Source organism: Microtus oregoni, unplaced genomic scaffold, assembly GCF_018167655.1.
Source record: "Microtus oregoni isolate MIOR12 unplaced genomic scaffold, Mior012 000009F_ref0000495, whole genome shotgun sequence".
NCBI classification, from domain to species: Eukaryota; Metazoa; Chordata; class Mammalia; order Rodentia; family Cricetidae; genus Microtus; species Microtus oregoni.
Window position 1 is genome coordinate 15,897,045 of NW_024543068.1, and position 144,179 is coordinate 16,041,223.

General features: G+C 40.0%; 4 protein-coding genes and 2 pseudogenes across 4 annotated transcripts; 3 read left to right on the plus strand and 3 right to left on the minus strand.

Annotated features, from left to right (window-relative positions):
• Positions 1 to 369: 369 nt before the first annotated feature.
• LOC121452479 (disintegrin and metalloproteinase domain-containing protein 29-like) lies at positions 370 to 2,613 on the minus strand. Its single transcript, XM_041658654.1, has one exon. The coding sequence runs from the start codon at positions 2,611 to 2,613 to the stop codon at positions 370 to 372; it is 2,244 nt and encodes a 747-aa protein (XP_041514588.1).
• A 30,090-nt stretch (positions 2,614 to 32,703) lies between these two features.
• On the plus strand, positions 32,704 to 34,821 carry Adam21 (ADAM metallopeptidase domain 21). The gene has a single exon (XM_041657932.1). It carries the CDS (start codon positions 32,704 to 32,706, stop codon positions 34,819 to 34,821), a length of 2,118 nt encoding a protein of 705 aa, XP_041513866.1.
• Positions 34,822 to 50,795: 15,974 nt separating this feature from the next.
• LOC121452128 (synaptojanin 2 binding protein) lies at positions 50,796 to 82,457 on the plus strand. Its single transcript, XM_041657955.1, has 4 exons — positions 50,796 to 50,961; positions 66,952 to 67,088; positions 74,938 to 75,033; positions 77,216 to 82,457. Exons 1-4 carry the CDS (start codon positions 50,898 to 50,900, stop codon positions 77,354 to 77,356), a joined length of 438 nt encoding a protein of 145 aa, XP_041513889.1. The 5' UTR covers positions 50,796 to 50,897; the 3' UTR covers positions 77,357 to 82,457.
• On the minus strand, positions 78,002 to 78,117 carry LOC121452663 (annotated as a pseudogene).
• A 1,823-nt stretch (positions 82,458 to 84,280) lies between the features above and the next one.
• LOC121452480 lies at positions 84,281 to 85,179 on the minus strand (annotated as a pseudogene).
• Positions 85,180 to 93,183: 8,004 nt separating this feature from the next.
• Positions 93,184 to 106,383, plus strand: LOC121452129 (cytochrome c oxidase assembly protein COX16 homolog, mitochondrial). Its single transcript, XM_041657956.1, has 4 exons — positions 93,184 to 93,429; positions 97,719 to 97,790; positions 102,015 to 102,077; positions 104,327 to 106,383. The coding sequence occupies exons 1-4, from the start codon at positions 93,361 to 93,363 to the stop codon at positions 104,441 to 104,443; spliced, it is 321 nt and encodes a 106-aa protein (XP_041513890.1). The 5' UTR covers positions 93,184 to 93,360; the 3' UTR covers positions 104,444 to 106,383.
• The last annotated feature ends 37,796 nt before the right edge of the window (positions 106,384 to 144,179 follow it).

The window sequence follows — 144,179 nt, forward strand, 5'->3', positions numbered from 1 at the left end:
CAGAGTTTGGTTCTCAGCATCCACGATGGGTTACCCACAGCCACCTGCAACTCTGACTCCAAGAACTGTGACTCTGGCCTCCACAAGCATCTGCACCCACATTTACAAGTAGAGGGGGCGGAGAAGAAATGAAGATGGAGGGAGGGAAAGGAGAGGAGAGAGGAAGTGAGATTTTAAGAAACAATTATAAAGCGCAAATTTAAACATAGAGGCAGAATTTTAACTCCTCTGATTTTATTTCATGATGAAAATCTCAGACTTGGGAAAGTACATGGCTGTCAGAGGAAATCATTGATCATTTCTTGTAGCGATTTTGATTTCTTGACATGATTTTGTTCATGGTGTGACTCCAGTTCGTATGGAATGAAATCAATTCTCTTTTACAGGAGGACGTCTCTTTCTGGTGTCTATAGCTATTATTGCTTTTGAAATTCCACCAAAAAGAAGTGACACCAAGATAAGAGCCATACGAGTAAATAAGACAAGTAATATCCTGTTCACACTCACATGTATTTTGGCTCGAAACCTTTTCTTAGAGGAAATTGAAGGGCCACTGTCTGGACTGCCACCTGCTCCTCTTTGTTCACAGTTTGGTGGCTGCCAACCTTGCATACAGTGACAATTGCCTCTGTTGTTACATACCCCTCTGAAATTACAGTGGCTGATGTTGCATCTGAAATGAAAGTCTTGATGAAAAACACAGGCTCTATCTTTGCAGAATTTCCCTGGTCCACAATTTGCACCGTCCACTACAAGCCCCATTTCCGGAACTTCTGTCCCATGGTGTGCATCATACCCAAAGCATTGCTCTTCTTTAATACCTCGCACCTTTATGTGATGAAATGTAGTGTGCTCACCACCACCAGGAACACGACTGACACCATCACAATGTAGCAGTCCACAAAAAATACCGTCATCTTCACACGCGAGAGGTGTGCTTCCTCCTCGCTGTTTCTTTACTCCACAGTTTCCAAATCGGTCACCTATGGTATTTAATTTATAACATATTGGGTCTGCATCCCTAACTTCATATCCAAAAAGTGCTTGGCACTGCAAATTACGATCACTGCAATTTCCTGACATGCAAACTGCTAGTGGTGAGCAGGGAGTTCCGTCCTGGATGTAAAAATTTTCCGGGCAATTCTGGGAGGTTCCATCACAGTATTCTGGAAGATCGCAAATGCCAAGTTTGTCTCTGCACAAAGTTCCAAATGGTGCAAATGTACACTCCTTACAGCAACCTCCTATATTACAAGTAGTGCCCTGAGTAAAGATGCAAGTGGTTGTACAGCACTTGTTGAAGGCACACTCTTTCAAGGAGCCGCAGTCACATTCCTCATTCTCATCCACCTTCTTATCTCCACAGCGAGGAACTACATATTTAAAATTGTCATATTGAACACGATTTTCACTCAGGCATTCGTCCCATTCATGGATCCTCTTATGTACTGCAGCTTGGGAGCAATTACTTAACATATCCGTGAGAATGGGATAATCATGCATGAGACAGTTGCTTCTTCTGAAACAATAACAGCCTGGAGCATCATGCTGTAAACCCATAACATGACCTGTTGAGTGAGACATAAAAACTGCTATCAGAAACACATGGCGGCTTGCAGCATTTACATATGACACTGCCCGGTTTTGCTGGCACAGAGTGTTACTCTGACCCATGTATTCATATTGTTGAATTCTAAATCCTGTTAAAATGACTGAAGTGGAGGCCTTTAAATCATTATGAAACCTTGATTTATAATTACCAAATGAGTCCAAAAGGGAATAAGCATTGTTTGCAGAATTGGTTATATCTATTTGGTCTTTTTCCCAAAAACATATAGCACGTACAAAGACAGCTATGCCACTTAGCTTGTAAATGGTGTCTGATATGCTGTTCATAACCAATATAAACTCAAGCGAACGGGTAAAGTTGTTGATTGCCTTAGCTAATGTAGAAGTCATCGTGTAGTGGACTCGTAGTACTTTCACATGCACGCGCCACAAGTAGACTGGAGCTGCTCTGGGACTCCCAACAAGCTTCGTCTCTTCAAGGGACTTATCTGCCTCTGCCACCTGCTCTTTGTTTCTACACCTTTTAGACTCACGTGATCTTTCTTCCACCACAAGCAGAGAAATTACGTGCTCAAATTTGGAAGAAGATGCCAGTGGTTTGATTTCATAAGTGAAGTCATCCACCTGTAGCATGCCATTGAGACCTCCATTGCAGGTGTCTAGTGTGGCCTGGGACCCAGGGACCCCTTCCAGGTAGCTGTAGAAGTAACAGTCTCGAGGAACAAATGGGTAGTCCTCCTGCTCGGCTCCTTGGTCGTTAGTAGTGTATACAGGAAAATTTTCAGGAATCATGTTCTTCTTGAGCTTCATGTGGACCACGTGTCTTTGTCCCCTGAAGCGCATGCTGTAGGTGATCTCGGCTGGCATATCACTTCTACCCATCCTCTGGGGGACCTTCCTGGGAATAACAACTTCAGAGGTAGTGAAGCGCCATTTTGGCGGGCTATGGGAACAGACAGGGCACAACAGTACCCAGAGCACAGATAGCCAGAGAGAACCTCCCAGGAGGACCCAAGTCCAGATAGATGCCCGGAAGGGGGCCATGGACAAAAGCAAATGTAGTCCACTGAGGGCAGACAAGACCAAGATCCCAAAGTTTACACCATGTCATGAGGAGAGGAGAGTGAGGCAAGAGGCTGACAAGCTCTGATGAGCAAAGCCAGAGATGCTGTTACATAACAATGCTGTGCTCAGCCAAGCATTGTGTGCTCAGTGATCCGGAGAGCCTATGGCAAAGCCCCAGGGCTGCAAACAAAGGGGGAGCCACTTGGGGAAATTAGGACATATTTATAGCAAAACACTTATAAGGCTTTCTAAGGCTTGTATCTTATCTGTCTAGCTAACATCCTTGGGTTGGAGTTTTCCTTCTAGTACTTTCTGTAATGTTGGTATTGTGGATAGATAATATGTAAATTTGGCTTTGTCATGGAATATCTTGTTTCCTCCATCTATGGTGATTAAAAATTTTGCTGGGTATAGAATCTGGGCTTACACCCATGATCTCTTAGTTTCTGCAGCATATCTGACCAGGACCTTCTGACTTTCAGAGTTTAAATTGAGAAATCAGTTGTAATTCTGATAGGTCTGGCTTTATATGTAAGTTGGCCTTTTTCATATGTATCTAAATTTTCTTTATTCTGTATGTTTAGTGTGTTGATTATTATATAGTGAGGGGACTTTTTCTGGTCCAGTCTACTTGGTGTTCTGTTAGCTTCTTGTACCTTCATTGGCATATCCTTCTTTAGATTGGGAAAGTTTTCTTTTTTTTTATTTTTATTTTCTACTTCTTTTCTTTTTTTTTTAATTTTTTTTCCTCCCATTTCCCTCCCCCTCATCCCCCCCTACGCCCCCTCCTCCCACCCTTCTCCCCCTCCCCCCACTCCTTTCCCCCTCCCTCTCCAGTCCAAAGAGCAGTCAGGGTTTTCTGCCCTGTGGTAAGACCTAGGACCTCCCACCTCCGTCCATATCTAGGAAGGTGAACATCCAAACTGGCTTGGCTCCCACAAAGCCATCACATTACGTAGGATCAAACCCCCGTGCCATTGTCCTTTGCGTCTCATCAGCCCTCATAGTTCGTCATGTTCAGAGAGTCCAGTTTTATCCCATGCTTTTTCAGTCACAGTCCAGCTGGTCTTGGTGAGCTCTCAATAGATCAGCTCCACTGTCTCAGTGGGTGGGTGCATCCCTCGTGGTCCCGACTTCTTTGCTCATGTTCTCCCTCCTTCTGCTCCTCATTGGGACTTTGGGAACTCAGTCCAGTGCTCCAGTGTGGGTCTCTGTCTCTATCTCCATCCATCACCAGATGAAGGTTCTATGATGATATGCAAGATATTCGTCAGTATTGCTCAAGGATAGGGTCATTTCAGGTTCCCTATTCTCAACTGCCCAAGGAACTAACTGGGGACCTCAGCTTGGGCACCTGGGAGCCCCTCTAGGGTCAGGTCTCTTGCCAACCCTAAAGTGGTTCCCTTAACTAAGAATTGTGGTTCCGTGCTCCCCTGTCCAACCTTCCTTTATCCCAATCCTCCTGCTTTCCCAAGGCCCGACCTCCTTCCCTTCTAACTTTTCTCTCCCCATCTCCCCTTACCCCCAACCCTCCCCACCCCAAGATCCCAATTTTCTCCCCGGCAATTTTGTCTACTTCCTTTAGCCAAGAGGATAACTATATGTTTTTCCTTGGGTTCCCCTTCTTACTTAGCTTCTTTAGATTCACCTATTGTAGACTCCGTGACCCTTATTTATGGCTAGAAACCAATTATGAGTGAGTACATCCCATGTTCATCTTTTTGGGTCTGGGATACCTCACTCAGGATAGTGTTTTCTATTTCCATCCATTTGCATGCAAAATTCGAGAAGTCATTGTTTTTTACCGCTGAGTAGTACTCTAATGTGTAGATATTCCATACTTTCTTCATCCATTCTTCCATTGAAGGGCATCTAGGTTGTTTCCAGGTTCTGGCTATTACAAATAATACTGCTATGAACCTAGTTGAACATATGCTTTTGTCATATGATAGGGCATTTCTTGGGTATATTCCCAAGAGTGGTATTGCTGGGTCCAGGGGTAGGTTGATCCCGAATTTCCTAAGAAACCGAAACACTGACTTCCATAGTGGTTGCACAAGATTGCATTCCCACCAGCAATGGATGAGGGTACCCCTTCCTCCACAACCTCTCCAGCAAAGGTTATCGTTGGTGTTTTTGACTTTAGCCATTCTCACAGGTGTAAGATGATATCTCAAAGTTGTTTTGATTTGCATTTCCCTGATTGCTAAGGAAGTTGAGCATGACCTTAAGTGTCTTTTGGCCATTTGAACTTCTTCTGTTGAGAATTCTCTGTTCAGATCAGTGCCCTATTTTTTAATTGGGTTAATTAGCATTTTAAAGTCTAGTTTCTTGAGTTCTCTATATATTTTGGAGATCAGACCTTTGTCTGTTGCGGGGTTGGTGAAGATCTTCTCCCAGTCAGTAGGTTGCCTTTGTGTCTTAGTGACAGTGTCCTTTGCTTTGCAGAAGCTTCTCAGTTTTAGTAGGTCCCATTTATTCAATGTTGCTCTTAATGTCTGTGCTTCTGGGGTTATACATAGGAAGCGATCTCCTGTGCCCATCTGTTGTAGGGTATTTCCCACTTTCTCTTCTATCCTTTTCAGTGTGTTTGGGCTAATATTGAGGTCTTTAATCCATTTGGACTTGAGTTTTGTGCACGGTGAAAGATGTGGGTCTATTTTCATTCTTCTACAGGTTGACATCCAGTTGTGCCAGCACCATTTGTTGAAGATGCTTTCTTTCTTCCATTGTATACTTTTAGCTCCTTTATCAAGAAAGTTTTCTTCTATTATTTTGTTGAATATATTTTCTGTGCCTTTGAGTTGGACTTCTCCTTCTCTTATCCCTATCATTCTTTAATTTGGTCTTTTCATGGTGTCCTAGACTTCTTGGTTTTTTTTTTTTTGTCAAGGATTTAATGTTTTCTTTGACCCTGAATCTAATTCCTCTATAATATCTTTAACTACTGAGATCTCTCTTTAATCTCTTATAATCTGTTGGTTATACTTGCATCTGTAGTTCCTGTTTGTTTATACAGATTTTCCATTTCCAGAATTCCCTTGTTTGTGCTTTCTTTATTGCCTCTCTTTCAGTTTTCAAATCTTGAACTGTTTGAGCTGTTTTTTTTCACTTGTTTGATTGTTATTTTTTCCCTTGGGTTTCTTCAATAGATTTATTAATTTCTTCTAATTTTTTGTCTTTTCCTCTGTTTCTTTAAAGAAATTTTTCATTTTCTCTTTAATGGTCTGTATCTTCTTCATAAAGTTATATTGAAGGTCATTTTCTTTTTTTTTAATGATTTATTTATTTATTGTGTACACAGTGTTCAGCCTCCTTGTATGCCTGCAGGTCAGAAGAGGGCACCAGGTCTCATTACAGATGGTTGTGAGCCACCATGTGGTTGCTGGGAATTGAACTCAGGACCTCCTGAAGATCAGCCAGTGCTCTTAACCTCTGAGTCATCTCTCCAGCCCGAAGGTCATCTTCTATTTCTCCTTCTGTGTTAGGATGTTCAGGTCTTCATGTTGTAGGACCACTAGTTCTGGTGTTACCATATTGGTCTTTATGTTATTGGATGTGTTCTTATACTGCCATCTGCCCATCTTTTCCTCCAGTGAGTGCAGGTGGGGCCTGTGGCTTAGGTGGTCACTCTTCTTCCAGGTGAAGGTGGGTCCATGCCTCTAGGGAATACTGATAAGGCTCCTCTTCAGGGGCATTCTGGGTCAAGGGTCCAGTAATCACATATGTGGTGGGGTATGGTAGTGGGCGTGTGAAAACTGTTTGGGGTCTCTGGGACTTTGAGTGTTTATATTTCTATGTAAATATCATTAGTACTTTGATGGGACTTAATTATATGTTTTGTTTATTCATTTATCGTGTTTTATTTATAAATTTGAAAGAAATATTTATATATTCTCTTTTACACAATTTTATTTATATTTCTGAAGTTAGTGTGGAACATACAGTACAATTCTCATATTTTGATTTTCACTGAGCTTTCTTCTGAGACTGAGACAAGGAGAGACATAAGGCCAGCACTGTAAGCTCTTGGTCTTCTCTGAGAACTGATGGGATTCTGTTTAAAGGCTATCAACGTGCCAAAAACAACTTGCATTAGATTTCTATTGGAATCACTGCTGAAGCCATGTCTTGTATCCATGAAATTCCATCCTTAAAAGAGAAATTGCACCAGGAAAAAAAATCACTATAGGAGGAAGCTGAAAAGGTATTAGAGGGCTAGAAGCTAAACAACTTCTCAGTACATAATGGTAGGATTTCCCAGAGGACGAGCTACACCTTCAGAAAAAGATCACAGTTGGGCTGTGGAAAACTAGATTATTTTCTCACAAGTTTCAGTTTAGGACCTTGAGTTGAAGGACAGGGTGCTGTTTGGGTCGTGCTGGTTATTAAGGAATCAAGGATAGAAGTGTTGCAGAGCTGGTAGATTGGCCTCTTAGTGCTGATACTTTAGGGGCTAGGAAGAACATTCACTGAAGGCCCTAGCAACATGGATCTTGAATGGGAGGATGCTACCCACTTGGATCTGGCATCAAGGCTGTTTGTGGTGTGACCTGATAAGTCTGGTAGGAAGAAAGGGGCATGTCTCATATTCAGTGTTATTTTCCTTAAAAGTAAAACTACCAGCACCACATATCTGTATCTCCATCCTATTTTTCCTCCTTCTAGTTATTATTCTGGTAGATCCCTCTACAACTAGCCAGATATTGTACTATTTCCAAGGAGCTTGTACACGTTGCTTTCTCTACAAAATGGATGTCCATGTGTATGGTTCGAAGCTCAGCCCAGTATGAATATTTTCTCTTGCATTTCTATCCAGCTCTACTACTGAGCAAGGCAAGGTGTGTATCCGCGCAAAATAAATGCAATGCAGATATCAAAGAATATTTACCACTTTAATGATAAACTTACAGAACCAGAGTTCCAGCGTAGTACAGGATGTAGGGAGGGAAAAAAGGGCCGAGCTGCTGAGCCATGCGCCCATTTATTGGCAGGCATTCGCCCGAGGCAAACCCCGCCCCCTAAAGGGGCTGTCTTAACCCTACAAAGGTGGCTAAGCTTCTGGGCATTTCTGGTGTGTATACCCATAACACACTGACCTTTACTTAAACCCAGATTGAACTTTAAAAGTTCTCGTTCAGCTACTTAAACATAGGATTATTCCCACAGCAAGAAACGGGAACTGAATGAGAAAGGCCAATGCCATAGAACTTGGATTACCTTCTTAAATACCTCGTTTTATCCACTGATCGTGGTTAAAACTGGGCTTGAATTTGACACTTTTTATTAATTATTGCAGACTCAAATCTTAAGACTTCATGGAAATGAGAAAATTTAGCTCATTGTTGAAAAATCTGGCTATATGACCACTTGGATTTTTATAGTTAGGTACTTTCTGTGACAATGTAAATCACTTGATATCTATATAATTCAGGTAGCCGATTCCTATGCCAAGAGTTGTTTTTAATGATACATAATATTGCACCTTTTAATTTTCTATCAGAAGACATGCCTCTTCTAGAACCCCAGAGATATACACTGTGATTCTAGCCACAAACTGTTTAGCATCCTTTTCTACTACAGATACCATCAGCATCACCCAACCTCTGAGTTCATATGTTTTAGCAAGGCTTCCAATGTAATCACAGTCTCTTCTATTTCTGTCTTTATTAATATAATTTCATTATATTAATATATACAAGAGAAAAGATGTATGAGATATCTAGACAATCCGTGTTGTGGCAAATGGTGGCAGAATCATCAGAACTTTAGGTCCTTGAGATCTGTGACCCACACACATTAGCCCAGATTTTGTCACCTAGCCCTTATTTACTTTTTATTCTAATTAAAAGGCCATCGTAGCAGTTTGAGTTCTTGGTCAGAAATATCAACTTATTTCTGTGTCCTAATGTAATAGAAATATTACATAGATAACCCTTTCCCCTGCATAGTTAGAGTAAGTAGCCACAGTTACCTCTAGTGAAGGGCCTATTGTGGCGGACTTCTCGACCGGCGATGAAGAATGACCACCACATCAGGATTCTACTCAGAACACGCTTTTACTGGAGTGCCCTTGATTGATGGGGAGCAGGGAACGAGGGGGGCAGGAGAACAAGGGGCAAGAAGGGAAGGGCAGGGAGAGCATGAAGCAAAGGGGGCAGGGAGCGAAGGGGCAGGGAGCTAAGGGGAGAGACAGCATGAAGCGAAGGGGCCAGGGGCACTTAGGCAGCCGCTTAAATAGGGAATTGGCACACGGGTCGCCCTGTGATTGGCTGCCACCAACAGCTGACACCAAACCGCATCGGGATAGGCTCAAGGATCCTCATCCACCGCGCATGCGGGAAGCGGGGACGCGCAGCTCTCAAAGCCATAGCCAAATGTGGAGTTGTTTATAACCAACAAGACAGGATGTCGGCACCATCTTGTAATGGCGATCCTGTCCGGCTCACTACAGCCTATATTTGTCATAGTGATGCAGAATACTTTTTCCTAGGTCTGTAATCACTTTTTCATTCAGTGGGTTCCATATCTCAAGCAAGTTCAGGTCCAAAAATGGATACATATATCAATTAACCTTTTAGAGAAGCATCTGCTTTCTATTTCTCAGTTGTCTGTCTTTTATCTTTTGACTGTTGAACAGAAATGAAGCAATTATTTTTCTTGGTACCCCTTTTATTTTATTCCTAAGGATTCTGAAATCCTTTTATTAGCCCAGATTTAACTCTCAGTCTGACCTTGGCAGCCTAATGATAGTTGTGATCTCACACTCCACCCCAAGATGGATATGCTTTTTTGTTCTTTGGTCTTTATGTGTCCAGAATCAAACTATCACCATTGATTTTGTGAGATCGATCCCATAGCATCATCCTATCCTATTCTCAACCCTGCTGTATAGGGTCAACACTGGATCATTTCATAATTCTAGTGTTCCTGTTACTAACCCTGCCCCCACATGGCAATGATCTGTTCTTTGGATATTCCCAGGGAACATTATTATCATTTTGATCATGTATAATAAATTTATTTTAGCATGTCTGTCTCTAAGGCCCCTTTAGGCCCTTTGGTGTAGGAGGTCCTTCTGTCTTTGTGTTGCTTTTATTGGTTAATAAAGAAACTGCTTTGGGCCTACTGATAGGGCAGAATTAGGTAGGTGGGGAAGACAGAACTGAAGGCTGGGAGAAGGAAAGAGTCAAGAGACGCCATGGATTCTCTGCCTGGGACGGACGCTGGTTAGAATTTTGCTGGTAAGCCACTGCCATGTGGCAATACATAGATTAATAGATATGGGTTAAATCAAGATGTGAGAGTTAGCCAATAAGAGGCTAAATCTAATGAGCCAAGCAGTGATTTAATTAATACAATTTCTGTGTGGTTATTTCTAAGATATCTGGGCAGCCAGGACAAACAAGCAGGTCCTCCTCCAACAACTGGTGCTCCAATATGGTCAACTAACTCCAAGTAAAACCTGAGAGGGCTTGAAAGGGAACTCTAGACAAAAATAAAAAATTACAGAGTTTAACATAGCTTCTTGCTGTTTGTTGGCAGCATTCTGCAGCTCCTCTAACAGATTTTCCTGACTCAGTTGCAGCAGAAAAAAACCAGCCATGATCAAACCTTCTCTGTGTGAACATTGCTTTTAGAAACCATTCCAAAAGCAAGCTTGTACCATGTCCTAAATCTCTTGTCAGGGTATAAAATCTCATACCATTGCTGGGCAGTGGTGGCACATGCCTTTCATCCCAGCACTCAGGAGGCAGAGGCAGGCAGATCTCTGTAAGTTTGAGGCCAGCCTGGTCTACAGAGAGAGAGTTCCAGGATAGCCAGGAATACAAATAGAGAAATCCTGTCTTGAAATACTAAAAACTAAAGAAATTCCATACCATTGGAGATTGCCTCAAGCAATGTCACGTTTCCCCTTAATAATAACAGTTCTCAGCCTATGGGTCCTGACCCCATTATGGGTTGAATGATTCCTTTATGATATCCTTCATATCAGATATTTACATTATGACTCATAACAGTAGTAAAATTACAGTTGTAAAGTGACAACAAAAGTAATTTTATGATTGGGGTCACCACAACGTGAGGAACTCTATTAAAGGATCACAGTGTTAGGAAGGTTGAGAACCACTGCTTTACAATGTTATGTTTTGCCGCTTGATAGATCCAACTATACCTTCCTTGACTTTGTGTTTAAGTTGTATTTTCTCTACTTTATTTAAGGTTAGATTAGATTTTAGCTTCCAGGTACTTCAGAGTCTGGTGCAGCAGCAGAAACTTACAATAGGAACTCTGTTGCTGGTAGTGGGTGGAATACAGGCTGCCCTAGTATAAGTTGGTGTTCTGGTGACTAATTTGCCAATATTAATGAACTGGGATGGTGTGCCACTGGAAAAAAAAATCTCTGGTAGACTTGATGTATCAAGTGTCTGAGGTATATTTGTTTTCTATACTGCAGATTACAACAAATTTAGTAGCTCAAAGAAACATGTACTTATTATCCTACTTTCTCTAAGTGAAGAGTCTGAGCATGGATTAGCTAGTTCCTTAGATCATAGTCTCATAAGGCTATATTCAAGGTACCTGCTGAGCTGAATTCTCAGAAAAGACATACTTCAAGGCTTCTCTGGTAGAAGTTTCATTTCTTTGCAACTTTGGGAAGTGACTTCTTTGTGCTTATTAATAGAGGAGTCTCTCACAGTCCCCCAAGTCAAACATGATCCAGTCATTTTCAGTCACTGTGGAGGACAGATATCATCAGAAAAATTTAAAAATCTGTTGCTTGCTGTAGACCATGCTGCTCTGGATGATGGGATAAATATAGCAGATGAATAAAAAATTCCAATAGAAAATAGGAAACATATTGTGGCAGACTTTCATAAATGATCAAAGACCAAAGCTAAGAGTGTGTGTAAATGACAATATAATTGAGGGATTACTAGACATGGGTGTAGATGTGATTATCATTACTCCAAAATCTTGACATCTGAATTGCCCTTTTCAGGAGGCAGATGTTCAATTCCTAGGAGTTGGAACCCTATCTCAAGTGAAACAAAGCTCGAGACGAGTTGAATACACAGGGCTAGAAGGACAGAGAGAAATTCTGAGGCCATATGTGGCTAATATTGCAGATAAATTTAAGGGGTCATGACCGGCTATAACAATAGAATACTCAAATTAACACTTCTGAAGTTCAAAAAACTTAGGTTTCTGGGAAGGATATTACAAGGTACTATACACAAAGGTCATCATTCAGGCTATATAAGAACACTGAGTAACTAGCAAACTTTTAGAGGTGCCAACAACCCTACCTTTAAAATGATTAACTGAGAAACTAATATGGGTTAAACAATGACCTTTAGCAGAAGAGAAACTTCAAGCTTTAGAAAAGCTGGTAAAGGAGCAATTAAATGCTTGCCATATTGAAGAATCAACCAGTCCTTGGAATTCTCCTGTATTTGTTGTTAAAAAGAAATCAGGAAAACATAGAATGGTGACAGGTCTAAGAGCTGTCAACAAGGCAATTCAACCTATAGGCCCCCTAAAATCTGGAATTCCTTTGCCTTCCCTATTACTTAAAGGATGGTCTCTTATAGTTACTGATTTAAAAAGATTTTTTCTTCACTATACCTTTACAAAAAAAAGAACAGAGAAAAAATTTGCCTTCACAGTGCCTACTTATAATAGGAGATATCGATGGACCATCTTCCTACAGGGAATGCTCAATATCCCCATTCCGTCCAATACTTTGTAAGTCAGCCATTGGAAATAATACTAATGTAAACAATTTCCTTGGAACACCGGACAGACAGCAGAGGCAGCAGGAACACCGGACTGCGGAGGGGGCCGGAGGATGCCCTCCGCGGCCAGCTGGGACCAGCTGGGACCAGAGCAGCAGCAGAGGACACAGGCCGCAGGCGGCGGGAACCATCGTGGCAGCAGAGCAGGCTGCAGGGACCGCGCGCAACACCGAGAGCAGATCGCCCCACTACAATTAAATCAAAGAGGTAGGCCTTTGGTTGGGGAGGTCCCTGACAAAGGAGAAGCCAGGTCCTATTCTTGAAGACCCTTCTGAGGGGTGAGAGGGATCTTGGCCCCCGGCAGGAACCAGGAAACAGAGCAAGGGCATTTTGTAAGAGGAGCCCCTGGCCAGCAAGGAAACCTGAACCAGTTTTAACAGACCCCTTAGATAGCATCGATAGGAGGAGATGGGCAGGTGCCAAGGCAAGAATTCACCCAATAATCTGAAAAACAGCATGAAAACACCAGAACCCAATGATCTTACAACAGAAGGTCTTCAACACCCTAACACAGAAGAAGTGGAACAAATTGACTTTATGAAAGCAATAGAGTCCCTTAAACAACATGTGAAAAACGCCCTTATAGAAGTGGATGAGAAGTATAACCAAAAATTTGAAGAAATGAGTAAATACGTACATAATTGATAGAGGAAGGTCATTGGCTAATAAAGGAACTGCCCTGGCCCATTTTATTGGTTAGAAGTTAGGTGGGAGGAGTAAACAGAACAGAACGCTGGGAGGAAGAGGAAGTGAGGTCAGACTCTTGACAGCTCTCCTCTCGGGAGCAGCCTGAGAGAGACGCCATGCCCTGCTCCCAGGATGAAGCTCCAACCCAGGAGGACTAGGCTAGAATCTCCCCGGTAAGCGCACCTTGGGGTGCTACACAGAGATGATTAGAAATGGGCTAAATTAATATGTGAGAATTAGCCTAGAAGAGAATGGGCCAAGCAGTGTTTAAATGAATACAGTTTGTGTGTTGTTATTTCGGGGCATAAGCTAGCCGAGCAGGCAGCCGAGGTGCTGGGGACGCAGCCCCGCCGCTCTTATTACTACACATAATACCCTGGGAAACAAAGAAAGAACGATCAAACAGGTAATGGAAACAGTTCAAGAATTGAAAACTGAAATGGAAGCAAGGAAGAAAACAGAAACTGAGGACAAGCTGGATATGGAAAATGAAGATCAACGAGCAGAGCCTACAGAAATAAGCACAATCAATAGAATACAAGAAATAGAAGAAAGAATCTCAGATTCTGAGGACACCATAGAGAAAATAAACGCTCTGATCAAAGAATACTGCAAAGCCAACAAATTCTCATCACAAAACATTCAGGAATTATGGGACACAATAAAAAGACCAAACCTAAGAATAATAGGAATAGAAGAAGGAGGAGAGTCACAGCTCAAAGGCCCAGAAAATATTTGGAACAAAATTATGGAAGAAAACTTTCCCAACATAAAGAAAGATATTCCTTTGAATATTCAAGAAGCATACAGAACACCAAACAGACTGGATCAAAGAAAACATCCCTTCGCCATATAATAATCAAAATGCAAAATATACAGGTTAAAGAAGGAATACTAAGAGCTACAAAGGAAAAAGGCCAAGTAACTTATAAAGGTAAACCGATCAGACTTACACCTGATTTCTCTATGGAAACCATGAAAGCCAGAAGGTCCTGGATAGAGGTACTTTAGAAACTAAGAGACCATGGATGCAAACCCAGACTACTATACCCAGCCAAGCTATTGTTCACTATCAATGGAGAAAAAAGACATTCCAGGATAAGAACAAATTTAAACAATACGTAGCCACGAATCCAGCCCTACAGAATATAATAGAAGGAAAATCTCAACCCAAGGAATCCAACATAGCCAAAACTGCCTACAATAACTGAGGCATCTAGCGACCCTTCACTAGCACAACTCAAAGAAGGCAGACACACAAATTCTACTTCCAAAAACAATAAGAATATCCGGCGTAAACAACCACTGGTCATTAATATCACTTAATATTAATGGTCTCAATTCACCTATAAAAAGGCACAGGCTAAGAGATTGGATACAAAACAGGATCTAACATTCTGCTGTTTGCAAGAAACACATCTCAACCACAAAGACAGGCATCTACTCAGAGTAAAGGGTTGGGAAAAGGTCTTTCAAGCAAATGGTCCTAAGAAAAAAGCAGATGTGGCCATATTAATTTCTAACAAAACTGACTTCAAACTAAAATCAATCAGAAGAGATCAAGATGGACACTTTATACTCATAACAGGAACAATTTGTCAGGATGACATCTCAATCCTGAATATTTACGCCCTTAATATAAAAGCACCCACTTATGTAAAAGAAATATTACTAAAACACAAGGCAGACATCAAACCACACACACTAGTAGTAGGAGACTTCAATACACCTCTCTCAGCAATGGACAGGTCAATCAGACAGAAACCTAATAGAGAATTAAGAGAACTACTGGAGGTAATGAAGCAAATGGACTTAACAGACATCTATAGAACATTTCACCCAAATAGGAAAGAATATACCTTCTTCTCTGCAGCTCATGGAACCTTCTCGAAAATTGACCACATACTCGGAAGCAAAGGAAACCTCCACAGATACAAAAAAAAATCAGTGTCCACCTGTGTCTTATCAGATCACCATGGATTAAAGTTAGAATTCAACAACAATCCTACCTCCAGAAAGCCGACAAACTCATGGAAACTGAACAGTCAACTACTGAACCACACCTGGGTCAAGGAAGAAATCAAGAAAGAAATTAAAGTCTTCCTTGAATTTAATGAGAATAAAGGGACAACATACTCAAAACTATGGGACACGATGAAAGCAGTGCTAAGAGGAAAGTTCATAGCACTAAGTGCCCACTTAAAGAAAACAGAGAAAGCATACATGGGAGACTTAACAGCACAACTGAAAGCTTTAGAAAAAAAAAGAAGCAGACGCGCCCAGGAGGAGTAGAAGACTGGAAATAATCAAACTGAGGGCAGAAATCAACAAAATGGAAACATAGAAAACAGTCCAAAGAATCAATGAAACAAAAAGTTGGTTCTTGGAGAAAATCAACAAGATCGACAAACCCCTATCCAAACTAATTAAACGACAGAGAGAGAACACGCAAATAAATAAGATCAGAAATGAAAAGGGGGACATAACCACAGACACAGAGGAAATTCAGAGACTCATTAGATCTTACTACAAAAGCCTGTATGCCACAAAACTAGAAAATGCAAACGAAATGGACATTTTTGTAGATAAGTACCATATACCAAAGCTAAACCAAGACCAGGTGAATGATCTAAATAGACCTGTTAGTCGCAAAGAACCAGAAACCGTTATCAAAAATCTCCCTTCCAAAAAAAGCCCAGGACAAGATGGTTTCAATGCAGAATTCTACCAGAACTTCCAAGAAGAGCTAATACCTATACTCCTTAATGTATTTCACAATATAGAAACAGAAGAGTCATTGCCAAATTCCTTTGATGAAGCTACAGTTACCCTGATACCAAAACCACACAAAGACCCAACCAAGAAAGAGAATTACAGGCCTATCTCACTCATGAATATTGACTCAAAAATTCTCAATAAAATACTGGCAAACCGAATCCAAGAACACATTAGAAAAATTATCCATCATGATCAAGTAGGCTTCATCCCAGAGATGCAGGGCTGGTTCAACATACACAAATCTATCAATGTAATCCACCATATAAATAAACTGAAAGAAAAAAAACCATATGATCATTTCATTAGATGCTGAAAAAGCATTTGACAAAATTCAACACCCCTTTATGATTAAAGTCTTGGAGAGATTAGGGATACAAGGGTCATACCTAAACATAATAAAAGCTATTTACAGCAAGCTGACAGCTAACATTAAATTAAATGGAGAAAAACTCAAAGCCATCCCACTAAAATCAGGAACGCGACAAGGCTGTCCACTCTCTCCATACCTCTTCAATATAGTGCTTGAAGTTCTAGCAACAGCAATAAGACAACATAAGGGGATCAAGGGGATTCGTATCGGAAAAGAAGAAGTTAAGCTCTGGTTATTTGCAGATGATATGATAGTATACATAAGCGACCTCAAAAACTCTACCAAAGAACTCCTACAGCTGATAAACACCTTTAGTAATGTGGCAGGATACAAGATCAACTCCAAAAAATCAGTTGCCTTCCTATGCACTAAGGATAAGGAAACAGAGAAGGGAATTAGAGAAGCATCACCTTTCACGATAGCCACAAATAGCATAAAATATCTTGGGCTAACTCTGACCAAGGATGTGAAAGATCTATTTGACAAGAACTTTAAGTCTTTGAAGAAAGAAATTGAAGAGGACACCAGAAAATGGAAGGATCTCCCTTGCTCCTGGATTGGGAGGATCAACATAGTAAAAATGGCAATTCTACCAAAAGCAATCTATAGATTCAATGCAATCCCCATCAAAATCCCATCAAAATTCTTCACAGATCTGGAGAAGACAATAATCAACTTTATATGGAAAAACAAAAAACCCAGGATAGCCAAAACAATCTTATACAACAAAGGATCGTCTGGAGGCATTACCATCCCTGACTTCAAACTCTACTACAGAGCTACAGTATTGAAAACAGCTTGGTATTGGCATAAAAACAGAGAAGTCGACCAATGGAATTGAATAGAAGACCCTGACATTAACCCCCAAACCTATGAACACCTGATTTTCAATAAAGGAGCCAAAAGTATACAATGGAAAAAAGAGAGCATCTTCAAAGAATTGTGCTGGCAAAACTGGATGTCAACCTGTAGAAGAATGAAAATAGATCCATATCTATCACCATGCACAAAACTCAAGTCCAAATGGATTAAAGACCTCAATATCAGTCCGAATACACTGAACCTGATAGAAGAGAAAGTGGGAAGTACTCTACAACACATGGGCACAGGAGACCACTTCCTACGTATAACCCCAGCAGCACAGATATTAAGGACCTCATTGAATAAATGGGACCTCCTGAGACTGAGAAGCTTCTGTAAAGTAAAGGACACTGTCGCTAACACACAAAGGCAACCCACTTACTGGGAGAAGATCTTCACCATCCCTGCAACTGACAAAGGTCTGATCTTCAAAATATATAAAGATCTCAAGAACCTAGACCGTAAAAGGCTAATCAATCCAATTATAAAATGGGGCATTGAGCTGAACAGAGAATTCTCAACAGAAGATCTTCAAATGGCCAAAAGACACTTAAGGTCATGCTCAACTTCCTTAGCGATCAGGGAAATGCAAATCAAGACAACTTTAAGATACCATCTTACACCTGTCAGAATGGCTAAAATAAAAAACACCAATGATAGCCTTTGTTGGAGAGGTTGTAGAGAAAAGGGTACACTCATCCATTGCTGGTGGGAATGCAAACTTGTGCAACCACTTTGGAAAGCAGTGTGGTGGTTTCTCAGGAAATTCGGGATCAACTTACCCCTGGACCCAGCAATACCACTCTTGGGAATATACCCAAGAGAGGCCTCATTATACAACAAAAGTATATGCTCTACGATGTTCATAGCAGCATTGTTTGTGATAGCCAGAACCTGGAAACAACCTAGATGCCCTTCAATAGAAGAATGGATGAGGAAAGTATGGAATATATACATATTAGAGTACTACTCTGCAGTTAAAAACAAGGGCTTCTTGAATTTTGCATGCAAATGGATGGAAATAGAAAGCACTATCCAGAGTGAGGTAAGCCAGACCCAAAAAGAGGAACATGGGATGTACTCACTCATATTTGGTTTCTAGCCATAAACCAAGGACATTGAGCCTATAATTACAGATCCTAGAGACGATAAATAAGGAGAACCCAAAGAAAAACATATAGACATCCTCCTGAATATTAACCTTCAGCAGGCGATGAATGGGGACAGAGACAGAGACCCATATTGGAGCACCGGACAGAAATCTCAAGGTCCAAATCAGGAGCAGAAGAGAGAGAGCACGAGCAAGGAACTCAGGAACACGAGGGGTGCACCCACACACTGAGATAATGGGGATGTTCTATCGGGAACTCACCAAGGCCAGCTGGCCTGGGTCTGGAAAAGCCTGGGATAAAACCAGACTCTCTGAACATAGCGGACAATGAGGACTACTGAGAACTCAAGAACAATGGCAATGGGTTTCTGATCCTACTGCACACACTGGCTTTGTGGGAGCCTAGGCAGTTTGGATGCTCAACTTACTAGACCTGGATGGAGGTGGGGGTTCCTTGGACTTCCCACAGGACAAGGAACCCTGATTGCTTTTCGGGCTGAGGGCGGGGGACTTAATTGGGGAGGGGGAGGGAAATGGGAGGCTGTGGCGGGGAAGAGACAGAAATCTTTAATAAATAAATAAATTTATAAAAAAAACCCCAATTTCCTAAATCTATAATTTATCATTACATGGATGACATATAATATCATCTGTTTTTTTTTTGCTATCTAATTCAAATGTAGATACTTTAGGAACAATGTTTGAAGCAGTAAAGAAATTTTTTCCTTAATGGAGACTACATATTTCTCCTGAAAAAAAAAGAAGAGATTATGTCAATTACTTAGGTTATAAAGTATGTTTACAGAAAATTAGAACACAAAAGCCACAAATTAGAAGAGACCAATTGCAGACTCTTAATGATTTTCAAAGATTGTTAGGAAACATTTCTAGTCTATGACCAGCTATTGGGATAACAGCTGATCTAATAATTCTTTAAACAAAACCTTAGATGGTGACAAAGACTTAAATAGTCCCAGGGAATTAACAGCTGAAACTGAGAAAGAACTGCGGCTGAAGAGAAATTGCAGCAGGCACATGTGGATCAAGTGCATCCAAATCTTAATTGCATATTGTCTTCCAGAATTTCCCCTACAGTAATTTTAATGCAGAAGGAAGATATTATCTTTTAATGGATCTTTTTATACATAAACTAAGTAAAAAAATTTAAGTCTTATATGGCAAAGGTCTCTGAATAAAAGGACAATTGAGACTTCATCAACTAGCAGGTATTGACCCAGCAGAGATTATAGTGCCTTTTACTACTGATAAAATACTAAAAAGTATGGAAAGACAATGAAGCATGGCAAAAAGCTTGTGCCAACTTTTTAGGAGAGATTAATAGCAATATATTAATCTATTAATAGCAATCAAAAGAGATAGAACTAACCTTATAATGAGAACTACTTGGATCCTTCCACACATTGTACATGACACACCAATAACTGGAGCCTGTACATTCTATATTGACTCTATATTGATGCAAATAAATCAGGAAAGGCAGGTTACAAATCAGAAGATTTAACTAAAGTAGAACAAAGCCCTTGTAATTCTGTCCAAAAGACAGAATTATATGCTATTCTCATGGTTCTAAGGGATTTTAAAGAAACTCTCAACATAGTTACTGATTCACAATATGCAGAAAGAGTTGCCTTGTGTATTGAAAATACTGAATTTATACAAGATGATACAGAATTGACTTCATTATTCATTTAGGTTCAAGATATAATCAGGAATAGGTGTTGTCCCACACACATAACAAATATCTGATCCCATCTGGGTCTGCCTGCTCCTCTTGCACAAGGTAATGCACAAATTGATCGATTATTGATGGAAGATATGTTGAAGGTCTCAGAATTTCATAAAACATCATGACAATAGAAAAGGTTTTAAAAAGAGTTTTCTATTTCATGGCAACATGCTAAGAAGATTATAAGGAAATGTCCTACCTGCTCTTTCTATAACCAAACACCGCTACCTGCAGGGAATAACCTAAAGGGTACTCAAAGGAATGAAATCTGGCAGATGGATGTGTTTCACTTCACAGAATTTGGGTAATTAAAATATGTACACCACACCATTGACACTTATTCAGGCTCTCAATGGGCAGGTCTTTGAGCTCAAAAAAAGCTGATTCAGTAATCACGCATTTATTAAAAGTTATGGTTATCATGGATATACCCACACAAATAAAGACAGATAATGTCCCAGCATATGTCTCTAAGAAAATTAAACATTTTTTTGCTTATTATAACATAAAGCATATTACAGGTATACCAAAGAATTCTACAGGTCAGGCAGTTATAGAAAGGTAAAATCAAACTATAAAAGATATGTTAAACAGAAATAGATGAAAAATACCCCCAGAAATGATTGAATAATGCTTTATTAAGCTTGAACTTCCTTAATGCTAATGAGAAAGGAACAATGGCAGCAGAGAGACATTGGATAATAGAAAAAACTTCTGAATTAAATCAGCTGGTGTATTTCACAATGGAAACCAGGAGATGTGCTAAGTTAGGGAAGGGGTTTTTACTCTTGTTTCTATGGGAGAAGAAAAGCTATGTATACCATCAAAATTAATAAAGATTTGGTTTGAAAAAGAGAAACCTCTTGAGAAAAAGAATTGACAGCTCATCCACAGAGGTGACAGGTGGTAAGGAAACCTCATAAGAGTTAGGGCAGGGTTCTATTCTTGTCTTTGCAGGAAAACACTCATCTTCAAAGAGTTGAGAGACACCATCTAGATGCCTAAAGAAGAAAAGATAGCTATTCAGAAAGAATCAACAAGCAAAGAGAAGTTTGACTCATGATGCTGTATCATCTGAATGGTAAAATTTGATGATCTGAACATGTATTTATCTCTACTTAAAAAATAGAGCTGGTTTTGGAGTTGGATAGTGGCTATCCTTCTCTAAATCCATACATCTTGTTAAATAAAAAATTCAGAATTTCTGTCTCATGTTAGGAGCCATCTGGTATGACACAGAAAGAAGAAAGAATTTAGGAAAAGTTTTCCTTTTCTCCATACCTATTTTTGTCTCTATTGTACCTTTCATTGAGTATATGTCTATATAAATAATGTCTTAAGTTTTCACAACTGACAATGAATTTTCCTGCAGTAATCTTTGATTTTTCCAGGAAGAAAATGGGGCCCCACAACAACAATTCCATCTGGTTGATATGATGTCATGATGTTGGCAGCGCTACTTTAAGACTGGTTTTGGGTACAAGCTGCTCAAAGTGATTCCAACTTGGTTAGCTGAAATGGTGCAGCTTCTTACAATATTCTGCCCAGAACTTCAAATAAGAACTTCAGAAAAGCCCCAACGAGTACTCAGAAAGTATTTGCAATTATACCAGACAGCACTCTTGAAACTTAATCATCATTTTACTTTTACAGGATCCCATAGAAAGAACATTGCCCCCATGTCAGCTAGAAGTAATTACAGAAGACAATGTACCCTCTCCCAACAAAGTTTGTCTTCAGGGTTAGGGACATCAATTAGGGAATGATTATAGTTGGTATAGGGTTGGGGGTTAGGGTGGAAATTATGTAGGCTCAGGGATCTCTTTGGAAAAAAAAGGGAAATCGTACGGGATAATAGGTGGATTAGTATGAGCTTACTCACACTAATTATAATAGTGAGTAATAGTGAATCCTTGTGAGCTATTATTTATAGGCAATTTACATTGGTATGGATTCTTGTGTATTGATACAAATTCAATATGCTCCTATTTCTGTTTGCAATATTCGTACACCTAGGCAAAGTTATTTCTGTCATATTGTATACATATATGCTTCTACCTCTGCTTAAGACATTTTGTATATTGATATAACTTTAGAATATATTTATCATATTGCATTATACATTTCTACCTCTGATTAAGACACTTATACATTGATTAAATTTTGAGGTCATTGTCTTCATTTGTTGCACAGTTGTTTAAAGATTGTTTAATATTCTAATATGAAGTCTTAGTCTTTAAGTTATATAGGTATTAAGTATTACAGATCTATAGTCATCCATGTTTATCATACTTATAGTTAGACTAATCAGGTTCTTGGATATATTAGAGGTTGTATTCTGAATAGACAGGTAATCTTCAGCCACGTCAAAGAACTGTAGAATATGGCATTTAAATAACTTAGGGTTCTGTTGATGTGAGACACAATTGCTCCTGGAAGCACTGATCTATTCCCAAGAGAATACTGAATACCAAAGACACTCCACTTGGAGCTTACTGTCTTCTTGGCAAAACTGGCCTTTGGGCAAGGAACTGCTCATGCCTCATCTACTGACAAAATGCAGAATGTCTAGACCGGGCAAGCAGGATACAAGAAAAAAAGCTGCCAAACCTTTCCAAGACAGGTAAAAATGGTTCTGAAAATTTTTCTGCCTTTGAAAATGATCTGTCAGTTACTCTAGCTAGGCTTTAGCCAAAGTTGGTTGTTCCAACATTGCAAATGAGACTTTGGATGATTGCCCAGGTAGCCAGTTGTCTCTGTCATTTATTGCACATTTTGGAAGTTGCTTGATTGTATTTCCTGTCTACTTCAAGACAGGGTTGAAGACTACATAGTCATAGTTACTTTCCTCTCATGGCTTGGCCAAGCTATTTCTAACATAAGACTTAGACTCCTTAGAATAGGATAATTATTGAAACATATACTATATGTTTCTTGTTTGATATTTATGCTGGTTATAATTCAATTTTTTATATTTGATATTTTTTCTTATTTATATAGTTTTGTATTAGGCATAGAACTCTTTTATTTAAACAAAAGGGGAAGGTACTATGGGAACTCCTTCAGTCAGTAGTCTTTAAGATACCAGCCCACTGGGCATGGCCTCTTATACTATAAATGCCAACATAAAGGCATGCATTCTCTCTCTCTCTCTCTCTCTCTCTCTCTCTCTCTCTCTCTCTGCTGCTGCTGCTGGATTTGGTTCCTGTTCACCATTCGTGCAGAGGACTGTGATCTGTGAGTCTACCCCTAAATATATAACCCTTTGATACACTCAATTATGAGCTAGTGTGGGATTATTTTATAGCATCCATCTTTAGTCTCTTTTTTTTCAGATGTTTGATCACAGAAAATCAGAGAAACAAGCAAAAAAACTGACATAGTTTCATTCATTGTTAATCGCTTCTGGCAAAGGAAAAGATTTTATTCACAGAAAGAAGGTGAAAGTACTGTTAATAGTTATCCCTCCAAAGATTAAGGAGTCTCTAGTTCTGTTTAAATGGCTAATATAGTTTCAGAGAAGTTTCTGTGGAGAAGTAGAGAATTGATTGATAATGCTTCTAATTTAAGATTATCTCATGAGCTATTAGTCTACTAGTTAAATTAGCGGGGGGGGGGGAGGTTTCAATGAATAAGAATACTTTAAGTATGAAACCATCCCAGAACTAGAGTTAACAAATATTTAAATCAATGTTATAGATTACACATCATGTCAAACACTCTACAAAAATTTCTTGACATTTATTTTGAAACTTTTTTTTCTCAAAGTCATTTTAATAGTAGATGTAGTTAAAGGTTCTGTAATAATGTGTGTGTGTGTGTGTGTGTGTGTGTGTGTGTGTGTGCGCGCACGCGCACGTGTGCATGCAAGAAACCTATAATCTCAACACCCATGAGGCAGAGGCAGGAGAGTCACTGCAAGTTTGATGTCAGACCATGCTACATAGTAAGTTTTGAGGCTACAAACTCTCTAAAATCAATCCAAAAAGCTTTTATGTAAAACAGGTGGCAGCATTTTATACATTTATAACACAAAATGTATAGAATATAATGTTGTAAAGAGTGTTGGAGAGCTAATATCTAGACTATTTAGAAAAATATTTTATGATGGAAATGAAATTTCTTCTGGATCTTGGTTCAGAAAGTTGACATAATCCTCTTGTGAAAAGTGATTTGATAATTCATGTCAATGCAATGGCATAAGTAAAACTACAAAGCAGAGATCAATGATCCCTGAAGGTGATAAAAGTGGGGCAGTGGGAGGGCAGTCCAACCTCTGTCATACTGAGTTCTGAAACAAAGCTGTATAGGGACAGTGGGTATCAGAACAAGATATGCTGGACTTAGGTGTTCTTTATAACTTTGTCTTTAAAAATAATTTTATTTTTGTTGTTGTTACTATAAACCAAACCCAGAGCCTCATGTTTGCTAGGCAAATACTTTGCCATTGAGCTAGATCTCTATAGTTACTGTTTATATAGAAGTGAACGATCCTTGTTGCTAAGCAACTAAATCTAGAATTTAGTCATGAGATAGACAAAGGGGGTGAGGGAGGGGCTGCATTTCTTTGTTCTATGAGGCTACAACTACAATCTTCTGTTGACTGATAGGGGTCACACAAACCATCTGACAGAAAGGGCCATGGCAATGATTGTTTTCTGCTGCTAGGTCATTCATGCAGTTTGACTCTATGTGTAAGTTGGTACCTAAAATGGTCTATTGGGTAATGTGACATTTCTGAATTTTTGCTTTTCTTTCCTTTTAAATATGTGAGTGATGTAAACACAGCTAGGTGGTAGAGGGTAGAGGGTAGAGGGTAGAGGGTGGAGCAACCAAGCATTGTAGTTTTACTGGAACTGAGGGCATACCTATAACAGAGAATGACTTTTAAGTTTTAAAAGCAGGTTAGATCTGAACAAATTTGGTTGAAATGGTTGATTACCTTAATTGTCAGTAAAGATCAGGTAAAATAGAAGATGAAGATGTAGAAGAAATAATGAAAATTGGTAGACTCAAGCCCCAAGTAGGTCAGAGATACAATATGGACCAAAATGTACAGGGCTACTACCTGAATCGAGGGGAGAGGTCTGGTGAAGTGGTCCAGCAAGCAAAGATACTTCTATTCGGGCCTGATAACCTGGATAGATCCTCAGATCTCATTGATAAGTAGAAGGAGACAACAGACTCTGTGAAGTGTCTTCTGACCTTCATATGCACACCATGGCACACTGACTGCCATAATAATAAAGGTAAAAATTAATGTACTTCTCCACTGACACTGCAATGAAAAAGTCAGATAGAATAGAGGTGAGTATTGCATGGATTCAGATAGGCTTAAAAAGTGAAAGTCCTAAAAACCATTTTCTATCTTTGAATTTTTCTATCGAGAGTCACACATTCAACCTGCCAACGCCTATTTGACACAATCTGAGTATCAGTATGAGTGGGGACTTTACAGAATGCCCTCTGGTAGTTGTATTATTCTCTTTTTAAAAACTACACATCATGATCAACTAAATTAATGCCAGAACTCTGTAAATGAATTGGCCCAGGTCATCAGGCTTTTACACAAGTGCCTATCTAATGACAGACAGGGCATGGCATGCTAAGGTGTTAGAGAAGGGAGAAAAGCATGTATGTCTTCAGGAATTTGAAATAGCGGGGAAGTTACATAATATGTGAAGGAATAAGCTTGATAATCTGGCAATGTTGAAGAATATAGGCAATTGTGGCTATACTTTGCATCATCAATAGTAGAGTGATATTGGTTTTGTCTCTGTAGTTCTAGAAAGGACAGCAAAGAGTCTTTTGTAATGGCTGTATTTCTTTTCCTCTTGCTGCCTGCTCCAAAGCTAAGCTCCAGGAAAAGGATTGGTGGGATGCAGGTTTACATTGAATCTCTGCCTGGGGGACCAGCCTCCAGCAGCAAAGGGAAGTCCACAGAATTGGTAAATACTAGACTTTTTTTTAATCTGAGGGGGTTAGCAAAAAAGACACTCACACACTCTCTTGATGGTTTCCTTCTTTATTCTTCATTCTGTTTTCTATGTTTTCTTATCTCTATCCAGAATTGTCCCTTCTGCCTCTCTTGATGTTATCCTTCTCCTTCTAACTCTCTTGATTTTCTCTTCCCAACTCTCTCATTCTTGATGTTTTCCTTCTATTCTTCTTCTTCTTTTCCTTCTAACTCATTTTAACTCTCTTATTCTTATTCATTTTAACTCTATCTTTATTCTTTCCCTTACAGCTTATATACCCCAGGAAAATCTTTCAGGCAATATAAAAATTACAATGTAGTTACCTTTTGTTTTTCAAGTCAATTATCACAATGAATACAAGTATAAAACAGCATGTTTTCCATATCCTACATGATTAAACATATTAGGTATTACAGGTAAAAAACAAATTATCCCAAGAGCCCAAGTACATTCATACCTAAGCAACTTGTTACAGATTAACTGTGTAGGAAAACAAGGTATTCTTCTCAGTCAGGTCTTTTGTTGGCAGGCTGCATTTTGCAGTTACAAAGAAAAGACCTTTTTTTTTAACCAGTTATCTTGAAAGCCAATCTTATAAAAAAATCTTAAAGGAATTGCAAACCTAAACTTTTATACAGGAAAAAGAATTTAAACTTTAAACCTTTAGGATGTAATAGTTTTTTTTTATAACAGGAGGTTGAGGGCAGAAATGGGTATAAGGAATTAATCATCACCTTTGATCAATAACAAACCCTAGCAAGGAAAGTACATCAGCTATTAATAATTGGATTGCTTCAGTCTTGTTCTTTGACCTTAAAGAGTTCCTCACTCAACTACATGCCTTTCTAAAACTTCAGATTGTCTTCTTGGGTTTTTCACCTCATAGCTGTTATCAGAACATCTGACCTAACATGAAGTTATTATAAAGCTTTGTTTCAGCTAATGATGCATGCCAAAATATGTGAATGCATCTTTCAACATTAAGGTTAAAAGAACTTAAGCTATCTGGGCTACTGGGACTCAATTGTTTTTTCCTAATCACTAACCTAAGCCACAGTCTATGTGACTACTCAGTAGAAACTCATGTGTTCTAGCTGTATGACACTTCCTTGTTTATGTATTTTATCATCAAAACTCTACCTAAACTAGCATTATTATTTTTATCAATTAGACAATACAACTTAAAACGAAATCATCTTCATAATAATCATAGGTTAAAATGCCCCAAAGAACGGGGTATTTCCATGAGATAAACACACTACATGGCAGGCAGTGGGTTTCTCCCCATACCCATTCACACCATGGCAGATACTAGAGAAAGATGGCAGCAGCAAACATGTGAAGGCACAGCAGAAGCAAAAGACATTCTGGAGTCTGTGGTCTAGGTCCCTTGTCTATGTGAGACTTACCCACCAGGGTTATTCCTCCTGCTGGGCTGACACCAACCTCATGCCACCTGCTCCTCTGACACAGTCACTGGCAACATTTCTCATCATCCTTCTCTATAGCTCTTTTCTTTTATTGGCTCTTCTGACTCAACATCCTCCTGTTCACAACATTTCCCACTCCATAATAGGGGCCCTCTTAGCAAGAGAGATAGAGAAAATGAATCTAGAAGCAACAATTTAATCCAGAGATCTCTGATCTTCTGGTTTTATCTATAATTTTTTGTCATACTGGGCATGGTGATGCATACCTTTAATTACAGTACCACTCAGGAGCCAGAGGCAGAAGGAGCTCTAAGTTCGAGTCTACCCTGGTCTATAAAGCAATTTTCAGAACAGCTAGGACTAAACAGAGAAACCCTGTAAAAAAATTTCAGTTGTCTTGTGTGTGGCTGGCATCTTGTTAAATAATACTTTCAAAGATTCCAGTCAAATGGATCCAGTATATTTTAGGAATGTCAATGGCAAGGATATTTTTAGACTGGAACAAATCTGTATTTATGTGTCAAATCTAGGACAGATTGAAAAAAAAAACCTTTATAGTTAAAGTACACTTGGTTAGTGATTTAACTTTACTGTGATATCCATGAGATGGAATGGATTTTCTCCACATGAGCTACATGAACAGGAAGATTCAGAACATTATGGAGATTTGAATATAGTATCTATGAAAATAAACAAGGCATCAAAGGGTTTGGATGTACACTGATTTAATGTCTCTATTCCTTGGACTGGGAAGGCAGAACACATCATTCCAGTTCAGATTGTACACTCCCTTTTGAAAATTTCGATAATTGTGTTGTTCAGGGATAGCTTTTGTAATAACTTCAAAGAAGAAATAAAGAATTGGACAGGATCTCTGTAGTTTTCCCCCACAATGTGTATTGTAAATGGGTATTTCTGTCACTGTAACATAATACCCAAATAATAAAACTTATAAGGAGAAAAGATTTCTTTTAGGTCAGTGTTTTCTAGGTTCCAACCCATGATAAGTCCATGACCAGTGTCTGATGGTCAGACAAATAGAAATGGTGAGACATGAAAGGCAGAACAAATCTACATTCATTCCAAGTTGGGGAGTGCAAATGATAGGAAGCAGACAAGCCAGGCTTCCAGAGCTCCCTTGAAGGCACATCTCAGTGAGCCAGAGACCATCCTTCTAATTCAGCCCCGCCTTCAGAAGGGTCACACCATCTTCCAGTGTCACCTCCATATGATCAGGGCTTTAGACATAGACCTCTAGGCATGCTCAACATAGAAAATGTAGTTGTAGGGCATTAAAGCATTAAAGATTTTGATATGTAGTGGTTGAAGAACTGGAACCGGTGGGCCAGGCTCAAATGCATCAGGGATAAAGGCAAAGTGATTGAGAGAAACGAGACACAGTGAAAGGCAAAAAGTACTCAAGTTCTCTCTTAGCTTAAGGGATATGTATCAAAGTAAGGCAGAGATAGAGGGATTAGAATTGCAGGTTCCTTAGGATGTAAGAAGTGTGTGTGTGTGTGTGTGTGTGTGTGTGTTAGAAAGAGATGTGGTGGGGTGGGAAAGATTATAGCTGTGACTGAGCAATTAAAAACTGATTTGGGGGGTGTGTTGTTCACTTGCTGACATTAGTCAAGGTTCAAATTTTTGGTGAAAAATAATTTTATCAGTCTGGAGCTGACATCTTAGAAATTTGTGCAAAATGATGAAGTAGTTTAAGAGAAAATGAAAGATTAGTGCAGTCAGCTGTAGAATGAATGGGATGGTATTGACTTTGTGGACAGGCAATGTGGGATTCCCCTCGGTATGCTGTAAATATGTTTTTATTACCATTGGTTAATAAAGAAGCCAATTTGGCCTATGACAGGGAAGTATATAGCTTGGCAAGAAAACTAAACTGAATCCAGGGCAAAATAAGGCAGAGTCAGGTAGATGCCATGAGGCTACCCAAGAAACAAGATGTGAGGTAACAAACCACGAGCCTTGTGGTAAAATATAAAATAGAGACGGGTTAATTTATGATGTAACAGCTATCTAAGCATACACATGATCCACCCATCAAACAGTGTTGTAATTAATATGGTTTTTGTGTGATTATTCGGGTCTGGGTGGCCAGGAAACAAAAGTGCAGTCTCTGTTTACAGACAAGAGAACAGGAGCTTGGCTCTGAACCACATGGTATATGAAGCTTCTGAGGACTGAGTTGTAGTGAACCTTCAAGGAGCAGTAACTTCTCTTAAAACTCAAGTTTAATTAGGTATGCAGAGGTGGGAGCGCTTTTCTTAAAGAGGTAGGGAATAAAGTGTTTCTCTGAATCTCTCCTTCTTCCCCCCAACCTCATACAGTTCTTCCCTCCTTTTCTCCTTACCCTTTTTCTTCTTCTTCTTTTCCTCTGTCATCAAAGGAAGACTCTAGAAAACATAAAAGGATATACGGAGGTACAGAAAAGGTTGAATCAATCAGGATGCTTACACAAGTGAGGAGAGAGTTGGAATTTGGGAGGTGATTGGCATTTGGTTAGGCATTTTTATTTTCCAGATCGACTTAGGCAAGTTTGATCATATCAGCATGATTAAAGATGCCTTGAGAACCTGGGAAGTCTGGTGCATACCTGTAATCCCATCACTTTAGAGACTGGTAGCGGCTACTAGTTGAATTTAGGCTGGACTACATAGAAATTTTGAAGCCACCTTTGGCTATATAATAAGTGTGTGCATCAAAAAACCAAAACCAAAATGCTATGAGAAACTATGTCCTTCCTGAAGCTGCGAGATGGCTTGGTTATTCAAGTGCTTGCCACTCAAGCATACATCCCTGAGCTTGAACCCTCTCCACCCATGAAGAACCCAGGCATGAACAGGATGTACTTGTAATTTCAATGTTAGGGAAGAAGGCAAGGGCTTGCTGATTAGCAAATCTAGAAGAATCAGTGAGATTCGAGTTTTCGGAGTTAAGACACTGTCACAGAAAGTAGGGTGAAGAGTGACACCTAACATAGACATGATGTGCATCAGCTTGTACATGCGAACACGCGCACACACACACACACACACACACACACACACACACACACACAATGTCCTTATACCAACTGCTGTTGGTATTTTTATAAAAAACCAGAAGTGAAATAAAAGTTTTGATCCTGAATTATGTATAAGATGAAGAGCCTTGTTTAAGAAAGCAGACACAGAATTACAAGGCGGAAAATAAGTGTGAAGGAGAGCATTTACTCGGTATGGTTTATAAAATCAAAAAGTCAACAGCACCACAAGTATTATGGAATTTGATCCTCCTCAACATTTATATTGATCTGGGCACATCTTTACTATAGGCATTGTCTCATGTTTATTTAACTGTTTTAGGTGGGGCCTCACTGTGTCACAAGAGCTGACCTTCAACTCATGAACCTCCCTCCTTAGGTTCCATCTACAAGCGTTGTAACATTTATTAATAGGTTTAGTTATTGATTTTCCAATCTCTTCCCTTATGAGAACTACTTCATTGTATTTTCTACTGGGGGAGCTAAAAAGCATTTCTCATTCTACTATAATACATATTTATTCTGTATTTCTGAAAAAACTTGCCTCTCTAGAACATATTATTGGCAATGAGATAAATACATATATTACCCAATTTCAGAAATCCTGTCTTTGTTTATGAGGTATATTTGTAGTAAGTGTATTGTGGACCTTCTTCAGGTTATTTCTGGTTGTCTGCAATGAGGACCCCTGGAGCGTGAACCTTGTAAACTTCAGATCAGTCTGATTTGCTTCAGTGGGTATCATAAATGGCTATCTCTTTTTCTATTTTTACATAGGCGTGGTGATTCTTAGTCTCATTTGTTTAAGTTAGTTGAAACTATGAGGCAATCTGTGACTTTTTCTCAGAATAACAAGAGAACTTTAATTTATTCAATGTAAAACCTTGCACACAATCAGAGATCCCATAAAGTTTATTCATACTTCTATTATATTAATTATCTATATTTTAATTCTCCCCATGTCTGGCACAACATCCTGTACTCTGTTTTCTCTAAACACATAAATTCTTTTTTTTTAATGAATAAAGAAATGGATGCGTTTCCAATGAGACTGCATGTCAGGTGCAGAAATTCTCTATTGTCAAAAGTATATGTCTTTAAAAAACTGGGATTCGATTCTTCTTTAGCAACCCTAAAATACCATACAGCCAGTGCTTGAAGCTTTCAGTCACATGTGTTCTTATTTTCCTTTTGACATTGTTATGTTCTCCGGGTAACAGATAGCATATTCTTCCCATATTGTTACAGGAGTTTCATGAATTTTTCCTCTTCTAAAATTATAGTTAAAGATTGATTCATGCTAAGGAACATTCAAGTACAATCTAAGGTGTTCCACCACATCGCTCTACTTTTCCTGGTTCACAGAAATATATTTAGGAATTATAGAAGATGTTAAAATGAATGAAAGTTATGAACCTGCCAGGCCATGGTGGCGCACGCCTTTAATCCCAGCACTCAGAAGGCAGAGGCAGGTGGATATTGGTGAGTTTGAGGCCACCCTAGTCTACAGAGTGAGCTCTAGGACAGCCAGAGCAGAAATCCTTAATAAATAAATAAATTTAAAAAAAGAAAAAGAAAAATCTTGTCTCTACAAACAAAAAGAAAAAGTTATGAACCCTGTAGGTAAGGACCTTGCAATGTACTACGTATAGATAGAGGAGAATTCAATGAGGAGACAGCAAATAGAAAAAAAATTCATGAAAAGCCTAAGACCAATACAAATTTATATAGATTGCTGTGGTTATTTTCCATGCCTCTACTTTTAGCCATCAAGTGGGACACTATCAATAATTATGCAAAGACACCCAAATGTAAACTAATACTATGTTAAACAAATCAAGATACAGACTCGCTCTACTCTGTTGCTTTCACTCTTTCTTATGGGTGTTTTCGTATCACCTATAAGGATAAGCTAATGTGTGCACACTTACCTTCATACTCTGACAGTTATTAGCATATGGCCAACATTATTTTCTCTACCTTCACCCCGGAACTCGTCACTCTATTTATTGAAACCAAATCCATAAACATTGTCTTGACTCATCACTCAGTATTTTCTCACCTGAATGTCTCACCTTATCAAAGAATTCTTTTCTCTTTCAGCACTGCAGTTCTGATGGTCCATCTCTGTCAGGACACCATCTCTAAATGTCAGCACTACTCCCTGATCAGCTCCAAGGGAAGAGTCAGAACAGGAGTGTCTCCTAGCCAGTCTTTTTCTGCTCTGGACGAATGGCTTCATATTGCTAGATGCAGATGCTGAAGTTCTCATGAGAGTCACTCTTTTGTTGCTTTGCCTTAAGGTGTTTCTGTCCTCTATTGAGCTATCACAGACTGAGTCCACTCAATACCTCAGTTCTCCAGAAGTGGTCATCCCCCGAAAGGTGACCAGCAGGGCCAGGGGTACAAAAAGTTCAGGATGGCTCTCCTACAGCCTGAGGTTTGGGGGCCAAAGACATATTGTCCACATGAGAGTCAAGAAGCTGTTGGTTTCTACTCACTTCTCGGTGCTCACCTATAGAGAGGAACATGCCCTTCTTAAGGACTATCCCTTTGTCCCTAGTGACTGTTACTATCATGGTTTTGTAGAGGGGGCCCCTGAGTCTTTAGCTGCTTTCAGTGCCTGCAACGGGGAGTTTCAGGGAGTGTTACAAATGAATGGCGTCTCCTATGAAATCAAACCCATAAGGCACTCCAGCACATTTGAACACCTAGTTTATATATTAAACAATGACAAGACACAATGTCCACCTATGATGTGTGGTTTAACAGACAAGAGAATGCCATACCAACATTTTGAACATGAAGATCCCGAGAAGCCATCTGTGAAGCAAAATTCTGGAAAATTGTGGAACAACACATGGTTTCTGGAGCTGGCTGTCGTGGTAGACTATGGTTTCTTCACTTACTCTGAACGCAATTTGTCAAAGGTACGAGAGGATGTGGTTCTCATTGTTAACATGGTAGATTCCATGTACAGGCAGCTGGATACCTATGTGACTTTGATGGGCATTGAGATTTGGAATCGAGGAAACGTTTTTCCAATGGAGAACATACATCAGGTCTTAGAAGATTTTTCTCAGTGGAAACAAGTCAGTCTTTCTCAGGTACCTCATGACACAGCCCATATTTTCATTAGAAGCTCACTTATAAGTGTGCTTGGTATAGCCTATGTTGCAGGAATATGTCATCCTCCTCTTGACTGTGGGGTGGAAAATTTCCAAGGAGACTCCTGGTCTCTTTTTGCCAACACTGTGGCCCATGAGTTAGGTCATACTTTCGGTATGCAGCATGATGAAGAATCCTGTTCTTGTGGGGAAAGAGGTTGTGTCATGAGTACTTTCAGAGTACCAGCAGAGAGATTCACCAACTGCAGCTATAGCGATTTTATGAAGACTACTTTAAACCAAGGAACTTGTTTGCACAATCATCCAAGACCAGGGGCAGTCTTTCTGGTGAAGCGCTGTGGGAATGGTATGGTTGAAAAAGAAGAGGAGTGTGACTGTGGATCCATACATGAGTGTGAGCAAGATCCCTGTTGTTTGTTGAACTGTAAACTGAGGCCTGGGGCTGCATGTGCTTTTGGACTTTGTTGCAAAGACTGCAAACTCATGCTATCAGGGGAACTCTGTAGACCAAAAGTCAATGAATGTGACCTTCCAGAATGGTGCAATGGAACATCCCACCAGTGCCCAGAAGATGGCTATGTACAGAATGGGGTCTCCTGTGGTGTCAGTGCCTACTGCTATCAAAAGCAGTGTAATAACCATGACCAACAATGCAGGGAGATTTTTGGCAAAGGTGCAAGAAGTGCATCTCATAACTGTTACAAAGAAATGAACTCTCAGGGAAACAGATTTGGCCACTGTGGCACAAATGGCACAGAATACCTAAAATGCAGAATGTCAGATATATTTTGTGGGAAAGTCCTGTGTGCAAACGTGGAGGACATTCTCCATCTCCCGACTCATTCTGTTTTGCAAAAGTTTTATGCCAATGGTGATAGCTGCTGGAGTACTGACCACCATTTAGGGATGGGTGTACCTGATATTGGTGAAGTGAAAGATGGCACCACCTGTGGAAAAGAAAAGATCTGCATACACAGGAAGTGTATCAGCCTGCCTGTCCTTTCAAATTCCTGTCTTCCTGAGACTTGTAATAGGAAGGGGATATGTAATAACAAACATCACTGCCATTGTGACTATGGGTGGTCCATGCCTTTCTGCCTGCACAGAGGCTATGGAGGAAGTATTGACAGTGGTCCAACATCTCCAAAAAGAAGAGTCAATATTATGAAATTGTCAATAATTTTGACTGTTTGGTTTATTATAACTTGTCTGTTAATAGCTGGACTTTATAAACTATATCATTGGTCCCAAAGAGACTAAGGCTTGTTCACCTGGTTAAGAGATTATCTAACTTAACATCTTATATATTAAGTTTGGCAACAAAACATTATTATATATGTGAATCTAAGCATATTTGAGAGTTTATAGAAAGATGAGTGTACCTTCCCCTTAATCAGTATCAGAAATATTGCCAACAGATACAGGTAATTCCTAATGTGTTCTTGGATGTTGTTTATAATATTAAGCAGCAAATAAAACGTATTGAGAAATGATAATATCTGACCCACCCAACTACTTGAATTTATTTGACAAACAAAAGCAAAGAGGGAATCTTTGTTAATTGTTGTTTCTTTCATTAAAAACTCATGACCTTGTTTCCCATGTATCCAATGGCCTGGCTTGTCTATTTTCTTTGCTGTTATCTGGCAGTTTAGGAACCCTTTTGGTTGGAGTCTTTCTGTGAATATATATATATATATATATATATATATATATTCTGTGAATTATATATATATATCCATCCCATGGAAGAGGATTATTTTATATGTTTTGTTCATTATCCTTTTCTGCACAGTACCCAATTCAAACAGACATTTGAATGAAGAGGAATATTAATTGCATAAAATATTAAATTAGTAGGAAAAGGATGCCTGTTTACTCATTTTGGAGATGTCACCCTGGCCCTCTGTTCAAACCTACTAGAGTTTTTGTTTAGACTTCAACAGTGAATGCTCACTATGTTTATTTAAAATACTGCTGTGTGTATCAGGGTACCTGACTAGTCTTTTGTGCCCAGCTTGTCCCATCCTTAGTCTGTTCTTAGCATTTTAAAGAGCCCATCTCTTGAAAACATAGATCAGTTTAGACAGTCATCACAGTTGAAGATGCCATCCAAATAACATGGACTCAAGTGACCTTTCTGATGTCCTCCTTCTGTTGTTTTCAAAGTATGTTTGGCTGTGTCATCCTTGAACAGCTGTCTCTGTGTGGAACTGTCACTCCAAAATGATTACTAGCTTCTGCCATGCCTTTACCCTTGGGAACTCCATTCTATTCCCCAAAGAGATCCGACCTTTGGGAAACAATGGAACTACATGATATTTCACTCGTGTTCCCTTGTTACTTTATGGTCACGCCTTAGTCTTCTGCATCCCAGTAGATGATGAGGACCAGGGCAGACCATGTACCACCCAGAGTTACAAAGGAGAAAAGCATAGCTGAGGACACCATAGAGACGGAAGAGTGGAGCACGATTCTGGTCGAGTTAACCTTGGCTACCAGTGGTGCAGCAGCAAAGACTGACTTGTTTTAGTGTGCATGTGTTCACATGGAGACAAAAGGCAGGTTCTCTCATTTGTTAATTTTCAAAAAAAATTATAGAATTATTTGAAATTGACTAAGATGTATTAATCTAATGTTATTTTATGATTGCAGACTTTTGTATATATGCCTCATACTACTTTGAAATAATCAATGGAGCCACCTGATCATGGACTTATGGCACAAAAAGTGAAAAAAAAAATCAAAACAGACACAAAAGATGGTTCACATGTTAGTAATTTAAGCTATCACCCTAGAATGTGAATATTCTGTGAAGGACCAGGAAGTGGAAGGGCAAAGTACAGAAACCCATACAGGATGGGTTAATGAGTGGTACCTGAGATTATACTGCTTCTGCTTTTTTGAGTAGGTTTTGAGTTTATCTTGCTGTAAGGAGTAAGATAGTTATCCAGTCATACACTTTCCAGATGGTAGCCATTTGCCAAAATAAAACTTTTTTTTTTTTTTTGGTTTTTCGAGACAGGGTTTCTCTGTAGTTTTGGAGCCTGTCCTGGAACTAGCTCTTGTAGACCAGGCTGGTCTCGAACTCACAGAGATCCGCCTGCCTCTGCCTCCTGAGTGCTGGGATTAAAGGCGTGCACCACCACCTCCCGGCTAATAAAACTTATTTTAAGAGACATTTTTAGGCTGCACTTTTAATCCCAGCACACAGGAGGCAGAGGCAGGCAGATCTCTATGAGTTTAAGGCCAGCCTGGTCTATATAGCAAGTTCCAGGACAGGCAAAAGATACATAGTGATACTCTGTTTCAAGAAAGAAAAAAGAAAGAAAGAAAGAAAGAAAGAAAGAAAGAAAGAGAGAAAGGAAGAAGAAAGAAAAAAGGAAGGAAGAAAGAAAGAAAGAGAAAGGAAGAAGAAAGGAAAAAGGAAGGAAGAAAGAAAAAGGAAGAAGAAAGAAAAAAAGAAAGGAAGGAAGAAAGAAGAAAGAGGGAAAGGGAAGGGGGAAGGGAGAGAAGGAGGAAGGTTCTTTCCTCTCTTCCTTTTAAACTGAGAGGGAGGAAACTGTCAGTTTAAAAAGTTAATTTGCTGGACTGACAAAGTTTTAGAGCCTGACCATATGGAGGCATTTTCTCGATTGAGGTTTGCTCCTTTAAGATGACTGGCTTGGGACAAGTTGACGTAAGATTAGTCAAGGGATGTAACAGCAAGAAATAAGTCATGTCAATGAAAAACTCTCAAGAGTGGCTGCATTAGGTATTACATGCACTGGACACTAGACACAAGATTCTGTCCAGTACTTCATACCCACATAACTAAAAGAAACAAAAGTTTTCAGAATATCTTTAAAAATTACATTTATTTGCTGTGTGCACAGACACACATACATATGCCATAGCGTACATGTGGAGCTCAGGGGACAACCTGTAGGAGGGTCTTTCCTTCCACTATGTAGGTCCTGGAGATCAAACTCAAGTTGTCAGGCTGGGCAGCAAGCACCTTTAAGTTTTGAGGGAAATGATTTCACACTGTTAGACAACTAGATTTTGATATCATAACTCTTGCTACAATACCGAAAACATGCCATTAGCTTTGTTTCTGGCAGAATGTAGAAGGGCTCTGAGAAGAAAATTAGTGAGAATTAGGAGGCTCTTGCCATGAACACCATGGCAAGCTCAAGTGAAGAAACTCTTAGTAGAGACCAGAGAACAGGAATTCTAAAAGGAACTGGCAGAAAAATAGCCAAACTCTGGCCTATGCATTGTGAAAAATGAAAAGGTTACTTAAGGAGTTTATTAATCTTGATAGAGAAATCTCTGGACGTTTCCTAATGGCTTCTGATGCAGTAAGAGGAGAGAGAACGAAGCAAGGAGTCACTCTCTTTCTAATTACAGCTTAGAGGAAGTATTTCCAGACCTGGCTTTCATGGGTTGGGAAATGAAACAATTTCTTATCCTTAATTACCTGCATATGGCAAAAGACTATCCAGTAAGAGTGGCTCGGGGAGTATGGTAAATTCTATTTTTGTATATGATGTCAGTAAAATCTCAAAGAAATTGCTCAGAGAATATTTGTTTATATACCTTAAGACAACTTCGGTAGTGCCTCAGAGAACAGCTAAATGCCTTGTGAAAATATCTTCTGGCTTAGAATTTAGGGGTTTGGTCATATAGAAGCTTCACATGAGGTACAAAGGTAGAGAGGATTTATATTGAAGAGATTTGTGAGTGTGGCATTTGCCAATGGAATATAACCCCTATAAGATATAGAAAACTCAGTTTTAAGAGAAAGGATAGCTGGGTAAGGCTATTATTGATTCCTTTTCTCTCTTGTTAGCTACATAACATCACCTAGTACTATGAGAGAAGGCTGTCGGTATAGGGAGGATGCTTCCAAGTCAGTTCTAGATAAATTTCTTTAAGTTCTGTGTCCAAATTATGTGGTATCTTTAGCAATAGGAAACTTATTTTCAAATTCTGAGACATCATCAGTTATCCTACCCAGCTGTGATGTCTGAAACAGCAATGATCAGCACGGCAAGAACAGTGGCCTGGGGTTAAACAACAGCTGTCTAATTAGACCTAAAATCGACTCAATAGGAGTTAATTTCTGTCAGGTTCTGTAAACCCAGACAATCACCCATGGATGGTAAGACCAAGGACCCTAGCTAGAGAAGAAGTGCTTTCCTAAACCAGTATAATTTATAACTACATCCTAAATGCTTTAGACACACAGATAAGTGTAGCTCCCTCCCATTGTTGAAGAAACATGTTTTCTGCAGCAGCTGGAGACCATTACAGAAAGCTACAACTGGTTCAAATGCAGGTAACAACTAACCATGGGGTGTCCATCTCAACTAATACATCTACAACATACCCAAAGTCTAAGGTTCAGGGAACATTGTGGAAGAAGGAAATGAGGATTTGTAAGAGCCAGAGGACCAGGATGCCCTGGTGGTGTCCTCTAGACATGAGAGGGAAGTTATACCCATGAAATCTCAAAATTATGATAACCCGAACAGTACCTGAACAATGACAGTGCCAGTTGACACACCAGTGAGCATAGGGGAAATCTCACAAGGCCTTATTTCTAGATAAACAGCTATAGTCAATGACTATTAAGGGAGACTCGCTCTTCCCCAGAGATGAGACACCAACTGGTTATCCAAGTTGTGTCAGCCCTAAAAACACACACATACACATGACATTAAATGGATTCAGCAGGTTGCATTTATATATTTATGTGAATGTAAAACACTCTATCTCAGGGGTTATAAGGCTAACAATGTGAGAAATCTTTCCTGTCTCTATGATGTAACAGCAAGTCAACAAAAATCATCTGATACTCATAATAAAAAGTTCTCACCTGAAAAAATAAATAAGGCATAATTGCAGAGAAAATACAGGTTAGACTAAAGGAAACATACTTAAAAAGAACCGGAAAGGTGCTCCGAACCCTCAAATATACGCAGGCATGAATCAGGCTGAGACTCCTTTTGTGTAAACGCAAGCCATTCTCTACAAAAAAGGAAGGTATATTCAGAGGGCCAAATTAGTAGCCCAGAGATTGAGATTAGAAGCCAGAGAATCACACTTTGCAAGCAGGTGTAGTTTTAAATGAAAGACTCTGTGCCATGCTCAGCTGCCTTTCGATATGGACTGTTTGTTGGTCATATGTCCCCTTTGCTTTAACACAGTTGTTTTGATTGGGGCCATTTATGGTATTTATCTTGTGTCAATTTTCCCACTGTATGATGAAAATAACTTGGTTTACTTGATTCCTGTGTGTGTTAGATTTCTGCAGCTGTTGGAGAATACAGGAGGAAAGCACCTTGAGAGGTTTCTTTTGACTCACATTGTCAGAGGTTTCAATCTACAGTTGGTTGGCAAAGGGGAGTGCCATGCTTGGGAGCTGTTTACTTCATGGTGGCCAGGAGCAGTCTGAGAGAGGGAGGAAAAAGCTGGGATCCCAATATTGTCTTCAAGGGTCCATCCTCATTGAATTAACTGCCTTCCATCTAGTCTCACTCCCCAAGGATTCTGTCACCTCCCAGTGGTGCCATAGGCTGCGAATCAAACCTTTAGTATATGTCATCTGAGATATGTAAGATCAAAACCATAATATTTTGTGCCTGCCCCCCATAGGATTATTTTTATTTCAGAATGCAAAATGCATTTAGTTTGTCTTCAAGGTTCCCAAAGTCTTACCTGTTCTAGTATTGCTGAAAAATCCTAGTCCAAAGTCTTCCTTAACACCGAAGGCGATATCATCCATGAGCCTCTGTTTAAACAGACAAATAAGGTGCGTGACACAACAAGATACAATGGCACAGGGTAAACAGTCCCATTACAAATGACAGGAATTGGGGCACAGGAACATAGGTTTAGCCTGAAGCAAAACTAAACCCAACATACCAAACAGTGAATGTTTCAGTAATATATCCAGCATCCAGGGCATTAACTACAAAGGGCCTGGGGAGCCCTTTCCCTAAATGCTTTGCTGTGTGTAGCCCAGATGACCACTCTTGGATTGGTTCTGCTCACTGTTTGTTGTTTCCCTCAGAAGGTGGCTTACATTCTGGCATCTCCACCTAATTAAACTAATTTTTGGTCTTTCTGTCTGTCTTCTTCTTCTTCTTCTTCTTCTTCTTCTTCTTCTTCTTCTTTTCTTCTTCTTCTTCTTCTTCTCCTTTTTCTTCTTCTCCTTCTTCTTCTCTCTTCTTCTCCTTCTCCCTTTTTTTGCTGTTAAATCAAGCTTCCCACAAAGTCTCAGAGAATGGACACAATGTAAACAAGTTCTTTGCCAAAATGAAATATGCATGAGCTCTAGGTCTGGTTCTAGCGGAACCTTCATTTCTGCCTGACACGTCATCATTGTCTTTGCTTTCTGCCTTCCAGTCAGCATTCTGGTCTTTGGAGCCCTCACTAGAACTGGTCCCTCACCTCTACTACTTCTAGGCATTCTGTAGTTTGCTTTCCCAGATCTTTCCACACGGAGCTCTTAAATGAATTGCAAATGCTCCAAACCACCTGTTATGTTTAGTCTTGGCAAGAACACACTCTTCACAGCAATTTTCTCTGTTATATTTCTGTGTATGTATCAAAATACCGACAACAAAAAACAGTGAGCAATGCTTTGCTTTTGGCTCATTGCTTCAGGTGACTTATCCAGCAATTGTTTGTTTCCATTATTTCTTGGCCCAGGGCAAAGCAGAACAACATGGTGGGGAGCATGTGGAGGAGAGCACATCACCTTCTTGTGGCTGGAAGCAAAGGGAGAGGAAGGGGAGGAGACTGGAGATCTCAATATGCCCTTCAGGGAAAGCCCTCAAAGGCATATGTCTTCCTTTTGGTGCCACTTTCTAAAGGCTCTATCTTCCAACTAAGCCAGAGACAGGTAACTAAGTCTTTTATCACATGCCCTTTGTGAGACAGGTTCCAAACCATAACAAGTCTTCAAGTCAAGAACAATTTCCTAGGTGCCTTGTTAGTGTAGTAGGTAGCACATCAGTGTCTCATAAGATCAACTGTACTCCAGGTTTAGATCATTTGTGAGAGTGTCCTACTACAAAAGCCAGAGTCTCTGCATTTCTTCACCTCTGAGGCCCCACTATCATTGCACCGAACTCCCACACTGGTAGTTCCTCAATCTATGGCCAAATTGCTACAGTGCCCTGCCTTTGGGATCATGCCAACTACCACATACTTCAGCCTCCTCCACTATGGAAACAGATGGCCATTAGAGCCAATCTATGTTTCAACAACATGGCACTGTTATGGGTATCTGACATGAGCCAAGATGGCTACTGCTGTACTTTAAGAGGTTCTAAATCAGCACAAAATCAGATCACATCTGGGCCTTGAGGCTTTTGCTAGCCTGCCTATGTGTGTCTTTAGGCAGGTGTGTCCATCTTCATCCAGCCTGTGTGCTTCACTGTATGCGTACCTATGTCTGGGTGCTGCCAGTGTGTGTTCGTGCATGCCTAGTGCCTGCCAGCAGCTGTCTGCCTACTCGCAAACGTACTTGAAAGGAAAATATACCTCTTATACCTGAAGTTCCTAAAAATCTCTTCAATCTCCTGGTCTTCAGTGACTTTCCTACTTTTCTGGCAGCAGAGTTTGTACTTTAAAGGCCTCGTAAAAAGTTACAGTGCCTCAAACCTGGCTACAGCAGAACCTGCACAACCTTGACAACTGAGCTCACAAAGCATCCTGCCCTCTGAGAAGGAATGAAGTGTTTCTGGCCAAAGAAAAAGCCAAAGGGAAGCCCATGGGACATGTGGTGTGACTCCCTGACATACGAAGTGGCCTAGAGGCCTGCTCAGGGGGTAGCCAGATCTCAGCTGTCAGGCCAGCCCACAGCACCAGTGGCAACTGGTGTCTGGAAGGGAATGGCACCATGGACTCCAGCCACACAAATTCCAAAGTTCGTATACTAAACTGTAACCCCCAGTTGGTCCTGCCTCAAAGCAATGTCCTTGACTTTGTTGACTCCCCATGGGAAGCTTTATTTTCTCTAAGGTGTGGAAGGAGGATGGGGGAGGTGGAGGAAATAGGAGAAGGGGAGGGAGTAGAAACTGGAAATGATATGTAAAATGAGAAAAAAAATATTTTTTTAAAAAAAAGTCTCTAAAGAGACAGTAAAAGTAATATTTAAAAAGCCACGAAAGATGGAAAATACACAGAGTCTGGATTATGTATATTATTGTGATTTCTTTAAAATTTTTGACTGATAATGAGCTAACTCTAGAGAGACATTTGATTGTGGAGGTTGCTAAGCTAAACCAACATATCTTGACTTCAAAATTTGAGTCTAAGGATATGTTACTTTGGAAAAGAGGTTCTGCTTTTCCACAGAGTATGAGAACCTGTGAATGAATTCCATATTAACGTGGCTTGGTGGACCAAGACTCCCCGAAATGTCTGTGAATCCTAAAGGTACGTCATCCAACAAATAGCAGGAAGCATTTTGGAGAAAACTATGCCCAAATTCCCAAAATGATTGCTCTAAATGTTTGTTTTCATTTAAATAGGGTTGATTATAAGTGGTTAATGGCCACCATCAATTGCTAAAAAAAGGGGGGGGGACAATATGATATAGAAATGGGTATTTTACATTGGTATGGACTTTGGATCATTAATAAAAATTTCAGGTCAATTTTGTTATATGTATATTTTCTACTCCTGTTTAAGGTATTATGTTAATACAGCTTATTTAAAAATGTAATGTATAATTAAAAATTACAGATTAATACATACTTATTTATAATAGTCAAACTTGTAGTCATGCTAGTTAATTTTCTAGATATACAGAGTTATATTTCAACTAGATATAAAATTATTAATTATTTATGAATGAAATTATTTATTAATGAAATCACAAGTAACATTTTCCAAATATAGGGAAATAGAAGCCTATCCAGACACAAGAGACACACAGAACATAAACCAATAAAGGCAAGAAAATAACTGTATTGCAGTCAAAATAGTAAATGCACAGTGTAATTGCTCCCAAATAAATACACTGAGATTTATCCTTACTTCTGAATGCCAAGCCTTATCTTGGCTTCTTTCTACCCAGCTTTTCTAACTTAAATTATCCCCTTTTCTTTATGTTTTGCTCTGGGATTTTTGCCTGTCTTTATTCTATATATCTTTCTTTCTTTCTTACTCCAGGGTTGGTTGTGAGGCTGTGGCTGTGTGGCTGGCTCTTGGCTCCTCTTCTCATTCTCCTTTCCTCACTCCTCTCTCCTTTTTTTCAAGATTTCTCCTATAGACCCAGCAGATGAAACAAAAAAGTTATGGGAAGACAATGAACCCTGGCAAAGGCTTGTGCTAATTTTGGGGAGAAATTAATAGCAATTTTCCCAAAAGTGATAGATTTAACCTTATAAAGAGAACTTCTTGGATTCTTCCCCAAATTGTACATAATGCACCAATAACTGGAGCCCGTTTATACTGATGCTAATAAATCAGGGAAGACAGGTTACAAATCAGAAGAATTAAGTAAGGTGGAACAAAGCTCCTATAATTCTGTCCAGAAGGCAGAATTACATGCTATTCTTATGGTACTAAGGGATTTTAAAGAACCTCTCGATATAGTTACTGATTCACAATATGCAGAAAGAGTTGTCTTGCATATTGAAACTGCTGAATTTATACCAGATGATACGGAATTAACTTCATTATTCATCCAGGTGCAAGACATAATCAGAAATAGGCTTTGTTCTATATACATAACACACATTCGATCCCATACAGGTCTGCCAGGTCCTCTAGCAAAGGTAATGCAGAAATTGATCAATTATTGATTAGAAGCATGTTGCAGGCGCCTCCGAATTCATAAAAAACATCCTGTCAATAGCAAAGGTTTAAAGAAGGAGTTTTCTATTACATAGCAACAAGCTAAGGAGATTATATAGAGATGTCCTACTTGCTCTTTCTATAACCAAACACCATTGCCTGCAGGGAGTAACCCAAAGGGTACTCAAAGAAATGAGATCTGGCAGATGGATGTTTCCCACTTTATGGAATTTGGTAAATTAAATATGTACACCACACCATAGACATGTATTCAGGTTTTCAATGGGCAACTGCCTTGAGCTCAGAAAAGGCTGATTCAGTAATCACACATTTATTAGAAGTTATGGCTCTCATGGGCATTCCTGCACAAATAAAGACAGACAATGGTCCAGCATATCTAAAAGATGATACTTTTTTTTGCCTATTACAATATAAAGCACATTACAGGTATACCAAATAATCCTACAGGTCAGGCAGTTATAGAAAGGTCAAATCATACTATAAAGGATATGCTGTACAAACAAAAAGGGATGGAAAATATCCCCCCAAATAGATTGCATAATGCTTTATTTACCTTAAATTTTTTTAACGCTAATGACAAAGGACCAACAGCAGCAGAGAGGCATTGGGTTATAAAAAAATTCTAAATTTAATCTACCAATGTATTTCAAGAATGTGTTGACCTCACATGGAAACCAGGAGATGTGCTACACTAGGGAAGGGGTTTTGTCTTATTTCCACAGGAAAAGAAAAACTATGGATACCATCAAAATTAATAAAGATTTGCTGTAAAAAGGAGAAACCTCTTTTAAAAAATGACAGCTCATACTACAACATGCAGGTGGTAAGGAAACCATATAGGGTTGGGGCAGGGTTCTGATCTTATCTTTCTTTACAGAAAAATACACATCACCAAAAATTCAAGAAACCCTGGATGTTTGAATGCTAACAAAAGGAAAAAATACCCACTAAGGATCATCTAGAAAAAGGAATATGGATTATGAGCCCAAGTACTGGTGTTTTTGGTGTTGGAGAACGGCTCTATATTTCTCTAAATCCAAGTGTGTTGTTCTCTGGTATGGGACAGAAGGAAGACTTTAGGAAAATTTTCACTTTCCCCATGTCTATATTGTCTATATCCTATTGTTCATTAAATATATGTTTATATGAACGATGTTTAAGTTTTCCACCACGATGGACAAGAGATTTTCCTACAGATCATTTTCCTGTAGTGATCTTTGAAGTTTCCAGGAAGAAGATGAGGCCCCACAGCAACAACCCCGCCTGGTTGGATGACAGATGACATCATGATGCTGATAGTGCTATTATAAGACTGTTTTTTTTTTTTTGGGTACCAGCTGCTGAAATGGTGCACCTTCTCATGACGTTCTGGCCAGAACTCCAAATAAGAACTTGGGGGAAAAAAAACCCTATCGACAGCTCGGAAATCATTTTCCACTATATTAGACAGTAATTTTGAAACTTAACTATCACTTTAATTGTGCAGAATCCCATAAAGAAAACATCGCCCCTATGACAGCAGAAAGCAATTGTAGAGGACAATGCCCCTTATCCCAAAAAGTTTGTCTTCAGGGTTGGGAACAACGTTTAGGAGTTGTTGATTATTACTTGCATTAGATAGAGGGTTGGGGTAAAAACTATGTTTGTCTTTAGAAAAAGGGATAAAAATAGTGGGTAATAGAATGAATACTTGTGAGATATTATTTTTGGATAATTTACATTGGTATAGTTTTTGTATATTGATACAAGTTCAAATTATATTTGTTATTTTTGTTTATTTGTGCACCTATTCAAAGTTATTCTGTCAGATTGTATATATGCATGTTTCTACCTCTGTTTAGGACATTTTGTATATTGATAAAACTTTTAGGATATATTTTCATATTGCATTATATATTATTCCTACTTCTGATCAAGATATTATACATTGTTTACATTTTGAGGTCATTGTTCTCATTTGTTGCATATTTGTTTACAGATTATTGAATATTTTGACATAATGTTTTAGTCTTTAACTTATACAGGTATTAAATATTATAGGTCAATAGTTGTTCATGTTTGTTGTACATACAGCCAGATCAATTAGGTTATTTTGATACATAGAGATTGTATTCTGTCTAGATAGGTAATCTTCAACCACTTTAAGGATCTGTAGAACATGGCATTTAAATAACTTAGAGTTCTGCTGACATGAGACATGATTGCTTCTGACAGCACTAATCTACTCCCAAGAGAATGTTGAGCACCAAAGATACTCCACTAAAAGTTTCTTTTCTTCTTGGCACAATTAGCCTTTGGGCAAGGAACTACCCATTCTTCAATCATGGACAAAGTACATGGTATCTGGAAATGGATAAGCAGCACACAAGAAAAAAGACTGTCAAATCTTGCCAAGACAGGGTAATATGGTTCTGAAAAATTTTCTGCCTCTAAAAATGGTCTGTCAGTTTTGCTAGGCCTTAGCCAAAGTTGGTTGCTTCAATGTTGCAAATGAGACTTTGGGTGATTGCTCAGACAATTAGATAGCTAATTGTCTCTGTCATATATTGCTCTCTTTGGAAGCTGCTTGATTGTACTTTCTGCCTGCTCAAAGTAATAATATCTCCCTTCTCAGGCCTTCGATGGGGTTGAAGATTAGATAGTTGTTGTTACTGTCCTCTTATGATCTAGCCAAGCCATTTCCTATACAAGACTTAGACTCCCTAGGATAGAATGTTTATTAAAACATTTAACATATGTTCCTTGCTTAATGTTGTTTATGCTGGTTGTAATTCTAATTATTCTTGATATCTGTTCCTATTGTATATAGTTTTGTATTGGGTTTGGAATTCTCTTATTTAAATAAAAGAGGGAGGTGCTGTGAGTTCTAGGACAGCCAGAGCTACACAGAGCAACTTCATCTGAAGAAAAACAAACAAACAAACAAACCCTAAAACCAAAATACATAAACCATTTTAACCATGTTGGACCATGATTGTTAAGAACACAGCCCATAGCCAGGCAGTGGTAGCACATGCCTTTAATCCCAGCATTTGGGAGGCAGAGGCAGGCAGATCTCTGTGAGTTTGAGGCCAACCTGGTCTACAAGAACTAGTTCCTGGAGAGGCTCCAAAGCTACAGAGAAACCCTGTGTCAAAAAACCTAAATAATAATAATAATAATAATAATAATAATAATAATAATATAATAACACAGCCCAACAACCCAGGAATTGGGACTGAATGTGGGATAGAAGGATAGAAAAATCTGGCTCCCCAGAGGGCCTGCTCATTAGCCTTGGCTCACCTCTATTTAGAGTTCCTAATTATGAGAGAAACAGAATTATACTTGCCTATAGAATTCGGTGTATACCCCTGTGCTAGGCTTCCTTTGTGATCTGTCTGTGGCACATTTTGCCAGTGTCATCATGCAGACTCTATGTTTCATTCTCTAGTCTGCAATTTAAATGCTCCTATCATTCCTGACGCCATTCTTTTCTCTGAATACGAGCTCCTGTTTCCTATTTTTGGCCTTCTTACATATAAAACTTTCTCATTTAAACACTTTACTTCATTAGGGAATAAAGGCAAGTTACACACCCACCTGCCACTCCACATTTTACCATTTTACTACCATTTTCCTTTCTTTCTTTCTTTCTTTTTTTTTTTTTTTTTTGGTTTTTCGAGACAGGGTTTCTCTGTAGCTTTGGTGCCCGTCCCAGAACTAGCTCTTGTAGAGCCGGCTGGCCTCGAACTCCCAGAGATCCACCTTCCTCTGCCTCCCGAGTGCTGGGATTAAAGGCGTGCGCCACCACTGCCCAGCTTTTACTACCATTTCTTGAACTCATTTAGTGACTTTTCTTTTACTTCCTTATGTGTTTCCTTTGAAGATGTGTGCTCAGATAAAAAGAGCAATATTCTCAGTACAGAATTATGGTTTAATCCCAGTCTGCAAGAAACATTGTGGGATCTTTATTCTTTGCTTTCCAAACCTCCTCATTAGTAACTTCTTGATTTCTTTTTTCTTTTCAAAAAATATTTTTATTGATTCCTTGAGAATTTCAGAGAATTTTGATCCTTTCCCCATTTCTAGTTGACCTCTTATCTTTTGGCATCCCAGTATCATTTATTTGTATTTTCCCCCAATTTTAATTGCCTCGTGATCATTTTATTCCCTTATCCTACCAAAGTATGTGGAGGAATGTTACAAGTAAGGCACTCAATCTGATTGAGCTTTAAGTATAAACATAATCTTTAAATTTTCATTTTAGAGCTGGGCCGTGGTGGTACATCCCATTAATCCCAGCACCCAGGAGGAAAAGGCAGGAGGATCTCTGAGTTTGAGGCCCATCTGGTCTATGAACTAAGTTCCAGGTCAGCCAGAGATACCTAGAGACACCCTGTCTTGTAAAACCACCCCACCAAAAACAAAACAAAACAGCCACCCCTATAAAAATGAAAAAAAAATTTCACTTCATTGACTCATTTAAACAGAGTTTAAGAAGCTATTATCACTTCCTTTTAGAGGTGGAGAAACAGTTTGGAGATGTTAGATTATTTCTCTAAGCCAGACAAGTAGAAGAGATGAAATTGAAAGCTGAGGTCAGCATGGTTGGCACCATTGTCTGCTCTCTTCCCATACTTCATGTTCAGTTTGGATGAACAAATTAGAGGTCTTCATGTCAATGTTTGGGAGCAGAGGTAAAATAGGTACAGATCCCCAATGTCACCCTCTGCAAACTCATGGGTTCCCTAGAATTTTAAGGGGCCAAACCAGTATTCATGACTAATGATGATGATGAAAACCAATTTCAAGGATAGTCAGTACAATAGCAGAGTTGACAGTTTTACTCAAGATATTTTAATTCAGGCTTGTGATGAGGAAATAACACACTCAGAAGTAAATAAGGCACAGTGAAGAGTACGTCTGTGGGCTTCTCAATAACATGTGCTCATTGCTTCTGCAGTAGTCATAGATGAGATTTATGTGGAGTTTGAAGTTATCTTACTACTATGTGGCTATAGAGGGGTAACTGACAGGAATACAATTGACAGAGTAGGGGTGTAGTCCTACAAACATAAAGGAGGGTAGGATATGCTTCTGTAGACAAAGTTACATTTAGTTTGAGATTCTCAGGCAATGTCTAGACAAAGGAATGAGGCCGTGCCCTGGGCAATATACATTGGGGTCTTAAGCTTAGACCATTGCCAATTTTACATACAATATTTATGCAGAAAAGAAACATTAACTATATGTCAGCAACCTTTGCAGCAAATGTTGTTAATTGTGATAGAATCCTTGGAGAGCTGGTAAGAGGTTTTCATCAGACTCTGAGATGATGCTCCTTCTCCTCTCATGTCTCATGGGTTCCTTGTCTTCCCACCCTGACTCATTCCCATAGAATCCACCTCTGACTTGCTTTTTTAATAAGCAGCAGTTGCTGGCTTGATTTTTTAGCTGTAAGGTTGAATACCTTTATGCTGACTATGCTTTCTTCAATTCTCTAACCCTCTTGTCTGTGACCCTATGCATTTCCTGGTTCCTAAGGCTTTTATAGTTTTGATCCCTGAAAGTTCCTTCAACCTCTGTTTGGAATGTCCTATCCTAAAAGTCAAGATAGCTGGAAAAATCACATCTTAAGTCCTGCAATCATCTTGTCAAAAAGAAATGACATTTCCCCTTCCCCTTTTTGGAGGATTTTTCTTGAGCAAGCCTATAATTTAATTATCCTTTCTCTGTATCTTTGTATATATACACATTTCTTAAGTTAGATAAGCCTGCCACCAGACACAACCCAGGAATATATACACCTTTTTGGAATTTAAGTAAGCATCTTGTCAGCTATAATCCAGAGAATCTTTTCCTTAAGGTCCTGGGAAACAAGACCTGTGGTGTAAATTTAAAAAAAAGATGGTGCCCCTATTTTCCTGCCACGTGTGTTAACGTAGGTGCCTTGTTTTAATCAGTGAACACTTGCTTGACAGAGAGATAGAGAAGCTGTATCTTTCCCCCATGGGGCATGGATGTATCGGACTATGCCTAAATCATACAAATGGTACCAATTTCTTGCCCAAATATGTTCGCCTGCTATGCCTTTCCCAGTGTGGCTTGAGGCTCATAAGATTGAAATCCTCCCTTCTGTTCCTCTCTATTTTACATTTGTGGATACTTTGGGATTTTATTTAAAATATCAACAGTATCAATCTAATTATATGACCCATAACTTTATTACCCTCTCTCTCCGTGCCTTCCTTCCCACATGCTTTCCCACCGTAGGCGAGCGTTTTACCTTATCCATGGCACCTCAGTATCTATCTGCCTTGGGAATAGGGCGAGGTAACGGAAAACGCCTGTGGGTGCGGAGAACCACCACTCCCAGCATCCTCCGCGCTCCCCGTGCCCGCGGTTTCCTCTTCCGGTCTGGCGGCTGAGGAAACTGTAAACGCTATGCTGGGGACGCGGCGCGGAGCTTGATTCACCTTCACCTGCGCCGGGCACCAGCTGACCCCGGGCTTCCGCCCGGAGAGCAATCAGCCATGAACGGACGGGTGGATTATTTAGTCACGGAGGAAGAGATCAACCTGACCAGAGGACCCTCGGGTAGGCGCGGTAGCGCGGGACGTGGAGGGAGTCATTGCTGAGCTCGTTGGTTTTGCGGAGCCGGGTGTACCTGGCTGGAGAGCAGGCCGGCCCGACCAAGGCGCTTGCACGAACGCTGTCGGGCACGAAGAGTCCCTTGGCATCCTTTGTTAGCTAGATAACGGCCACAACCCAGTCGAGTTATCACAGCCATTTATGGCCAGGAAAGGCTTTTTCCCCCCTGCTGGCATCAATAGAAAAGTCTAGAAAAACGCCCCGTTTAGTCAGCCTGTAGTAGACGCCACATCCGTTATTCAGTTGCCCGCCTCATCCTTGTTTCTCTGAGCGCCCGTTCAGGTAAAAACGAGAGCAATAAACGGCGTAGTTTTCGTAGTGCACAGCAATTTCCCGGGTGCTAGGGTCTCTGTCTGCACTTCTGGCAAATTAATTTACAGTGTCAACTGGAATTCTAAAGCAGGAGGAGACCTGTTACAGAAGTTTCCAGACCTAGTGCCATCCCAGAATTACTTGGACCTTTTTATTTTTTACTTTTTTTATAAACAAATTAAAATGAAAATGCTATTTTCTAGCTCCATTAGGGATTTGGATTCTGTATGGATTAAACAATTTTTAAAACACTTCATACGATTCTGACAGGAAAATTGCCACTCAGTCTTCCCGTGCGATCTCCCTCGTTGATTCTCATGGTTGGCCTGGCCTTTGACGTCACCCCATAGTGCCACTGTCTCCCTTGGACCTTGTTGTTTTCTTTATGGCTGTCACATTTTAGGTTTAGGGTTAACCACTTATGGCCAGGTTTTTATCCAACACCTTACCAGCTGGGGTTTTTTTTTTTTGTTGTTGTTGTTTTTGTTTGTTTGTTTGTTTGTTTGCCCGGTTGGTTTTAATTTATTGGCAGAGAAATTTAACTGATGGATGCTATAGTTTCTTCTCTGTAGAATGGAGATGGTTATGAAATACAGTGTTTCACACATCCCATGTGTTAGGTTGAAGCCAGCGACTCCCTGGAAAATACTTGAAACATCATCTTGACATATGGTTAGCAATGTGTATTGGCGACTATTGTTATCACTAGTGAATGAATGACTAGATTGACCTCTGTAAGTTCTGATAAATATTGTATTCTAAGAGTTGAATAAATCCTTGGTTACTGTGACTTTCCATTCTATTTAGAATAGCCTGCCAACTTTTCTCATCTAGAAGTTTGCAATAGCATAACCACTGCTGATAGATTATTCTGTATAAAGCACAACTTTCAGAATTAGTCATGACTTTTTGTCTTCCTGGTATTGGAAATTGGAAGTTGGCCTTTTTTATAGGAGTAACTCATTGCTAATCTTTATGGTTTATGCAGAAGCTCTGTCCTGGTTGATATATATATATATATATATATTGCCAACTTGGCAGAAGCTAGAGTTATCTGAGTAGAGGAGCCTCAGCCTCAGTTGAGAAAAATGTCTCCATCAGATTGCCTGTAGGCAAGCCTGTGGGGTATTTTCTTGATTGAGGATTGATGTAGGAGGGTCCAGCTCATTGTGGGCAGTGCTACCCTGGGCAAGTGGTCCTGGATTGTAAGAAAACAGCCTGAGCAAGTCCTGAGGAGCAAGCCAGTCAGCAGCATCACTTCAGTTCCTGCCTCCAGGCTCCTACCTTGAGTTCCTGCCCTGACTTCTCTTCTTGGTGGACTGTTACCTGAAAGAATAAGATTAAATATATCCTCTCACTCCTTAGTTTCTTGTGTCACCGTGTTTTGTCACAGCAATAGAAACCTAAGATACGCTCAGAAACTTTCACTCAAAGGCTTTTCAATAGGTCTTGTATTTAATTTTCTTATTTTATACAATTCTTTTCTCAATATTTATTGACTTTTAAGACTAATATGGTAGATACTGCCTATAGTTTAGGATGGGTCTTTCCACTTGAAATAACCTGATCAAGAAGATCCCTTATTTGTTTGTTCATGGCTAATCTCTTAGTTGATTCTAGATCCAGTAAAATTGAAAACTAAGATTAGCCATCATAGTGATGTGAATCGTTGAACTTTCTAGGAAAAAGTAATTACAAAGTTAGGATTGAGTTTGGTAAAAACAATCATTGGAAGTTTATTGGTTCAGTAAATAAGGAAAGGTACCAAGTTCCTGCTTAGCATTTCCCAGAGCTAGCTCCTGGTCTGTGGCACTGTTTGTTGTTTGCAGTCTTCATGGTGACATCTTGAAGATACACAGGGAAGAAGTCAGCAATTACCACTAAAATCCGAGTAATTTTGGTAGTACCATAGAAGTCTTTCTTTCTACAGGAGAAATATGAGAAGTCTCTGATTCTCAGTATACAGTTCTGCTTATAGGCAACATTGTCTGGTTTAGCTGGGTTAATGTGTGTATGATTACTTCTTTGTGCCAGAATAGTGTCAGACAAGAATCTTGGATATTTGCAGCTTTGTAAAGCAAATGAATCTACTGAAAAAGCAGACAAACAAACCCACAATCATGGGAAAACCACAACAATGAAATGAGTATCTAAGGGGTGAAAAGGAAATGGTGTGTAGTGTGGCCTTTGCCCTGTGCTTACTTCCTTATCATTGTAAGGAATGTCGTGGCAGTCTTTGATTTCAGAAGGCTGTTCCTCTTTTGTTCTTGGGCTCATTCCTCATGCTATTTTAAATAATTTATATCATTTAAAAAAAAGATTTAAAAATTTTTATCTACATGAGTGCTTTCCCTGCATTAGTATGTATACCATGTGTGTGCCTGATATTCATAGAAACCAGAGGAGGGTGCTAAAAACCCTGGAACTAGAATTACAGTGATTGTGAGCTATATGAGTAGGTAGTGGGAAATGAACCCAGGTCCTCTGTAAGAGTAGCAAATGCTTTTAACTGCAGAGCTATCTCTCTGTGCCAGTTTTTGATTAGCTAGTGATCTAAATAATTGTCGAAGGCAGTAGTCATCATCTCAAATATGTTCAAAGGTTGAACAGTTCTTTTATCCTTTAAGTACAACTTTGTTGTACTTGAAGGCTTTCACTTTTTCCTATATCAAATTTAGAGATCTTAAAGTTGTCAAGGTTATTACTTTAAACAGTATGATAAGACTAATCTAATTTTTATTCTCTGTACCAGAGATTGAGCACAAAGGTTCTACTGCAACTGAGTAATAGAGGCTTCCAGTATTCCTACATAAGGGCTCAGTGGGTTTCAACAAGTTACTCCCAATCTGCCATCTTTAGAGAGGGAAGAAGAGACACTCCAATTCCTTACAGTCTTCAGAGGCCTTTCAAAGGAAGGAATAGATAGTTAACACAACACTTTCATAAAGAATAATTAAGGAAGTACCTTTCTGGAAGAGTGATAATTACTATGTATTTTGTACTTGTATTTTATATTTTGCCCTGGCTAAATGAGTCTCTATTTATAGTCACATAGGCTTATTTAGTTCTTATAGAACACTTTAGTGGTAGGTATTTAATCTACACTATTTGAGGAGTTATCTGAGGGGATTTGAAGACTTGCCCAAGAACTAAGGCCAGTAAGATTCAGAAGAGTCTACTCTCTAGGTCTGTTCAGTCTACTGTACTAGATATTTCCTCCTGTCACAGTGCCTAAGGAGTTGGTTGCTAACCTTTCCCCTGGCCTTTATTTTGCTATAGCATGCCTTATTTCCTAGACAGATTTAATGTGTGCAAAAAGGATTAGAAAATCCACTGTGGAAAGTTTTTAGATTTTCTGTTGGTAGATCTGCAGGCGTATCAAGGTGAGAACCTGAAAATAGAACAGTACATCTGAGTACATTACACCTGAGTACTTATGATTTTTTAGTCATGTTCTTCCCCTAACCACTGTCTGCAATTGTTGCTAAGTTTCCTGGTTTGTTCCTTTCTGCATCTGATAAATAGACTGGAGACCATAGTGCTATATCTTTGCTCTGTTTTTTCTGGTTATAGGAAGTTTAGCCATTATGGAATTTACAGTACAATAGAGACATAGTATTCACATGCAGAGGGTTAAATCTCATTGCATAGGTTCATGTGGTTAAAGACTGAGAGTATGTATGTAGCAAGAAGGCAAAGAAAGAGGGATGCCTGGAAGAGCATGCCAGCCTGACCATGTGTTGTTTTTCCCATTACAGCAAAATACCAACAGAAACAATTTAAGGAAGGAAGGCTATATTTTGGTTTATAGTTTGAGGGCAGCGTCCACCATGGCAGGAAAGGCCCAACAGCAGGAACTTGAGGTAGCTGGTCACACTCCCTCACAGTGAGGAGGGAGAGAGAGGAGTACCAGTGTTCTGCTCATTTCCCCCTTTTTGTTCAGTCTAGATCCCAGACTACAGAGTGGTTCTTCCTCCGTTCAGAAAAAGTCTTCCTTTTTATTAAGGTTTCCAGGAATACTCTCATAAATATGGTCAGAAGTTTGCTTCTAATGTGATTTTTAAGTACAGTCAACAGTAGTTAAGTTGAACCACCCCAGTCTCCATACAGGAAAAGGTCAAAAGATGGAGCTATGGGCCCGTCTTATAGTTTAAAGAGGGTTAAACTTGGTGGCTTTAAAGAAAGGACAGGTTATAGTGCCAGGATCGGGGCAAAGATAGCTTTAGCCATAATAACAAAGAGAAATTAAAAATATGTATTTCTAAGAGATGAGTGAATAAACCAGTCTGGATATAGGAGAAGTTTTGCTTAGGGGATTCAAGAGAGAAGTTGCTAAGGTAAGCAGAGATTGAATTGTAGAGAATATTCAGTGTAACTGAGGAATCAACCTTTCCCTTAGACTCCATCTTAATACTTTCCTCTTCTTATTCATTGGTTAAGACAGCCTAAGAGAATCATCTCTGAAAGTTTTCTTAACCCAGGCTAGAAGCCGCCTTATTAGCAATATTGTATGAGTTGTAGATCACCTTCCATGTATTGCTGTACTTACTCTGAAGCATTCTTTTTTTTTTTTTTTTTTTTGGTTTTTCGAGACAGGGTTTCTCTATAGCTTTGGTGCCCGTCCCGGAACTAGCTCTTGTAGACCAGGCTGGCCTCCAACTCCCAGAGATCCGCCTGCCTCTGCCTCCTGAGTGCTAGGATTAAAGGCGTGCGCCACCACCGCCCGGCGCATTCTTTTTTTTTTTAAGAACGTATATTTCACTGGGTATGGTAGTGCATGCCTTTAATCCCAACACTTGGGAGGCAGAGGCAGGCATATCTTTGTGAGTTCAAATCCAGTTTACATAATGAATTTTGGGCCAGTCAGTGCAATATAGTGAGACCTTGTCTAAGCAACACAATTCTTAGAAAAAGAACATATTTTTTTTTTGTTTGTTTTCTGAGTGCTTTATTTAGTTCATGACACAAAGTGGTCAGTAAGTGCAATTGCCAAACTGATAAGTGTAGAATGCTATAATGGGATGTTTAAGAGAACTAATAATGCTGCTGTTTCGGCTTTCAGAGTCAAACAGTGATCTTCACTAGATGCAGTTAAGAAAAACTGAAGGGTTGGATATAAGCTGTTATTACGATGACTAGGGAACAGCCAAGGTTTTATAAACAAGAGGAAGGAATGGCTGGAGAGTTCTGCAAAAGAGAAAAAATAGTTATGTCTTTTGAGATTTTGTTAATAAGGATCAGATCTAAGAAATAGTTCTTAAGAAAAATGTTAAAGTAATGTATCTAGGCATTATTTGGGGTATATAGAAAAACAAGCTGTTTTATGCTAAACTAGAAACATTTTACTAAGCAGAAAAATGTCCAGTGATTATATTTGATTAAATCGCAATATCAAAGGAAGTAGAATTGGAATTATTGCTTTCACAGGATTAAAAAGTAAAGTAAAACTATGTTCATTTTGTATCTATATTATGATTAGGAATTGTAGATTCTATAATGTAGAACAAGAAGTCATCTCTGGTTCTTATAGTTTTACAGTACAATGGGAGAATGTCTTAGCTTTCTATAACTATGACAAAAATTTCTGATATAAATAATGTATATGGAAGGAAGGTTCATGTTGGCTCATAGGTTCAGAGGTTTCAGCCTTGGTCTGTTGACTCTGTTGCTTTTAGTCTTACAATGAGTATCTAAGAAAGTTTGTTCATCTCATGGAAGCTAAGAGGCAGAGAAAAGAGACTAAATACCTCCTTGAAAGGGTATTCCCCTTCAATGACATAACTTTATCATTAGGTCCCACCTTTCTACCACTCCCCACTAATGGTAGAGAGTCTGGCCTGTTGTATACATGAGTCTTTTGGGGGAAAACATACCTAGATCATGACAGAGAGTAATCATGGTCATGTAAAAGTACCCCCTCATAAGAAAAGTAATGTTAAGAGCTATGAATTTTATAAGATATGTTCTGTTTCTTATACATTCAGATTCAGTAGCACACCATGGGGGCAGGAGGTACCTAAACTATAAATGCCCTTAGCAAGTGTTTTGGAAATGTTAGATAATGTTTCTCTCCTTGTACCACAAACTATGGTTTCATGCCTACTACATATAAAGTTAATATATGTTGAGAAAGAAATAGTAGAAAAAAATTGAAAAGATGTTAGTTACACAACTAAAGGAAAAGAGGCCATGGATTTGAGAAATAGCAATAGGGAGGTATAAATGGAAAGAGTTGGAGAGAGGAAAGGAAATTGGGGGGTGTTGTGATTATACTTTAATTTAAAAAATGAAAAAAGGCAGTCATAGTAAAATGGATCCAGATTTTTATATGAAGCAAAACTTAAGAGATTATGTGATTTTATTGTGGAAAATAAAAGAGCCAGGGGAGACATGGTCTAATAGATGAAAACATATATTCAGTACCTGGTCAGTCGTTTATCACAAAGTAAAGGAAAAATGTTTGCTGAGAGAGTTGAAAGACAAGCTTTTAGAGCCATGGAAAGAGTTTATACTGCATGTTTGCAAAGATAGTACCTTGAAACATCTTTGCTAGGCTCTACTCTTTGTTCCCATCCTTATCCTTACTAGGATAAGGAAGGAACAATCATGTGTAATGTTTTTTAATTGTTGCATCATCTTTCTGTTCTCCGAGGTTAAAGGTTTTATTTGTCAGTGCATTCATTACTGTAGTTATTGCAATTATAAGTGTTAATCCCAACAGCAAGAATAAGACCACTTTCATAATTTGAAGCAAACTTTATTTATTGGGTTGTAGCCAAGAGCTAGCCAGTGACTGTCTCCTAAGTCGGGTTAAAGAGAGCAGCCCTGAATCCATTTCTTGGGCCTCTTTTAAGGAATAAAATAACAAGAATCTTTACAGAAGAGAGACATTGGGGCAATAAGGAAAGAAAATCTCAAAAAAAAAACCCATCATGTGGTCACCATATGATTAGTTAGGGTTCAGAGATGGTCAAGGAAGGTCAGGGTGTTCTCAAAAACAAGTCAAGATCATGAGTTGGGGAAGGTCAGTTTCCGGGAAACAAATAACTTATCAATAGACACTTATTTTTTTAACAACATAGTGAAATAGCTCCTGCTTTCAAAATGGAATCAGAGAGATACCTCATTCCCCCCTTGACTTATGTCTCCCTGTCAAATCTTTGATAGGTGGATGTCTTAATATTGTCAGTTATTAAGCAGCAATGATTCTAGAACTGTTTATCTAGTGGGTGATCAAGTTAATGCCACATTGGAGGGCACAGGACCCGATTATAATAACTAAATATTAGAGGGCCAAGGAAGGGCAAGAACCATAATAGTCATGTTGGCCAGTCTAAGTTTGTTTAGGAGATTTTGTCTATTTCTTTGCATAGATCATCAATTTGGTTGTCAATAATGCTCTGGGACAATGGTCTTGTACCCTGTGAAGATTTGTCACTTGTACTGATTTAATAAATGCTGATTGGCCGGTACCAAACTAGGAAGTATAGGCAGGGTGGCCAGAACAGGAGAATTCTGGGAAGAGGAAAAGTCAGTCTGCATTCATCACCCAGACACAGAGGAAACAAGATGAGAATACCTCACTGATAAAAGGTACCAAGCCATGTGGCTAACACAGACAACAATTATGGGTTATAAGTTATAAGAGTTAATAAGAAGCCTGAGCTAATAGGCCAATCAGTGTTTAATTAATATAAGCCTCTGTGTTTCTTTGGGACTGACGAAACATCTGTCAACACAATCGTATGAGAGAAATCAGATATTAAAAAACAGCACATTCTAGTAAATTCTGACACGATTATGTTAAACTATAATAGCTAATCTATATATTATATAATAGGTAATCTATAGTAGCTTTATTTTGAAGAACAGTTGTTCTCAGTTCTCCCATTTCTTGATGAATTTCTGCTAGTTATTTTTGTTGTAATATTAGTGATGGAGGAAGGTCATTGACTAATAAAGGAACTGCCTTGGCCCATTTTATTGGTTAGAAGATAGGTGGGAGGAGTAAACAGAACAGAACGCTGGGAGGAAGAGGAAGTGAGCTCAGACTCCACAGCTCTCCTCTCGGGAGCAGATGCCTGAGAGAGACGCCATGCCCTGCTCCCGGGCAGACACACGCCATGAAGCTCTGACCCAGGATGGACTAGGCTAGAATCTTCCCGGTAAGACCGGTTCTCACAGATTATTAGAGATGGGTTGATCGGGATGTGAGAATTAGCCTGTAAGGGCTAGAGCTAAAGGGCCAAGCAGTGTTTAAATGAGTACAGTTTGTGTGTTGTTATTTCGGGCATAAGCTAGCCGGGCAGGCGGCCGGGGTGCTGGGAAAGCAGCCCCGCCGCCCCTAATTACTACATATTAGTAGTTTTTGACTTTAGACATATTATTTTTGAAACCTTTCTTTGTAGTCTAACAAGTCCTGGGACAGGTCACAGAAAGGCTGCAGTAGCAACAACCATGATGGGAGCTAATAGATGAAAGGAATTGTTACAATTTTCAAGAAGAGCTTTTGTAATTCTGTTCTTAACAGATTGTAAAGATTTGCTGAGTAAAATAGGTGTAACATGTCATACACCACATAAAACTTTATATCCTACTGGGGGTACAGGATAAGTATTATTTCCACAGAAAAAAATCCAGTTTAAAGGGGAGAGTGTGATAAGAAGTAGAATTACAATAAGAAGGGACATTTGTACAATCAAAACACGGTGGAATAAAAAGATATTATCAATGGAAACATCAACCACAACTTTTAAAACATGAGTGAGGGAATGTTCCATTTCACCCTCTGCCCTTTTAACTTTGTATAATTTTCATAAGAAACCCCGATTCCATACAAATTTACTTTTAAGAGCCTGGGAATAGAGGGATCTCCTCTGACACAAAAGGAATTTTCTCATTGCTTTTTAGTGCTAGATGGATGCAGAGATTATGTTCCATATTATTCGTTACAGACAGTTTTACTCTGGGTATGTTAAATTCAATTGAAGTGATTAATGAATCTTCCCCTTCATATTTTAGCATACCTGTAATTTCCATTATCAGAACTCTTTAAAGAATGATTGATTATGCTGAAGTCTGTTACTATGTTGGGATTGGTCAGTTAGATTAGTTCATCCATCCGGCTAAAGACTATTTGTTATGATATGGTATGAGTTGGGACCTTAGTGGGTTTGATGGCTGGTGAGGACTGCTGTGGGTGACAAACCATACAGACAGAGTTTGAGTCTGTTTATGAGAGGAAGGAGGGAAGAGAGAGACAGAAGTAGAGGGAGGGTTGAGAGAGGGGGAGAGGGATAGAGGCAGAGACCTGCTTGCCTAGCAGTAAGAGAGAGATCAGAAGTGGGCAGAGCTTGTCCCTTAAAGGGACAGGGTACTGTCTGCTATGCAGGCAGGCATGATCTAGGGTGCAGGGTTGTGACATGCTGTGCCAGGGTGTGCCTGGATACTAACATTATTTGTTCACCTTTTTTTTTCAAACTATGGACCCTGCTGGATAAAGACAATCTTTTGCATGGCAAGACAATGTCAGAGGAGTCTTTTATTTTCTTTGTCAAGATGCATTTAGCTTCTATTTACATAGGTTGAAAACAAGGAAATGGTTAGCCATAGGACAGTTATGCAAATTTCAGCAGCAAGAACACAAAGTTACCTTAGACAGTCAAATCTTAGAAAGTTTGATTTTTTTTTTAATGGTCCTATTTCAGTCATTTTCTACCTCTGGGGATTGGACTCCTCTTCTGTGGGTTCCTCGGATGCCTTCTTGAGGTATGAGTGATGAAACCAGGCAGAAATACCATCAACTTTAACAGCAGTAGGAGTCCAGAGAGTCATGTTGTAAGGTCCTTCCCACCTAGGTTCAATTCGGTCAGTTTTGAAGTGGTAGACTAGTACAGTCTCTCTGGGCTGGAATGGGTGATCAAGTGGGTGGTACCCAACAGGTTGGACAGCCTTGACCTGAGGGAGAATCTTACAAAGTTAATTGTGATCCTTTAAGGACTCAAGAGATTGGAATAGGGCAATTTGACAACAGTCTAATATGTATCTGAGGGATCATGGGAAGTGGTTGCCTACAGACTATTTTATATGGGGTGAACTTTTCTCAGTGGTGGTACATTGGACTCTTGAGAAGGGTATAAGGCAAAAGGCCATTCCAGTTATCACCAGTTTCAAGAGTATATTTAGTTAAAATCTCTTTTAAAGTTCTATTCATTCTCTCTACTTTTTCTGAGCTCTGAGGATGATACGTACAACGGAGTTTCTAATTTATGTTAAAAGCCTTAGAGAATTGAGATGACTTGACTGTGAAGATCGGGTGTTGGGAGCTATAGATCCCTGGCCCCTTGAGTTTCTTTGCCTGCAGCTGCTCTGAGCAAGAGACCTTGATGGCAGTCTCATGAGACTGAGACCTACAGCTGAAATATCCCGAGAGCTGGGTGTGGCTAAGGATCGGATCCCTATATAAGCTGCTCTTGAGCACAATAAACAGGGCATTGGCCCTCTTGTATCAAGAGTGACCCATGTCCATGTCTCTCTCTGTTTGTCTCTGTTTATGTGTTTTTAATTCTTCAGTTTAGTTCTCAGCTTGCATACTGTCTTGTAGTGGCACGGGAGCCACAGGCATAGTAGTACTGTATAGGCATAGTATAGGACCACTTGGAGTTTTACAATCAGGCTATTGTCTGATCCCAGAGATATGTGGAGGCCAAATCTAGGAATAATTTCCATTATTAATTTCTTAGCTACCATGGGCCCTTTTCATTCTGGATGGAAAGTTCTGTACCCAACCTGTAACAATATTGACAAAGTCTAACAATAATATTTGTAGCCTTACAGTACTGGCCTGACTTCAGTGGAGTCCATTTCCCAAAATTCACCAGGTACTGTACCATAACTCTGTTGGCCTGAGTTTGCATTTACCTGGGTACAGGTCAGGCAGCAGTTTGAAATGCTCTGTAGTTTTTCTTGATGTCTAGGTAGCCAGACATGAGGGGAGATGAGTTCTGAGCTCTCTTTAGGTGACAGGTGCATGGCATGATGCAAGACAGCCAGTTTTACTATTGTTTTATGCCTTTATAATGTTAATACTGCACCAGGAATTTCTAAGCACTTTATTCTTACCTTTACTACTACCACCACCAATCATCATCATCATCATCATTATCATCATCATCATCATCATCATCATCATCATCATCATCATCACTATTATCATCATCATCATCATCATCATCATCATCATCATCATCATCTTGTTTAAAGTGCTTAAATGATGCCTGCCCTTACAACTGCTTTGTCTGGAATAAACTCTAGTGGGGCAAGAGCTACTGGCTTATACTCTTAGAAATGAGGCCTTGAACACTGGAAACAGAAAAGGGGAGTGGTATTCGGTGAATCCTGGGAGGTTTCATAGACGTGACTTCCCTGTCATATTTAGCAGCAGACTTACTGGTTTTCTGCCTTTTATAGTTTTTATGCCCCCCTTTTTTGGAAATGTTCCCTGAGCTTTAGTATATATTAATAGGGACTGGGCACCCAGTTGTTTGCATTTTAACCAGAAGTACCAGTGGACATGTCAATGTGGATTGGAGAAGTCTTATGGAACTCCACCCTTCCCTGAAGAGCTGTAAGCAATTTAATAACTGCTGAGAGATGGAGAATTGGTCTTTCCTAGGGAGGAGCCTCTTGAGGTTTCTGTCCTGCCTGGTCTTACAGCCGTTCAATCCCAAAGAAACACACAGAGGCTTATATTAATTATGAACTGGTTGGCCTATTAGCTCAGGCTTCTTATTAACTCTTATATCTTATATTAACCCATAATTCTTGTCTATGTTAGCCACGTGGCTTGGTACCTTTTATCAGTTAGGTATTCTCATCTTGCTTCCTCTGTGTCTTGGTAACAAGTGCAGAATGAGCCTTTCCTCTTCCCAGAATTCTCCTATTCTGGTGGTCCCGCCTATACTTCCTGCCTGACTACTGGCCAATCAGCATTTTCTTAAACTAATATAAATGACAAATCTTTACAGGGTACAAGACCATTGTCCCACAGCATTCCCCCTTTTTTTTCAAAACAATAACTCTGAATCTTATCTCCTTTGTTTAGCTTTTTTCCTGACCATTATTCATAACAACATGCAGCCAACACTATAAACAAAGATAAACATCCATAATCCATTTTCTGGGAATGTAGGCATAGTTTTCTAGGCTACTTCCTGCTGATTGGGGGTGGTGATAATCTTATGGGGACCTAAAGAAAATTTAGGATTATGGTCAAGTCCTGACTGGAATATTCTATGAGGCTTGATCATCTCAATGTTTCTTCAACTTTTCCTTTTTCTTTCTTTCTTTCTTTCTTTCTTTTCTTTCTTTCTTCTTTCTTCTTCCTTTTTTTTTTTAATCTTTGCCCTTAACCCATTTGGGACCTTACGTGTGCTGAGCCTGTACACTCTTCAGCTTCAGAGGATACTGGTGTCATAATGTCCTTTTCTGGCTTTATTGAGATGTAATGGCATAATGTATCCTTCTCTCTTGTAGGTATCTACTGCAGTGTATCTTTACACATCCTTAAACATGTGTGCCCTTTTGTAAATAGGTAATAAAATTTGTATGTGTGTGTTTTTACTTACCTGAACAACATTTCAGAATTCTATTCATGTTACTTTGTACATGATTATTAAATGATTCTAATTTTTAACTTTTTATCTACTCTTACTTCTATCACTGTCACTTCTATCCTAGTGCATTGTGTTTTGCAATGAATATATTCTTTTTTTTTTTTGATGGGATGGTCACGTTTGCCCTAGCTGGGATGTTTTTGAAATTAAAAGGTGAGTCTTAATAGTACTAGGGTTATAGGTGTATACCAAGATTCCCAAGAAACCAGAGTATTTGCCCATTCTGCTTACAAAATATTTTTTTTCTTGGATGCTGCTAATAGCTGATATATACTAAATAACTTAGTAATTTATCCTCTTTAGTTGTTCTTAGCTGATCAGCTGTTCTAGTTGATTGATACATGTGCCAGATAATTACTACAGGTTTTAAATATTACTCTTGCTAAAAAAAATCTTTTGGGCTGGAGAGATGGCTTAGTGGTCAAGAGCACTGCCTACCCTTCCAAAGGTCCTGAATTCAGTTCCCAGCAACCACATGGTGGCTCACAACCATCTGTAATGAGATCTGGTGCCCTCTTCTGGCCTGCAAGCAAACATGTAGACAAAATTCCGAGAATACTGTATACATAATAAATAAATAGATTTAAAAAAAATCTATCTTTTATCTTTATGTGTATGCATGTTCTCTCTTTCTCTCTGTGTTTTGCCTGTATGTATGTATGTGTGCCACATGCCTTCAGCAGTCAGAAGAGGGCTTCTGGAACCGGAGTTGTGGATGGTGGTGAACCACCATGTTGTTTCTGGAACACAAACCAGGTCCTCTAGAAAAGCAACCAGTCCTTTTAATCACTGAGCCATTGCTCCAGCTCCCTAAAACTGGTTTTGAAGGGGATTTCTAGGAAATAAACTACAAGCATACTTACTTTCAGTGAACTTGAGTTCTAATCAAGTGTTTTATACTTACAGGTAGACTTTTTAATCCCTGTGTTTTCTTATTTTTAAAAGAATTTTCATGTCTACATCAGATAATCCTTGCCCCATCAGACTCTTAATCAGAAATTTAACAGTCACTAGTTTATTGACAGAAACTCTTAGTTCCGTTCTCCAGTCTAACAATAAATATGTTTTACAAAGAAAATTTTCAGATTTTGTTACTGGAATCTAACAGTTACCATTGATGGAGAGAAGGTAGAATTTGTAATCTTTATTTTATAGAAAAGACAGCAAATCAGAGTTAAACTGATTTCTTCAGTCCACATCCAGTAATTTACAGAGTTGAACTTGAAATTATTTTTTTTTTTGGTTTATGCAATATCTAAAAGGGACAGGAAAAAGAATAAATTTGTTTGTGGTTAAAGTCAGAACTGAACAGTTAGTACAGTTTAGCTTTGTCTTCAAAGGTCAGTGATTTTTATTGAATAAATGGACAAGGAATTACGTAAATATATATCGGGTTAAGATTTTATCTGTTTGTTTATTGGTAGTGCTGCATATTGCCCAGCATGCTAAACAAGTGATCGGGGGAGGGGGAGGGAAATGGGAAGCGGTTGTGGGGACGAGGCAGAAATCCTTAATAAATAAATAAATTTAAAAAAAAATCATAAACGTCCTGATTTTTCCTTGTCAGTTATGTTTCTTATTAAATTGTGGATTAATTTGATAGTGCTGTGTTAGTACTTTGAGTCTTAGCTTAATTTTAACCATGGAAAGAGCTTTAGAAAAAGTCCACATATATCCCTTCAATGGTACATTTTCTACTGAGATAATTATGAGACTGATGACTGGCTTTTCCTTCTCATTGCACCAACACATTTTTGTTTTTTAAATTGTTTCCAACTGTCTTCCTTCTCTTTGTATTGTGTCACAGAATTACCACTTTAGTTACATAGAGAAGAGATTCCTTTTTCTCTCTTATTTCTTTTCTCTCTCTTCCTCTCTCTCCTCTTTTTCCTTTTTTACATAAGTTTTAAAAATCTCAAAGAAATCAGATAATTTCTGTAGGACAAAATCCTTGTCACAGCTTGGTGGTTGGTTTATGAAAATAAAATTTTAGTTAACCAGCTAACTTGTTTGCCTTCTATATTTATTATAATGAAGATACTTGGATATATTTGAAATAAATTTGGAAATATACCATATATTATTATTTTGGGTAGACACAATCTTGTATAGCAGATCTCTACATATTTCTTCTTTAACTGAAATATTTTACTCTTGTAAACTAATTAAACTTAGAGAAACAAAGAATAGAATAGTAGGTATCAGGGACTAGGAGGAGGGAAGTACCCAACTGCTAATTGGTAAGGAATTATTTTCTACAGTGAGTAAACTTTACTATCACTGTGCACAGGTATGTGATCAGTTGTACTTGATATAGAAAGAAAAGAGTGAATTTGGTGACTTGATTCTCCTGTAAAGCAGCAGTTGCTTTTCTAGTTCTGAGGTTTCTGCTAACAGCCGTTTCACTACTCTCCTACCCCAGTACAAAATAGAAAAAGATAAACTACCAAGATTGCTTCTTCCAAAACACCAACATGTACAGGTGTTCCCAAATATTGACAGAAGAAACACATGAAGAAAAGGCTTCAGTTAGCAATCATATTTTCACTAAATGTTATGAAAACAAAGCTTATTTTTATGAGACAGCTAATTCTGTTACATTAACATAGGAATACCAGGATTTGAATCATCTGAATGTCAAGCAGCACTTGTATCTTACAAGACTCACCATTCCTATCCCTCAAGTTATGTCTAGCTCAGTATATTTGACCAGTCATTTTGATCACTGTGTCTGTACTTTGAGTACTGCCTGGTTCAAATCAGCAATCTAGGTACTTTGGCCTTTGTTGATAATGACTTTACTGACTTTGCTAAAGACTGTGTTAGCTACCTCACAGTCTGAATTGTCAGCCTCTCCTCCCCACTAGACAATTTTTCTCTCCTTTCTTCTCCTCTAATCTTTCTTTCTTCTTCATCCCCCTCTTCTTCACTCCTCCATGATTTTTCTCAGGGCTGGGCTTCAACATCGTCGGTGGGACAGATCAACAGTATGTCTCCAACGACAGTGGCATCTACGTCAGCCGCATCAAAGAGGATGGGGCTGCGGCCCGGGATGGGCGGCTCCAGGAGGGTGATAAGATCCTCTCGGTGAGAAATGGCTTCGGCTCCCTTTGCTATACTTTGCTCTCTAGACCTCCTCTGACCCTTCCTTGGGAAGATTTCCTGCTTGCCTGTTTGAAAATGAAAATACCTAGATTATATCATTGAATAGGAAGAACATTGATCAGTCTTCCAACTTTGCCACCGGGCTTGGAGGATAGTGTTATTCTTGCTTGACAGACAAGGCAAATTTAACAGAATGTGAAGTTACTTGCCCTGGTAAAAAAAAAAAAAAAACAAAAAACAAACAAACAAACAAACAAACAAAAAAACCACAAAGCAAGTAGAGATGAAGGGCTGGTTTGGAGGAAGGAGATTTAAACCCACAGTTTTCATCTTTCTCTTGCTAACTTTATCCCTTCTCTTTTGTTGATTAAAACACTGATTTGTGCCTTTTCTTGGGATACTGTCAGCCCTTACTAATGGCCTTAACTTCAAAAAGGAAGGTAAGGATTAAATTTCTTCTTTAAATTCAGGGCTCTTCCTTTCCCATAATTAAGATGAAAAATTGAAATAGAGTTTGGATATCTGTCAGTTGTGCCCCCATTTCATTCTGCTAATGTCTCTTATTGTATAGTAATAATGACTCTTACTAATTTTTCATATACTCATATACTGTAATTAATTTTTTTAAACTTCCCATATCTTAGTACAGGTGCTCAACATAGGCTTAACAAATGAGCAAATCAGAAAGTTCATGCAAGTTTAGAAAAGTTGACTATCAAATAGAGTCAGTCATGTGAGCTCATAGACCCTTAGCCTTTTTTTAAAAAAAATATTTCCTCTGTGTGTGTGTGTGTGTGTGTGTAGGGGGATATAAATGAGTGCTGGTGTTCATTGAAGCAAGAGGTATTGAATCCTTTTGGAGCTAGAGTTACAGGCAATTGTGAGCTGTCCCATGTGGTTGCTAGGAACCTAACTCAGGTCCTCAGAAAGAGCAGTACATGCTTTTAACTGCTAAGCCATCCTTCTAGTCCCACCCAGGTTCTTAGTCTTAGAATAAATTGAATATTCCTAAAGCAAATCAGAATCCAGGAAAAATAAAACTTTTAAAACTCTTCAAATTCTTATTTGTTGCTCTTTCTTTCATTTCTGTTCTCCCTCACTGGCTACAGTGTTGTTATTATACTGTCAGTTGTGGGAGATGGGGAAGGTTAGATCATGCTATAGATTTTTTTTTTAAAATTAATGTTTTGGGCTACTGTTGCTCACTTTGTATGGAAATAATATGTGTAATTAGTATAAAGAATGGAAAAGCACTGACAAAGTGAGTTGTTATCCAGGATTTCCTGGGAGTTAGACCTAGCTGCAAAGGGCTGTTCTCAAATTAAGTGAAACTTGAAGTAGGATGGAACATTTCGTGGCAGAAGTGCCCCATTTCCACATGTACTGTGGATCATGGTCCATGGTCTAAAGAAGAGAAAATTATTTCTTGCTTGTCTTACGAACCGAATAGGGCAAGAGGGCTAAACCAGTAAAAGACTTAAGTAATTTAAGTATAGATCAAGACAAGATTTGATAAAGAGTTAAGTCAGAGACTTGATTTAGAACTTCCATATAACAGGAATAACCTTTTAAAAGATTGTATTATAGTTTTGCTTTGAATTTTCTTTTTTAAATTGCCCGTCATAGAGTTTAGTTAATTAGTTCTCTTAGAGATCAGCTTATTGGATACCTCTCTGCCATCCAACTCATTTGGTAGTAGCATATGAAGGCAGGGAGAATGTATACCTGTTTTTATTTGACATCTTAACATTTGAGAGATCTGATTCAGTTTTGAATGTCTCCTTAGGAAGATGCACAGCCAGGCATGGTGGCACACACTTATAGTTTCAATACTCAAGAGGTAGAAGCAGGAACATTTTGAGTTCAAGTCAGTTGTGAATTACTTAGCAAGATCCTGTCTCAAAAAAAGAGAAACACATAAAACAGAACAAGTAGTTATGAAAGTTATATAATTAGTTTAAGAATATGTCCAGTACATATTACCATGGATGGCATTATTTTGGTGCATCTCACTGACTGTTTGCCAGCCCGCTAAGCTTTTCCTAGTTCCTCTATATTAGACTACAAGATAGGGATGGTAATAATTACCCTCTTACAAAAACAATAATGAAGAATTTAGGAGCAGATATTTTGTCACTCTCAGAAGAAAGACATTGTAAATACAAACCAACTTTGCAGTAGGACAGAAAAGAAAAATTGTGAGTGGGTTGTTAAATATACAATATAATTAGTGTTTTGACACAGAATTCATACTCTGAGTGAAGAGATACTTGAAAAGTATAGGGTTTAATTTAGGACTTAAGAAGAGAGTATATTGTTTGGAAAGCTTTGCTTAAAGGTAGCTTGTCTAAAAAAGAATTAGGAACAGTTTTCAAGCACAAAATGATAACTTTCAGTGTAATCTTGGTTAATATTAGAGTATATGTAACAGGTATAAATCATTATGCCCATTTTGCAGCTAAGAAAACTGAGGCTTGATGAAGTCGGGTGGTTTACAAGTGACATAACTAGTGTTAGGAAAATAAAACTTTGATTTATCTGAATTTGGATCCTTTGCTAAAACTAATACTAACAGTACTCTATTGTCTTCCTAAAAGATACATGCATAAGTAAGATTAACTACTCTGAAAAGGAAGTTAGTTACGTAGTGAATAGCTAGTAGATGATAGGATGGGTTTATAAAAGAACTGAAATCAACCTTTGTATCAAGGATAGAATTAATGGTATAACCAACCTTTAAATCCCAGCACTCAAGAGGCAGAGGTAGGCGGATCTCTCTGAGTTTAAGACCAGCCTGGTCTACAGAGTGAATTCCAGAACAACCAGATCTGCACAGAGAAATCCTGTTTCAAAACAAACAAAACAGCCAAACAAACAAAAATGATGCAGATAGTCTCTGTTGCTTACCAGGCCATGGTAGCCTCTTTCTTCTCTAAAGTGAACCTTGTAGGCTATTACTTTTAAAAAGTTCCATCTATTAAACTTTCTTCATCCCTAGTTCCTTAAGTTTTCATTTGTTATTGGCTATGATGTAGCTAGAAAAATGTTGCTAAATTATTTGCTTACTTTATTAGATACTTATTTTGTGATTCTAGTGATTGGATGCAGGGCCTTGTACTTGCTAGGTAAGTGTTTTGCTACATCTCTTCAACTCTTTCAGTTTGTTTGTTTGTTTGTTTGTTTATGGGGTTTTCTATTTCTGTGGAATACTTCCTGTGTTGTAAAACATGCTCTGTGGTTTTCTAACATTTCCTAAGTTATCAAACTAAAACTGTTTCTTTAGCACATAAGCACATCCCCATTGTAGATAATGAAGAGAGTTGTTAATTGTAAATTTCTTGTGAGTTATTATACTCTTAATATACTCTTCTCATTCTTACTAAACATCCTCCATATGTTTTCTTGGTTTCTTCTTTTCTGGAATGGAAAAACTGCTTGATGTATTTATTGTGCAGTTTCTTCTTTTCTCATAAGAAATGGAATTTAATTTTCTTTTTTCTTAAGATTTATTATGTATACAGTCTTCTGCCTGCATGCCAGAAGAGGGCACCAGATCTCATTATAGATGGTTGTGAGCCACCATGCGGTTGCTGGGAATTGAACTCAAGACTTCTGGAAGAGCAGTCAGTGCTCTTAACCTCTGAGCCATCTCCCCAGCCACAGAATTTAATTTTCTATGGCCACGACATATGGCTTATGCCAAAAGATAATAAAAATTTAACTAAGCAATGTAAACATTTTTTTTTTTAAAAAATCACTTATGCTGTGAATGAAACAGAAATAGGTGTTCATAATGAATCTGAAGTTGAATGAGAACTTGACAGGCCTCATCCATTGTTTATTTTGTGTGTGTGTTGGTAAGAACAGTTTGATACTACTGAAAGCTGTGAGGATATTCTTTCTGGTAAAGAAAAGGTATAATTAAGTTTCTCATTTCTCCTGTATGCCTGAATGAAAGGAGGGTAGCTAGTCAGAGAACTTAATATTCTTATGAAGTTCATGGTGATGTAGCTGGTTCTTACATACTACCAACACGAATGCTCCATTTTAACCAACCCCCTATTAAAGTCAAATGGTGACAGATTGGGCCATTAGTCAGCTACATTTTGTAGTGTTAATTGGATGAAGAGGTTTGTTAATCACATTATAGAAAGAAGTGAGTGAGAGATTAAACAGATGTGATAGAGAACTTTTCACACTAGTGTAGTAAGTCAAGAGCACATGTTTTTCTTATTTACCAGGTTCATTTTTATGTCTTGAATAGTACCATAGTTATTAACAAAATTGTAGTGTAGGAAAGCAGATTGTGAGACAGCATTTAAGGTAGGAATGGGGGAAAATGTGGAAAGTAAATCATAAAAGACAGTCCCTATAATTCAGCTAAGTATCCACAACCTAAATTGGCAGCCATAGAAGAGAAAATAGCATAAAGACATAAAGACAGGTGTTAGGCTACAAGACATATATTATATGTGCTGATTAACTGATTAGAGTGTTTAAAAACTATACATTTGAATAAAGCATTAGGAATGTCATCAAGAGGAAAGTTAGGATAGTCTGCTTTTGTGGGAAGTTAAAGGGACTTTGGACATACTGAATTGGATTCTACCAGAGTATCTAAGTATCAACATCCAGCAGGACATTGCAGATCCCAAGGCGTAAGTAAAGTTATTTTGGAGAATATGGTGCAAATGGTGAAAGATGCCCATGGGAAAAAATTCAGAAGGAAAATATAGTTAGCAATCAGGATTTTAGAGACAGAGAGAGACAGAGAGAGATCAAGAAAAAAAATAAAGAGAGCTAAGTATTCATCATCTAACATAGGAGATCATTACAAAAGGAGACAGTCTACAGGCTATGAGAAGGTGGTAAGAGATATATTTGAAGTCCCATCTGGTCTTCAGGAGAGCATTTTGTTTCACTTTTTATATGAAAGTAATAAATAGATAATGGATGTAGAGGTAGTACACACAGTACATGCAAACAATTTTTTAAATGTGCATGGTGTTTTGCCTGTGTTTATAAATGTATTGTGTATTCCTGGTGCCTGCAGAGGCCAAATGAAGGCATCCTATCCCCTGAAATTGGGGTTACAGATGATTGTGAACTGCCATGGTGCTGGGAACTGAACCCAGGGTGTCTGGAAGAGCAGCCAGTGCTCTTGGCCCAGAGTTATCTCTCTAGCCTTGCAGTTTTTTCAGCAATTTTGCATGGGAAGAAAGAAGAGAGGAAGGATGTAGCATATTTGTGCATTGTTTCCTTTATAGAGGATAGTGGCTTTTGTTGAGAGGAGCAGCAAAAGATGTAATCAGAAGAGTTCTTAAAGACATAGTGTAAGGAGAGGGGGCTCCTTGTTTGTCCCTGCTGCCCGGATAGTTTACACCTGAAATAACCACACAGAAACTGTATTAATTAAAAACACTGCTTGGCCATTAGCTCTAACTTCTTATTGGCTAACTCTTACATATTAGTTTAACCCATCTCCATTAATCTGTGTATGGCCATGTGGCTGTGGCTTACCAGAGATTCTAACCAGTGTCCATCTCAGGCAGAGGATCCATGGCTTCTCCCACTCTGCTCTTCTTCTCAGCATTCAGTTCTGTCTTCTCCGCCTACCTAAGTTCTGCCCTATCAGGCCCAAAGCAGTTTCTTTATTCATTAATCAATGAAAAAAAAAACCACATGAACAGAATAACCTCCTACACCCAACATAGTAAATGGATTATTCTTGATAAATAAGACAGACTTAATTAGAGATTAGGGGAAAGGAACAGCAAGAAAATATAAAAACTGGAGGGAGAAGATAAAAGGGAAAGAGCGAACTGCCTTCAGTAATCTCACAAATGATGAAGCAAAGGAATCTGCTGAGGTGAATCAGGATTAGGCTAATGGAAAAATGTACAACAAGATATTGATGAGTATTTATTAATGAGTTTGCTTGATGAATAGAAGGATCTTAAGGATCAACTATAGCAGCTAACTTGCATCTGTGCACAGAATGCTACTGCATTTCTCTGGGGCTATTCAACTGAATGATGACAAGGAATGTAGATACAGTGTATTTCCAGGACTGGAAAGATGTCAGGAAGCCAGGATAAGAGACTCCAATAATTTATGAGGTGCTTTGTTGAAATTAAAGCCAAAATCCTAGATGGGTAAAATACAGCTAAAATATGAAGAGGTTAAAAGCACTGATAACAGGAAAGAGGAAATCTAATGGAGGAATAAAACTATGAAGAGTAGAAATTATGCTCAGGATTTTTAGAGTTGGATATATTATATGTCTAATATGTCTAGTGCTGCTGTCTGAAATTGTCTCATTTGGTAACTAAGAAATAATTGAAAATATCCAGTCTGTAAAATGAAAGTATTGGTAGTTTCACATATCAAAGATACTAGCAAGACTTAAGAGTAGAAGGAACAATATAAATCTGTTAGAGAAAGAAGACATTAGATTTTGATGGGGCTGGTGGTTCAAGACAATACTGAGATGGATTTCTGTAGGGTAAGTAGACTCTTCTCTGTGTATTCTCACTATTGTTGCCTCTGACTACTCTTCTGGTGATGACTCTGTCTCACTGCGAACAGGAGATTTACCCACTTACTATGTTTCTCAAGCTCCATGTCCACTTCTCAGCAACTTAGATCTGACCAGAACATGTGCATAAGATTCCCCACTGAATTTTTCCTAGACTCCCAACAAATGAGAACTCTGCACAAACTTCATCTGTCTCTCTGCCCTTTTGACCCACTCATTCTGTCTAACACCTAACCTAAGTCTGTGATGAGAATGATGGGAAGAGTAAAAATGTAAATAGCTTTACCTAAGGGGCAGTTGGCAAGTCAGAGTGGAAAAATAGAAACATTCAAAGAACAGTGAAATGCAAGGGAACTTCTTCATTCCATTATTTAAAATCTCTAGCTCTAGCTTCTACACTCATGATCTCTCTGTGTGTCAGTTACTTCATCAACAAAAGTCAATATAAACATGCGGTCAAACTCACAGGGTAACTGCAGGAATTAAATACAAAGCACAGAATCTACTAAATGTACTAAATACTCTTACTGCTAGTGCTGTTAGCAGTGGTGGTAACGTATAAAAATATGTAGTCTTGCGCAAAGAGGGATGTGTTGAGTTGCTGAATGCACTATAGGTACCACTTGTGACTCCTGATACCAAAAAGAATACAAGGGCCTCACATTTGTCACCTCTGTGTAGTAGGAATGACCTACATTCAAGTGATTAGTAAAGGTCTGTATTGTTACAGAAATACTTTGTAAATTTGAGGACAGGACTATACATGAAACCAATGGAAATTTTTTCACAATAAAATAAGCCCACTAGAATAGGCTAGAGCAGATTCACACAATATCAAAATAAATTTGGGGACATAGAATTAGGTTTCCAGGGCTGAAGGTAGGAATGTTGAGGATTAGGAATATAAAGGATAAAGGATGACTTAGAAGATTCCTCATGTAGCAGTATAGAAATGAATATCCACAGGTGGTATGCAACACGGTGACAGGAGCCAATACTTCCAAACAAGATAAGCACAGAAGCTCAGAAGGAAGAGGAAACAAATCTGTTTAAATCTGGGCTTATTCCAGATGGTTCATGGATCCTAAGTTATAGGAAAATGTAACTTTGAAAATGAAGAAACTTCCTCCTGAGTGTTCAGCAACTTAGCCCATACTCCTAGCTCTTGGGATTTTCCCCGAAAGTTTTATTTTCAATAAATAAAGGTTTGATTGCCTGCATGTATGTAAATTGTTCACTTAAGAGACTTAGTCCTTTGCCTTTCTTACTTCTCTTTCTTGCTGTTTTTGAAAGGTAAATGGCCAAGACCTAAAGAACCTGCTACACCAGGATGCTGTAGACCTTTTTCGTAATGCAGGATATGCTGTGTCCCTGAGAGTACAGCATAGGGTAGGTATCATTAGCAGCCAGATATGGGACAGTAGGCTTTCTCACTGCACTTGTGAATAAGCTTGTGGATGTAATTTTCAAAGTCTGTTTATTTTTTTCTTTTTCTATTACGGTTTGTAGGGTTTGTCTAGCATATGCAAGAGTCCTTTGGCATCAGTAGAAGTATATAACACTATACTTATAACTCAGGTCCCACAATTTTTAAAAAAATAAAGTTTAATCAATTCAAAATGGAAAGACAGTAGAATCACTTTTACTTTTTCTTAGGGAAAGCACAATTTGTGTACCCTTGAAAACTCTTGTTTATGACTGCAAAGGTTATGTTTTCTGTCTCCCATTATAAGGCTTCTCTTTCCATGACCACATTGACTGATACCCAAGTGTAACTTGAAGGGCAGCTCTTAAGAAAAGGGAAATGGAATTGAGAATCCTTACATCTGCTCTCTCTCTCTCTCTCTCTCTCTCTCTCTCTCTCCCTCTCTCCCTCCCTCCCTCCCCCCCTCCCTCTCTCTCTCTCTCTCTCTCTCTTTCTGTCTTTCTCTCTCTTTTCTCTTTTTTCTTTCTTTTTTTTTGGGGGGGGGGTTATTAACGCAGGGTTTCTTTGTGTAGCCTTGGCTGTCCTGGAACTTACTCTTTAGATCAAGTTGGCCTCAAACTCACAGAGATCCTGAGTGCTGGGATTGAAGGTGTGTGCCACAACCAATCTACATCTGCTTCTTATTTCCTGGTGTTTTATAATTTGAATGATAGGAAAGTCGTCTGAGTTCTTCCCACAGCAGCAAGAATTTCTGAGTTCATCTATAACCCAAGTTCAGTGTGCCTATGATTTTTTTTTAAATTGGTGTATTGTTTGCAAAGAAGCCAAGTGAGTATTCAGAGACTGAAGAAGATTAAAAGGAGCTAGAAAAGAACTGGAGAAAGCAGAAGCTAACTTGAACTACCTGGTGAGACTCTGTCTTAAGGAAAACAAAAACTAAACAAAAGAAAAATAAGAAAGGCAAAACATGAAGCTATCCAAGAAACAGGCAGAGTTGCAAACAGAATGTGGGTGTGATAGACTAAAAAATCAGGTTGATAGAGACAGTATTGGTCAACATCTGCTTTTGCCATGGCTCGTCACTGTTTCTAAAACATGGGAGAATTTATGTAGGCATATAAATGATAGGCATATATTTCAGATATGATAAGGGTTCCTTTTGAAGGTCTGGGAATTTATTTCCAGTGTTCACTTCAGGAAACATCCATAAATAACTTAGAATACAACAAGCTCTATTGGTCAAAAATTTACCTAACCCTGAAAACCATGTCTTTAAGTGAGCATGTCTTCTCAGGAAGAAATAAGTGGTAGAGTAAGTACAGAAGATAGTTTGTGCAGTCTTGCTTTTCAGTTGAAGGGATTAGGGTTTCATGGGCTGTGGGTGGTTAGGTCTAACTGAAATAAGATGGTATTATAGTTATTACAAGTTAACTATGAAAAAATTGTTAAGAGTGGCTACCCCTGAAAACAGGACTGGAATGAAGAAAGACAATCTAGCTATAACAGGAAATTCTTGAGGGAATAGGAGCTGATAATGACTAGGATATAGTTTATTTATCTCTTGAGTCTTTAATGTCTACTCCACATAGATTCTACCTTTATCTGTGACTAGCATTGCAAACTTAGGCATGAATGACAAGACCCCATCTCAGGAGCAAGGGGGTAACTTGGATACTGTAAAGCATTTCCAAGTAATGACATTGCAGCTGTGTTGCTACTGTCTGGATCTGCTCTTACTGTTTTCTAATGACTGATATTCCAGAAAGAAGTCTTCCTTCCTTTCCCTCATCCTGCCCAGCAGTATCCAGATGTCCTGATTGATCACAGGCTTCATCTCATCCCTTCATTTTCCTGATAGGAAGCATATATAGCAATAGAGGCATTATAGAAACAGATATGCTTTACTTTATCCTGTGAGGTTCCATTAAGTCAGTGCCAAGCAAGGTTATGCTTCACTATCAGAGCTGTTTTCTTCCCAGAGTATCCGTGAAAGTGATGCATCCTCTAGGATAAGAGCTCTTGGTAGGCTGTGTGGTGTCTATAGCTTTGGGTGGTATAGACTACATCTCCAGGTAATTGTCAACATGGATCTTTTAGTTGTGACATACGCAGTAGTCAGAGTTAATATTTCTCCTTTCTTTTCAGTTACCGGTGCAGAATGGACCTATAGTACATCGAGGTGAAGGAGAACCAAGTGGTATTCCTGTAGCTGTGGTGCTGCTACCAGTGTTTGCCCTCACCATGGTTGCAGTTTGGGCCTTCGTGAGATACCGAAAACAGCTTTGAAATACTTGCTGTCTTCCAGTGTGTCCAATGAACTATTTCTCTTACTTGCCTTCCCTACCATTCTCCCATATCCTTTCTTCTCTAGCCAACACATGATTTAAAGTGACTGATTACCACCCAAAACCTTGCTGTTCAAACTTGCCAAGACTTCAAATTCTAGTGGGAGAGAAAAGGTTTTATTTGAAGAAAAACTGGGGGTGGGAGGGGAAAGCCTTGCTAAGAATGAATGAAAAGTTACATATTTTACTAGAACTGCCAATAAAAATTCAGCTATCACCCAAAGAGGAAAAGCTCAGTCTTCCTGTTACCATGGATGACACCTTTTTCTTAGCTGGCATGCTTTGAAGGTTAGCTGTGCTACATGAAAAGAGGAGCTGATTTTTCTTTTTTTCTTTTTCTTTTAATGCTTTTTCTGGGAAAATGTTTGTGATCTTTAATTTGTAACTCTATACCTAGATGCCTATATTGGACACAGGTGAATGAAGTTTTTTTTTTAAATTTTTTAACATTCTTCCAAAAGAAAACGCATAGAGTAATAGACATATGCATATATGATAGCATAACATTGATGCCTTATGAGAGGTTAGAAAACCATACTGGTTCCTGAGTTTCTAATGGACAATTTCTTGGGGACTAGAGGATTATCATATTCCTTCATATATAATCAAGACTCATATTGAACAATGAGTTCTGGATTGTAAAGAGAACTTACTTTTACACTTATCTGTCTTTGTCTACAAATTAAAAACATACACAGTGCTAAGGGATAATTATAACTGAAGAACTTGAACAGCTTTTTGCAGAACATGTATAATGGGGATGGGAAAATTATCTTTAAAAGAGAATATTCAATCAGTGGCATTAGGAAAATAATAACTGAAGCAGTTAATTGAAAACTGTAGAAGAACAAGTGTTACACCGTAGGTATGGTGATGTAAATTGTAATAAAACAGCTCTGCTCAAGTCAATCTGTTCAAGAGACTTTGAGGTATAAAGATAAGTCCCAAGCAATCTCTAGTTGGTGTTCTACAGTGCTGTTGAAGGATCAGCTGGAATAGATATGGGCAGCAGTAGGGCCAAATGAACCAGAAGAGCCCAAAGTTGTCTTGATATATAACTGAAAAAAAGATAATGCCTCAAGATAGCAATTGAACCCTCAAGGGTTACTTAACAGTTTTCAGTTTCTAGTATCAGGCAAAACCTTAGGGAAGAACTGCCTTCCCCATAGGATAGACCTGAAATCTTGCTTCTGATTGAGTTAAGAAAAGAAGGCTCGAATTGTTTTTATTTATTGTTCCCCCCAAAGCCCTAAAACACTAGTTTTGATTTTAATAAGTTAATGGACCATTTTTCAGAGAAGTGGAAGGAATAAGTTTTGTTTGTTTGGTAGAGGGGGCAAGGATATTTGGTGAGTGTTCCTGAGGAGAGTCTGAGAATGGAATAGGAATGAATGGTGCCAGAGAATAGCAGGGGTATTGGTTAGGAGGAACCATCCTGTTCATGGGGTATCTAAATTGGTTTTAGAGTGCCAAGAATAGTTGAACCATGCCTAATTTATAATGAAATAATTTCCATTTTCTAAATATATTGGTCAGACGGTTGTTTTGGCGCAGAATATGAGTTTTTCTGGCAATCTAGCAACTACTTAACAAGTATAGGTTGTGCATTAGCTTTGTCAAGACACCTGTACAAAAAAGGGAAATGAACTTTCTTTTCACTGCATCTGAAGGCATTGTGGTTACAGCTAGGAAGAGAACAGTGTAAGTTGTTTATATTGTAGACAGCAGAAGAGAATAGCTCCTGAGAATTGGAGCGTTCCATGGAGGAAGGGAGAGGTTAAGGATCTTTAGATGCTAACCATGTAGTAAGAGCATTCATAAATAGTTGAAAAGAGTCTATCAGTTTGAATATTAAATGAAACCAGTATGAAAAGAAATGTTATGGAAACTGTGACAACAAAGATGGTCAACAGGTGTTTTAAGGAATTCAGAAAAGGAAAGTTGTGGTACAGTGGTGTCAGAGGAGAATGGAAAGGAAAGTCTTCAAAGTCTGATGAGACTTTGCCTCTGGGATACAGGGAGTTGATACAGGGAGAGATTGGCTTTAAACAGTCTTCACAGAGCTAAGCCATTCAGGACTTTTGAAATTGATTTAGTAGCAGGAGTTACTGGAAGTCCCACTGAAGACGCAAAACCATGCTGTAGTTCTTGTCACAACCAGCACCACTGTGGAGGACCAATGTCTGGTGTCCTCATATTTGGTGGCATGTGTAACAGCTCTTACATGGGCTTACTTACCTCTAGTGTTCACCTCAGGGTTTTAAATTGATTATTGAAAGACTCACACATACAAAGTGAAACAGATGGCAAGGAAGATAGAAAACTGTTGTGTGTTGTTAACATGTAAATAAAACCATCATTTGTAGGAGTGTTACTGTGGTTATAGGGATTCTGATACACTTGCGTCTCATTGGGAAATAAACAGCACTTGACCAAAAAAAAACATTTAAGATTTAGGCAAATATTTTAGTATTTCACTTTTTGTTGTATGAAAACTAAAGTTAGCATAGATGGGATGTAAATCCATTATAGAGTATAAACAATTTATGTTCCTCTAGACTGACTCTTAGTATTCCTACCACCTCATAGACTATATTTGATGCTCCTGCCACATAAATTATAATGTTTAAAGTTTTGAAAACTGATTATAGGTATACTTAAAGTATTTCTTGTATTTATCATTATGTTTTATTTGTAATTCTAATAGATATTGTTTGCTTCAGTTGTTCCTGTTTCCTTTTCCTGCAGTTTACTTGTGAGTAGATTCATGTAATTAATTGTACTTTCTAGCCACAGGCAACAGATAAAAATAGTATTTGTAATTACAGTCTATGCCAGGAACTACACTAAGTTGAATGGTGACACTATGTATTAACTTGAGATGCACATCTTGCTATGAAGAGACTAAGAATGAGAGAATAAATTATTTTCCTAAGATCATACAGGTGGTTATAGAATTACAATTTAAACTCGGGACTTTGGATGACAATATTAGTAAATATTTCTTTGCTAACAGTTCTCAAAGCAAGGTCTCTGGACAAAAGCATCAGTATTCCCTGCAGATTCTTGGGCATCATCCCATACTTATGGCTTGAGATGAGCATGGCAACCAGAACTCTGTCCTTCTGAAACTTGAGAGTCGCCACTCTCAGGAGCTGTTCTCTGGATAGAATCACTTGGACAGCTGGCCAGCCCACATTAAATAAGGACCTCTGGGACTAGGACTTGTATAACAACAAAATGTTTCATCAGGTGGCTAAAATGTGCAGCCTCTATTGGAAATGTTCCATGGTATTTAAATTATCAGATCACGTGCCGACGAGGCTCTAGCCAGAATCAACAACTTGCCTAAGTTCAGAGCCCAACTCTCTGAGCAGTGGAGTAAGAAGTGTACACTGTTTACTCCTGTGTGCTCAGACAGACCTATCAACCTCTCGTACATTTGTGCAACCAATAAGAACCAAATCATAGGAGAGTCAATCTAAAAGACTCTTGAATAAAATTTGTATTGGAAGTGAGAAAAGTTGATTTTTGGTCTCCACTACAAGGATACATAAAAGACTTTATTTTAAAAACTCATTTTGCTTCTGACTTTTCTCATTGAACTTTCAATAAAGACCAGAAGAATTAATAGACAGCTAAAGAGAATTGAAGACATCAAAATTGGAATGGGAGAAAACCAATCACGTGTTGTCTTAATTTCAGTAGTTTAAAATCAGATATAGGCTGTTGGTGGTACTTTTGTTTTTATTGTGCAACTAAACAATTAAAATATATTTAGAGGCCAAGCATGATGGTCCTTGTTTTTAATCCCATCATTTTAGGAGGCAGAAGCTGGCAGATTTCTGTGAACTGGAGGTCAGCTGTGTGTGTGTGTGTGTGTGTGTGTGTGTGTGTGAGAGAGAGAGAGAGAGAGAGAGAGAGAGAGAGAGAGAGAGAGAGGTCAATAAATATTTTATTCTACTCACTTTTAGTAGAAAACATCTTTGATAAAGATTTTTTTCTTCATTCAGCGATAACTATCAACCCCAGTGCAGAAGTACATAGAATTCAGTCACTAAAGTGAAATAGCCCCGCATCTGTGAGCGGGTGGTCTTAGTGTTAAATCTAATGTCACTGAGAAGTACACACTTTGATTTCTTAAGCTCTACCTTTCCCAGTAGTTTAAGGGTTGGCTGTTAACCCAGGCTAAGCCTTTTTTTGTGTTTCTTTTAACTGCAAATCTTTTTGTGAGAATAGCTCTCACAGCCTACAGTGAAGTTATGATTAAGGGATGTCATGGGGGGCAGGGAGACAACAGTATTTTAAAGAATTCTGCCCACTGGGAACCAGATTGTAAACTGCCATTGACTCTTGCATTGATATCTATATATGGAATACAAAGCACGTGACTGTTTACCTGATGCACTTGATACTATAAAAATTGGTAGCAGAAAACACTATTGGTATAAGGAATCTAGCTTCAATAAACACTAATACCTGTGACTGTATATTCCCTCATTGTTATGTTCCATTTTAACAGAGGAGAAAGGAAGAGAAGAAGACCAATGTAGGTTTTCAAATGCAATTTTGTTATTAATCAGCGGATTGATATACAAAAGAACTATATAAATATATTGACTAGTCACAGGAAAATGGAATGATCCTTTTCATAGTTCATAGATTTGCAAATGAAGACAGATTAAATCCTGTTTTTGTTTTACTTCTATGTCTCCAATGCAAACTTGAATTATTATTACTGGATACTTGTATACCTTACAGGCTATTCAGTTCTTGAAAAATTATTTTCCTGAAATGCCTTACGTTGTTTCCTTTCTGCTCTGGTTCTTATGTCCCCCTTGCGTCTCCAAATGTAAACAGCAGTTGTTTCACAGGTTAGATGCCTGAGAGCTACTTGGAAAACAAGTAGGCATAAAATTACATTAACTAGGAAGATTCACCACAGATGTGATGTTATGCTGGTTTCGGCCTCACTGTTCAATACCAGTGCATCCAGATTTGCCTATTGAACTATGACATTCAATAAAGACCTGTTGAACTTGCTCGAGTATCTATGGTCTTTGATTTTCTTTTTCTTTTGGAGACTATTAAATGACTATGTCCTTATTTTTCTGTCACTTTAAACCAACAACTCTGATGGGGTAATGGGAAGAGGAAAGATACCTAAATTTGAGGCTTACTTTTGACAGAATGGGTTAAACACTAGGACTCAGCACTGCGAATAGAGGTGCTTAACAGTTACTGCGTGCTCACCAGTGTTGCAGGTATTATCTGAAGCCCTTAATATTTCCCTAAAGCTTAAAAAAAGAGTAGCTGTTGTTATGTTCTTTTTATGATGAGATGAACTAGGCATAAAGAGGGCAAGAAACTTACCCAGGTTACACAGAAACTAAGTGTCCGCTAGGATTTAAAGCCAGGCAGTCTGACTTTCAGAACACTATGGCTCTACTTTCCAGGTGCTAGATGCTGTATTTTGCTGCCATTTCTTCATATCAGATTTTCAAAATTCTGAGGCAGTACACAAATAGTCTCATCTGTATAGATAAAATAGCTTGATGTTTAAAGAAAATAACTTGCCCCAGATGTATAGCTGTTTGGTTACCAGATCTGGTAGTTTATTTCAAACCAGTAAGGACTCCTGTAATCTTGAAGTACTTTAGAAAATGAAAGCTTATATATAATTAATTTGATCCAATCATGCTGTTACATTTTTCCATTATGGACCATAATATGAACTTGAGTGTACTAAGGTAAATGCTCTATAGGCAAAGGAATAGCACCATTCTGTCTTTATATTAAGTGTTTGGGAGCAATCGCAAATATTTACTCACCCTTTTTTATTGCCCGAACCTAAGATGGGAAGCAGAAATGGGTTTTTGTCATAGTTTAATAAAGACTTATTAGACATGAAAATTAAGCTTTATCCCATGAGTTTGTATAGAACTGAGTTTGTTATTTTTTAAAAAGGCAGTTTATATTGTTGATCATTGATGTTATAGGGTTTAAACATAGTTCATAATGAATTATTTGGTAAGTAGTTTGTAGTGTTTATAGGATGACTATTGTGGTAGACAAGGTATGTCAGTTATCAGCTACATACTGAACCATTGCAAAAAAATAAGTCACTTACTGCAACAGTGTATCCGTAATTCTTTGAAAAGTGAAAATTCTGTCTAGTGATTATTTCTTCTAGTAGCATCAGGTGCAGCCCACTGGCTGAATGACTGTACATAGGTGATGCTGCACATAGAGGGGTAGTCCAAGATTGTTTCTCATTGTGCCTAGCAGTGCCGACTGTTGACTGGAGTGCCTTGGGTTTTTTCTCCACGTGACCTCTCATCTCTTCCAGAAGATAAATAAGACGTTTGCACAGCATTGGGGTGGGGGGTCTTCTGGAAAGCATTTCAAGAAGGGCAAATCCCAGTGGAAAAATACTTATCAAACCTTTTGTTGTACTTGTTAGCATCTTCTAAAAAATGTTTGCTACTACTATTATTTTTATTATTTATCTTTATATCCTCATGTTACCTGATTTCCTGGCATTTGACAAACATTTGGTCACATCAAATTACTGAAAGAAATGTTCATTTGCTTCTCTGAATCATATTTCCCTGCTACAGTCTGCTGCTGGTACATGGGAATTTAAATATAGCACCACCTAGATTTTGTCCTACAACAAGGCCTTCACAGTGTGTCAGACGGACTTGGCTTAAATGGCTGTCAAGAGGAGTGAGGTGCATGTCAACAAGGAGAGAATCCATTTGGCACCGTCATAGATGATTTAGCTTCAGTATTCTGAATCGTGGGGGATATTCTTTCATACCCACTGTCCGGGCAGCAGGCAAGTCCCAAGTTTCTATTGAAGCTAATCATCACTCAACTGAAAGATCAAGACCTGAAAGTTCTCGCATATAGATACTAGTTTCACATACTTGAAGATCATCACCACATTCTTCTGGATATGGAGCCAAAGCAGAATCTGGGCTGTTTTCTTGTCATTTGCAATAATTGATTTCTTTAATCTTGGAATTCTCCAGTAGTGAAGGCTCCTCTGGCTTGATCCAAGGTCTGTCAATCAGGAGAGCCCAGGGGGCTGTGGGCCATGATGATGATGTCCTTGGAGTGAGACAGTACTGGATCAGTTTGTCCTGGGTGAGGTATAGACAGCACTCAACCTGGCTAATAACCGGTTTATTTTTTAGTTCAGGCATGTTCTATAGCCTTTCAGTCTAGAAGTGCTTGAAGTTGGAGATGCCCAGGGCTTCCATTAGCCACCAGTTGTCTACCAGTTCTTCCCTGACATCCCAGGCATCCAAGAATGTTATTTTACTGGTCAGAACACTGCCTTTATCATCTTTGGGGAGTAACTCCTTTTCAGGCTGAAGTACTTGTGACTGGTGAATAAGACAATCCAGTTTCAGATCTATGAAAGTCTTATGAAAGACTATCAGTTTTCTCTCAAAGCAGGTGGTCCACAAATTGCCGACAATAAAGAGCCTACCCCTCAGTTACACAATTTTCTCTTCCATCTTCTCTTGGGTTGTTTCTCCCATTTCACTCTCATTGTATATTTGTGGTCAATGTGACAATACCCAGCAACAGGGGCCACCTTCACAGCTTCCTTGGTTGGCCTAGGGGAAGACTTCCAGGTACCAGGTCCCCAGGGGTCATCTTGGTTTGGGTACTGAACTCCACAAAGGCGGCATTGATTGCTGCAGAAATCTTTCTTAGAGTAGATGTCTGTCCTTTTGTCAGTTTCTTCATAGTTGAAACAAGTCAGTGAAGTCCAGAATCAGCCTGTAAACTTGAGATCACAAGTCAGCAAACTTTCCCTCAAAAAGTCACCTAGTAAACGACTAGGGCTTGGTATAGGAGATTATTCTGTTCATGTGTTTCTTTCATTGGTTAAATGAATAAAGAAACTGCTTTGGGCTTGATGGGGCAGAACTTAGGTAGGCGGAGAAGACAGAACTGAATGTTGGGAAGAAGGGCAGGGTGAGAGACGCCATGGATTTCCTGCCTGAGGTGGACACTGGTTAGAATCTTGCCGGTAAGCCACAGTCATGTAGTGATACACAGATTAATAGAAATGGGTTAAATTAAGATGTAAGAATTAGCCAATAAGAAACTAGAGCTAATGGGCCAAGGAGTGTTTTAATTAATACAGTTTCTGTGTGATTATTTTGAGTGTAAGCTAGCCAGGCAGCCAGAACAAAGGGCTCACTCTCCTTGTAACAAGGGCTGGAGGGAGATGACTTAGCAAGTGAGGCACCTCCTGTGAAGCCTGAGGACCTGAGTGATTCCTGGAACCCACATGAACCTGGTGCCCTCAAGTTGTCCCCGACCAACACTTCAGCACCAAGATGCATGTGTCCCCCTCCCCCAACACACACACTTTTAAAATGTTTTAGGCTTACAGTTTTTATTTTATTTTTTTATATGTAAAAGCAACCATGAGTATCAAGAAGTATGGCTATATTCTAATAAAGTTTTATAGTAATGGATTACTTAATAGTGATACAGTCAAAGTACTGTCAATCTTGTAACTGTACTTAGGCAAACCTAGAAGGTTGAGCCTGTCCTTAGGTTTCAAATTCATATAGCATGTAATTAAACCTTTGTTTATCAAAACAGAAAACATACAGTTTAAAAAAATACTAGTCTATAGGATTTTCAGCTGCTAGGGTTTTCAAGGACCCCTCCCTGCCTTGTATGCAGTCCATAGGTGGCTAAACTATTGTATGTTCCATTACTAGTTGCCAAAAAAAAAAAAACCCCAAAGCTCCAGACAAGTCCTTGTTAGACTCTTGTTCACATCACTAAAAATTATAGGCTAGACTTGTCTGAAGTAGTAAAACTGGAAGAATGTTCCCAGATGTTGGACCCTTTGAGTTCTAAACTGAAAACTATGACACATTAAAAGAACGGCTCTTTAAAAATTCCTGGATGTGGAGAAGGCTCAATAGGTAATGTGTTTGTTGTGCAAGCATGAGGGCTTGCGTTTGGCTACCCATTAACTGTGTAAAAGTTGGGCATGATGGCACTCATCTGTAACACCAGTAGTTGGGCATGGTGGTACTCATCTGTAACACCAGTAGTTGGATGATGAAACAAGATCCCTAGGATTGGTTGGCTTCCTGGCCAACCAGTCTAGCCAAAATGGAAAGCTCTCCAGGTTTAAAGAGAAACTGCACAAAAAAATAAGATGGAGTGAGAGGAAGACACACTGTTAACCAACCCCCTACACCAGCACATAACATGGAGAGGGAGCACATAAGCACAACAGCCTCCGAGAGAGGAGCCAGCAAAAAAAATCACAAACGTTCACTTTGTTCTGTTTTTGAAAGTTAACTGTGGCTATTGCTAGAATTGAAAGTGAGCACCCATGCTCAACCTGCTGCTCGGCTATGGATCATTGCATCTACTTCCTTTGGCTCTATGATGACAGGGTAGTCACCAATCTGATTACAAGGAAGACCAGCTCAGGCACCCTCTCCACTATTGGTAGGAATCTTACCTGGGGTTATCCTTGTTGGTTCCTAGGAATTTCCCTAGCACCAGCTTTCTCCCTAACTCCATAATGGTTCTACCAAGATATCTTTCATTGCCTTCTCCCTTCATCCCTCCCCCAGCTCCACCATCCTGTTCCCTCATGTTCTCCCCACTCCTGCCCCCAACTCCTCCCCTCTAACACCCCCCCCCCCATCTCCAGTTTACCCAGGAGATCTCATCTATTTCCCCTTCCCAGGATGATCCATTTGTGTTGGGAGCTGTGACCCCCCAGATCCTGAATTTCTTGTAAACAGCGTGTTATGCTTGCAGCTGCTCTGAGCACAAGACCCTCAGGAGTTCCTGATGGCAGGAGAGTGGTTTCTGGTGTGTTTGGCTGGGGCGTGGCTATCAGTTAAGGATCCCTATATAAGTTGTCCCTGAACACAATAAAGGGGGGCATTCCTGTTTCAAGGATGACCCGTGGCTCTGTCTGTGTGTCTTTGTGTGTTTCAATCTCCAGGCCCTTGCCCAGCTGGCGAATGGTCCCGTGTAGTAATAAGAGCGGCGGGGCTTCACCCCCAGCACCCCGGCCGCCTGCTAGCTTATGCCCCGAAATAACACACAAACTGTATTCATTTAAACACTGCTTGGCCCATTTCTATTTAGCCTCTTCTAGGCTAATTCTCACATATTAATTTAGCCCATTTCTAATCATCTGTGTAGCACAGCTAGGTGCGCTTACCGGGAAGATTCTAGCCTACGTCCATCCTGGGTCGGGGGAGCATGGCGTCTCTGAGAGGAGCTGCATGGTTTCTGAGCTCACTTCCTCTTCCTCCCAGCATTTTGTTCTGTTTACTCCTCCCACCTATGTTTTAACCTATGAGGGCCAAGCAGTTTCTTTTTATTGCTTAACCAATGAAATCAACAGATTGATATATGACACTCCCACATCAGTCCCATAGTTCAGGCTCTGCACTACGTAGTATGGATGCCACACTTTTTGTCCCTCTTAGGGTCTTCCTTGTTACCTAGTTTCTTTAGAGCTGTGGGTTGCAATCTTGTTATCCTTTGCTTTACATCCACTTAGGAGTGAGTATATACCATGTTTGTCTTTCTAAGTTTGTGTTACCTCACTCAAGATATTTTGTAGTTCTATCCATTTGCCTGCAAATTTCCTGATGTCATTGTTTCTTACAGCTGAGTAGTACTTCATTGAGTAAATGTACCACATTTTCTTTATCCATTCTTCAGTTGAGGGGCATCTAGGTCGTTTCCATGTTCTGGCTATTACAAATAATGCTGCTATGAACATAGGTGAGCAAGTGTCCTTGTAGTATGATTAATTATCCCTTGTGTATATGCCCAAGAGTGGTACATGAATTGACTTTTTGGAGCACATTCCCTATAGTGGGATGCCTTACTCGGCCTTGATGCAGAGGGGAGGGGTTGGTCCTGCCTCAACTGAATGTACCAGGCTTTGTAGACTCCCTATGGGAGGCCTTACCCTTTTGGAGGAGTGGATGGGGTGGGCTAGGGGGAATTGGGGGGGAACAGGAGGAGGGATGGGAGGGGGAATTATGACTGCTATGTAAAATTAATTTTAAAAAATTAAAAAAGAAAGAAATAATAAAAAAGTGAGTATCAATCATGGCCAGAATCCCACTCTTTAGATTCAAGCATTCACATGAAAATATTTAGCTATATTGGGCATTTACTTTATAGAAGTGTTCTCATTTATTGTTTAAAATAAGTATACCAAGGCTGAAGAGATGGCTCAGAAGTTGAGAGCATGTACTGCTCTTGCAAAGAACCAAAGTTCGAATTCCAGTACTCAGTTTGCCTAGCTCACAACCATCTGTAACTCCAGTTTCAGGGGGTGATGCATAGTTAATAAAAACTCAGAGAGAGAAATTGGGGTTCAATCTGAATGTCTGAAAAGCAAAACAACCAGCCACTGACTCTTACCTCGATCTCAGTCCGAAATGGTGATCCTCCCTCCAGGAATCTCAGAATGAGACTGTGTTTGAGAGCTGTCCCCTCTCATTTTATGATCCTTTCTAGAACTGGGATTAAAGGTGTACACTGCTTGGTTTCTATGGCAACTAGTGTGGCTACTGGGATTAAAGGTGTGTGTTACCACTGCCTGGTCTGTAAGGCTGACCAGTGGGGCTGTTTTACTCTCTGATCTTCAGGCAAGCTTTATTTATTAAAATACAAATGGAATATCACTACACAAGGGACATGATACCTTTGGTCTCCGAGGGCATCTGCATTCACATGCACACACATACACACAACTATAAACAAAACTCCCTAAAATGAGCCTATTATTTTCCCTGTGTAGAAGATGGAAATTTGGGGTTTAAGGCGTATGAAGTTACTGTCTCCAGTTAATACAGAATTTTAAAGGAGTCAAAGTATAAAGCATGGACCCCAACTTTTTGAAAAGTGTCCCGTGAAGAGCCATGAGGTTTGATTGTATGTGCACAGACCACTGATTACCTTCTTTAAAAATTAGTTCAAGTAACATCTCCTTATGTTATAGGCCACCTCACTTTGCCACAGAAATACCCTGAAACCCTGCTCCTGCGGAGGTGAATTGGAGACCTAATGTCTTGTCTCCAGGTGAAACTAAATTGTGAATAAATTTTACTCAATGCTTTGGTAACCAATCTGCATGAGGGTGGGGGCTTGACTCAGTAACATTTGATTTTTCAAGTGATTACTTCAGGGAGTAGTTTGTTTTGAGTTAGGTAGGTTTGTTTTCAGATGATCAGTGTTTTATAAGAAATGTGTACAGTGATATCTCATCAATTTTTAAAAGCCAGTTGTGGACAACAGATGTCACTCAATCGCTTAACAGAAAATATGCATATACACTGGCCAATTTTGTAATGCTTTTATTTGCAAAAACTTAGTCATGAGATAAAGGTAGCCTTGCTCTAGAATCAAACTTGTCTTTATATTTCTAAATATGTTTCTCTGGAAAGTTTTTGCCCTGTTTTGAGACAAACCTATGTGGAAGTGACTGTGTTACCCAGACTGGCCTCCCGCAGTCCTTCCTGCCTTAGCCTCCTAGATGCCAAAATTAGAGGCATGTACCTAAACACTTGGCTTGGAAATGTTCAGGCCTAGTGAGATTGTTCAGCGAGTAAATGTGCCTGATTCCAAGCCCATCAATCTGAGTTTGATCCCTAGAACCCATATCACGAAGGAGAGAAATGACTCTCCTCCTTTGTCTCCTGACTTCCACATGCCCACAGCACCATCGGACACAGGCACCCACACATACAAAAATAAATACATGTAAAAACTAAAGCTTAACAAATAATGTTTCACCATTGGCATATAACAAATCTCACATTCATCTTCCAGAGAAGGAAGATGCTCCAGTTAGCTGTCAATAACTTGATAGCCTTTAAATTAAATAAGATGGATCTTCCTGCCTCATGATGTAGGGATTACAGAATGAAGCTATGGTTCCCAGTTTTTAGCAATGTACCAGAAACCCTCCCACCGTGATTTAAAATTTGAAGACAAAATGTGTTTAGGGAAAGAAGATAGATCATAGATCCTCAAAGTGTCCCTGTTTCAGTATGACCTGGTATCTTGTTAGGAAAACATACCATAGGTCCCATTCTTCACCTGCTCAAATCAGAAGCTGGTGATAGGGCCTACAGTAGATTTCAGTAGTTTCTAGAGGAGACAGAGACATTGGGAAAGGAATAGTGAGATGGCTTGGGGTTGTGGTTCTTGCCACCAAGCCTGACAGCCTGAATGGTGAAGGGAAGAGCTAATTCCCCAAGTCCCCTGTAGTAATCCTCCCCAAACAGTTCCACCAACTGAGAACCAAATATTCCAATATTTGAATCTATGGGATTGTTTCTCATTCTAGGACTTAAGGCTCTAATTTAAGGGTTACAAGACTGAAACAAAACAGTCTGCAAGTTGGGGAGGATCCATGAAATGTCCATAGAAGCCCCTTTCAATGAGGTAATAGTCAATTCTATAAGAAGTTATATTTGGAAAATATCTACTAATATCTCTACTACTTGACAGTGTGACCTTTGAGAAGCCTGTTACCCTTTATGAATCTGGATAGATACCTTATATGAAAAGGATAATAGGCTTCTGGTTAGAGTATTATCTAAAATATATGTATAGGATTAAACCCATTAGAAACTACTAGCTGGGTGCAGGGCTTTGGTGGATAATGGCTAGAAAGATGATCTTGTACATAGTGAGGAGATCAGAAAAGGGCCAGAGTTTGGGAGCCAGGCTCCTTGACTTCTAACTTCCGATGAAGAGAGAAGTAATACACTTAAGTAACATTGCATGGGTTTTGATATGTCATAGGGAAACGAATAAGATGATGCCACATGTAAGTGCTATACAGCTCACAATATATTCATAAATCATGTAACCAGGTGGTGGTGGCCAATGCCTTTCATTCCAGCACTCAGGAAGCAGAGGCAGGTGGATCTCTGAGTTTGAGGCCAGCCCGGTCTACAGATCTTGTTCCAGGAGTGCCAGGGATACAGAGAAAGCCTGTCTCGAAAAACCCAAACCAAACCAAAACATCTTAAATAAGTTTTATCTCCCCTTATGGTTTTATCTTTGCACGGAAAAGATTTTTTAAGACAACAGAAGTTTGTAATCCAAAGCAAGGTGCAATAATTCCACCTGTTCGGCTAGTGCTCTGGTGCCAGGGGGACCAGTACAATCAGCCCAAAAGAATAAATCTCAAGAAGACCCCATCCATAAGTTATAGTACCCCTATTATTATAAACCTATTCCTCCAATCCTAAGTTCTGCTCGACTCTTTTCAAGAAATCTTCACACTTCTAATACTCCCACGTGTGTTTCTAGCCTCTCAGTTTCTACTACTTCACTCCTAGACCTGCATGTTTCTTCCACAGTCAAGTGCAGAAACAGGAGGGAGGAAAGGGATGAACACAAAGCCTTACTTTAATAAAGGCTGTCCTGGACACATCAAAGTTTCCTTTGGATTTAATGCAAGTGATGCCCCCCCCCACAATATTAAAATTTAAACTCTGAAATATTGTTGCTATCTTCCTGTTTCCTTGTTTACTAGTAAGAGTGGGAATGCTTTTATAACTGGCACAGTACACGGTGTTGCAAATTCTATGTCAAAGGCTATGGGAGCACTGAGGGAATAATTCATGTTGCCTCTTTATAGAGTACAGTGAACTTCAAGCACTGCATCCCAGGAGGTGCATACTGAAGGTGTGGAAATTCAGGCATATTCAGTAAGAATATTATGTCTTCCAGGACGGAGTATGGAATGAACAGCAGCAAAACAACAAAAAACCAAACCATACCACCACTCCAGAAAACGTCACCAGACCCAAGTTATTATTATTTTTTTTTTTTTTTGAGACAGGGTTTCTCTGTGGCTTTGGAGCCTGTCCTGGAACTAGCTCTGTAGACCAGGCTGGTCTCGAACTCACAGAGATCCACCTGTCTCTGCCTCCCAAGTGCTGGGATTAAAGGCGTGCGCCACCATCGCCCGGCTTAGACCCAAGTTTTTAAGCTTGTTAAAACAACCAAAAAATAGTGACGCATGGAGGCACAGCCAAGAGAATCTGATCATCATGTATTAACCCGTCTCCCGGTGGTGTGGAAGGTTAATTTCACAGCCACTCCCTCTCCCCTTTACCCCCCTCTTCTCCCCCCCCCCCCCCCATAGTCCTTAGCCTAAAGAGGTAAGGAGCTTCTCCTGTGGAGACAACTTGGGAGGCGACACCAGAAGCATTTCAGTGGCATTAGAGAGGCAAGGGCAGACTGAAAGGTTTTCTCTGGCTCAGCCTGGAAAATGGCACAGTGGGTGTTTTGTTCCCCCAAGCTTTCCTACTTTAGACCTTAGTTGGTGTCTCCATTAAATGGTCTGTTTTTTCTTTTTCGTCTCCATGTTCCTTGAGCCATCCAGAAGCACACAAACAGGTCGTAAAGTTGCTTAGTCCATGGAAAACAGGAATTCATTAACTACAGGCCATTGCACATGTATTAACATTAAAGGTTAGGTTATAACTTAAGCCACGATTTAAAGTCTTCATCAACCTGCTGAATTACCCACACTACCTTGTATTAACTTCAGAAAAACACCCATACCCTTTAACTGAGTTATCAGGCCAGAAGGCACTAGTCAAGATCCAGACTATGAGAATTACAGGTTTTCCAAAGCTTAAATCCAATTGTCCCCGGCGTCCCGGAACCAAAACTCAGAGGCCTCGACTTCCGGGGAGTGGGGGACCGGAGTGTGTTAGGACGACACGATTAAGTTCGGACTTGCGGAGGCCTACCGGGCGAGGACTCCACGCCCAAAGCCAGTGCTCAGTCTACAACTTCGCTTGAGAGGCGGGCGAGGCCGCTGGACTCCAGGGATCGCTCTGGGGCCGCTCCAAAGGAGCGAAGCCGGCCGCAGCTTCTGCCATGGTTGGGCCCGCCGTGCTGCGCGCTCTGCGCAAGAACAAGACCCTTCGCTACGGAGTCCCCATGTTGGTGAGTGGCTGCGGCCCGAGCAGGGCGGGGCTTGGGCGGGGCTTCCTAGAGGGGCGGGGCCACCTTCGCTGACTGGTGCCCTTGTGCTGCAGCCTGTGCTAGGAAGGGGCTGCTAGAGATGTGGGCTGTTAGATTTTTCCTGGTTCACACTCAGAAGGGTTCTCTCTTTCCCTTCATGAACATGCGTGTTGTCACTGTCCCCGTTTCCTGGGGTTGAAGGTTGAGGTTGGCAGAAAACCGATCAGAGCACCAGTAATTATGTTCAAATTTTTGTTTGATCGTCGACAAGTTAATTTGCTTTAATATCCGCCCATATCATAGTAAAGCTTTTAAATATACTTTTATTACTTTGGTGCGGCAATTGGCACAGGTGAATCTCCAGCTTTTGTATTTAAGCAGTGCTGAAAGAGAGAGGCTGACTTCAGAAATGTAATAGGATTTTTAGTCATCTTTGATGTATGTGGATTTTGTTTTCATCTTTAGGAAACTATGCATTCTGCTTTAAGAGTTTCAGGATAAGCATTAGCTCTTAGAGAAACGACAACAATTCGTGTAGATAAGGCATGGGTAAATTTGTTTTCTGCAATTCCTCTGCGGTTCGGAAACACAGATTTTAGTCGCTGACTTGGAATCACCCGTCTGTCACTATGGGAACCAATTTGATTTTCTTCCCTTTCAAAATAAGAAGTCAAGAACTTAGTGAAAGACAAAAAGAAAGCAGAAAATCAAACAACCCCTAAAGGCAAGGCTGTCTGCGTAGACTTGGTTTCCTGCTCTATTTTCAGAGTTGATCAGCAAGAAGGAAACTCCTTCACAGTCGGTTTTTAAGTGGTCACATCAAGTGTTATGAAGACGTACTCTGGACCTGTCTGGATAAAACTTCTAAACCTAATTCGCTTTCCAGTCAGATGTTCTTCCACTGGGTAAACAAAGAGCACTTTCAGTGCCCACCCAATCTGAGAAACCCTCCTTTGAGGTCTGAGGCTTTCTTTTTCTGTTTTATCATACCATAATCAATCAGGTGTATACCACAATCGGGTGTGCACTGGCAAATTAAACCTCCAGCATGTAACAAAAGCAACATCTGCGGATGATGTATTCATTTTGATCTTTTACCCCACAGAAGTTTAACCAGTTATTCCTTTCTGTTTGTTGCGCGCGCGCGCGCACACACACACACACACACACACACTCACTCACTTCTAGAGTGTTTATGTGAAATAGCATTGTTTTTATTTAAAAATTATATATATTGAGAATTTCATAGATGAGTACTGTATTTACATTATTTCCACCCCTACCTGTCCCCCTCCAACTTCTGCAATCCTCTTCTCCCTCACAAATTCATGGCGTCTTTAATTATTGTTGTTACATGTTGATATGTATGTATAACACAATTGCATGTTATATGTATGTATAAAGATAGCCTGATATAGTATTGGTCTTGTGTAATCCAAAGTAGTATTCTTTTTTAAAGTAGCTAAGAATATTTTATATGTATAATTGTTAAATATAAGCTTCTTATTGTGGCTGCTACTTATCTAAAAATCATGGGGGTGAAGATAAAGAGCCCTAAAACCTGAGAAGTGGCTCTCTAGACCGCAAGAGAGGCAACAGCAGGCGAGAGCATGCTTGGAGAGAAGAAAGCATCAAGTTAAGGCAGATCCTCTAGCTGAGCCCCTGATCTAGTGAACACAGAGACTCCATGTCAACTGCTAGGTTTTGTTTTGTTTTGCTTTTTATTCCCCCTCCCCCATCTTTGAACACACATCATAGATGCTCTCCCCATTTGTTGTCCTTCTTGGTTCTGAATTGGTCGTTTATTTTTTTCTTTTTTTGTGAGAAGTTTCAAAGTTACAACTGTCAAGTTTTGTTACTTTTATGAACCTCAGATTTTAAATTTATATCTCATAGTTTTATGCTCTTTATATTTTAATTATTTAATCAGTGATATAGGGATCAACCTTTTTCCCCTAATGGCTAAGCTTTTGCTTCTCTGGCCTGAGAATTACAGCCAGTTCAATTTCTGGTAAAATAGCAGTGGCAGTGTGAAATCTCTTTTAAGAGTTTCTGCATACTGAGAAATGTGGCCTACACTCCAAGACTCCTTTATCACGTGATAAGAAAAAGGGCAATGCCTTCCAAATGCTCAACTTTTCAAAAATCATAAAACTGAAAGAAATTCTCCACAGACAAGGCCAGCATTTTATTCCTAGGTTTACCCTATGTAGTGATAGTATTAAAAGAAAAACCTGACAGGTGGGAAGTGTGGCTCCCGATCGAGAGCCCTTGCTGCTCTTTCAGAGGGCCAGTGCTCCCCAGAACCTCTCTCAGGCTGCTCGTGACTGCCCGAAGCTCCAACTCTAGGATATTTGATGCTCTCTTCTGCCCTCCACAGGCACCTACATGCACCTGCACATTCACAGACATGTGCACATACACATGCATACATACGCAAATGAGAAAATAAATCTTAAAAATAAAAAGCTGTAAGCAAACAAATGTTACCGATTTTGTGTGAGCAAAGAAGGCTCATGAATCGAGCCACACTCAGAACCTGAAGAAGTCCTGCGTCAATGACAGTGAATATTTATAAACAAAGACACTACAAAAATAACTTAATTGGTTAGAGTTAGACATTTGCAGGTTTTTTTTTTAACTTGTTCTTATCAGTTAGTTGACCAATCAAGTTTTCTGTTTGTTTGCCTTCTAAGGTTACATAAACTCTCTACAGAAATTTAGGTATGTAGACAGCTTCACTCTAAACCTTATACTTAAGAGTAGCCTATCATTTAGTTGGGTGTACTTTTATTTCCTCTTGAAATTGGAAATAGGAGGATCAGAAGTTCAAGGTGACCCTCAGGTACATAGCAAGTTCAAGGCCATCTTGGTGAATGAGATGCTGTGTCTTAGTTGGTGTTCTATTGCTGTGAAGAGATACCATAACCACAGCAAACATTTAATTGGGGCTTGCTTACTGTTTCAGAAGTTTAGTCCATTGTCATCATGGCAAAGAACACAGTAGCATGCAGGCAGACATGCTGCTGGAGAAATAGCATCTGGATTTACACCTGGATCTGCAGGTAGCAGAGAGAGAGAGACACCAGGCTTTGCCTTCTGACACCTCAAAGATCACCCCTAGTGACATACTTCCTCCTTCAAGGCCACACCTCCTAATCTTTCTAGGAAGTGCCACTCCCTGATGGCCAACATTTAAATATATGAGCCTATGGGTGCCATTCTTATTCAGAGTACCACACCCTGTCTCAAAAAAAAAAAAACCCAGCAAACCAGAAAGTCAAAAACATATATAGGGTTGATGTATAGCCTTCAGTAAAAATCTACTATAAATTTTCCAGCATGGCATAGTAGCCTCCATAACTGAGTTTTCACTTTTTGTATCTCAGTTGTTATAAAGAAAAGAAAATAAATCACATGGAAAGTTCCAGGTATGAATAATTCATAAGCTTTACATGGCATTTATTACAATATATCATCACTGTTGTACTTCATTATTGGTTATTGTTGCTAATCTTATTGTATCTGTTTTGAAAATTAAACTTTGATAAAAGGTATGTATACATAAAAACATAATGTATTTAGGGTTTAGTATTTGTCCAGGTTTCTGTAGTGGTATATTATTTGTGTTTTAATAAATAAAGCTTGCCTGACAAGATCAGAGAGTAAAGCAACCATACTAGTCAGCCATACAGACCAGGGAATGGTGTTACACACCTTTAATCCCAGGAGACAAAGGCAGATGGATCTCTGTAAATTCAAGGCCACCCTGGGCTATACAAGATTGAATCCGTCTAAAAGAGAAGCAGAGGTCACACAAAGGTGATCCCAGCACTTGGGATCATATACCTTTAATCCCAGTACTAGGGAGTTGGAGACAGGAGTGATATGGCTGGGCGGAGAGAGGAATACAAAGAGGAAGAGAAGTAACTCAGTGTAGTATGGAGTTTGAGGATTCATGGAGACAGGCTCTCTCTCGCCCCTTCTGTCTGAAGATTTGACAGAGGTCAAAGGGCTTTCTAGTGGTTGGCTGCTTTGCTTTGCTTATTTCAGGTTGAACCCCAATTTCTGTCTCTGGGTTTTTATTATTTATGCTACAGGTTTCAGGGGTCCCTGGAATGCCTTTGAGGACAACCCCACCACATCTACTTTTAAATGATAGTAATAATTTTAGATAGTTTTTTATATTCTGTCTTAGGCTCTGTTAACTGAATGAGCTCGGCCGAGGCTGCCCTTCTATTTCATACAGCTGTTCCTTTCTTTTGTTTCAGTTGCTGGTTGTTGGAGGTTCCTTCGGGCTGCGTGAATTTTCACAGATTCGATATGATGCCGTGAAGATTAAGGTAAGAACTGTGATTGGTGTTTGACTTGTGTCCGAGTGTATGGTTTTTGGTTAGGAGAATTCTATGCTCACTTCATTTAGCAATATTAATCTGTCTTGAAAAACCTAATAGATGATCTTTGAGCCTTGTTTAAAATATCACTAATGAGGCCATGAAAGCGAACCATATATAGCATTTGGTGGCAGTTCTTTGTATTCACTAGGGAATTTGTAATATCATTGTTTCTTCCCCAAAATATTCTCAGATGTAGTTGCTTTTAGGATTTATAGGGAGTAAAGAACATGAACAAACAATCTTACTTCATTTTATTTTTCTAAATTATAAATTCAGTATTTTATTTTAATGCCAGTAATGTATACTATCTTGCATACAGTCAGTTGACCATTCCAGAACAAAACTAGGATTCTTGTCCTCTGTAATTAGACATTCACTGTCAAATTTATGCCACATAGTTACATGAGAACTCTGGTTCATTCATGGAGAAATATGTTGTAATTTGGGGAGAGAGAGCGTATACTTGATATGTGAAGGTTTTTCTGAGTGATATATAATGTATCATCACATGCCAATACAGACATTGTTCACTTTGGTAATGGACCCTCATTGCTACATCACACCAAGTAATATGACTAAGTGTGTATTTTAAGTAAGGCACTTGTGAATAGGACAGTTTGCCTATCCATTGTGCTTTGTTATAAGATACTACTATGTTAATATTTAATGTAAATATTGTGGCCCTATTTTTAAGATCAGACAATGAAAATAAGGATAACTGTAATAGCAGTGTTATATGATCCAGACATCACTGGAAAAGAAAGCTAAATAATTCTGTTACTATAATGACAGATGAAAAGGACACCAACAGCTGGATTAGGGAGTTAAATAGCCAAAATAGCCTACTGCACCATATGCCAAAAGAAATTGCAGTTGGGTGGTCTAAAGAGATGGCTCAGCAGTAAGGAGCACTGCTTGCTCTTCCACAGGTCCCGAGTTCAATTTCCAACAACCACAGGGTGGCTCACAACTATCTGTAATGAGATCTGGTCCCCTTTGAGGAAGAGACCTGGTCAGTTGTCCTCATCGACTTAGACCATGAAACCCAATATGGACAAGTTCAACCAAACCACCATATACATGCTTCAGCATTGCCAGGGCATAAATTTTATTTCATTCATGTTGGATACAGGGATTGGAACACATAAGAAGACTGGATCTCACATATCCAGTACAAGACAGACAAGTACTTACAAATCAATCTTAAATCGGTTCATCTTAAAATGCCAATTCTTAACCTCATATAGTAATTGTTGCATTAACTTGTGCATACCGCACTAATTTATTATACTTTGACTGATCTACTTTTTAAAATTACATTTTTCTGATTAGGAAAGGTAGAACTAAATATAGCTTAGTGGTGAACAAAAGTTGATCTTGTTCAGTCTTATCATGGGCCATCCTTTCTATTCTATTATACACAGCGGTAGCTTGAGCTAGGGGTGGGACTCATCGGTAGAGCGCACTTGCTTAACACACAGAAAGTCCTGGGTTTGACCTGCAGCCCAGTGTGTGTGTGTGTGTGTGTGTGTGTGTGTGTGTGTGTGTGTGACAGAGAGACATTGAATCATGGAAGCAAGAAATGTTTTCCTTAACTCTTAGGCAGTCTAACGTAGGGGGGAAATGGAGTTTCAAATTGTCATTTTATTCTTTGAAGATTTTAAGCAAAAGAAAAGGGAAGCATAAAACAAATAGGTTGATGTTTTATAAAAATGCCCCCGCCCCCAGTTTTCTTTCTGCTTTCTACCTGGGACTTTAAAGTCCATAGAGTGTACTATTAAACTAGGCCTAAGTTCAAGGGCTGCAAGAGCTACAGAATGCATGTTCCTGTTAAACTATGGCTAGCTGCAGGTGGCTGTTGAGAGTTGTTGCGTGATCTGTTAAGTTATGTGTAAGTGCACGGGCTTTAAGAGCCTAACTCTTTTTGTATATATGCCCATCGCTGGATTCTGATGTCTTATCTTCTCATCACTAAATCTGTGTTTTGTTACATTCGGTTTCTTACTAAACCCATCCTTTGACTTTGTGATTTGGTACATATTTTTCACTTCTCAGCTGTTCATTTAATTCCTTATTATATATTTCAATACTCTAGAGAAATTTTCCATAATGTTACATTTTATCCCTTTTTTCTGAACTCTTTGTGAATTATAATTACTCAAAAGGCCCATCTTTTATAAGGATATAATTATTTAATTTTTGTTCATTTTTGACCATATGATTATGACTTTGAATATGCCTTATAATTATTTTCAGTTAAATATTGATTATTGTTTATAAGTAGCTGTAGATGTTCTAGGTGGTATTGCTTTCCTTCAGAAACAATTTATCTTTTTTTTTTTTTTTCCTAAGTGGTAGAGCGGAATCTGGTCCCCTTAACACTTGGGTGTGAGCCGGGTCCTGCCTGGCTTGTTTAAAGTTGGAGTCAGCCCTTGTGCATCCCTTCCTCGCGCTTGTTCTTAAGACCTGACCCTACATGACTTTCAGTTAGGATCCAGGAAGCTCACCTCTACTTTCCAGAGATTTTCAGCTTAGCTATATACCTGTCTTATGGAGTTTAGAATGTAGTAATTTCTTTGAAGGCGCTAGATCTCTGTCATGTGTCATTTGCTTTCTGTGTTTGTTACTATAGCCCTGTGTGATGATTTCTCTAGCCCCCAGTAGCTGCATCTACCTGCCTTCCAGCTGTGGTTCCTCTTATTTTTAAATTAACATATAAACTGCACAGAGTGATAAGCCTCATCGTGGCATTTCCATACATGTATGTAATGTGCTTTGAGAATATTGGCTCCCCTAGGACCCTTCCTTATCCCCCTTCTCCTCTCCCCTTTTCCAATACACCTTTCCAATAATCCTTGTACTTTCTGTCCTTATTTTTTTCCAAAGTTTTCATATCTGAGAGCACCATGTGATACCTGGCTGTCACACTAACCCTTGGTTATGATTCTGTACTTGTTCCTGGCTTGGCAAGTATAGCCAAGGGGAAAATGGGTTTCAGCTCCAATTCTCAGCTCTTAGAAAACCCTCTTATTATAGTGGCATTTTTTCTGTTGCGCCTTAAACTGAAGACTTAATTGAGTTTTTATTTGATTTTATTTGATTTTTTTCTTGTTTCACAAATTATTTTGACATCATTGGATCCCTTTTTACTCTTACTTTGTACAGGAAATAGAAGCACAAGAAAGTAGCTTATGGAAATGTACAATGGGATAATGTTTACTGATAAGGCAAAAATGGCGTGTGACCAGTAGTGCTGATGTAATTCTGGATTCTCAGGCATGCCTGTGTTGGGGCTTTTGGATCTGCTTGTCCTAACATACCTTGTTTGGATCTGTGTCATTTGTCTCCATCTATGTATCATGGAGTCCTGGGATTGTCCCCCAGCTCAGCACTTTGCTCACAGGCTGCTCTGAGTCATGCAAACGCAGCTGGTCCATTTCCTTGTTTGTTTCACTGTCACACTCTTCTCGGTGACGTGCAGGTAGCAGGTATGCGCTTCAGTGGACTCTGTGGAACCCTAAATATTCTATTGCTTGCTCTTTGTTTGATCCGTGGAAGGGGTTCTTTCATTTTTTAAGTGTGTTATATAGTAACCCTTTAAATATTTCTGTGCTACAAAATCTGCATGGCTGGTGACTAAAGCTGCTCTGGAGGCAGAAGGCCAGTGCTCAGCACTGCACATGCATCTTTCACAAATTACTCAAGCGTCTGCCAGGGTTCCTGACATGTAATAATGAGGATGAAGGTCACGCTTATCTCACAGGTCTTGTGAGCATTAAACAAGATGGTGTGTCAGGTGTCTAGTACCGATGCTCAGTGTGCATTGGTGGCTATTAGTGGCGGTGTGTCCTAATTACCACAGAGGAGAGGAGAGATTTCCACATACGGTTTCAATGGACTGAACTGTCCCAGCCAGCTTTCCTATGACTTTGTTTGAGACAAGGTCTCACTGTGTCCCTGGCTGGCTCAGGACTCACTATGTAGACCAGGCTGGCCTCAAACTCACAGAAGTCTTCCTGTTTCTGCCTCCTCAGTGCTAGGATTAAAGGCATGCGCCACCAGGCTTCAGCTCACCTGTGACTTTTAAAAGTAAAAAATGAAAACAAAATAAAGTGAAAAATGAATGTGAAAGAATTTAGTAACATATGGTTTTTTTCCCCTTTTCAACAGGTTGATCCCGAATTGGAAAAAAAATTGAAAGGAAATAAAATAACTTTAGAGTCAGAATATGAGGTATGGTATGTTAGTATTCTATGTTTGTAACAATCTAACTAGTCATCACTGGTTCTATTTCTTAAGATAAATCAGTAGTGAAGAAAGAATAAATTTAATCTGACTGTGTGACATTTGGTAAATTACCTAAGATCCCTAACCGGAAGTGCTGGAGATTATAGCTTTTCAGGTAAACGTCACCATGGAGCACTACAAATCTGAGCTGCTCCAAACCTGGAAGCTCTTTGTTGCTTGGTTTGTTCTGTAAAGGGGAATCTGGGGACAAGCCCTGTTGTTTCCTGGGCCTGGTAACTTGGTAACACCTGTGCCAGGGCATTGTTCAGGCTTGGTTTTAAATTTGGCATGGTGAGCTTCAAGTAAGCTTAACTTTGGGCAACAGTGGCCTTTCAGTGTCTTAGCTGGGTGTCAGGAGCATTGAGTACTGACGAGAGGTCTGCACCCTGGTGGGTGGGGTGTGGAGCCCCTATCCACCCCACCCCCCGCCCTGGCTTCCCGACGCTTTCCTCACTATGTCTTAGGCTCCTCATTCAGTCCTGTGGCAGCTGGGTGTTAGGGGGAGGCTTGGGTCATGCCTAGCACACGCGCACAGCCTGGTGTTCAGCCAATTGCATGGTTTACAGATTGTCTACCAGGAGTTCTTCTTGTATATGACCTCTAAAGACAGCATGTTCTCATGACTCTGTCCTGCCAACCTTGACTCACAGCTTAAGAATTATTTCAAATTCCTGTGAGCACATGTATGTTGATGTATCTGGAGAGTGGCTTGCTCTAGTAACACCTTCTGCCAGGACGGGTGGCCCATGTTTGTTATTCCAGTGCTTGGGGAGACTGCGGCACTAGGATTGCTGCTAGTTTAAAAGCCAACTTAGGCTACATAGTGAGTTCAAGGCTGGGCTATATAGACGATATCTCAAAAAAAAAAAAAAGAAAACAGAAATAACTACACAAAAGACCTTTTACTACCTTGAGAATCTAAATGACCTAAAGTTTAGATAGTTTCATAACCATACTTGAAAATACTTATTTGCTAAATTAATAGCATTTTGTACATCCACATATATGTGATCCTGACTTTTCAAGAAAAATTCTTTCATTTACTGCTTTCCTGTCATTTGGTAAAAACCTTGAACTGTCTGCTTGAGAAGTAATTGCTTTGTGGGCAGTGATGTTCTGGAGGCTTTATCTGGGAGTAGATTTTCCTTGTAGTTCTGAAGAAACGATAGGAGTTAAGAGCCAAATATAGAATATTTTGTCTCACCTTTTAGCAATCACTTACAATAAGAGTCGATGCCGGTCACGTGGTGGTGGTGCAAGTTTTTAATCCCAGCACGTGGGAGGCAGAGGCAGGCGGGTCTCTGTGAGTTTGAGGCCAGCCTGGCCTACAGACTGAGTTCCAGGACAGCTAGGGCTGTTATGCAGAGAAACCCCGTTTCCAGGGGGTGGGGAAGAGTCGATGCCAGGGTGGTCTTGCTACATGCTAAAGACTGCATAGTCAGTAAAAGAGCGGATAACCTAGTTGATACTTAGATTTAAACCTCAAGGGAAACATAGATCATTTTCTCCAAGTTTGGATTTAAATTGCCCCTTGATCTCTCCTAGCCCTTTTCCTCCCCTCCTTAGTTATTCCAGACCATAGACAGGTGTATAGAAGTGACCATTCGAGAGGATAAGGGACCTTTTCCGTCCATCCCTTTTCTCTTGCCTTCTTCCTGTGCTCAAGACATTCGAGACTACGTGAAGCGGGGATGCTCCAACGTGTAGTTGGGTAGTTTGCTCGCTGATGAGTGAGTTCCCTCAGGTTGCCCGTGGAGAGTGGCTTCAATCTGAAGCCCAGCGTCGTTTCTCAGGCACAGAAGAAGGAGCTCTGGTCCTTTTCTTTCTTGTGAAGACGTCAGGGTCTTGTCCGCGGTGACCCACACCAGCCCTTCAGCTGTTGCTACGCTAGAGCAGTTTCCCGTCTACTCTTCTTTGCCCAGCCCCTCCCTTCTTTGTGCTCCCAGAAACAGAGGGTAGATGCCTTCTGTCAGTAATAGTCTGTCCTTATGGGGAAAGGTAGATGTGAAGTCTCTCCACAGCAAGCCAGAGAGTTCTGAACCTCAGGAAGTTCTTGAGCTTGCTTTGGAGTTGGTTTATTTCCCAAACTTGTCTGGGAGCCTGTTGGGTTTTCCTTCCCTACTCAGCCCTCAGCGATGCCTCATCCAAAGCCCCTGGGCATCGGTACTAATGTGTTTAACTTCATGGTTCTATAGAAAATAAAGGACTCCACTTTTGAAGACTGGAAGAATATTCGAGGCCCGAGGCCCTGGGAAGATCCTGAACTCCTCCAAGGACAAAACCCAGAAACTCTTAAGCCTAAGGCAGCCTGACTGTGCTCAGCTTTTCAATAAAATGTCCTCACCTGGCCCTGTACTCCACTAGGAAGAAGATCCCAGACCTGTACAGACTTGGATGTGAATAATGTAATGGCAGAATGTTTCGATTAAAAAGTCAAATGTGAGTCTTTATGCTTCCCGGTCAGTCTGATTGCAGACGAAAGGAGCAGTGTTGAACACACGCACACACGCGCACACACACACACACACACACACACACACACACACGCACCCCCTAGTAAAAATGTGACCACCATACGAGCCATAACTCCTGCCACCATAACGAGCCCTCGCTACCAACCACTAGTACATTTTGCTACATCATTTTGGATTCTGATGAAAATCAAAGACTGGGATCCAAATTTTCCCAATAAAATTGTGACTTTATGTTAAACTGATAACTGGTCATAATCTAGTAATGATCTGTCTTTTATTCCTAACACGTCATAAAGCAGCCTCTGAAACCATTGAGCCGATTAAGGAAATTGCATCATTTACCGAATCCATGTGCAAGTGCAGTGCATGCCGGTAGGAATATATGCCACGTTCGTGGAGGTTATCAGATGCCTGCGGCTTGGGCTGGAAGTCGGTTCTATTTTGCCTGTGAGATATGCTGTGGTCCGATTCCTCAGCGAAGTGAAGGCAGGGTTTGTTCTTAAACCAACAGCTCATTTTCCCCTTTCACCTCTGCTTAGGCAGGCCTAGCCCTCCACCCCGTGTGGTTTTAATGCTGAACTCTAAATACCTCAAGTTTCAGCTGCGATAGCCCCACTATCACTGCTCCTCAAAATAATAAAACATCCTACTTTTCCCTCTACCAGGCTTCTAGTTTGTTTCAACAGATTAGTTTTAGTAATCTTAGAATGATATTTAATGGATAATGACAAACTGATTTCAAAGTTACTGTCTTAGTTACTTTTCTTTTTTTAATAATTTATTTTATAAAAGAAAACAAACTATCTTTTTTACCAATCCCAGTTTCCACTCCTTCCCTTCCTCCCATGGAGAAACATGCCTTACTGGCTTGCTCCCATCGCTGACCCAGCTTCATTTCTTATAAACCCCAGGGTCGCTCTGCCGTCAAGCACAGTGGGCTGGGTTCTCCCACATCAATCGTCACTCAAGAAAATGACTTGCAGACTTGTCTCCAGGCCAATTATTACAGAGGCATTTTCTCAACTCTGACTCCTTATTCCCAGATGACCCTATCTTGTGTAGAGTTGACATGAAAACTGACCATAATATCCGCCCCTTGTCAACTTGCAACACGAATACAGCACTTACTAAGCCATAGCCTGTCTTGCTCTTCCATGGTGTCATGCTGATATTAATATGACAATGTAAAGACCCCAGCCTTTAAAAATTTCAGTCTTTAAAGTTCAGTCTTTAAAATATCGACTCTTTCAAAGTTCAAAGCCTCTTTATAATCCACAGTGTCTCTAGCCATGGGCTCCTGGAAGATAAAACAAGAACAAAACTAAAGATAACAGCTAAATCCTTTCTTCCTCCGAGAGGGAAGAGCCAGGGCATGCGCAGTCACAATCAAATAAAATCATCCCAAAATTCACCAGTGTAAAGAGTTTGATGCTTGGCGTCTGGGATCCATTCACAACCATCCAGACAATAAAGGTCACCTGCCACAATCCCCCCCAAACTGTGTGCTACTGGTCTCTTGTGCCAATGCATTCAAGGCCACTTCCCACTTTCCCTTCTATCAGGTTCAGTGTAACTGGTTTCACACCGAGTTCCTCGATTCACTTGGACTTGAGTTTTGTGCATCTATTTACAATCTTTTACATGGTGATATCCAGTTATGGCAACACCATTTGTTGAAGATGCTTTTCCTTTTCCATGGTACCATTTTTGCTTCTTTGTCAAAAATCAGGTGTTCATAGGTATGTGGATTAATGTCAGGGCCTTCTATTTGGTTCCAGATGTCTGTTTTTATGCCAATACCAAGCTGTTTTTATTATTATAGCTCTATAGTAGAGTTTGAAGTCAGGATGATCCCACCAAATGTTCCTTTATTGTGCAGGGTTGTTTTAGATATTCTGAGTTTTTTGTTTTTCCATATGAAATTGAGTATTGTTCTTTCAAGGTCTGTGAAAAATTGTGTACAACATGATTTCTAAGACATACATGTGTGTGTCGGGGGCGGGGGCTGGAGAGATGGCTCAACGGTTAAGAGCGTTGGCTGCTCTTCCAGAGGTCTGGAATTCAATTCCCAGCAACCACATGGTGGCTCACAGCCATCTGTAATGAGATCAGGCACCCTCTTCTGACATGCAGGCAAACATGCAGACAGAACGCTCTATACCAAATAAATACATTTTTTTAAAAAATATATACATGTGTGGAAAGTCTTTTCCTTGTTTTCTCCAAAATGCTTAATACCTTTTGCCTTCAAGAGCACATGGGGCTATTTCAATTTATGTCGAAGCCTTGGGTTGCGTTCTACATTGTCTTTTGAGCTCTCTATCCTAAAATTAGGGTTTTAACACAAAGTAGCAACATAAAACTTACCAGGATTTCATAGGGAAGAGACCAGGAAAGTTTATACAGCTCTACACTGTTTACTCAAGAAAAGCTCTTAACAAAATTTCCTCATAAAACCCTTTCTGTGTTGGACTACTCCTGGTACCCTGTTCTTGTCTCATCTTAGTCGGACCCCTGATGGATTCTATCTTTTCTGTTTCTGGATCTTCATTTGCTCATATACAGCACCCCTGCTCTTCCCTTATACCAGAGTTCACTAATGCATAGAGACATTAGCCCTTTTCTCCTATAAACTAACACACCCAAAGCCCAGATCTTCTGAAAATAAGCTTGCTCCTACTCTATACCGTAGCAAGGAAGATGCTATTCTACAGGTTGAATGAAAACAGGAATTCGTATCTTGGCGAAATTGAACTACTTACCTCCTCAGCCTCCTCTTGTAAAATCAGGGATAGTAATGCCAGTACCAGTGTCATAAGTTTGAAATGCGTTCAGTTGTATAATGCTCTTTGAACAATGGCCAACACAGAGAAAATAGCCGATAGTCATTAGCTGTTATTAATACAAAACAGGGAAAGCTTATTAGTAACAACAGTTATTATTAAAATACTTGGTCAGGTAGTATTTTACTAACACTGTTTAGGAGACTGTTCCATTAGTAGCAGTTGCACGTGGAATACAGTGAGACTAGTGGACTTCAGCCGGACTCTCAGGTCTGCCATTTATAAACTGTGGCCTTACACAGATTACATAACCCTTTTTTTTTTTTTTTTTTTTTGGTTTTTCGAGACAGGGTTTCTCTGTGGTTTTGGAGCCTGTCCTGGAACTAGCTCTTGTAGACCAGGCTGGTCTCGAACTCACAGAGATCCTCCTGACTCTGCCTCCCAAGTGCTGGGATTAAAGGCATGCACCACCACCGCCCGGCCTACATAACCCTTTTGAATCTGGGTGACTGCATTTATGGGCTGGAATTTTGTATTGGTGTCTGCTAGTTAACCTAGGCGGGAGATGCACGAGACCTAGTGAAGAGGCCAGAGGTAAGGAATAAGTAACAAAGAAGTGGCTGTTATTATGGGTTAGTGCAAGAAAGATGCTCTGTTCACAGGTGCTTAATAGGCATCACTGCAAGTAATACAGCATTTTCTCTTCTAACTCGTTGAGTTTGCTTTCTGACTTTTGGATCTTAAACAATGTTTATGATGTTGGAAGTTCAATTAGAATGTAGGAAGTGAGTGGGCAGCGTGTTTTGGAAACTGAGTGGATGATGGTCATGTGCTGGCCATCAGACTGTGAGCAGGGAAGCACTGGATTTTGAAAGGACACCGTCAGTCAGTCTGCAGCTCTTCCAATGGAAATCACGATCTGGCAAGTGTTGAAGAGTTATCACTCTTACCACCAGAGGGAGCTCTAAGACCATACAACACTACTGACTTCCGATGGTCCATGTTTTATTATGGTACAGAGGGATAAGTAGCCAGCCTGGTGGGGAGGCACGGCAGCAGGAGCAGGGAGCTGAAGCATGAAGAAATGAGAGAAAACTAGAAATGCTGTGTGGTCTGTAATCTCGGAGCCCACTCACTTTTCTCCTTCATCTTTCTTGTCATATTTTTAAAATCTAGATTCTGCTTATAAATAAAGACACGGTATTTGTCATTTTCATTGATATTCTTTGGGGCTGGGGACGCGTATATGTCTCAGTAAAGGACTTGCCACATAAGTATGAGGACCTGAATTCAGATCCCCAGCCTCCATATAAAAACTGGCGCATGTCTGTAACTGAGTGTGGAGTAAGGCTTAGGTGTTCAGATCCCTGGATCTCACTGACCAGCCAGTGCAACCAAACCAGTGAGTTCCATGCTCACAGTGAGAGACCCTGCCTCAAAAACTAAGGTGGAGAATGACTGAAGAAGACACCAGATGTTGACTTCTGACTTCCATGGATATGCACACATATGTACACATGCATGTTCATACACATATACACAAATATGAACACATATACATCACACACTAAATAAATAAATAAATTTTTACTGGCAAAGATTAAAACATTTGGTAACATGCAGGCTTGATGAAAAGGGGTAAAATATGGATCTGGGCAGATGGCTCAGTGGTTGAGAGTATATACCACTCTTGCAAAGGACCCAGGTTTGTTTTATAGCATACACATTGGGCAGTTCACAACTCCCTGTAACTCCAGCTCCTGGGCCTCTGACACCCTCTTCTGGCTTTCAGAGAGATGGCCATCATGTGCACAAACCCACATTCTCTCTCACACACAGATACACATAATTAAAAATAACCCTTAAAAAGGAAATGTGAAAAAAATACATACACGCGCAGTTGATCCTGATTTGATACAAGTTTGATGAAACATCAAAATTAAAAATTCTTTTTGGTCAAATATTTCCCCCTGTAAGTAAATAATCAGATGTTCTTTACAGTTTTGTTTGTATAAAGAAAAAAGTGGATCACCCAAATGTCTATAAAAATAGATCTAATTCATATAAGTTATATCTATAAGAACAATATATAACCTTTAAAATGTGTGGACAGAGGACTTGTAGTCCTTGGCAAAATGACAGATTCCAATCTCTATCAGCATTGACTCTTGAAAGAACCTAATCATAACACAAGCAAAAATGGGAAGATTCTGGAAGGAGTTAAGAAAATTGAAGATGGCCTGCAGCTTCATAAAAGTAAACTAAGGACTGCAATGAAGCTCTCCCCTGGCCTCTGGAGGGTAGATGTTTTATTCTCTTCGTATTGTGTGTAGAGCTTTTGGTCAAACGTATTAAAAACAAACAGAAACCCCTCCTGGGCTGGCAAGATGGCTCAGCAGGCAAAGGCACCTGCCACCGGTGCTGCTGATGAGTTTGATTTCTGAGCCCTGCATAGAGGCTTCATGATGGGAAGGAGGAACCAACCCCTGTGGGTTGTCTTCTGGTCTCCACATGTGTGCCATAAAACATATGCACATGCGTGCTCGCAAACACACAGACACACACAAATGTAATTTTTAAATGCCTTGAAAAGAAGCATGATCGATCAGCAGCATGGGTAAATCATCCCAGGTTTTCCCATACGTGTATTTACTTCTTAGTTTTAGGAGTGTTGTGCTCATGGACAAGATGGCTGAGAACCAGGTGGCAGCTAAGCAGGGGTTTCTAAATTCTACCCAGGCGTTCTAAAGAAACATTCTTATTGTTAACCTGCATCTGTGCAGGTAGGAGGGAAAGAGAATTTTCACTAACAGCTCTCTACTATGGATCCTTTGAAAGTAATAGAATTAAGTTTGGTGAATAACAACAGGGAAAGGTCATAGGATTTGCAGGGAGAAGGGCGTGTGGAGGGTCCTGGTCTTCTTAGGTAGGGGATGCTAAGTCCAGGAAAGAAGGTGGTCACAGATTTGGTCCAGGATGGACTTACTTAGTTATATCTTCTGCCCCCCAGAAATGCAGTGATTCATTGGCAATGACTGAATCAAGAATAGGTGTAATTCCACTAAGCTCCTCTAGGAGTCAGTCTTCTCCAAACACCATCACACCCAACCTGCTCTCCCTCCCTGATTTCCTTCAGCATCCTCTCTCCATCCCTTTCCCCAATAGTTCTTTTGAGCAGCAGTCACCACTTTCCCTGAGAACACCTGGAGCATGAGTGGCATCTAACTTTGGTAACACTGGTGTTACAAGTTGCAGGGTTTGGCCTTACAAAGTGATCAGTTGGGCCAGCCGTGGAATTTGGCTTGCTCTTGGCTTCATAGTCGCCATGGCTGATTCCCTGTGAGCAACTTAAGCCACCCTGGATCTGTTTGATACTTGAGATCAAGAACCCAAACCGGTGTAAAGGTCGGTAAAACACTCGCTGTGTGTTGAGACCCACGGCTACAAAATGAGAGCTGCACAGTCTGTCCTTCCCAGCGAGGATTCATGGTGGAGTTGAAAGGATCTGGCAACTTGAGAGGTGACTCCAGTGTCTCCACTGTCAATAGGAATAGATGGGGTCATTTCAATAAACCTCTGGAGAAAACTAGAGAACCTAGGTCAAATTTGTATTAAAAACTTGCATGGAGGCATAAGCCTGTAACAAGACAGGGCTATTATCTAGCTGGGAACAGAGTAAAAAAAGTTACCCTGGAGGTAACTGTGGAATTTGGCGTTAGTTTTCCGGCTCTGAAAGCTGTGTATAAGATGCTGTGTAGGGGAGCAGCACTAACAGCATCATTATACAGGGGTGGGAAGACCAAAATCCTGGGCCATCAAAAGGGCGACTTCAGAAGCCGCCTTGGCTTTTCATTGGAAGGCCAGAGAACTGCACACCCATTCAAATACACGTTTGTGCCACATGATGACATTACAGCCAGTGATGTGCTACAAATATGATGGCCATCCCACACGGCTAAAAAAAAAAATCCTTCCATCTGATGAAACATGGTCATTATCATAGACCCTAATGCACAACTCACATGCTTGTGGGATGCTGCTGTGAGCAAACCTGCACCGCCAGCCATATGAAAGTACAGCTGTGTGATTAGACACACTCCTTATACATACTGTACACGGCTGTGACCTTCCTGCTTGGGTCTGGAACCCCGACTGGGTAGTAAGGGGATGGAGAAAAGATAGAAACAGACACATGTACAGAAGAGCTGGACTCAGGTGGTCTGTGCTGCTCTGACAGAACCACCGAACGGGACCCTAAGGTAGAGCATGGGGTGAGTAGTTAGCTCGTCTTGGTAGGAGGTCTCTGTAGGGGAGCAGTCTCAGGCTTTAAACATCTAGGAGGAAGAAGCTGCACCTGCTAGTTTTTGCACCACACAGGTCTATGGTTTGTAAACACGAGTACTTAGACCAGTATAAACCACTCATGGGGCGTCCATTTGCTCCGCCACCCAGGAAACTGAGGGAGGGTGGTAGCCCAAAGTTTGAGACCAGCCAGGGTTATACGATGAATGCAAATCTAGGCTACACCATTTAGGGCCTAAGCAGCTGCTCTCCTGAAGACTGCCACTCACAGCTACTCATCCACGAGTCATTTTATGCTCATGTGTTTGGAAGGGGAGTTTCTTAGGCTCTGGAGGAACAGCATTGCAAACGCTTTCCAGATTCTTCTCTTGGATGCACACAGCACTTAAGAGTGCGGGAGGTTACTGACTATCGGTATGTTCAGAGGTGGGTTCACATGGCATTTGACAAACTTCTGTTGCCGCACAGACATTCCTGTTAACTCTAACACAGGGTGGTCTGTCTTCTTGTTCTTGTTCTTCTTCTTGTTCTTGTTCTTGTTCTTCTTGTTCTTGTTCTTCTTGTTCTTCTTCTTGTTCTTGTTCTTCTTGTTCTTGTTGTTCTTCTTGTCTTCTTCTTCTTCTTGTTCTTCTTCTTGTTCTTCTTCTTGTTCTTCTTCTTGTTCTTCTTCTTGTTCTTCTTCTTGTTCTTCTTCTTGTTCTTCTTCTTGTTCTTCTTCTTCTTCTTCTTCTTCTTCTTCTTCTTCTTCTTCTTCTTCTTCTTCTTCTTCTTCTTCTTCTTCTTCTTGTGAATCGGGATTTCCTGCTCTATAGGTTAGCTACTCTCTCACCATCACTTGAGTCTGAACATATTCCAACTCTAGGTACAAAAGACAACAAAACACCACCAGTCAGTGGTGGCACACACCTTTCATCCCAGCACTTAGGAGGCGGAGGCAGAGGCAGGTGGATCTTAGTCCAAGGCCAGCCTGGTCTACAAAGTGAGTTCCACGACAGCCAGAACTATTACATAGAGAAACCTGTCTCCAAACAAGCAAACAAAACAACAACATCAAAGTTACTTTGTGTAGACCCTTGAGTTGGACATAAAACCAAGAATGTAGCTATGCATTGCTGTCCACCTGCCCACCATCCAATGCAGTTAAAGCTTTGCTTGGGATGGCTCCTCTAATTCGGCACTATTCTCTCTTTGCTAACTTCATTGCTCTGGGTCCAGTTTTCCTCATCGGCTAAGGATAAAGTAAATAGATATATGTAGAACACTTAGAATAACACCTGGTATCTCAGATCCAGTCCACATAAGGGATATGTGCATATAACGGTTCATATCAAATGCTTGCATGTATGTACAGTCGCTTTAGTTGAAAGGAATCCACTTGATCCTTCATGATTGAGAATGGAATTAAAAACGTTGTAGTGATTTTGTTTGTGATCTAACAAATAAAGCTTGCCTGAAGATCAGAGTGCAGAACTAAGCTGCTAGTCAGCCATAGAGGCCAGGCAGTGGTGGCACACACCTTGAATCCCAGCACTTGGGAAGCAGAGGCAGAAGGATCTCTGTGAGTTCAAGCCACTTTGGGTTAAACTAGATTGATCCAGTCTCAAAGACAAAAAGCCAGGCAGCAGTAGCTCACACCTTTAATCCCAGCACCTGGGAATTACACACCTTTAATCCTAGCACTAGGGAGGTAGAGACAGAAGTGATATGACTGGGCGAAGAGAGGGCTGTAAGGTGGGTGAGAGCAGACAGGAGCTCAGATGCAATCTGAGCATGTAGTCTGACGATCACTCGAGACAAGATCGCCCCTCAGTCTGGGATTCGGTAGAGGTAAAGGGTTTCCTCAGTGGTTGGCTGCACTACTTCTTTGATCCTTCAGCTCCCCCCCCCACCCCAATATCTGACTCTGAGTGTTTATTATTAAGAACAATTAGAATTTGTGTTACAAACTTCTCTCAATGTCTGTTCCCGTCTTTCCTCTTGTTTAGTGTTCTCTTCCTGGGGGTCCAGAGTATAAATGCTTCAAGTAACAGGAGAGAAGGAAGGCTTGCAGGGGATGAGAAACAGGGGCGAGTTGGATGCTGCCTGCCTAGGATTGGGATTTGTTTGCAATGTCTCCATTTTACTTTGGATTTCATCTGCAAGGTGGCTTTTCACCTGGATGCCACACAGGGCTTCATAAGGCAGATTGACTGCATGCCAGTAGCAAGAGACCTTCACGAGATGGGCACCAAAGGACCAGTGTGTCATTTAACTAAGTAAGCAGTGCATACAGCCCCAGCTTGGGCTTGAGAGGACATGGCCGGGACCAGAGGTAAATAGAGAGGGAAAGGTTTATAACATAGTTACCTGACTTTTCTGTGTTCTGGGAACTGAACTTTACACATGCTGGGCAAACACTCTAACACTGAGCTCTAGCCCCATCCCTTCCCTGGATTTTTACCTTCTGACTTATGTTTTACATGTGGATTGATGACCTCAGAGGTCCTGTGTTAAAGGCATGGTCTCTCAGAGTGACAGGGGGTGGTGGAACCATTGAAAAGAGGAGGCTAGCAGGAATCCTTCGATCACTTGGAGGTGTGTCCCTAAAGGAATTATGGTATTCTACCAGCCCTGTCTCTTCCTGCTTTATTGTTTGTGGTGTTAATGGTTTGTTTCACCATGTTCTCCTAGCCTCTGTCGTCTTGTTCCCTCAGCAGAGGCCCTAAGCAAAAAGGCCATCCAGACTTGTACAAGAATCTCCAAAACCTTGAGCTAATTACTTGTTTCAAGCTAATTATCCCCCATGTTTACTTATAACTAAACTAGTACATTTGAGAATTGTTGGAAGAAAATATGAGTATCCAGCCAGACATGCTGGCATGTGCCTAAAATCGCTATGGAGGCCAAAATAGGAGGACTGGAAGTTTCAAGCCTGGTCTACAAAGTGAAACACTGTCAGTAAAATAATATAAAATAAAAGAAGAAAAAGGAAGTAAAGATGGTGGAAATAAGAAAACTAAAAAAAAAAAAAATTCAGAGATTTCTACTTTGAATTTACCCTCTTCTCATTTCCCATAAGTTCCGCCTTTTTGTCTTAGGAAGATAAGCACACAATAATTTAGCTGCCTTTTGCCCATCATTAGCTTTGTTAAATCAGGGTGTCAGTCTTATTGTTCCTGACCTGTAGGTAATAATTTTGGGGCTAGGAAGATTGTGGTTGTATTAACTTCCCTGGGGAGAGGAACAAATGTCTATTCTCCCAGACAGGGAACCAGTTGGTTTATTTGCAGCATCTTGGATGACTAAAGGCAGATGAATCACTGAAAACCCTACAAAAGCAGACATTTCTTGTCCCAACCACCCGGTCCCAAATATCTGTCTCAGAGGCTGAATATGAATTATAAATACTTAGCCTATAGCTCAGACTTGTTATTAACTAGCGCTTACATTTTAAGTTAACCCATATCCTTATTTATGCCGTACCTTTATTAGCATGGCATGTTCATCTGCTCCCTCTGTGTCTGCCATGTGTCCTCTGACTCCGCCCTTCCTCATCCCATCATTCTCAGTTTGGCTTTCCCACCTAACTGTATCCCGTTCAGCTGTTGGCCAGTCAGCTAGTTTATTAAATCAATCACAGCGACATATATTCACACAGTGTAAAGGAATGTTCCTACCCTAGCCTTCATACCTGGAGTTCCAGACAGGAGAAGTCTCCTCCAGGCCTCCACGATGGTCAGACAGTCTTCTCTCAGAAGGTCTTACTGCTTAAATAACCTTAGGAAGAGGCCATGTGAATCTTGTTATTTTCGAAACTTCCTGAGACTTCTAAGGTCTGCTTCCTGAGTCTCCCAGTGACCCTCCTGCCTCTGAGGTGGGGGTGGGGTGCGGGGTTTCAAATGGGAGGAAATTGATACACAATAGTGGTCCCTGGGTAAAGTACTCATGGTAGAAGCATGGGCACTTGAGCTCAGCTTCCTAGCATCTGTTTCAAATCTAGGTGTAATGTCAGAAATATATAACCCCAGCACTGAGGGAGTTGGAGGATGGGCAGATCTCCTGCATGCCAACACCAGCTAGTCTAGCAGAATTAGTGAGCTTCAGTTTCGGTGAAGAGACCAGAGCTCAAAGATTAGGTGGAAAGTGGTAGAATACACCCAAGTATCAGCCTCTGTTCTGCACACAACACACACACACACACACACACACACACACACACACACACACGCATATACTCAACATTTTTTTTTTTTTTTGCTTTTTCGAGACAGGGTTTCTCTGTGGTTTTGGAGCCTGTCCTGTAACTAGCTCTTCTAGACCAGGCTGGCCTCGAACTCACAGAGATCCACCTGCCTCTGCCTCCCAAGTGCTGGGATTAAAGGCGTGCGCCACCACCGCCCAGCAATACTCAACATTTTTAAGCCTAGTTATTTCCTGTGTTTTAACATGCAATAGACAGTTCCTAACAATTGTTTTCAGTGATTTAATATCAAAGGCATTGAAAGAGATGAAACTATTTTATTGTTTAAGACATCATTTAGGCTTCAATTTAAATGTAACCCCCTACTTTCAGAGGTTAGGCCACAAAAATAATACAAGAGACTGTCTGAAAAGAACAGTGGCTGAGTCTTTTTCATCCTTAGATCTATAGGATCTAAGTAGGTGGACTGGATATTGTCATTCATGGAAAGCCCTTGTTCTGGGAGATGGGCTTCAAAACCCCAAGCTCATTTGCAAGCAGAGGTTATACAGATGTGAATTCTCTTCATAGCCACGATGGGCTCTGCTAGATAACAGACTGGCTCAGAATATTGGAGCACAGTGCCAGGAACTTTCCAGCATCATGAGTAATTCTCGTTCTTTTCCATGAATAGGACTCATTTCTAATTTTACATTATTATACTAATCGCCCTTGACATTTTATTCTTCTGAAGAGTGGTAAATTCAATTTCCTGCTGTACTTAGCAATTTGACTACAGTAATTCCTCTGGTAGGATATTCCTAAGAGAAGAAAGCCTATGCAGACGCGTTATTTCCCCCAAGTGACAAATATCTCCTTTGCTTCCTTTACAATATTGTGAAAATATTTTTGTAATAAAGACCTGGACTGTATTTATTGTTTGACTGCGACATCTTTTTTTTTTTATTTAATAGAAATCGTGAGTACGTGTGTGCCATGTGTCTCAGTTAATGTTCTACTGTACCATGACCAAGGCATTCAATTAGGGGTTTGTTTACAGTTTCAGAGGGTTAGTTCATGACCATGGGAGGAAGTAGACAGGTATGGCAGTATAGCAGTAAGTGAGAGTTTACATCCTATTCTACAGTCAGAGAGAGAGAGAGAGAGAGAGAGAGAGAGAGAGAGAGAGAGAGAGAGACTAGGCTTGGCATAGGCTTTGAAACCTCCTAGTGACATACCTACTCCAAGGCCACACCTCCTGATCCTTCCCAAGCAATTTTAGTCCCTGGTAACTTAAGTATTCAAATAGATGACCCTATGGGGACCATTCTCATTCAAACCTCCACATTCTACTCCCCGTCCCCATAGGCTTGTAGTCATGTCACAGTACAAAATGCATTCAGTCCAACTTCAGACATCTCCATAGTCTAACAGTCCCATCACTGTTCAAACATCCAAAGTTCAAAGTCTCTTCTGAGGCTCAGGCAGTCTCTTAACCGTAATCCCCTGTAAAATAAAAATCAAAAAGCACGTCATGTCCTTCTAACATACAGCGGTACAGAATATACATTGTCATTCCAAAAGCGAGGAAAGGGAACGTAATGAGGAAACACTGGACCAAAGCAAGATCAAAAACCAGCCAGGCAAACTGCAAATTCTGCAGCTCCATGTCTGATGTTCAAAGGGGTATTAGCTGGCCCTTCCCTCCTAGCTTTGCTGAGTGTGACCCCTCTCCCCCTCCTCTTGTTCCACACTCAGTCTGCAGCTTTCCTTAAGTACCCCATAGCACTAGCATCTCCAGCATCTTGGGATCCCTAATGCAAGTCAGGCTTCGCCTTCACAGCTTCATGCAATGGCGACTCCCCTGCCAAATCCTGGCCTCAGTGGCTTTCCTTAACTGTGGAGAGAGTTTCTAAATCTTTTTCCTGTATCCTTGACTCTAAATCTAGAACCCCATGGCTGAAACTACCAAGTTCTGCTTGCTGGAGCTGAAAACTGGCCCCCTTCTTGAATTATGTTTGCATAAACTTCTCAGTGTTGCTTAAGCCTAGAAAAGCCCTCAGCCCTTTCACAGGCCGCAAGGTTAGCTGGGTGGGGTCTTGCCTTCAATCATCACTCCGTATTCCATTTGGCATCAAGCTTTAGTTTAAGCTTTTTATTTCCTTGAGTACAAGACGTGATTCCAACTTTACATTCCCTGGTGATCCTTTTCTTCTCAAACCGTACATTTTATATCTCTCTTTTCCCTGCCTATGCCTTCTCATTGTAGATCTGCACAAAAGTAATCACTACCAAGCATGCAACACAGTCAATACTAGGCTGCCTTGAAATTTCCACTGCTAAAGGCCATAGTCCAAAACTTTTCAATTTGGCTTTAAGCATATTTTCGGGGCAAGGGCATAAAGCAGCCACATTCTTTGCCAAAACACTACAAGAATGGTCTCTACATCAATTGCTAATATTCTTCCTTTCTGAAACCTCTTGAGTCAGGCTTCCATGGTCCAAATTTCCCTCAGCACACTGTCTTTCCTGTTACTACTAGGATAGCCAATTAAGGCCCAATTAAAATGATTAACTCCATTCCTAGTCCAAAGTCCCAAAGCTTATGAAACAAGGTCTCACTGGGCCTGGAGATGACCAAATGGGCTAGACTGGGTGGCCAGCAAATCTCAGGGATCCTCCTGCCTGCACCTCCCCAGCTCTGGAATTATAAGCATGTACATTTTTACTTGGGCTCTCTAATCGATCTCAGGTCCTCATGATGGTATGGCAAGTGTTCTTCCCACTGAGCCATTCGTTCCCAGCCCTGTTCTGGATTTTTATTTCACTTCTTGAATGCATGATTCTATTGCCTTGACAGTGCTGTGGTCTTGAGACTGCAGCTATAAACCTGCCCTTGTCTTCTGGCTTGCTTGCCCTTTCTCTTAGGTTCTTTTCCTGTCTTCGTTCTTTGCTCTTCTGTAATGTTTTGTATTTTGTCCGGTGTGAGTATCCTTTAATTATCTAGCTTAGGGTTTGGAAACCTCCAATCTGAGTATCCTTGTCTCTCATCTATTTAAAAACAATTCAGCCTTTGTCTTCACAAATATTCTCTTTGTTGATTCTGCCGTGAAGTTCTGCGCTTCAGGATGTAAGGTAGGAGATCTTACTATGAACTTTGGGATTCTTCTGTCCTATTTATGCTTTGTTTCTTAAGTCCCTTTCTCAACTCACTAACCTTTCTTTAATTGTGTATAAACTGCCATCATCTCTTTGACTTTGTGTTTTGGGATAAATTACATTTTCATATATTGAATATATTCATACTTTTTCAAAAATATATTTGTTTTTATTTAAAAGCACTTGTCCAGTCATTTTATAGTTTATTTTTAGTATCCCGGTATCTTCAAGATTTGTTTTGTTTTTAGTTCTGAGGCTCAAACCCCATCTCTTTCACATACCATGCAAGCAATCTCCCTCTTCTTATTCCTTTAAAGAAGCAGTCAGGGATTGAAGAGCTAGCTCCTGAGCAAGAGAATGAGAAGCTGAGTTTCTCAACACCCTGCTAAAAGTCTGGGCATGGCCAGGTATGTCTTGGGCACCCATGCTACAGGAGGGCAGACACAGGAGGATCACTGGGGAATCTGGTCACCAATCCAGCTCCAGGTGCTCTGACAGACTTTGTTTCTAAAGAGAAAGGTCGAGGGATAAAGCAGGACATCTGAGGTCCTACTCTGGCTTCCTCAAGCATGGTGGAATTAGTCAATAGCACCCCCCCCCCCTTCTGTGTGGTTTAAGCCTGGGTTCAAATACCTGAAGATGGCAACACCATCTCTTCTCTGTAGAGTGGCCAGTTTTTACTTTTCCCCAAATGTAGCTCCATTTCTTGAGATATTCCATTCTCTGGCTTCCCACAGGATTCAAAAGGCCTCTTCAGACAGGTCCGACCTGCAGACTGATGGCTCATGTGGGCCGTGGGAGCTCTGAGTGCAGCTCAACACAAGATGGCAAACTTACTTGAAACATTCTGAAGGGAAGGTTTTTTTAGATTAGAAACCATGTTCGTGTCATGTGGTGGTGGCACATGCTTTTAAACCCAACACTCGGGAGGCAGAGGCAGGCAGATCTCTGAGTTTGAGACCAGACTGATCTACAGATTGACTTCAAGGACAGCCAAGGAAACAGAGAAACCGTGTCTTGAAAAAAATTTTTTTTAAAGTGTTCATTATCTTTTTTTTTAAAAGCCCTATTTACAAGCAACTCAATTACATGGTTCTCAAGAACGAACTTTGTAGATGACAGGGCCTGTGGCAAGATGAGGTTGACGTGTCTGGTAGAGCATGTGTGGAGGCAGGCCTTGGTTCAGTTAGCCAGTCCTACCACAAGGGGACAGTGTGAAGCAACAGACGGGAAACCATGCCCCAGAATTTAACAAAACTTCAGTAATTTATCCTTGAGATTTAGAGCTCGACTTCTCATGCTTGCTAGGCGTTCACTCGCCATCGAGCAAAGCCTTCAGTCCAGAACAACGTTTAACCATTGTGTGAATTTCCATCAGACTCTGCTAGGCTGTACTAGTTCTAATCAAATACTGCATTCACAGAGTGGAAGTACTGCCAGATTTTTCCATTATGAATTTAATTTACTTAAATAGAGTTTATCTTTACCAAAAACTGTGGTTATTTCTTTGGAATAAACTGCAATGGGTAGAGATGCTGGCTAAATTCCTCAAGAAGGATGCATTATTTTCCAATGTGCAGTATACGTTTTATTGCATTATACTTTATATTATCTTCATTATGCTCATTTCTATGTTAATTACTTGGGCTACCGTGGGTTGACTCTTTTATTCACACATTTATCCCCTTTCTGATCTTGATTTTCCAATGGTACCCTTGATGTAGAATGTTTTCTGGATTGTTAGTCTTTAGTTTGGATCCTGTCACCCATAGGATAAGAAAGCACTGGCAAAAGAATTAGTATAATTCTGTTTTTAACAAGTACCTTCATTTCTTTTAAAGCCCTCTTTTCTGCCCCCTCTTCACGATCCCCTGGCTCTTTTCATTCCCCAGTTGACACGGGGTCCCTGTGAAGAGTCTGTGGAAGCATCCAGGTCAGACTGACAGTGCTCGGGACAGGACACTGGACCCCGGACTCCATCAACTGACAAGGAAGCTCCTCGCCCCCAGCTCCGCCCCCAGCTCTGCTTGGTGCACTAGATTCCATTCACTCTGTCCTGTAGCTGTTCTGAATTCACCCCAGAGCCACGTTTCCTGTCACTGCATCGCCACGTTAAACAGCACTGGCATTCTGTAAGACTGAGGAGGAGATAAACAGTAAGCGAGCAGAAAGAGAAAAATGAGGCAGGAACTCTGAGGCTTGGGTGGGGAATTAATGTGAAATAGACTCCATTGTTTGGGATCAAGTCCTTGTATTATTTCTAGTGCGTCAGGGATAGTGATGCCACCAGAAGTTCCTTTATCGTACAGGATTGCTTTAGCTATCCTGAGTTTTTGTTTTCCATATGAAGTTGAGTTGCTCTTTTGAGGTCTGTGAAGAATTGTGTTGGGATTTTGATGGGGATTACACTGAATTTGTAGATTGCTTTTGGTAAGATTGCCATTTTTACTATGTTGATTCCACCTACTCAAGAGCAAGGGCGATCATTCCATTTTCTCATATATTCTTCAGGTCCTTTCTTTAAAAACTTAAAGTTCTTGTCATCCAGGTCTTTCACTTGCTTGGTTATAGTTACCCCAAGATATTTTATATTATTTTTGGTTCATGGTCTATCAATTGGCTCCATTGGTATGAGTCTGTGGTGAGGCAAAACACCATGGAGAAGGGGACACGTGACAGAGGAGGCCACTCCCATCATCAAGGCCAGAAAGCATAGAGTGAGACAAGGAGGAACTTGGAACAAGATATAGCATCTAAGGACATGCTCCCAGTGAGCCACTTCTTTGACCTAGGTCCAAACTCTGAAAGTTTCTATCATCTCCCAGGAATGTTATCAAAGTCTGAATCCATCGTGGATTAATGCATTGATTAGATCAGAGCCCCAGGATCTAAACACCTTTCAATGTGAAGGAAGCCTTCAATGAACAAGTCTTTCCAAGATGATGGGAAAGTATCATACACAAGCCAGAGCAATATTAAAAGCATGACATCTTACTCAGGGCGCTATGTGGTGGAGATTTTGGTTGTACGCATCTAGTAATGAAGGCGTAAGTCACAAACAATGCCACACCAGTTTGGGGTTATGATTATTAGGGTGGTATTTATTTAAAGGGGAAAAACTTACAGATCACTGTCCCAGGCAACAGCCCTCTACGCAACCAGGAAAGGAGTCTAGTCGCCGGCAGAGCAGGAAGTGAAGAGAGAGAGGAGAGGGAAGTGGCCGCTTTTTTAAAGGGAAAGAGACCACGCCCCAATGGGCTGGTATCTCAGCGGTGATAGGCTGGAGGAGTGGGAGGACCTCCTGCAACACCTCCCCCTTTTGTTTAAATAAGAGAGTTCTAAACCTACTATGAAATTATATACAATAAGTACAAATATCCTATTCTAACTAGCTTAGGTCTTGTATAATAAATAACTTGGCCAAGTCATGAGAGAAAGTAACTACATTTATATAGTCTTCAACCCCATCAAAGATCTGAGAAGGGAAATAATGTTACCTGGGTAATTAGGAAGTTCAGTAAAACAACTTCCAAAACATGCAACAAATCACAGAGACAACTGGCTACCTGGGCAATCACCCAAAATCACGTTAGCAGCGTTGAAGCAACCAACTTTGGCTAAGGCCTAACATAACTGACATACCATTTTCAAAGGCAAGCAACTTTTCAAAACTATCTTACCCTGTCTTGGCAGGATATGACAGCCCTGTTTTATCCATTGATGCACGCTCTGTATCTTTGTCAGTCGTTGAGGTATGGGCATTTCTTTGCCCCAAGGCCAGTTCTGCCAAAAAGAAGGCTCCAGGTGGAGTGTCTTTGGTGCTCAACATTCTCTCGGGAATAGAGTGGTGTTGCCAGGAGCAATTGTGTCTCACTACCACAAAACTCTGAGTTAGATTAAAGGCCATTTTCTACAGCTCTTTGAAGAAGTTGAAGATTATCTATCTATACTGAGTATAATCTCTATATATCTAAAGAACCTGATTAGTCTATTATAAATGACAAACTTAGATGACTATTAGTCTATATAATTCTCAATATCTATCTAACTTAAAGACTAAGACAATAAACGACTGTGAAACAAATGAGGAAATGACCTTCAAATATAAACAATGTACAAATATACATTGCAGTAGGTAAATATATATCAATACACAAATATTATATAAGTATCTTAATCAGAGGTAGAAATGTACACTGCAATATGGTAAATATATACAATATATATATCAATACAATATATGTCAATACATAAAAAATGTTTTAAACAGAGGTAGAAACATGCATGTGTACAATAGTCAATATAATTTAACTTTGTATCAATATACAAGAATCTATACCAATATATTTGTCTAAAGACAGTAACTCACAATTACAAATCTTTTTTTTTTCAAAATGATCCCTGAGCTTATAAAATTCCTCCCCCAACCCTCAATCATATACTAATTATAATCAACCCCTAAATGATGTCCCTAAACCCAAGGGCAAACTTTACTGGGAGAGGGGACGTCGTTCTCTAGAATTACTTCCAGCTGTCATAGGGGCGACGTTCTTTCTGGGGGATCCTGTGAAAGTAAAATGATGGTTAAATTTCAAGATAATGTCTTTTAAAATTGCAAATAGTCTCAGAGTATTTTCGTGCAGGTCTGGCCAAAATGTTGTATAAGATGTGCACCATTTCAGCTAACCAAGTTGGAACTGTCTTGTGCAGCTGGTACCCAAAGCAGGTCTTGTAGTAGCGCTATCAGTATCATGACATCATATCAACCAGGTGGAGTTGTTGTTATGGGGCCCCATCTTCTTCCTGGAAACTTCAAATGTCACTTCAGGAAAAACTCATTGTTCATTATGAAAAACTTAAACATTAATCATATAGACATATATAGACATATATATATATTCAATGAAAGACATGATAGATATATTCAATGAAAAGTATGATAGATATGAAGAAAAGCAAAGATGTTTTCTAAACTCATATTTCTTTCTGTCCCATATCATGGCTCTTGACATGAGACAGAAACTCCAGAAACTCTGGGTTTTTCTCTTACTAACAGGCTTGGAATTGGAGAGGGACTGAGCCAGAGTCCAACTTCAAAACCAGCTTTATAAATTTAGAAATATGGTTTAATATTACTTATTAAGTTAATATTCAGTTGTCTTGATATTTCCTATTGGGCAGGTATTTTTCCATCTGTCAGTATCCAAACATCCAGGGTCCCTTGAATTTCTCAAAGATGAGTGTTTTCCTGTGGAGATAAGAACAGAACCCTGCCCCCATTCTATATGTTTTTCTTACCACCTGTATGAATATCATCGTTGTGGATGAGTTGTCATTTCTCCTTTCCAAGAGGTTTCTCCTCTTCAAATCGAAACTTTATTAATTTTGATGGTATCCACAATTTTTCTTCTCCTGTGGAAACAAGAGCAAAACCCCTTCCCCAACGTAGCACATCTCCTGGCTTCCACTGAGAGGTCAGCACATCTTTGAAATAAATCGGTTGATTTAGTTCAGCAGACTTTTCCATTATCCAATGTCTTTCTGCTGCTGTCGTTCCTTTCTCATTAGCGTTAAGAAAATTCAAGGTTAATAAAGCATTATGTAATCTATTTCTGGGGGTATTTTCAGTCCCTTTCTGTTTGTTCAGCATATCCTTTATAGTACGATTTGATCTTTCTATAACTGCCTGACCTGTAGGATTATTTGGTATACCTGTAGTGTGTTTTATATTATAATAATCAAAAAAGCATTTCATTTTCTTAGATACATATGCTGGACCATTATCTGTCTTTATTTGTGCAGGTATACCCATGATGGCCATAACTTCCAATAAATGTGTGATTACTGAATCAGCCTTTTCTGAGCTCAGGGCAGTAGCCCATTGAAAACCTGAATACGTGTCTATGGTGTGGTGTACATATTTTAATTTACCAAATTCCATAAAGTGGAACACATCCATCTGCCAGATTTCATTTCTCTTAGTACCCTTTGGGTTACTCCCTGCAGGCAACGGTGTTTGATTATAGAAAGAACAAGTAGGACATCTCTTTATAATGTCCTTAGCTTGTTGCCAAGTAATGGAAAATTCTTTCTTTAGGCCTTTACTATTGACATGATGCTTCTTATGAAATTCTGAGGCCTGCAACACACTTCCAATCAATAATTGATCAATCTCAGTGTTGCCTTGGGCTAGAGGACCAGGCAGACCTGTATGGGACCGGATGTGTGTTATGTACATGGGACAAAGCCTGTTCCTGATTATGTCTTGTACCTGGATAAACAATGAAGTCAATTCTGTGTCATCTGGTATAAATTCAGTGATTTCAATATGCAAGATAACTCTTTCTGCATATTGTGAATCGGTAACTATATTAAGAGGTTCTTTAAAATCCCTTAGCACCATAAGAATGGCATATAATTCTGCCTTCTGGACAGAATTATAAGGGCTTTGTTCCACCTTACTCAATTCATCTGACTTGTAACCTGCTTTCCCTGATTTATTTGCATCAGTATAGAATGTACGGGCTCCAGTTATTGGAGCATCACGTACAATTCTGGGAAGAATCCAAGAAGTTCTTTTTATGAGGTTAAGTCTACCACTTTTGGGATAGTTGCTATTAATTTCTCCCAAAAAATTAGCACAAGCTCTTTGCCACGGTTCATTGTCTTCCCATAACTTCTTTATTTCTTCAGTAGTAAAAGGCACTATAATTTCTGCTGGGTCTATACCTGCTAGTTGATGAAGTCTCAGCTTACCTTTTATAATTAATTCAGAGACTTTTTCCACATAAGTTTTTAATTTTTTACTTGGTTTATTAGGTATAAATATCCACTCTAAAATAATATCTTCCCTCTGCATTAGAATCCCTGTAGGAGAAATTCTGGAAGGCAATATGACTAGGATGCAGCTAAGATTTGGGTTCACCCTATCCACATGTGCCTCCTGTAATTTTTCCTCAATCATTGTCAGTTCCTTTTCTGCTTCAGCTGTCAGTTCTCTTGGACTATTCAAATCTTTATCACCATCTAAGGTTTTGTTTAAATGAACTATTAGATCAGGTGTTGTCCCAACAGCTGGTCGTAGACTGGAAATGTCTCCTAACAATCTTTGGAAGTCATTAAGAGTCTTTAAGCGGTCTCTCCTAATTTGTGCCTTTTGCGTTTTAATTTTCTCTAACCCTATTCTGTAACCTAGGTAATTAATAGAATTTCCTCTTTGAATCTTTTCAGGGGCAATTTGTAATCCCCACCTAGGCAAGACTTTCTTTACCTCTTCAAACATCCTTTCTAAAGTATCTTTATTTGAATCAGATAACAAGATGTCATCCATGTAATGATAAATGATGGACTTGGGGAATTGTTTACGAATTATTTCCAATGGCTTGCTTACAAAATATTGGCACAATGTAGGACTATTGAGCATACCCTGTGGGAGGACAGTCCATTGATATCTCCTATTAGGCTGAGAATTATTATAACTAGGCACTGTGAAGGCAAATTTTTCTCTATCCTTTTCTTGTAATGGTATAGTGAAAAAACAATCTTTCAAATCAGTAACTATAAGAGGCCATCCTTTTGGTAACAGAGAAGGCAAAGGAATTCCAGATTGTAGTGGGCCCATAGGTTGAATTACTTTGTTGACAGCTCTTAGATCTGTCACCATTCTCCATTTACCAGATTTCTTTTTTACAACAAATACAGGAGAATTCCAAGGGCTGGTTGATTCTTCAATATGGTGAGCATCTAGTTGCTCTTGCACCAGCTATTCCAATGCCTGTAGTTTATCTTCAGCTAGAGGCCACTGTTTGATCCATATTAGCTTCTCAGTTAGCCATTTTAAAGGTAGGGCTGTTGGTACCTCTAAAGGTTTGGTATTTGCTGTATGTTCTTGTACAGCCTGAATGGCTGGTGACCTTTTCCCATAATACCTCATCATATCCTTCCCAGAATTATGAGTTCCTGGAAATACAGGAATGTTAATCTGGGTATTCCATTGCTGTAGCACATCATGGCCCCATAAATTTATGGCAATATTTGCTATATATGGCCTTAGTCTTCCTATTTGCCCTTCGGGCCCTATGCATTCAACCCATCTTGTGCTTTGTTTTACACGAGATAGGGTTCCAATTCCTAGGAACTGAACATCTACCTCTTGAAGAGGCCAATTCGGATGCCAAGATTCTGGGGTAATGATACTTACATCCGCACCTGTGTCTAATAAGCCTTCAATAAAAGTGCCATTTATACAGACTCTTAACTTTGGTCTTTGATCATTAATAGAAGTCTGCCAAAATATACATTTACTCTGTCCTACTGGGTTTTTTGACTCATCCTCCACACATAATTCATCATTTAGACCAGTATTACTTTTTACAGCAGAAATTGGAGCTTTTAATTTTCTTGGTGAAGCACGTTCACCACTGTGACTGGGAATGACTGGGCCACTGTTGGCTTGGGGGCCTGCGAGAGGCCCCCCAAGGAGTTTCCCGATGATATTGGATTGCCCCGTCTGTCTGTTGTTGACCTACATTCGTTGGACCAATGTCGGCCTTTACCGCATCTCCTACATATACCTGAAGGCTGAGTTCTCCTATTTTTGTCCTTCCCAGAAGAGATATTATTCCTATAAATTCTTTGCCTGCAATCCCTTTGCAAATGTCCTAATTTACCACAATTAAAACACCTGGCAGTTTGATGTCTCCTCATTGCTTTGGAAATCGCTTCTCCTACCCAAGATTCATCATTATAACTAAACGTCTCAACATTCATCGTATGCTGAATCCATTCATCCATAGGTGCTGATCTAGACTTTAAAGGCCCAATTACCTTTTTGCATTCTATGTTTGCATTCTCAAAAGCTAGAGATTCAAGAAGTATTCGTCTAGCTTCTGGGTCTGTTACCCCTATGTCCAGAGCCTTAATTAATCTTTGCAAAAAGTCAATAAAGGGTTCTCTCTGTCCCTGCCTAATTCTGGTATATGATTCAACCCTTTTTGCTGGATCTTGTATCCTATTCCAAGCATTTAAAGCTGCTTGGTGACATAGACACAGTACTTCATCGTCATAAAGAGCTTGGACCTTGGATCAGCATATTCTCCTGCACCAAGAATTTGATCTTGGGAAACCTCAATACCTTTTGCTCTTCCTTGCTGTTCCATATGTTTGGATTCTTCTCTGAAATAAATTCCAAACATCAAGGAAGGTCCATTATCTAAAACTGCAGACACTAACTGATGGAAATCATGGGGAGTAGCTCTAGCATTAGAAGCCCAAGTCCTTATCATTTCCTTTACATATGCATTGTGCAAGCCAAAATTAACAACAGCTTGCTTAATTTCTTTCAGATCATTCATTGCTATTGGCATCCATCTAGCTTCTCTGACTCCCTTTGAGCCTTTAGAAGTTGATGCTTTTTCAGAATTAAGTATAGGGTATGTCTCTAGAACCCTGGGTAAGCCAGTTCTAATAGCTGGTGGAGGCATTGTATCCTGTCCTTGTGCCTCCTTACTCTGTTCACCAGCTGCAATAATTTCTCCAATCTTTTCAAATCTTTTTATCATTGTCTCTCTTAAATCCTGAATCTCCTGACCTGTATATATTTCCAGTGATTTCACTGAGGCATCAATTTTTTGGTCCCCATTCTGCACCTGTGATTCCAGAGCTTTAATTTTTTCCTTCAAAGATAACATGTCCTCCTTAAACTTTCCTTGTATATCATGTAGATTCCCATCTTGGAGGTACATTCTGTCTGTTACCTTATCAAAACTTTGTGATAAAGTCTGAAGGTCAAATTCAACAGCCTGAACCCTTGGATATGGAGTCAATTTTGTCTGTCATAGTATCCACTTGTTCAGATAACCTCTGATTTTCAATAATTTTAATCCTGTCCATTAGTTGTTCATTATTAGTTTGTAAAGATTCAATCGTTCTTAGGAGTGCCATATTCTTCCTTAATGATAGAATATGGAAAAGAAAACTGAAACCTAGTAACAAGCAAATTAAGGTATCCCCATAATCATATAAACCTTGTATGATGTAATTCATTGTATTAGTAAATATAAATTTACTAATCCATTGTATTAGTGAAAACAAAGCAGTAAAATTTGCGTTAGAAACAAAAACTGCCATATTACCTATTATCCAGCAGGTGGCGCTGTTGCAGAGTCACGGTGAAAACATGGTCCTGTTTCAGTGCCTTAGTAGATGTTAAAAACTGGAAAATGCAAGTTTCTCAACAAAGTAAATGTAACTAAATCAATTCCAGAGAAGGAACCAGAAACCCAGAATCCAGGGGTAGAGAAGAGCAATCTGGAAGCCGCTTATGCCTCCACGTGACAGAGTCACCCTGAGGGGTTGCAGCTTTCAGCAACCGCGTGCTCTGGTTCGTGCCACTTAAGAGCTGTGCTTGCAAGGGAGATTTAAAAATGACTCAGAAAAGAGCAAACCACGCGGCAGAGACTATGCGGGCCTGTGGAGTTTAAATCCACGTGGGGAGGCCAAGGCCGCCAGCGGCTGAGGAAGGGAGGGCTCCTGCCAAGCCGAACTAGTGCCCGCCAAGCCCGCGGCCGCCAAGCCGAACTCGCGGCTGCGAGTGGGGAAAGGAGAGGTTCTAAAACCAAACGTTGGGCGCCAAAATGAAGGCGTAAGTCACAAACAATGCCACACCAATTTGGGGTTATGATTATTAGGGTGGTATTTATTTAAAGGGGAAAAACTTACAGATCACTGTCCCAGGCAACAGCCCTCTATGCAACCAGGAAAGGAGTCTAGTCGCCAGCGGAGCAGGAAGTGAAGAGAGAGAGGAGAGGGAAGTGGCCGCTTTTTTAAAGGGAAAGAGACCACGCCCTAATGGGCTGGTATCTCAGCGGTGATAGGCTGGAGGAGTGGGAGGACCTCCTGCAACATAGTAATATTTAGAGTCCATGATGAAAATAACCATAAAGAATTGCCAATGAAGGAATTTGCAAACTGAATGATCACCCATTAGTCAAAACTTTGTAGAAATGGAAATGTTATCATACAGCTGGAACTAAGGCACTTCCAGTTTCTTCTGGACTTGGAACACACAATTTGTACACATGTGCGAGATAGATGCTTGCTCCAACACTTTCTCCAGTGCCTGTGCACAGCTCTTTCCAAGGCCTCATGAGCCTCACTCCCTGCCTTTCATAGTCCCTGTCCAAAACATTAATGCTAACTCCAGTACACTTAAACTACAACCAAAAGCCACGTTTGTCTTAAGCAGCTTTTTGTCACTGTGACAAATATCTGGGAGAAATAATCTACAATGAAGACGGTTTATTTGGGCTCATGATTGTTAAAAATTAAAATGGATAGTTGAAAAATGTTCTAAAAATACAATAAACCCGTGCATTCATAAGCAGATTCTGGCTGCCCAGGAAGGAGCAGATCCTTCTCCTGTCACAGCAGCCCTTCCAGAAGTAGAAGGGGAGAAGCCTCCAGCTCACGTTCAGACTGCTCTGACCATGAGCTTCAGCTGGGTAAGAATGCAATATTCAACTCTGAATGCTAAATGCTGGCTTAAAAACTCTTTTTTAAAGTAGCATGCTAAAATTATCAGTTTATAAAAATGATGATATGCTTACAAGTTCTTGTTTAGAATGGGTAGAGAGTAAGAAACTGTGGAGTGCACAACCCTCAAAGGGACATCTGTAGCTAAGCCCTCTCCCCAAGGCTCAGGAATCTTCAGGGAATACGGAGAAGAAAGAGTTCAGTGTCAGGGGCGGTTGATGGCTCCAAGGAAACAGTGTTTGCTGGACCCAGGAGGGAAGCTCCAGGCATGCACTCACAGCTATTGTGGGAGTGTGTACAAGACCTGTTCAGTCATTCTGACTGGGATGCTCTGGACCTCAAAATAGTTTGGAGTTTCATTTCTCTGATGGCTAGGGATATCACATGCTTTTAAAAATAGTTACTGTCCATTTGTCTTTCTTTCTTTCTCTCTTTCTTTCTTTCTTTCTTTCTTTTAAAAAACTGTCTATTCAATGAATTGACCAAATCACTGATTAGTAGTTTACTTTTCATGGTATTTGATTTGCAACTCTTTGTAAATTATGGTTATTAGTCCTCTGTCTGAAGTACAGCAAGTAAAGACTATCTCCCATCCTGTCTGATCTCTTGATGACTTTTGTATTTTATTTTATTGCATGTAGAAACGTTTTAAGAATTCCATCTTGTTGATACTTGGGGCTGATTCCTGTATTATTGGTGATATATCCAGAAAGTTCTTGTCTACCGTAGTCTTAAAGACTGTTCACTATGTTTCCATCTAAAAGTTCCAGTACTTCAAGTTTTAAACTAATGTCCTTTATCCATTTGGAATTGGTTTTTGTGCAAGGTGAGTGTTATGAATCAACTTTCATCTTCTGTAGGTAGATATTCAGTTTTTCCAGCACCATTTGCTCTCTATGCTTTTTCCCCTTTTGCTGTGATTTAATCTACACCTTTATTTTTTAATGTGTGTTATTCAGATTAGCAGCAGCGTTTATTGAGAGCTTGTTAAGAATGCAGAATCTCAGGCCCTTCACATATTTTTTGCAAGTAGTTGTGGGCTGGAGATAGTTTCTTGGTTAAAGATGGGAGATCATGCCCACTTCTCCTTCTAGGTGCTGGGAACCCATTTTACTTGAATCTGTGCAGGAGGGATCACTATGCCCAATTTAAAACTGTACTACAGAGATATAGTAATAAAAACAGAATTGTATTGACTGCAGAACAGATACATTGAGCATTGTAATGGAATTGAAAGCACAGACATAAACAAATCAGCACACCTATGAACACCTGATTTGATTTTAATAGAGAAGCCAGAATCACACACTCAAAAAAGACTGCATCTTCAACAAATGGTGCTGATCAAACAGTATAACTGTGTATTAAAGAATCCAAATATATCCATATTTATCAACCTGAACAAAACTCAACTCCAAATAGACCAAAGACCTCAAATTAAGGTCAAATATCCTGAATCTGATAGAAGAGAAAGTGTGGATTAGCCTTGAACTCACTGGCACTGAAAAAAGACTTTCTGAAAAGAACACCATTAGCCCAGGCACTAAGATCAATGATTAATAATGGGACCTCATGAAGCTGAAAAACTTCTTCACGGCGAAAGGACATTGTCATTTGGACAAAGTGACAATCTATAGAATGGGAAAAGATTTTTACCAACTCCACATCCAATAGAGGACTAATATCTAAAAATATATGAAGAAATAAAAAACACAAAACATCCAGATATTGAGAAAACCAATAATCCAATTAAAAATGGGGCATGGATATAAATAGAGAATTCTCAATAGAGGAAACTGAAATGGCTGAGAAACTCTTAAAGAAATGTTCAGTATCTTTAGCCATCAGAGAAATGCAAATCAAAACCACTTTGAGATTTCATATTAAACCAGTCTGAATGGCCAAGATCAATAAGACAAATGTCAGCTATTGTGAGGAAAAGGCAACAGTCATCCATTGCTGGTGGGAGTGCAAACTTGTACATCCATTATGAAAATCAGAGAGCGGTTCCTCTGGAAGATAGAAATTGATCTATCTCGAGATTCAGCTATAACTCTTGAGCATATACCCAAAGGATACTTCATCATATGACAGAGACACTTGCTCAACCATGTTCATTGCTGCTCTATTCATAATAGCCAGAAAGTGGAAGCAGCCTAGATGTCCCTCAATAGAAGGATGCATAAAGAAAACGTTGCACACACACACACACACACACACACACACACACACACACACACACACAGGAATATTATTCATCTATTAAAAATGACACCATGAAATTTGCAGGTAAACAGATGGAACTAGAAAATAAATCACCCTGAGTGAGGTATCTCAGACTCAGAAAAACAATTTGGTATGCATTCATGCATGTGTGGACATTAGCTGTTAAATTAATAATAACCAAGCTATAATCCATAGAACCACAGTGGGTAGGTGTAGATAGAGTAAGGTACTAGAGGGTACAGATGGATCTCATTAGGAAAGGGAAATAGAGTGGACGGTTATAGATGAAGGTGGGCTGGAGCAAGAGGATCAAGTGGGGAAGGGGAGGAGAGAGGAGATGAAGTAGGGAATGTGGGAAGAGACATAAAATTAAGGGCCATTTTGGAGGTATGGAAACCTAATACAGTAGAAGCTTCCTAAAATGTATACATATATGAGAGCTATCTAAATGAAATTGCTAAGTAATGGGGGAGACAGTGTTCCAAATGGCCATCTCGTCAACAGATGAAGCTTTCTGGAGCCGGATTGAATTATATCTAATTGAGTTGTTGGCCAAAGGGGTTCTATGGGACTCCCCAAACAACCCAGACTTTTCTCAAGACAAGAGGTTGCTCTCTACAAACTGACAACAAGGGTCTGTTGCTAAAGACAACAGCTGCACAAGTTATTGAATATGGGGATGTCAAGCTGTAACGGCGTAAACGAATGCAGACAGATTGTAAAAATATATATACAGCTTTAATGGAGAAATAGACTTACAGAACCACTGTTCCCGCGGAGACCAGGAAAGCAGAAGCAGCTGCTGGGAGCATGCTTGCCAAATTTATAGGCAAACATTAGCCCGAGGCAAACACGCCCCTTAGGGGCGGGACTTATCCCTACATCAAGCTGGTGTCTACATGGAGCCTTCACCTCTAGGTTCTAGTGTCCCTGGGACTCTGTACACTGCCAAAGAGATATAGAAACATTAAACCAACCACAAACCCTTTGATCTACAATGGCGTCTTGCTAGATAGGCTAGGACAATGGTGGCACCAAACTTGTAGAAGTGACCAACAGATACCCCCTTGACTGAAGGCCCACTCCACAAAATGGAACCCATACCTGACACCTTTGGGGTGATCAAGAACCAGAGATTAGATAGTCCAGGGACCTAAAGTAAAACCAAATAATAATGCTCTAAAAAAAATCAGCAAACAGACAAAGCAAAACCCATAGTGATATAATGACTCATAAAGACATTGTGATGTACTCATAGATCAGGGCCTTATCTGAGAAGCTTCCTCCTGCAGCAGATGGGAACAAATACAGAGACCCACAACCAGATAGTACGCAGAAAGTGAGAGACATTGAAACACTCCCTCAGGCCTAAATGAGATGTCTCCATCAAATTCCTACCCTCAGAGTTTAGGAACCCCACAGGAGGAAGAAGAGGAGGCAGAAACAGTGAAAAGCCATAGACATAGAAGACATAGAGGACACCAAGAAACATGGCCCTTTCAATCAGTAAGATCAAAGCTCACAGAGTAGAGACTGGGGCAGCACGCACAGGGCCTGCGCCATTCTGCATGAGCTCCTTTTCCTATATATTATAGCTTCCAGTTTAGTGTTTGATGGGATTCCTGAGTGGACAAATGAGTGGGTCTCTGATTCTTCTGCCTTCTCTTGGGCTCTTTTCCTTCTGTTTGCCTTATCCAGCTCTGATGGGATAGTTTTCATTTCATCTTATTACATTTATTTTGTTATATTTTATGATCAAGCCTTAGAAGCCTGTACTTTTCCAATGGGAGACAGAAAAGGAGTGGATCTCCATGCGAGGGAACAGGGGAGGAACTGAGAGGAGAGGAAGGGGAAACCATAATCTGGATATATTATGTGAGAAAAGATTCTATTCTCAATAAAAGGACTGAAAAATATCTCTTTTCCCTGTCTGTATTTTTGTTTTCTTTGTCAGAATCGAGGGTGCCCACAGGTGTATGAGCTTTTGTCTGGGTCTTTAATTCAATGCCATTGATCAACATGTCTGGTTTTATGCCAATGCTGTGCTTTAAAAAATCCTAGTATAGCTCTCTGTAGTACAATTTGAAATAGAGGATAGTGATACCCCAGCAGTTCTTTTGTTATTCAGGATGATTTTAGCTCTCCTGGATTTTTGTGTTTCCATAGGAAGCTGAAAATTATCCTTTCTGTTTCTGTGAAGAATTGCGCTGGGATTTGGTTGGGGATTGCATAAATCTTTCCATTGCCTTTGGCAGGATGGCCATTTTCACTAAACAAGTCCTACCAATCCATGAGCATGGGAGATCTTTCCAACTTGCCGGGCTAGAGGCACACCAAGTTATTCTGTTTTGTTTTACTTGGAGGCTACTGGGAAAGGTGTTGCTCCCCGGAGTTTTCCCTCAGGCCGTTTGTCATTTGGGTGTCAGAGGCTACGGGTGTTTGTGCGCTCACTCTGTGTCCTGCCACTCTGCTGAAAGCACTTAGCAGGTGTAGACATTTCGGTGGAGTAATTAGGATCTCTTATGCAGACAATCCTATCGGCTGCAAATAAAGAGACTTGACCTCTCCCTTTCCTATTTGATCTCCGTAGGTGTCTTAATGCTCTAGCTAAGACTTCAAGTACTATAGTGGATGGTATCAAGAGCGTGTGGGCGTTTTTGTTTCTGATTTTAATGAATAGGCTTTGAGTTTCTCTCTGTTTAGGTTGGTTTGGCTGTGGCCTTGTTGTGTGTTGCCTTCAATATGTTGAGGTATGTCCCCTGTGTCCCTAATATCTCCAGGACTTTTATCATGAAGGGATGTTGGGTTTTGTGAAAGGCCCTTTTTTGCAGCTAATGAGATGATCATGTGGCTTTTGTGTTTCATTTTACTTAGGGGTATATTATGCTTATCAATTTTCATTTGTTGAACTGTCCCTGTATCTCTGGAATGAAGATCTCTTGATCATGGCGGATAATCTTTTTGACGTGTTCTTGTCTTTGGTTTGCAAGTATTTGATTGAGAAAATTTGAATGTAAGTTCATGAGGGGAATTGGACAGTAATTCTCTTTCTTTGTTGGGTCTTTGTATGGTTGAGGTATTAGGTTAATTATGCCTCATAAAAAGTAGTAGAAATGTCTCTTTTGTTTCCACTTTCCAGAAAATTTGAGGAGTATTGGCATATTTCTTTGAAGGTCTGGTAGAATTCTACTCTGAATCCATATGGCCCCAGCTTTTTATCTCTTTTTTAAAAATTTTTTTTTGGTTGGGAGACTTTAAATTACTGCTTCTATTTCTCTAGAGTTATGGATCTGTTTAAATTGTTTAACTGATTTTGATTTAACTTTGGTAAATCGTATATACCAAAAAATATTCATTTCTTTTAGGTTTACAAGTTAGGTGAACTAAAGATTTCTAAAGTATGTCCTTAAGATTCTTTGGATTTCCTGTGTCTACAGTGATGTCCCTGTTTTGTCTCTAATTTTATTAGTATGGATTTCTTCTTTCCATCTTTTGTTTTATTTGGCTAAGGGTTTATTAATCTTATTGATTTTCTCAACCAACTCTTTATTTAATTGATTCTTATTTTTCTTAGTATTATTTGTATGTTTTTTGCTTCTATTTTGTAAACTAACTGTAACCCTGAGTTTGATTATTTCTAAAATATATCCATGTGTGAAGACAAGCTAAGTGAAATTGCCAAGTAATGGGGGAGACAGAGCCCCAAACGGGACTTCTCTTTTCACCATAGTTACATCGAATTAAGCTGTTGGACAAAGGTGCCCTACTGGAACCTTCCAACAACATAGGCTATTGCTGACACAATAGGTTGTTCTCCACAAACTGACAATTAAGCCCTGTTGCTAAAGACAACACACATATCTCATCAGACACAGCAAAGAGAAGCTGTCGCCTCCCTGAAGCCTTCACCACTACAGACCGTGTTCACGGTAACTGAAAGGTACTCTGAATGCTACCAGGGAGACAGGTAAACACCAATGCAATTAAATGCTCTTTGATCTATAATGATGACTCACTTGCCAGATTCTCTAGTGCAGCAGCGGAGTGATTCTTGCGGTAGTAATCAGTTACTGCACTGGATTTGAAGCCCACTCCCCAAAGTGGAACCCGTTCCTGACACTACTAAGGTGGCCAAGAACCTGAGACCAGATGGGCCACGGCCTAGGGAAAAACCAAATACGATTGCTCTGCTAAAGGAACACAATAATAAAACGACTCTTAATGACTTTCTGTGATACTCATAGCTCAGTGCCTTGCTCAGCCGTCATCAGAGACGCTTCCTCCTGCAGCAGACAGGAGCAAATACAGAGACTCCAGCTGGGCAATGAGCAGGGAACCTTGGAATACTTAGTCCTCCTCTCAGAGCTCAGAGAAATCTGAATATAAGGAGGGAGAAGGAGTGTAAGAGCTAAGCAGGATTGGGGGCATCAAGGAAGCAAGGCCTTCTATACACAGAAAGACTGATGTACATATAAGCTCACAGAGACTGGCAGCCTGCACTGAACCTACACAGGCCTGCGACAGATGGGGTCACAGTGCTGACAGAAGAGGACACAATGCCCCATTCCTAACCCAGAAGCTATCTCTAATTGATAACTACTCACGAATGAAAGATTAGTTCTAACAGAGTCTCTCATAAGGTCAGGCCACATGCCCAGCTGTAATGTCCAACACAAAATGAACTTAATGGCATATTTGGACGTTTTTCATTTCATAACGTCTTATCAGGGACTCTTGTATTTTTCTTTCTTCCTTTCTTTTTTTAACCTTAAAGGTCTTTTGTGTATGTGTATGTATGTATATATTTATTATATATGTGTGTATGTAAACATACATATATACACAAACATATTAGATTCCAGTTTTGAGTTTTTACTGGATTCCTGTGGGTATGATTCTTTCTTACCCTCTCTCAATTTCACTATCTCCACAAGCATGCTGGCTTCTTGTGTGCCCGTTTGTGACCTTCCTAGCAGGAGATGGTTGCCACAGATCTAGACCATAAGACTTCACACAACATTCAACAATGAGGAACGGGGCACAATGGAAAACTTTCACATTCATCAGGAAAGGGAAAAAAAAAACAGGGTTTGGCCTGTGCTCATGGCAGAAACCGAATGACACAACCATGTCTAACCGTGAGACTAAAAGGCAAGCATCTAGTCAAGGGGGTGGAGTGCAGGATTTCACAACTGCCTGAGGCAAATCACAATTTATGTTTCTCCCTACCATTTTGACATCGTTTGGAAACATACTCTCTTGCTCAGGCCAATGCAAAGGAAGGGGGAAGTGGTCATCGGGCAACTAACATCTCCCATCACTCACGTGATGGGGTATCATCCTCAGAGCTCTGATAAGTAATAACAGGCAATGCAACTTCCTGTGCCCTATAGTGAAGGCTGGTCAAGAAGTGGGTGAGGTCTGTATGTAGCTCCTGCTTTTGTCTTAGTCACAGAATGGAAAAGATGACAAAGATACCCAAGCTATAGGGCTATACAAAACAGATAAAAATCTTCTATAGATAGATTCATTGCAAAACACCATTAAGATGATGAGACTGGCTGAAAAATAAAGAGGCAGAAAAGATCAAATTTCTGGTAGGATCTTTGTTGAAAGAAGCTCCCCTTATCCTTTAAGACAAACAAGCAAAACCAATCAGCCAAGTCCCTCTAGGAAGACCAACGTAGGAGGTCAATGATTAGGAAGCGTGTGTGATGATGAGCAGCCCCCAAACCTTTTAATACGATATGTGTGTTTGTCTGTATCCCTTAACATGCACCGTGTGTGAAAAGAAGACTAACAGCTACATGCCAAATACAACAATTTACTTTTAATCTGGATCCTGAGGTCTCCTGCCCCATCCTCATTGGTTGAGACCTTATGAATTGGGGAGGGGAGTCAAGAAGCTGCCCTAACTGTAGCATAGTACTGTTTAATCCAGGAAACAGCCAAATGGGACATAATCTGAGCTTTTCTCACCACAGTTTCTCTCTGGGCTAGATTCTTTGGTGCCACTGAAGCCTAGAGGCCAGTCTGTGACCTTACAAAGCAGGTCTGTGTAGAGACAATTCCTACGTATTAGTCAATATAAAAACTACTCCAGGGGGCTGGAGAGATGGCTCAGTGGTTAAGAGCATTGCCTGCTCTTCCAAAGGTCCTGAGTTCAATTCCCAGCAACCACATAGTGGCTCACAACCATCTGTAATGAGGTCTGGTGCCCTCTTCTGGCCTACAGACATACACACAGACAGAATATTGTATACATAATAAATAAATAAATAAATATTTAAAAAAACTACTCCACAGAGCCTACTTATGAAGTGAACAACTCCACTTAGTGTGCAGTTCTGGGGACAGGGCGTCCAGTGGGTGGACAGGATGTCCAGGAGTTGTAGCGAAGACTTGGTGAAGGTCTGTCCTTAGCTGCATCATTTTATGCTGTAGAGGAAATGGGAAGATTCAGGGTGGGGCAAACAATTGGTTACCTTGCTGGGCAAGAGCAAAGAGAGGTGGGTAGTAGACTTGCTCCTTTTTTTTTTCTTTTTTCTTTTTAAATTTTTTATTGAGAAAAAGAAAAAAAAAAGTTTCCACCTCCTGCCAGCCTCCCATTTCCCTCCCCCTCCTCCCACCGTTCTCCCCCTCCCCTCACTCCTCTCTCCCTCCCTCTCCAGTCCAAAGAGCAGTCAGGGTTCCCTGCCCTGTGGAAAGTCCAAGGTCCTCCCCCCTCCGTCCATGTCTAGGAAGGCGAACATTAGACTTGCTCCTTTTATGACTCTCCTCTCTGGCAAGCTCAAGGGGTCATACTTGAGAACTACCTTCTGTGAGTAGGTCCCCAGGATCTAAGGCTCTCTCACTAGGCTCCACCTCTCAAGGGTTCCCAGCCACACCTGCTAAGGACCAAGCTGCCAAGACATGGCTCTTAGGCTCTGACACAAACCATGTCTAAGCCGTAATACTACATTATGCTGAATTGAAATTAAGATACAGAATGATTGCTTCTGACTGGTATCGGGCACACTAAGTTTATACGTGTATTAACTAAACTTAGAAACCCCAATAACAGTTTTCCTCTCAGATTGTGGTATTTGGATATTTATTTTCTTGGCAATTTTATGCACGTCTGATTTCCGCACATATTGCTTTCAGAATTGGGTAAAAAAAAATCATTAGTGGAGTGTTTTCTTTTGGTAATGAGTGTCACCTGAGCAGATGCTGTTATAACAGCTGACCTGAGCCCCAGCGTGGGAAGCCCTAAACTTTTCAAGGGCTGTTCTCTTGTCTTTGAGTGGTGGGTTGCTCAGCAGGCATGGGAACATGACTGATAGATCAGGCCCGGAAGCTGTGTGCCGACTTCCTGAGGAAGAGGCTGCCCAGGAGCCTGGAGTTTGTCATGTCTTGCCCAATGCTGCTCTTCCACCTCTGTGGAAATTATCAGATGAATCACTGTGCTCCTGAACAGAACGTCCTTCAGGTTCCTGTACAATTATCGTGGATCAATCAAAATAAAGTAACACTTAAAAAAAAAGCACAGTGATTCAAGAAGACACTTTATTACCGCAGCTTTATTTCCTTGAAACTGTGGACAAAGGCAATAGACAGAGGGCTCCTTTCCCTATGAAAAATAGCAGCCTGCCATTAGGAAGAGGAGCCATCAAGCCAGGTGAAAGAAGGGTATATTATCTTAGGGAAAAAAAAAAATACAGGACTGTAGGCTGCTGGGTGTCTCTCTCCACCTCAGCTCTAACAGTGATGGCTGCTTTTTTATCCGTTAGACACGGCCACAGCCGCTCCTCTGCCTCACACAATATTTGAGTCCGTTCTCGTCAGCACACAATTGTCACTTCTGTAGAGAGACCACTGAAAGACAGGCAGAGAAGCTTCCAATAGAAAGCGAGTTCAGGTTGACGTGACGCAAGCGTCACAGACTGGGGTGGCCTAAACAACAGTCTCAAAGTCCAAGATGAAAGTGCTGGCTTCTTTTGGGGGGATACCTGGTTTTCAGAGTGGTACCACCTGGCTCTGTCCTCGTAGGAAGAGGGAAGAAATAGCTTGTTCCCTTCCTTTCCTCATAACAGCATCGGTTTCATAGCTGAGGCTCTATTTCATGTTCTCCTCCAAACCGAATTCTCTCTCCAAGGCTACATCTCCAAAGAGCATTTCTTAAGAGCCTCTCTCTATAGCTAAATTTCCTCCATGACGGTATCCCCACTGTGGTCACTCTCTGAAGCCTTTCCTGGCCGGAGCTTCAGTCACAGGGCTTATTTGTACCTTAAGCTCATGAATATAAGCCTTAGTTCACTGTTTACTGTCCTCCATTGTCACAGACACACAGTGAGGGGAGGGACTTTCTTGTGTTTGCTGAATATATATAATATATATATATATATATAATCAAAACCTATACCCCCATAGGAAATTCCACAATGAACGAAGGGATGAATGGACGGGTGGATGAACAAATCACACCCCCCCCCAGGCCCCATCACATATGAGGTGGGTTTGTGGCTGCCTTCTTGCCTCTCATCAAAGTGAGATGCTCAGGTGAATGGGTGGGAGATCATGCTGGGTGATACCATGTTTGCCCCTTCTACCGCATCAGCAGGACACGCAACAGTCATCTCTCCTTTCTATTCTTTCATTATTATTGTCATTGTCAACAACAGCTTCATCATCATCATAATCATTTTTAATTGAAATAGAATTAACAACACTTTCCCCTCTATTTCTGCCCTCCAACGTTTCCCAGGTCTCCTCCCTCAAAACCCTCTCATGCGCTTCACTCTTAAAGTGGTAGTCTCTTGCCGGGCAGTGGTGGCGCACGCCTTTAATCCCAGCACTTGGGAGGCAGAGGCAGGCGGATCTCTGTGAGTTCGAGATCAGCCTGGTCTACAAGAGCTAGTTCCAGGACAGGCTCCAAAACCACAGAGAAACCCTGTCTCGAAAAAAAAAAAGATAGTCTCTTTTTGATTATTATGGTTACATATGTGCATATAAAATATGATCTTCAAGGCCTGTTGTTGTTATTGGTGTAAATGTGCTTTCAAGGCTGACCACTCTGCCCTGTACAACATTAAAGAGCTTCATTTCTGGGAGATGCTAATTCTCCTTCTCCCAGAAATAACTAGACCCCTGTAGCTCTTGGCTTAGAGCTGGGACCAGTGAGCATTTCCCCCTTCCACCCTAACATGTCTAGTGATAGTGCCTTGTCATGGTCTTGCTTACACAGCTATTTCTAGGAGAGACTGTTTCACTGAGGACTTCCTGGTGTTTTGAATATCACAGCAAACTCCATTGGACAAAATAGATCAACAGATGAAGAAGCTTACAGAACACCAAATAGACAAGACCAAAAACTTCCCCTCACCACATAATAATCAAAACACTAAACATACAGAATAAAGAAATACTATTTAGAGCTGCAAAGGAAAAAGACCAAGTAATGTATAAACACAGATCTATCAGAATAACACCTGCGTCCTCAATGGAGACTCTGAAACCCAGAAGGTCCTAGACAGATGCTATGTAGACAATAAGAGATCACAGATGCCAGCCCAGACTACTATACCCAGCAAAACTTTCAATCACTATAGACAGAGAAAACACGATATTCCGTGACAAACCCGGATTTAAACAGCACCTAGCCACAAATCCAGCCCTACAGAAAACTCTAGAAGGAAAACTCCAGCCCAAGTAAATTAGCTACACCCAGGAAAACACAGGCAATAGATAATCCTACACCAGCAAGTAACAAAGAAGGGAAACACACACACAACCATTAAAAAAACCCAGAGGATAAAGAATTACTAGTCACCAATATCCCTTAGTATCAGTGGACTCAATAGAAAGGATATGAAAACTGGATCCATCCTTCTGCTGCATATAAGAAACACAGCTTAACTTCAAAGACAGAAACTAACTCAGAGTAAATGATTGGGGAAAGACTTTCTAATCAAACAAACCAAAGAAGCAAGCCAGTGTAGCTATCCTAATATCTAACAAATTAGACTTCAACCTAAAATTATTCAAAAGAGATGGAGAAGAACATTTCATATTCATTACAGGAAAAAAAATCCATCAAGATGAAGTCTCAATTCTGAACATTTATGCCCCAAATACAAGGGCACCCACCTTTGTAAAAATAGTGGGAGACTTCCATACTCCCCTCTCACCGATGGGCAGGTCTGCCTGACATAAAATTAGCAGAGAAATAAGGAAACTAACAGATGTTATGAATCAAATGGGAAACAACCCTAGCATGCATTCTCTGTGAGTCCCTATCCAGTGATGTCCAGAGCTCTTACAGCTACCACAGTATCATGAGACAGGAGTAAGCCAAACATGGCCCTGTGGAATTTTTCACCTGCGAGATGGCTTCCCTTGAAAAGTGTCATGACGTAGTGGGAATTCCTTTCTGGTGGGCCCTAGGCTATTTGAAGAGCACTGTGGGGAGTCACTGAGTGTACAAAAGTGGAAATTCATGGCTTCTGCTAACTATGGCAAGCAAGGGAGCATAACGAGCTATTGTTCCTTTTAGTCCTTCGACCAGAGTGTTCCCAATAAAGGACAAAGACAAAAAATAGCACAAGTGCCTAAAGTTAGGCAGTCACCTTAGCTCTGGAAGCCTTGATCATCAATGCTCTCCTTTCCATATTATTATGAATGGTTTGGCCCTTGCTCGAAAAGAGCTCTCTTAAAGGGGAAAGCACTGGGATGTTCCCGCCTCATGGATCCCCAGGATAGAAGTAAAAATTAGGCATGTCTTTACATTTATGCCAAGGGCTAGATGTACACTCTTGCTAGGGTGTGTCTTATTACATTCAGATATCACTGGTAGTAACCAAAACACATTTTACTCCTTAAAATACACAATGCCAGGCTCTTGGGAAGAGGCATTTAATGAAAATTTCATTTCAAAAGGCCCCAGATATTTGGTTTAATTAAAAGACATAAAGTTCTCCTCAAATAACTCCTCTGCAAATTCCAACAAATAAGCCCCTAAATACGTTTCTGTTTTGTCCCAGATCTTATTTTAAATATTTGAGGCTTGTCTCCATAGGGCTGGAGGCTAACTTCAGGGTGCATGCTTTCCTGAGACTCAGTGAGCATAGATTGCCCCATGGCTCGGAAGTGTTCCTCAGATGACAGGACTCGTTTCTAACACAGTTTCCACCAGAGAAAGAAGTCAAGTGCCCAGGCTGTCAAACACAGCTGTAAGCTACTGCCCTGAAGGGTTTTTCTAACTGTTGATTTGTCTATTTTTCTTGGTTTACACTTTGGAAGCCCACATAAATGTCTCCACTTAAAAAGAATACCACAGTGGCAGACCCTAGACAATCACCACAACAAATGAATTAGTCTCGAAGGTTTTCCACCTCTCTCTCACACTTTTGATCAGAGGGTTTGACTGCTCAGC

Coding starts and splice junctions, on each gene's coding strand:
- Adam21 (XM_041657932.1), top strand. CDS start 32,704: ATGAGAGTCACTCTTTTGTTGCTTTGCCTTAAGGTGTTTCTGTCCTCT.
- LOC121452128 (XM_041657955.1), top strand. CDS start 50,898: ATGAACGGACGGGTGGATTATTTAGTCACGGAGGAAGAGATCAACCTG. Junction 50,962..66,951: donor CCTGACCAGAGGACCCTCGG/GTAGGCGCGGTA, acceptor GATTTTTCTCAG/GGCTGGGCTTCAACATCGTC. Junction 67,089..74,937: donor AGGGTGATAAGATCCTCTCG/GTGAGAAATGGC, acceptor TGTTTTTGAAAG/GTAAATGGCCAAGACCTAAA.
- LOC121452479 (XM_041658654.1), bottom strand. CDS start 2,613: ATGGCCCCCTTCCGGGCATCTATCTGGACTTGGGTCCTCCTGGGAGGT.
- LOC121452129 (XM_041657956.1), top strand. CDS start 93,361: ATGGTTGGGCCCGCCGTGCTGCGCGCTCTGCGCAAGAACAAGACCCTT. Junction 97,791..102,014: donor ATGATGCCGTGAAGATTAAG/GTAAGAACTGTG, acceptor CCTTTTCAACAG/GTTGATCCCGAATTGGAAAA. Junction 102,078..104,326: donor CTTTAGAGTCAGAATATGAG/GTATGGTATGTT, acceptor ATGGTTCTATAG/AAAATAAAGGACTCCACTTT.